Source organism: Ochotona curzoniae, unplaced genomic scaffold (genome assembly GCF_017591425.1).
Source record: "Ochotona curzoniae isolate NIBS_2020 unplaced genomic scaffold, NIBS_Ocur_1.0 scaffold_2453, whole genome shotgun sequence".
Classification (NCBI taxonomy): domain Eukaryota; kingdom Metazoa; phylum Chordata; class Mammalia; order Lagomorpha; family Ochotonidae; genus Ochotona; species Ochotona curzoniae.
The window spans coordinates 27,337,185-27,451,193 of NW_024467094.1; the positions used below are offsets into that span (position 1 = coordinate 27,337,185).

The 114,009-nt window shown below is 56.4% G+C and overlaps 4 protein-coding genes across 37 annotated transcripts; all 4 read right to left on the reverse strand.

The window, feature by feature from the left end:
- Positions 1-1,171: 1,171 nt before the first annotated feature.
- Positions 1,172-61,267, reverse strand: CACNA1G (calcium voltage-gated channel subunit alpha1 G). Of its 30 annotated transcripts, XM_041001818.1 has the most exons (38): positions 60,597-60,832; positions 53,708-53,819; positions 53,465-53,598; positions 53,035-53,132; positions 50,975-51,134; positions 50,563-50,863; positions 50,360-50,452; positions 47,211-47,994; positions 44,818-45,197; positions 33,208-33,359; positions 32,338-32,523; positions 32,123-32,237; positions 31,883-32,038; positions 29,249-29,317; positions 27,792-27,876; positions 27,483-27,676; positions 24,219-24,647; positions 23,380-23,480; positions 23,128-23,251; positions 21,552-21,620; positions 21,243-21,427; positions 20,495-20,621; positions 18,605-18,730; positions 17,770-17,859; positions 16,666-16,858; positions 14,743-14,796; positions 10,477-10,628; positions 8,971-9,080; positions 8,265-8,398; positions 7,926-7,996; positions 7,743-7,821; positions 7,526-7,647; positions 6,881-7,234; positions 6,148-6,291; positions 4,608-4,742; positions 2,971-3,148; positions 2,659-2,828; positions 1,172-1,915 (listed from the first exon to the last, which is right to left on the reverse strand). In XM_041001818.1, the coding sequence occupies exons 1-38, from the start codon at positions 60,830-60,832 to the stop codon at positions 1,172-1,174; spliced, it is 7,146 nt and encodes a 2,381-aa protein (XP_040857752.1). The 30 variants fall into 30 exon arrangements, with proteins under 30 accessions (XP_040857752.1, XP_040857779.1, XP_040857755.1 ...); XM_041001845.1 differs by lacking the exons at positions 4,608-4,742; positions 6,148-6,291 and having other exon boundaries at positions 1,172-1,612; positions 1,850-1,915; XM_041001821.1 differs by lacking the exon at positions 4,608-4,742.
- Positions 61,268-65,693: 4,426 nt separating this feature from the next.
- On the reverse strand, positions 65,694-72,291 carry SPATA20 (spermatogenesis associated 20). 4 transcript variants are annotated; one of them, XM_041001201.1, is made up of 16 exons: positions 72,203-72,291; positions 71,166-71,345; positions 71,013-71,077; positions 70,748-70,902; positions 70,531-70,674; positions 70,225-70,426; positions 69,727-69,857; positions 69,537-69,641; positions 69,310-69,384; positions 68,980-69,189; positions 68,679-68,871; positions 68,233-68,401; positions 67,791-68,002; positions 66,959-67,158; positions 66,160-66,240; positions 65,694-66,062 (listed from the first exon to the last, which is right to left on the reverse strand). In XM_041001201.1, the coding sequence occupies exons 1-16, from the start codon at positions 72,277-72,279 to the stop codon at positions 65,892-65,894; spliced, it is 2,370 nt and encodes a 789-aa protein (XP_040857135.1). In that variant the 5' UTR covers positions 72,280-72,291; the 3' UTR covers positions 65,694-65,891. The 4 variants fall into 4 exon arrangements, with proteins under 4 accessions (XP_040857135.1, XP_040857136.1, XP_040857139.1 ...); XM_041001202.1 differs by lacking the exon at positions 72,203-72,291 and adding an exon at positions 71,448-71,605; XM_041001205.1 differs by lacking the exon at positions 65,694-66,062 and adding an exon at positions 66,412-66,502 and having other exon boundaries at positions 66,158-66,240.
- A 3,116-nt stretch (positions 72,292-75,407) lies between these two features.
- EPN3 (epsin 3) lies at positions 75,408-80,625 on the reverse strand. Of its 2 annotated transcripts, XM_041001091.1 has the most exons (9): positions 80,064-80,625; positions 79,079-79,197; positions 78,433-78,513; positions 78,058-78,186; positions 77,202-77,286; positions 76,544-76,813; positions 76,343-76,441; positions 75,992-76,222; positions 75,408-75,821 (listed from the first exon to the last, which is right to left on the reverse strand). In XM_041001091.1, exons 1-9 carry the CDS (start codon positions 80,623-80,625, stop codon positions 75,499-75,501), a joined length of 1,899 nt encoding a protein of 632 aa, XP_040857025.1. In that variant the 3' UTR covers positions 75,408-75,498. The 2 variants fall into 2 exon arrangements, with proteins under 2 accessions (XP_040857025.1, XP_040857026.1); XM_041001092.1 differs by lacking the exon at positions 78,433-78,513.
- A 4,169-nt stretch (positions 80,626-84,794) lies between these two features.
- Positions 84,795-104,206, reverse strand: LOC121169847 (MYCBP associated protein). Its single transcript, XM_041000609.1, is given in 20 exon segments — positions 84,795-84,952; positions 86,366-86,536; positions 86,675-86,820; positions 87,270-87,385; positions 87,964-88,085; positions 88,472-88,891; positions 89,340-89,486; positions 90,513-90,700; positions 91,060-91,249; positions 91,941-92,052; positions 92,874-92,992; positions 93,086-93,201; positions 93,898-94,048; positions 94,612-94,727; positions 95,006-95,189; positions 95,916-96,019; positions 96,106-96,144; positions 96,147-96,309; positions 96,916-97,043; positions 104,131-104,206. Coding segments are annotated over 20 exon segments (2,877 nt in total). The 3' UTR covers positions 84,795-84,883.
- Between the last annotated feature and the right edge of the window lie 9,803 nt (positions 104,207-114,009).

Genomic DNA, 114,009 nt, shown 5'->3' on the forward strand with positions numbered 1-114,009 from the left:
CGCACAGGAGGCTGAAGTACCAAGACCCAGGGGACCCACACACTGGGAACCCCAGCTCCCCACCCACAGAGTCCAACAGACACTAGCTGAGGCAGCTGCCTCCTCCCCGGGGTTCCAGCAGCCCCTTTACCCCAAACAGCTCCATTCTGTCAATTTCCCGCGTTCAGTGCCTTGCTGATAGCTGTCAGCAGAAATTCATCTGGAATTGCTCCTGTTGGCCAAGCTGCCTGGCTAGGATGTGGTGAGCTCCGATGGGAGAACAAGAGGCGCCGTGCCACAACCAGCAGCCAAGCAGAGGGGCCTCCCCGCGAGAGCCTGTAGCCCCGACACACCGTCTCACACCACACACAGGCCTCCCCCCAGAGAGCCCCCACTGCCCACACTCCCGCTGCCGGCACTGCGGACATGCCTGACTTCTCTGCTCATCCCCTTTGTTTTTACTTGGGACCATGATTATCTTTTTATTTTGGAAAATTACTTTATTATAGATATATAGATATATAGATATGTATGTATGTATATATATAAAAAGGTTCCATTTCATTTGTAAAATCTCTTTTTTTTTCCGTTTTTTTTTAACCCCCCTACAGAAAATGATGCCAAGGTTAAAGGAGAAAATAAGTTACATGACAGTTTCCAGAAAGGAGGTCTCACTCGCCGCTGAAGACGGACCACCGTCGGGGGCTGGAACGCACGGGCGCTTGCCGCTTGTGCTTTGCAAGAAGAGAAGGTCACCGGACTGGTTATTTTAGGTTAAAACAGCCAAGAAAGGGACAGATGCCTTCGCCTCAGAAACACAGGAGTGGAAGGAGACAAGTCTTAGGTCACAAAAATGTCATACATCCCGCTTAGACTAGATTCAATTAATTTAATAAAATAGAATATACATCGAGATTCTGCACAAACGTATTGCTTTCTCCCAACAGCTCTTGGTGCTGGGAACCTCGGCAGTCCCCGGGGCCTCCCTGCCATGGCCAGGGCTGCTGCTTGGAACTCTCTAGAAGTTCTGCCTGCAGGGCCCCAGAGTCGCAGAGGCAGGGGAGGGGTTTGGGGGCACAGGAAGTGCCTCCTTGAGTCTCTGTGGAACTTGAGGAAGATAGCCCAGGACGAGGAGCTAGGATTTGGCACCCAGTGGAGAGGTGAGAGGGAGGGAGAGATGGGTGGATGGGGCTCATGGGTCCAGGGTTGCCAGCTCAGAGGACAGACCCGAGAGACTCAGCACGTCTTTCTTTGGGGAGGGCAAGGCAGCCGAGCTCTCAGGAGGGCCCAAGGTCAAGGCGTCCTTGGTGTCACTGGGTGGAGCCCTCCTCCGCAGGCAGACCCCGGGGCTGGCCCTGAGGTGCGTGCCCTGGCTCTCAGGAGGGTCTATAGAGATGCTGGGTGGACTGAGTTTTTTCTTGGGCCGGCTCCCAGGACCCCCGAGAGGCTGCTGGCCAGGGAGGCCCGAGGTGATAGGGCCCAGATGGGCTTGGGAGCCACCCCCGCTGTCCAAGCAGCTGACGGCAATGGAGTGTCTCCTCTGCTCATCCAGCCAGGCCCCGGGCCGGCGCCGGCATCCCTGGGCCTCCACGCTGTAGCACTTCTTGAGGTCACGTGGGGAGGATGGCACCTCCTGGCTGCCCAGGGGTGGGAGGTCCCCTGAAAGCCAGCTCAGCTCAGTGTCCAGCTCGAAGCTGCTTCTGCTCTCTGGAGGGCCCTTGCTCTGGCCGGGCTCCTGGCCAGGGCAAAGGGCTGGCAGGGCCTTGTGCTTCGAGATCTTGCTGTGGCTGCACAAGTGCTGCTGGGCCTGGCTGCTTGGGCGGGCCCAGAGGGAGGAGGAGCGGACCAGCGGCGGGGACGGCCCGTGCACCTCCGACAGCAGGTCTTCCCGGCTGCCAAGGCCCTGAACATCCAAGGAATCCGTCCTTATTGCTGCCTGTGTGGGGTTGGGGAGGGCTGAGCTTGGGGCTCTTTTTTCTGATCTGGCTGTCCAGCCTTACCTCCCCCATTCCCTCCGCCCCACGAGCAGCTGCTCTTCTTGGGAGAGAACCCTGCAGTAACTTGGGGCAGTTTGACCTCCGCAGGTCGCCATGTCCTGGCCTCCCCTAAGGTGCCGGAGCATGCTCTGTGACCTCTGCTCCTCCTGGACCAGCTCTGCTGCCTGGCTGACTGGCTGACTCTCCTTCTGGGCTCATAGCCTTTACACGGATTGCCCATGGTTGTGGAGAGCCTGGCCTCACCTGTAAACACCGGATGGTCTCCACCCTGAGACACACTGACTCCTTCCTTCTTCTGCTCCCTACACATGCGCATCCCGCATCTGTGATCTGTTCTGCAATGAGTTGCTGGTGGGTGTGTCCCTGCCACCAGAGCTGGAGCGCGCAGAGGGCAGGGGCTGCCTGTCCCTACAGCTGGGTCTAAGAGGCCTCCCAGCGAACAGAAAGGTGTGGAATGCCTTCTCCCCTTGGCCTTGGGAGTGGGCGGCCCTGGCTGATCTCCACACTCCCATGGGGCACAGACCAGCTCTTCATTGTCCACGGGACATAGAACTTAGCCTGGCCCATTCCTGGCACACCATGTGTTTACCAGACCCTGAAAGTATAGCCCCCCACAGTGCCTGCTACCACTTGGCTTAGAAATCCGAGCCCCAGCCACACCTCCCCCTCCCAACCTGCTCACCTGGCGCCTGAGGGGCCGCTGAGCCAAAGGGGAGCGGCCTGGAGGGGGTAGTTTGGGGATGGTGCCCCAGGTAGGGGTGCTGTGGGGCTGGAGCAGGTGAGGTGCATCTTTGGGAAGCTGCAGGATGTAGCTGGTGTCTGCTGGCTGGGAGTGGAAGGACAAGACAGAGCCTGTGGGAGAGGGATGGGGGAAGGGTCAGGAGAGATCTGAGCTCTCCCTCACCACCCCCTCTTCTGGGGGCTCCCTGGAGGTCAGAGAGACCCCTCCTGTAGCCTCAGTCTCTCCCTGTGTCAGCCAAGCCAGCCTTGGTACCTGACTGGGACTTGGGGAGCCCCCAGCCACTGGCTCCCTGGGACCCCTCGGCGGTGCTCCCGTCCCGGCACATGTAGCTGTCGTTGGGCAGGGAGTGCGTCCGGCTGACCGCAGACTTGCGCACAGTCAGCAGGTCTGGTCCCGGGGTGCTGGGCACCTCCTCGAGGTGAGGCTCCATCTGCAGGAGGAACAGGTGGGAAGGGGGAGGAAGAAGAAGCACCTGGGCTTGTCACTGAGGCTGAGCGGGACCACAGACACCAAACACCCCCAACCTCCACTACCCGAGCCTTGGCCCCCTTCCCTCCCTCCTTCCCTCCCAGGACCAAGTGATGAAGGGAGGAGAGTATAAGGGGCAGACACATGGGCAGGGAGCTCTGCCCAGGGCCACTGAAGGGAGAGCAGCCCCGCCCCCAGCCCTACAGGTGCCTCCACAGCTGATTCCAAAGGGAATGGGCCTGGCGCTATGACCCAGAGCGGCAAAGGAGTGGGGATAAAGGGTAACAACTGCCCCCGACCCAAAGCTGGGGCTGCCGGGGAGATGGGGTAGGGTGGGCCTTTTCAGTGAGTAGGGGCCTGTGGACTAGAGAGTGCACACCCAATTCTGGTGGGGGTGGCCTCAGGGCTCAGGGTGGGCCTGGGCTGGGTTCCTGTGGGTTTAAGGATCGATGGACACTGGCGTGGGGTGTCACAGCTCTCTCCCCTCCCTCCCACACTGAACACCACAATGATTCTGGGGTGGAAGCTGGGGGGCAAGGTCTGAGCAAGGATTCAGCGCCCATCTCCACAGACAGACCGCAGGTGAGGGGTGGGGGAGTTTTCTTCATGTGTGTTTTACGGAAATGAGGGAACTGGCCTCAGCCTGGCTGGGGAGCCCTGGTTTGTGCCCCCCAAGAGTCTGTGACCCTCCTCCTCCAAACTGTTCCTTCCTGGGGAAGCTGGAGGGGTCTCAGCAGGCCTGAGGGGCAGTCCTTCACCTCCCCTCTCAGCCTCAGCTCCACTTCTCTGCCATTCACTCTACCCTAGTCCCCTGGGAGTCAACCCTGGGCCCTGCTCTGCTGACAGGTGGAAGGGGGCTGCCCACAGGCAGAGGGTGTGGGGAAGGGGCTGGGAAAGGGCAGAAAAGTTGTCTGAACACTAGGAAGCACCCCACACCCATGGGATTTGGCATCAAGGACACAGGACACGGGGACAGTGACAGAGGAGACAGCAACAGCCCTCAGGATGGGGAAGGGCACAGTGGGGATGGAACTCTCAACCACTGCCTGTGGTGGACATCTGGTGTGGCGGCAGAGAGGGGAGGAAGGGATGGAGGGGACGGGCTGGCTTGCTTGGGGCTCCAAAGACCACACACTGGCACTAAGGCCACCTCTATTTGGGGCTGTGTCACTCCAGGGTGTCTGGATTAACCCTTTCACAACTGTTGCCCCTACAACCCTCCCAGCAAGGCCCCCAGATTTCTTTGTCCCCAGTAGGGGACCTGAAAGGGCAAGTGCCAGCAAAGCCTGGGTGTACCCCTTGCTCTGGGAATGGGGGAGTGGAGGATGGGTTTCACTCTTGGGCCTGTCTGGAGCCCTGCAGCCAGCCCAGCCCCCTGGGGATGGTCAAGGGCAGGTGGGGAGGGGTGCACGTGTATGTACGTTGTGATCCGGGGCACTAAGTAAGAGTGTGTGAGGGTCATCAGGCAAAGAGTCATCCGTCAGAGCTAGAGAGCAGGACGGGTCAGACACAATCTCTGACGTCAGAGACAGAGCCTCCATCTCCGCTAGAGGGATCTAGACGGGGGGAGAGAGGAGCAGGCGTGAGAAACCAGGCCAGCGCGCCGGCGCGGGCACGCGCACGCTCGCTCTCGCGGCCCGGGCCCCCTTTCCGCCAGGCGGGCAAGGGGAGGGTGGGGAGCGGCGTCCCTTCTCGCTCCCGCCCCATCCCCAGCTCCACAGGCAGGGCTTCCCCTCCTCCCCCACGCCAGCCCCCAGCTCAGATCAGAGACGCTGCGGCAGGCACCAGAGAGCCAGAGCAAACGGGGACAAAGCGAGGGACACAAGGACGCGTTCTACAGACGCCCGGCGGCCCCTCCCACCCCACCCCCACCCCGGGAGGAGCAGGAGGAGGGAGGGCTTGCGACTCTCTCAGAGATAACACCTAAAAACAAAACCACCCAGGCCTCCTCTCAGCACACACAGGGCGGCATGGGGGGCGCTGGGAACTCTGCCGCTCATCTGACGGCTCCTCGCTGCCTAGCTCTCCGCTCCCCACAGCCAGGCGAGACTCGGCCTGCCCCAAGGCCCGGCTGCTGCCCCCAGGGCCCGCCCCTGCCTGCGGCAGCCCTGCAGCCCTCCAGCTCTCCGCCTTGGGCTGGGAGGGGACACTCCTCCAGCTGGCCTGAAGTGGGCGCTCTCGGCTGGGCCGCCGCACCATCCGGCCGGTTCACCTGGCATCTGCAGATTCACCTCCTCTCTCCCACACCACCCCATAACCCGTGATCCTACTTCCAGGATGCTGGGCCGGACTTGCTTTGCCTCTGACCCTTCTAGGTCGTTGCCAAGTCTGAGCATGAACCCAAGGAGAGATACAACCCCCTCCCATGGAGGGTTGCTAGGATCAGGCTATGGGCTCCCTAGAATCCTGCGTTTCCCCTACAGAACCTGCTGGAGGACTAAGTGGGCACAACTAACACCTGTCTGCTTGTTTCCACGTTGACCTGGAGGACAGGATGGGTCGGGCAGAGGGAGCTGGGTTAGCAGACAGCCCAGGGTTAAAAGGGAACAGGGGGGAGACATGCAGGGTGGGCACTGTGGGAAGGGGCCAGGTCCTATTTCACACAACGCTCCCAGAATCCACGCCCAGCTGCAGCTGTGTGCCCTGAGAGCCCTCATCATGCCCAGTGGGCTCCGTGGTTGTAAAAGCCACCCAACAAAAGGTGGAGGGGGAACATGAGGGCCGCTGCCCAAGGGAGAAGCAGCAGGCATGCCCCTGGCCACCTGCACCATCCCAAAAGCCTCTGCCCTGGTTATGCCCCCTGCCAGATGCAATGCTCAGCTGAGGCTCTTTCTCTACACACCCAGGGAGTGGGGAGGAGGGGGCAGGCAGGCAACACTCCCAGCTTGCCCCGAAGCACAGCACAGCACAAGGCACAGCCTGGCGGTCAGGGCAGGGGCACAGCACAAGGGGCACAGTAACCTGTGGCTCGGAGCCGCCCGGGCTGGGGGCGGGAGGAAAGGCAGAGGGCTGGCCGCCGGGGCCTACCAGCTCCTCCATCAGCTTCAGCTCCCCCTCCAGGGAGCCCTGGATCAGCAGGGACATGGTGTCGAACAGCTGTCTGTCCTGTGAGGACCAGCCCGGAAGTGGAGATGCAAGGATGCAGGGGTCAAGGGGCAGTGATGAGGAGTGTGGTGGCACGAGGTTAACACAGACACATGGGGAAAATGGTAGAGATAGCATCTTGACACCCAGGCACAGGTGCACACACACACACACACATGCACACAGCAGAGACAGGGAGGGAGGGAGGGAGAAGAGTAGGGAAGAGAGGAAAGGTGGGAGGTACAAGGTACATAGGCCACCTCCCCACCCGGGGAGGGAGAGAGAAGGAAGGAACCAGACAGGTTAAGGGCAGGTAGGAAAGAAACAGGGAGGAAACCAAAAACTTAGCCTTGAACTTAGGAGCCTAGACCCAGCTGGAGGAGCAGGAGCCAAATGTGCCAGCCGGCTAGCACGCTGAGGCTGCCCTGTGCAGAGGATGGGCAGCTGCCTCTGGGGAGGGGCAGGTGACTGCTGGCCACGTGGGGTCCAGATGGGAGGGGCAGAAGGATCGGAGGAGCCCTGGGGTGGGCTGTGCTGCATGCTAGCCACCCTCTTCACCCTCTGCTTGCCCCAGGATCTCCTCCTCAAAGTGGGGATGCTGTTGGCTTACCGTGGGGTGCTCCAGAGAGATGCGGGAGGCTGCTCTTGGGTGGGCTTCTGGCTGGGGAACTCCAGGCTTGGGGCCATCAGGGCTGTCAGGACCCTCGGCCCCAGGCCAGAGGAAGGGGCTGCCCAGCGGCGAATGGGGCTGCGGGCTGAGTGTCTTCAGCTCCAGCTCCAGCTCGGCCTCCAGCTCGGCCTCTTCCTTGGCCTCCTTGTTGCTCTCCTCCAGGTGCTTCATCAGCACCGCAATCACCACGTTGACCAGCACGAACTGTGCCGTGAGCACAAAGGACACGAAGTAGATGGGGGAGATGACTGTGTTGTAGCAGGTGGACTCCTGGTCGCAGTCCCGGAGTGTATCCTGGGGAAGGCAGGCCAGAGCGGTGAGGCCGGGAGGACAAAGGGGGGAGAGGGAGGAGGAAGCTGTCGTGCAAAATCGGGTCACTGTTGTCATGGAGGGGAGGCAGGGGTTTGGGGTTAGGGGGCAGAGGAGGTGTGAGTCAGAGCTTGTCCCGGTGAGAGAGAGTTCCACAGTGTTCTGGCCTGGTTGGTGGGGCAGAAGGCTGCATGCTTTTGTTCATGTCCAATTCATCTTTGCAAGCAATCTTGGCTGTAGTACAGAGATGGGCCCTGGGCTGAAGGAGCCGCTCACCTTCATGATCCCGTTCCAGTTGTCCCCGGTAGAGACCCGGAAGAGGGTCAAGAAGGCCATGCCAAAGTTCCGGAAGGTGGCATGCCGGCCCAGGCCCTCACAGGGGTGTGTCTCGTCACACTCTGCCGGGAGAGAGGCCATGTCAGCCCTGGGAGCCCTCTGTCTCCAACGCTCCAACGCTGGCTCCTCCACCCTCCCCATCCCATCCCCCACTCACCCAGGTCTCCAAAGAGCTCCACGCCCAGAGCTGCAAAGATGAAAAACAACAACATGAAGAGAAGTCCCAGGTTCCCCACCTGGAAAAGAGAAAAAGAAGTGGAGAAGGTGCCGCCTCACGGCCCCAGTCAGCTCCTGCCCCCACCCCAAGAGGAGCCCTGGCCCACTACCACCTCCTGGCTACCTGGGGCAGGGCCTGCATCACTGTGTCCAGCAACGCTCGCATGCCCACAGCCATCTTCAGCAGCTTGAGCACTGTAGAATGAGACAAGGTCAGGAGCTGGCCCCTCGGAGATTGCAGCCTCAGCCGCTGTAGCAGCTGCAGCTGGGCCAAAGCAGGGTTCAGCTTCCGGGTCAACCAGGCTGCGTGCCCCTCTCAGCCAGGTCCAAGCCCTTCTGCTTTGGAGGGGAGGCTTGGAGAGAGCCCCCTGGGAAGCCACAGCCACCCAGACCCTGCCTGGCTACCTTCAGAGCCTGTTGTCCCTGGAAAGGTGAGCTCCTGAGCCAGCAGCCGGGCACCCACCTCGGGCAATGCGCAGCACCCTCATGATGCGAATGATGGTGGGGTTGATGGGCAGTGAGGCATTGACCTCTATCTCCTCCAGCGTGATGCCCATGATGGAGAGCAGCACAATGGCCAGGTCTAGCTGGTTCCACCTGGAAAGCCCAGGACACAATTCCCTGAGCTGGGGAAGGAGAACTGATGGGGCAGGAGCCGTTGAGTTTGGAAGAGCAGGGCTAGGAAGGTTCCCAGAGATTAGCTCACCCAGGCTCCCCATCCTGCAGGGAGTGGCTGGTACTATGCTGAGGTCACGTGACCAAATCGTGGCACAGGACCTGAGCTTGGGGGTCCCAGCTGTTCATCTTCATTGCTTTGCTCTTTTATCTAGTCGGCTATGTGCCAAGCACCATTTGAAGGACTTGATGAACGGGAATACACTATCTCACAGTGCTATTGTGGGCACCATTGTTATCTTCCATTTTTACAGAAGAGGAAACCAAGGCACAGAGAAGTGAAGCAACTTACTCAGGTTCACCAGCCACTAAGTGGTGGAGTTGTATTTTAATCCAGTCTAGGCTGCCTGGTCAAGCTCTTGGCTCTTAAAAAGCCCCTAGCTAGGCCATAGGGACTTGGAGCTGCCAATGACCTCCAGGCCCTGCTTGTCAAATCTCCTTCATTTCCCCTATTCCTTGCAGCTCCACCCCCAGAACCTCCTCCTCTGAATTACCTGTCCTGGAAGAAACGTCGGAAGCCAAAGGCCACAAGTTTGAAGACAGACTCTAAGACGAAGATGACGGTGAAGATGTAGTTGCAGATCTTTAGAGCCTCGTCCAGGATCTGGCAGGGACGGGATGAGACAGGGTCTGAGGGTACCCGACCCATCCCACCCCTCCATGCCAACTCCCAAACCTGGGAGTCACCGTGGCTCTAAGGTAACCCATGTTCTTTGCTCTCACGCCACCTGGCTGGCCACCGGCCATCACCCCAGAATACAACAGGAACCCCCTTGGCATCTTTGAGCTGAGCTTTATGCTAAAAAAAAAAATCCCTGAGAGCCAGTGATGGCAGCACAGGAGAACATGAGCCAGGACCAGGAGGGGCCTCAGGTGTTATAACTTCAGCCCCATTGACTAGCTAGGGGAGGGGGCATCAGAGGTGGCACACTCACAGGCGAGTATCAGAACTGGGCATTCGTTAGAACCTAAATTCAGAGCTGATGCTGCGGCATAGTGGGTTCAAGCTCCCTCTTGCAATGCCAGCATTCCATATGGGCCCCAGTTTGAGTATCAGCTGCTTTATTTCCAATCCAGTTCTCTGTTAACAGCCTAGGAAAAGCAGTGGAAGATGGCCCAAATGCTTGGGCCTCAGCATCCAAGTGGGAGACCCAGATGAAGCTCCTGGTTTGGTCTGGTCCAGCCCCAGAACTGAACCATCTGGACCAACAGATGAAAAGATTTCTCCCTCTCTCTCTCTTTGAAATTCTACCTTGCAAACATATAAAAATCTTTTTGACAATCCATTTTATGCATTGCTTGAAAGGCTAGGTTTTATATATAGAGGGAAATATTCCATCTGCTGGTTCAATCTCTGGATGGCCACAACAGCTGAGCCTGGGCCAGGTTCAAGCCTGAGGCCAGGAGCTTATTTGTAAATAGTCTCCCATGTAGGTTCAGGAGCCCAAGGACTTGGGTCATCTACCACTGCTTTCCCAGATGATTAGCTGGGAGTTGAACTGGACCCTACACCCACATGGGAGACCTGGAAGAAGCTCCTGGCTTCGGATTGGCTCAGGTCTGGCCATTGTAGCCACTTGAAAAGTGAACCAGTGGACAAAAGATCTCTCTCTCTGCAAATATGCCTTTCCAATAAAAATTAAATAAATCTTAAAAAAAAAACCTATAATCCAGAGGAGTACACAGATCTGCCTGCCTTCCTTACCAAAGGCCCGGAGCCCAGCAGGTAGTAGATATAAAACACATGTTTCCCGGGCAAAGAAACCAGGTCCTCTACTTCTTAGCTGTGTGCCCTTGATCAAATCAACTAACCTCTGAATCCCAGCACCCTCATCAATGACCACTTTCCAAGGTCACCGAGAGGGGCACAAGCGGAACCCAGGAAGCATACCCTGCACTCATATTGCATGGAGGTGCCCTGACCCATGTTGTGCAAGCCTTGCCTGGGGCAGGAGGGCCATACTGGCTGGAGCAGCTGCTGGCTGCCCACTCACGCTCACCTGGGGCTGCTGATAGTGCTCCATGGCCATGGTGACCACATTGAGCCCGATGACACCCGTGATGAAGAGATCCAAGTAGTGGCTGGTGCACAAGTGGTGGACAAGTAGCCGGAAACGGGAGTAGTCGGAGTAGTAGGGTTTGCACTGGGCTTCTGGTGGAACAAGGAGAGAGCGGAGCAAGCCTCAGGGTCTCGCCCCGCCCCACATCCCTCCACCCCATGTCACCCCCACCCTCCCAGCCACCAGCTTCCTACGTCAGAGCAGAAACATTCCAGGGTCATCAGCACCCCCTCCCCGACACTGCCCTTCATGGAGGAGGGCAGCATAGATTCCCTCCAGGCATCTGCTCTACTCGCTGCAGGTGGGGGCAGGCCATGCAGAGCTCCCCTCCTACATTAGACACCAGGTGAGCCCGCCACCCCCTCCTCCACCAAGGCAGCTTCCAAAAATCCACCAGCCCCTTGGAGCGTTGTTCCACAGCACAGCCAGATCAATAAGATGAAAAACCACCAGGCTTATGGGGCTCAGAGGAAGCTCTGGCTCCTTCACTGAGCTCAGCCCCTCAAGGAAAGCAGCAGAGATGGCACAGAGCTGGGATTTGGAGATCAAACCGCAAATTGGAAATTGGACATCTTCTTGGCTGGCTGCGCTGACCCACCCACAGGGCCTGGGGCACTGGTAGCCAGGCAGGGCCTGGGCCTCCTGCACCCTAGTGCTGGGGAGGGCAGAGGCAAGATCACAGGGTTCTGCTCCAACCCAGGCTCCAGCTAAGAGGGCCCCTGGCTGCTGGGCTCACCCGGTTTCTAATGAGGCTGTGCCCAGCCTGCTCCAGGGAGTTTAGGCAGTGGGAGAGTGCAGGCTGGGCTGGAAGTACTGTCTGAGATCTGTCAGAGGCGTCATATTTCTCTTGCAATTAGCAAACCTCTTAGTTACAAAAATCATGGGGCCAGGAGGCTAGCTTTTCAGCAGGCTGCAAGATTGAGGGAGGGTTCTTCCTCTAGGTGCAAGGAAGGGCCAGGCCCAGGTGGAGGACACTTGATCTGGAGGGCAGTGACACATTGCTCTCCCAGGCACAGACAGAAATGACTCCCCACGGGGAAGCCTGGGGCAGCCTCAGGTCCCAGACAGCCCTTCCTGTCTTGGGAGGCCTCAGCAGAAGCCAGCCAGCAGGGCTGCAGCCTCTGAGGCCTGTGCCAGGGGTCAGCTGGCCCAGGGGAGGCAAGAAGCTTTGGGCCCAGGCTAGCTCAGATACGACTGCCCCTTCCCATGCAGCAAACTATTTGACAGAGAGGGTAAACAGAGGCAGGGAGCAGCCTGGGGTGGGTGTCCCCACCGAAGGCTGAAGGAAGGAGTGCCCATGGGCTGCATGGTCAGCTGGTGGGTGTGGGGAGTTGCTGTCATGCTCAGGGACCACCCGGCCACTCTCCAGCATCGACCCTGAAGTGTGGATAACCCAGGGGTACAGACCCCAGCATCAGCAGGTGCTCCTTACTTAGCAGGGGCACAAGGCCATGTTTCTATTGTCAGACATGAGCTGGCCAATGTGGCTATTTGCCTAGGCAGCCTTCTGACCCCCAGGGGTATGGGGGTGTAGAGGCCAGGGGTGAGGCACAAGGGACATGAAGCCCCCGGTCATCCACACCGCGATTGTGGAGGGTGGGCCGGGTTGGCCGGGCCTCTTCCTTCCTTCCTTCAATACCACAGAACCAGAGGGCGCTAGTCGCCCTGTGTTGCCTTAGCAGCTGGAACTCTTTCTCCGCATTAATCTCCATAAATGCCGAGAGCACCATTATGCTAAAATATGAATGGAGAATTAACTAAAATGTTTGAATACAATTACGTTAGGAAAAGCGGCTCCTTATTAGCCCCATTATTAGCTGAGACAAAGGAGAGGAGAGACTGGAGGGCAGTGCTTCCCCCTCTCCTGGCAGCCCAGCCTGCCTGGGTTGGTAGCCCCAGGATCAAAGGAGCTGGAGTTGGTGCTACCACCAATGCAGCCTGGCCCTGCCCTGGGAGTCTCAGGGCTGGGTAGGGTCAGGGTGGTGGAGGGGGGTCAGCCAGGACCCCTCCTGGAGCAGCCGGAGGGAGGGAGGGGCAGGATGACTGAGGCAGGTCCTCATCCCTGTCTCCCACCCCAGCCCAGACAGAAGCACCCCCCCATTAAAGCACAGGGCCCCAGGCCAATGCCATCAGCATCTGGTGCGAAGAGCTGCCTTAGGTGGAGAAAATACCACCATGAGATGGGGGGGAGAAGGGTCCTGGGATGGAGGAGGGGTGCAGGAAAGGGCTGCAAGGCTGTGAGTGTGAGCAGTAGGCACTGAGAGTCCGTTAGTAGAGGTCCCCATGAGGCAAGGTGAATGGCAGGGTGTAGGCGGAAAGGCAGGGTTGCTCCCAGGACTCCAGCTGCCATGTCCAAGCCTGATCACTGGGTACCCACTGGCAGGAGAGAGGGTGAGGTGCAGGTGGATGTCACAGGAGGCCAAGGAGCCTGGAGCTGAGATTGGAGGCCAAGTGGACACAGGAGGTGGCCTGATCATCCAAAAGCCCCGGGCCCTCCCTCCACCTGGGATGCTGGGCTGGATGTAGGGGTGTGGGCAGACCCATCCCTCTGCTTCTCAGACATTTGTCCGGCCTGCCACTGCAGCAGCACCTGTGAAACGTGGCTGCTCGGGAACGTCACGGCTGGGGCCCAGGCACATGTGCTTCTGCTCGCCAGGTGATTCTTCCATGCCCAGAAATCTGAGAGCCTCAGGGAAGAGGCACAGCAGATGACTGGCACAGGTACACCTGCTCAGGGTCCACTGGTCTGCATTAGCAGCCAGGGAGCCAACAGGTACATGGCAGAAGGCTCCCCTGGGGACAGTAGGGGAGGGGGCCAGGACATTTGGTGTCACATCGGGAGTCTGTGTTTTATTGTGTGCACACCTCACTCTCAGACCAAGTGCACGCATCAGGAAAACATGGGAGGCCGCTCCTCCTGTTCCTTCCCATCACTAATACTCCCGGGGTTTGTCAAGCAGGCCTATCAACAACATGAGGATCCCAGCACCCCAGGCAAACGCCAGCCTGAGACCCCTGAAGCCCAGAGAGACCTTCTCTCAGCTCCAAGGGGATGGGAGTCATTGATCCACCACAGCCCACCCCCGGCACAACTACCAAAGGGAGGCTTAGGGGTCTCTCTTGGGGATGTCCCTGAGCCCCCACAGGCAGGGCAGCGCCTCCCTGGGCCTGGCTGTGGGGAAGAGATGACAGTGGGGTTGGTGGTTCCCAGATTGAAGTTGCTAGCCCTTGGCAACCGGGGAGGCAGCCCACAGCATCCCTTTGTTCTCCCTGATATTACCGGAAGCTCCAAAGAGATCATCCACTTCCTGGGTGAAGCCCCCACAGACTCATCTGATGGCAGAATGGTCTTTTCTTTGCCATCCTTCAGAGCGTGACCCTCTGCAGCTTAGAAGCTCTGATGAGCAATTAGCCGGGCCTTTGATTGGTAGGAGCAGTGAGACAAAGTCATTACTGAGATGCTTTTAACTTTTTGAAACGTGAGGTCTTCAGGAAGAGATGATGGAGGGGGTGCCTGAGGTTGCCCAGCTTGGGAACCACCAAATGGAGATCTCAGAAGGGGTGACAGGGCCAGGCAACCCCATCACAGGCTCTCTGGCTTCCACACTTCTATGTGCGGGCCAGAGGGAAGGGTGCGGGGAAAAGGGGGTCAAGGGACCTCCCCAGAGACACAGCTCTTGGAAATGAGGCCCCGATTCACTCCCAAACCTGTGGCTTTTCTGGGAGAAGCCGGCGGCTAACTCAGGCCTTTGATTGCCAATTCCTGCTGTTTGTAGCCATGACGTGGTCACTATTAATGAGTCTGTTCAATTATTCATCGCTACATTTTTCCAACAACTCTTTACCCCCTCCACTGCTCTCATCCTGCTCCCCTGCATCAAAGTCTCCCCTTCAGACAAAAGGGGACGGGAGAGATTTGCGGCTCTAATAATCCAGCGGTGAGGTGCCGGGGGCGGGGAGGAGGCTGTGGGTGGAAAGAGGGCAGCAGGAGCCTGGGAGCTGGGGCCCTGTCAGACATAGTGGGGCCTCATCTCCCAGCTAGTTCAGCACAGGCCCACAGAATGGGTGCAGAGCCTGGTGCTTCAGCCCTGCCCCTTTGAGGGACCCCAAAGACCTTCACCCCAGGGGAGAACAGAATGAGTGAGCCATGGAGAGGGAGCAAAGTGCATGTCCCCGCACGCATGAACCCGACCCCAGACGCAGTACCTGACGCAGCACTGGCTGAGCTGCCGGAAGCAATTACATCGTCCAGCATTAGATCTAAAAGAACGAAATACGACATGGGTCACTGGCCGGACCACGCGCGCTTGGCAGGAGCTCGCTTCCCCCTCGGCTTTGACCCTTTCCTGCCTGTGAAAGGGGTGGGAGGGACACAGAACTTTTGAGAGGACAAGCAATTCAGCCAGCTTGTTGGGGGAGGCTTCAGGAGGGGCAGGCAGCCTGTCCGTCATGAGAACAGATGTCCACTCCTATTTGCACTGCGGCGGCCTCAGCTGCACCTGACACACCTACAGACCCCAGACTGTTAGCCTTGTGTGGCATCATCTAGTGAGCATGGTGCTACTGAGACCCAGGGAGCACCCTCGGAAGGGGGCGGTTCCCCACCTGCAAGGGGCTGAACTGGCAGGCTCTAAAGGCAGATATGCTACTGGGGGCAAGAAGCTGGGGAATGGGGTGGGAGTACCTCTCTCTATCCCACCCTGCCCTAGCCCTCAGCCTCCTTGCAGTGGCAAGGCAAAGCCCACAAGTGCATCCTATCTAAAGGATTTCATCTGCGGATGCCCCTCACTGAGGCTGCCCACTACATGAGGGGGTGGGCACAGAGGATGGTGCACCTGCTAGGCTTCCAACATTCACAGGGAAGCTGGAGTCAGACCTCCACCCCAGAGCCAAGCAGGGGGGCCTCAGGGGCTTGGGGATGAATGTGGGGTGCAGAAAATCATACAGCCTGAGGCTGCCTGAAAACCTGTGACCCCTTCATGTCTCCCTGAATCACCCCTTTCCACAGGGAGCACTGACTCCATCCCATCCCCATTTACCTTTGTGACTCCCCACAAACACCTTCTTCCTCCCGGGGCAACAGGAGATGGAGCTGAGGACAGAGGGGCTGGTACTCACATTTCCACACACCAAAAGGGGGCACTCAGAGAACAGCACGCATCTCATCGGCAGAAGGAAGCCGCTTGTGAGAGGGTGAAGAGAGCAAGGGAGACCCACAGACCAAACAGAGTAGACACATACAGACACTCCATTGCACCAAGCAATCTACACACGCAGACTCGTGGAGAGATGAGGGCTGCCACAGGAAGAGAGAGGGGCAGGGAGATGGTGGAGCACCAGACAGGCAGGAGTCCTGAGAACAGCCAGCCAGGTGCAGACGCACCTGTAACACGCCATCAGCAGGGCTGCCTTGCACCCTCGCGTCTCTCACCTCCCTCCCTGACTCTTGGCAGGGAGACTCGGCTACCCGTAGCAGGAGGGCACCCGGAGGGATGGGACTGCGGTCCTCATCCACTCATTCAGAGAGCTCCTGCAGCGTGCAGCGGAGGGGCTGGGGGGGAATCAAAGGCCAGACAGTCATGAGTTTATGGAATTCCTGTGGCCTCAGACCTTCCCTGTGCTGGTTTTGCAAAAACAAAAACCCATCAAACCCTCAACGGTCAAGAAGCTGGGAAGTGGGGACCCGTGTCTCTCAGTTGTTACCCCCTTTGCAGGCGCTGCTAGGGCAGCTACAGACACTGGGCTAGCACAAGGTCAAGATGCCTGGTTGCCAACCCCAGGGTGGGCAGGACCAACATCTGCAGCAATCCCTGGGTCACTGGACGCTGGCACAGGACAAGGTAGCACCAAGTACCCATGTCACAAGGCTGTGCGGCAGCTCCCACCAGGCACCGTCTGAGAAGTGTGGTGCTACAGAGACCTAGGGAGCTGAACTGCTTCATGCATACTCTAATGGCAGACATGCTGTTGGGGGCGAGGAGGTGAGGAGTTGGGGGGCAGTGGGAGCATCTTCTCCCTGCCCCCCACTCCTGCCTCAGTCCCTGGCCCCTCTGCAGTCGCAAGGCCAAGGTCAAGCATGACCCAGAGAGATGTGGAAAGACTACCGACCAGCCATCTGCTTCTCCTTACTCCTTCTCTTTTTCTCCAGTCTTCGCAGGCGCTTCTCCTCCCGTCGTCGGGCCTCCTCTTCCTCCTGGTGCTGCCGGCACTTATGGAAGTTCTCCACCACCACGCCCACAAACATGTTCAGGACGAAGAATGCCACGATGAGCAGGAACGAGATGAAGTAGAGCAGCATCCAGGGGTTGTGGTTCATAATGGGCTGGTGGGGAGCAGCAAGCACAGGTGCAGGCATCAGCCCCGGGACCAACAGTCTCTGGGGCCGCCCCCAGCCTGGGTTCCCAGAGCTCCAAGCACCTGATAGGGGATGCACGTGAGTGCTGTGGGCTTGGTGTTATGTAGCAAGGAGGGGTAGGGACTGTGGCAAAGTAGAAGGTAGATAGGTCCTATGCAAAGTGTGTGGAAAAATGAAATTAGAAGATGTGCTTATTTGGTGCCTAAAATGAAAATTTTTCAATTTTCATAAACTTTTTTTTTTTTAAAAAAGAGCTTTTATTCTGTATTTATTTGAAAGGCAGAGTTACAGAGAGAGGGGGCTTCTATCTGCTGGTTCATTGCCTCTATGGTCACAATGGCCCAAATTGGGTCAGGCTGAAGCCAGGAGCCAGGAGCTTCATCCAGGTCTCCTACTTGGGCTCAGGGGCCCAAATACTTGGGCCATCTTCCACTGCTTTCCCAGATGCATTAATAGGCAGCAGGATCGGAAGTGGAGCAGCTGGGGCTTGACTTTAGCAGGTGACAAATACACCTATTAGGCCACAATGTTGGCCCCTTTCATGATTGGGTCCAGCTGACCCCCCCCACCCTAAGGGGTAACTGCTCCAGTATTCCCAAGCCTCAGACTGCTGCTGAGCCAACTTGGATTGTCCAATGAAATCAACTACTGCAAGTTTATACTGCAGGTTTATAATTAAAAAATATGTTAGATGTGTCACGGCTAACCAAAGCTGAACCAATTGGGCCCATGGGCCATTGGATGGGGCCTCTGCTACAGATGCTAGGCCACTCTGATGGTGTTTACCAACCTGTCTTGTCCTTTCCACTCAATTCCTGCACCTACTATGTAGGCAGAGCCCTGAGCCCCAATGTGAGTCCAACTACTCCCAGCCCTACCTGCTGGTCCACTCCCACGGCATCCAGTCCATCGTACATGATGTCCACCCAGCCATCCTTGGAGGCCAGCACAAACAGGGACATCAAGGCCTGGGGAGGGGAGATGGGAGTGAATGAGGGAGACCACCTGAAATCTAGAATGTGTGACTGGATCACCCAGCAGCTGTCCTCAGAGTCCCTCCTGGAGGCAGCTTGGGGGTCTCCCAGCCCTTGAGGGGGCAAGGCTGTGGTTAGTCTCAGGGTTGCCTGGCTGGCCTGAAGGCAGGGGAGATAGTCACAGCCTCTTGTCTCAGACAGGCAGAGCAAATGACCTGAGCAAAGTCCTGACACTAAACCCAAGGAGGGTCTGGGAATCAAATGGGCAATACTGGGCAGGCCTCTCCATGCTCTGTGGTTCTCCATGCACACGAGGGAGAGAGCTTGATTCTGTCTGCCTGCACCCTGCAGCATACTGAGGCAGCATGCATGTCATCCTAATGTATCTTACTGTGACTCCAAGAAGATGCTGTTAGGGCCCCATGAGTCAACTGACAAAACCAAGACTCCCGGAAGTCAGCTGTCCAGGGTCACCAGGCTGACATCACAGTGTGCGGGGACTGACGTCCAGTGCTGTCTGCTCCCAACCTCACACGTGCAGTTCTGTGGCCCTCGGCCACCCCCGGACCCTCTCCAGTCCCAGCTCTCAAAGAGGCCGAAAGATTAGCTGGACAGTTGTGGCATGGCCAGGTTGGCAGTGGAACAGAAGGGGGAGGAGCTAGGGGCCAGATCTCCAGCTGAGTCAGCATTGAACCTGACACTTTCCACCACCAACCCTCCCTCGGTGCCTGGAGCTCACCTGGCCCAAGTTGTCGAAGTTGTACTTGTGTCGAACCCACCGGTAACTGGCCTCGGCACAGTCCGACTTGTTGGTGATGTTTCTGGTGTCCTCGCCCTGACACACGAAGAACTTGCCTTTGAAGAGCTGGACACACACAGAGAGCCCGAGTGAGGCAAGCCTGGCCCCAGAAGTCCAGAGCCCCCAGCCCCAGCTCAGCCCTGTCCCAGCGGCCTGAGCACACACAGCTTGGGGCTCAGCCAAACTGGGAAACACTGACCAGGCTCTCCCCTCCCCTGTACCCTCTTCCTTTCCTTACACAGAGAAGGTCAGGATATTAGGGCAGGTACCAAGAAAGTAGGGGGACCACTCCTTCATCTCCCACCAAAGGTTAGGGAGGCAGTGCTCAAGGAAGTTGGGGGTAGGGGATCTGTCCCACCAGGGTCACATGGAACATGCTAGGAATGCACATTCTCAGGCCTCTCAGCTCACTGAACCCCACACTCTGGGCTGGGGGTTGAATTTATTGGATAGGCTGAGAGACAGAGAGCTCCCTGCCGTTTGTTTATTGGGGCTGGGCTGGACTAAAGTTGGAGCCAGGGATACAACCCAGGTGTAGGTGGCAGGAAGCCAATGACTTGAGCCATCAGCCCTGCCTCCCAGGGAAGCTGGGATCAAAGGGCAGAGCCAGGACTCAAACCCAGGCCCTGTGATGTGCTATGCAGGCATCCTAACCACTAGGCTGAGTGCCTGCCCCTTTAGACAGTACGACAAGCCATCCAGGTGACTGTGGTCACATTCGAGTTGGGTTTTAAATTTTCACAATATCTACGGATATTGAGAGGGAGAGGACATGCAATAACTGTCATCAATTCCACTTTACAGATGAGCAAAACTGAGGTTTAGAGAAGTTAATTCAAAGCCAGCAGGTGATAGAAAGGGAGACTGGAGCCCAGCTCTATTGGCCCAGAAGGCTCACCCTCCTTGCACTGCCAGCCAGGCTAGGACTTGATGGGGCAGGAACTAGAGGGAAAGGAGGGAGGACCAGGGGCCTGAGTATGCTGCTGGGGACACACTGAGGCCACCAGAGTAGGCCCAGGATGGGGCGCAACAATGGTCACTCTGGTAAGCCAAAGGGCTCCAGGGCATGTGTGTGTGTGGCAGGCGCGAGCACAGAGGCACCCCACAGCCTTGGCAAGTGAAGCTTGGTCCTAGGGCTAGAGAATTTCTAGGAAACCAGGGAACAGCCTCTCCCCAGGGCAGAGAGGACATCCCAGGAAGCTGAGAGAAGAAGGGAGGGGAGGGGCGGCTAGTGGCCACAGGGGCTCCCACGCTGCCCCAACAGCCAGCTGTCTGCCCTGCAGACGAAGCATCTGGAGCAGAGGCATGGGCAGACCAGAGTGGAGGGGCTCCCCAGCTCCCCGCCAGCCCCACCAGGCATCTGATGACTCCTGCAGGCAGCTCTGCCTCTCTTACCTCCAAAGCCAAGTTTCCTCCCTGGGCAGGAGGCCAGTCCTCCCCACCCCCTCCCCTGCATCACAGCCCCCACTTCCTGCCTTGTCTGGGGTCTGCGCCGACTGCCTGCCAGCAGCCGCTAACCTGGCCCAGCTGTCGGGTCCTGGATTCCCAAGCCTGGCCTGCAGCCCGCCCTGCTCAAAGCAAGCAAAGGAAGGGAGGAGATCCCCCCCGCACACGGTACCGGCCAGTGAGTAAGAAAGCCTGAAGCCTTGCTCAGACCTGGGTCCACCCTGGAGCTCTCCTCTTAGAGGCTCATAGCCCTTCTGCAAAGCGCCCAGGAGGCCAAGAGAGATGCAGAGAAGGAGGCAGGGGCTGCTGAAGGCTCAGGACCCAAGAGGCAAGAGGAGAGCCCTGTTGGGACTTCCCCAATCCTGGTACCCAGGTCCTGCACACCTGCACGCCCAGGATGCCGAAGATGATGAAGAAGGCACAGCAGATGACCACAATGTTGCCGATGGGCTTCAGTGAGGACATCAGCGTCTCCACCACCAGCTTCAGCCCCTGTGCCCGGCTGATGACCCTGGGGAGGGCAGGCAGCTCCTGAGAGTGGTCCTCTAAGCTCAGACAGGTCCTTAAACCCACCCCTGCAGGATCCCTTCTGGGTGCTGGGAGGCAGGATGTGGAGCGGGGGTTCACCACTGTGTGAATGCTGGGCAGAAGCTCCTTTTCACAACATTCCCCCTCCCATCCCACCCATAGCTGATAATTTCCAAATACCCGGCTCTCGGGATGTCAAACACATCACCCAGTTGGGCTGTGGTGAGGGGACTGATCTCAAAGGAAGGGGGGGGGGGCATGCCGTGGTGGTCCAAAGGACAGACTTGTAGGGGGCAGCAGGGAGAGAAAAAGCCCACCCAAGGACGCCTCACCAGTAAGTCATAGTCGGCCCAACTGAGACACCTGAGTTGGGGTAGGGCTTCCTGATTAAAGGGGCTCCCTGAAAAGGCAGAACCTTGCCAGGTGTGGAGGGCCTGTCAGGACAGCACTGTCACTCTGGGGTGGGCCAGATGTTGTCCCAGGAAGACCAAACAAAGAACAGCTTCTACAGTTACAATAAGGTTTGTGTCTACCAAGTGGCCCTGAAGAGCAGGTCACCCTGGTGAGGAGGCAGGAAGTATGCCTAGCAGACAGGTGGGCTTACCTGAGTGGGCGCAGGGTCCTCAGTAGCCGCAGCACCCTGAGCATGCCCAGGATCTTGGTGCCGCTGTCTGAGACCATGGACACGAGGATGTCGATGACCGAAATGAGCACAAGCAGCCCATCCAGCACGTTCCAGCTGCTGCGCAGGTAGGCCTGCTCCCCAAAGCACCAGCCTAGTGCCACCACCTGGAAACCATAGTCACGGTGTCACTCGTCACTCTCCCTGCAGATCCCACCCACCCACCCTCAGTCAGGTCCATAGTGATACCACCCCCACCCAGACAGGCCAGATGGCATCTATGCCCATCACCTTTACTGTCATTTCGGCCAGAAAGACTGCGGTGAAGATGTAGTTGGAGAGGGTCAGGAAGATGCGTTCCTACAAGAGAGAGGAGGTAGGTGCTGCCCACCAGGACTCCCCACCCAACCTCTGCACACAGTTGCCAGAAACAGAATGAGGTTGTTCAGTGACGTCACCCTTCCCTTGCCATACACACACACACACAGCCCGGGTGAGGCCCCAAGCTCTGTGGACAGTCTCCGCCCAGCTCTGCCCACACCATGTGGCCCCAAGCAGGCAATGAGGTGCAACTCAAGGTTGGCACGTGAGTCCCACAGCCCAGACCCCATTCACTGAGTCCCAAGTGGGGAAGATTTAACATGACCCCTGCCATGCCATCCTGATTTGCAATTCCATCCTCTTCACTCACTTTCCTATTGTGGACAGCAGGGCTCCCCGGCCACCACACTGATACTGGACATGGGCCAGGGCAGGGCAGGGGCAGCTGCAATGCCCAGGGTTCGGGGCCAGAGTCTGTAGCTGCGGGGTGGCAGAGCCAGCACAGGACAGAGCTGGAGACTGGGAGTCAGGGGCAGAGAGCCCTGTGAGAGGGCAGCTCAGGGCAAAGGGACCAGCTCCAAGCCCAAGATGGGGACAGCGGGGGGTCCTCAGGGCTGGTGATCCATCCCCTAGCAAGCCCTCGCCAGCCCCTGCTCTTCTCAGCTCTGTCCAGTCCATCCAGGCTGGCCGGAACTCTCCCTAACGGAATACACACGGAGTTGTGGGAGGCAGTGAAGAGGAGCGAGGGGACCTCTGGCCATTTCCAGGCAATGGCACAAAGTGCCAGGGATGGGAGGAGGGCGGGAAGCACACCTACCCGCCCTGTAGGACCAGCAAGGAGGGGCCTGGGAGAGACCGTTCTTGGAGTTGCTGGACCCACGGGAACAAGCCAGGCCCCAGGCACTGTGGTCAAGACTCAGGCCTCTGGTCTTTCTCCCCCTTCCGAGAAAGACTGACAGGTTCACAGCCAAGCAGAAGTGACAACGTCCCCATGACAGCCCTTGAAGACCTACTTGTCTTCGGGAGCACAGAGAGCAACGAGCAGCTTCCCTGTCCTATCTGGCAGTACCCTGGGGCAGGCTGTGTGCCATGTCCCCCTTTGTGTGCAGGTCACCATCAAGACCAAGATCCTTGGCTGGGAGAAAGGGAGGCAGGACCACTCCAGCCATGCTGGGGCCATCTCCTGTTGGCAGGACCATGACACTCAAGGGACCACACGAGCCTCACACACCTGTGGCCCCTGGGGGAGCATGCCATCCGCAGACAGCCCAGAGTACAACAGAGCAACCAGCTGAGCTGGTGGATCACAGAGAGGAAACTGAGGTAAAGAGGGTACAGGATGCATCTTGAGGGACCATAAACAAGGTGTGGAGTCTGAGAGACCCCAGGGAGAATCTCAGTGTTCGTCTTCTTGCCACATGACTCTAGGCAGGAGGGTCACCGTCCCAGCCATCCTGCCTTTGGTGCTTCCTCTGGATGGTACTTCCAGGAAGGACCTGGGATGGCATGGGACGTCGCGAGCTTGTTTGTGATTCTGGGTACTCACAGCACTGTGAGGGTCGATTTTGGGGCGCTCCATGGCAATGGTGATGCAGTTGAGGAAGATGATGACAAGGACCACGTGGTCAAACATCTTGTGGGTGATGATCCGGTGGCACAGGAGGCGGAACCTGCATGGGGACAAAAATCCAGGCTAGGAGGGGGTAGGTGCAACCCTTCCCCACACCCCTAGGGCAGGATGTCACTTATAGCATTCTAGATGACATCGTGGGACACAGGGCAGAGCCCCCTTGCTCACTTCGACTGAGGAGGGAAGATGTAGGCAGACCAAGTGTCTCGCTCGCGGCAGCAGGCAGGGAGCCGGGCCCGGACCCATGCTCGGATCCGTTCCCCTTTGCTCTGCGGGGTGAACATTGCAGTGTGAGCTGTGCCAGGTCTCCAGTCTTCCTGTGGACCCTCAGCACCCTGCTTTCTTCCTTCCTTCCTAAAACCATCTCCCCAGCCCCCTACAAACCTTGCCGGCCCTCTCCCCTCCCTTCTTTGCTCCCCTTCTGTAGGTTCTCTCCTCAGGGCCCACACCTGCCTCCAGCCCAGCCCTCTGCCTGCCCCTACCCTGCGTCCCCTCCACACACACCGCCCCCCAGGACTTGGAAGCAGCATCAGTGACCAAACATTGTCCCCAGGGCATCTATCTGTTCAAACATACACCTCCTTGAGGAGACAGTGGCTCTTGCCGAGCTAACCCTGCGGTCTCAGTCCCTGCAACCCACAGCTCTAGGGAAATGGGACAGGAGCACTGGGGGTGGGGAAGAGGGACGGATAAGGACAAGCTGCCAAATCAAAGCTTGTGATGAGGTCCAGATGAGAAAGGGGGTTGGGACCAGTTTGGAGAGATGAGTGATGGGTCTTTCTGAGTCACAGGGGGAGGGCCATGAAAGATTCATATGCATCTGCCCGAAGCCATTCATATCCTCCCGGACCGCAGTGCCACAGCCCCAGGCAGGGCAGGCAGAGGGGAAGAGGGGTTGTTGGGAAGTCATGGTCAAGGTCAAGGGCTTGGCATGGTAACTCCTTGCTCTCTGCTGGGCTGGGCACAGCTCCCCACTCTCAAGGTCACTGTGCCCACAGGGACCTCACCAGGTTGCCCTCGTCATCGCCGTCATCCCCATCCAATGGGGGGTCATCGGGCCGCAGGGCCCGGGCCAGGCGCCCCGAAGATGACTTGCCATTGCAGTCCTGGTGCTCAGAGGCAGAGCTGCGGCCACTGGCTGTGCGGTGCAGCCCAGGCACCTGCAGCGTGTCCGGCAGGTCAAAGGAGCTCTTGGCTTCCCGCTCCAGGGAGCCCCTGTGGCAACGGTCACTGCCGGCAGGGCTGGCCCGCTCCTCCTCCGAGCTCTCCTCGTCCTGGCTCTCCCGGCCCTCACCGGACAGCAGGGACCGCCTCTCCCCACTTGGGCTCCTCCGCTTGAGGCTGGGGGCGCGGCCCAGGCTGTTGCGGCTAGAACGCCGGCTGGTCCAGCTGCTGGCCGCACTCCAGGGACTGTGCGGGGAGCTGCGAGCACTTGGCTGAAGGGTGAGGAGAACGGAATGGTTTCAGCCAGGGGCGACAAGGCCCTGAACCCTCATGTACACTCCCTCACCTGTGAACCTCTGTTGGCACCCTATCATCTCCAGAGCTGTGTGAGCAGAAGCCCAGGACTCATGCTTGGGGTCAGACCCAAGCAGCTGTGCAACCTGTGGGGAGACAGTAAACCTCTCTGTGCCTCCTCTTTCTTAGCTGTCCTACAGAGAAGGCCATGGTGCTTATTCCTCAAATGTTTCCCTCAGCTGAGCGGGGGCGGAAAAGCATGGCAAGAAGCACATAAAACAACTCAACAGCAAGAAAACACCCCATTTTAAAAACAGGCAAAGGACCTGAATAGATGTTTCCTCAAAGAAGATCTACCAATGGTGACAGATACACAAAAGAAGGCTTGGGATCACTAATCATCAGGGACACACAGATTAAAGGCACAATGAGATATCACCTCACACCTGCTATGGCAGCTATAACAGATTAAATGAAGATGGATAACGGGTTGTTGAGGGTGTGGAGAAAAGGGAACCCGACGCACTGTTGGTGGGAATGTAAATTAGCACTGCCATTACGGAGGTTTCTCCAAGCACTGAAAATAGAACTACCATATGATCCAGCTAGCCCACTCCTGGGTATACGTCCAAAAGATTTAAAATCAGTATGCGGAAGACGTAGGTGCACACCCATGTTCGCTGAGCACTATTCACGACAGCCAACACATGCAGTCAACAGAAGCATCCATCGTTAGATGACTGTGTAAAGGAAATGTGGTGCACAGACACGCGATGGAATACTACTCGGCCTCAAAGAAGGAAATCCTGCGACAAGCCACCAAGAGGCTAAGTGAAATAAGCCCGGCCCAGAAAGACAAATACCACATGATCTCAACTCTCTGTGGAAGCCAAAAATGTAAAACTCACAGAAGCAGAAAGTGGGATAGTGGCCGGAGGGGTGGCAGTGAGGAGATGTAGGTCAAAAGGTGCAGTGGCTCAATAGGCTAATCCTTCACCTGCCAGTGCCGGCTTTCAGATGGACACCGGTTTGTGTCCCAACTGCTCCACTTCCAATCCAGCTCCCTACTTATGGCCTGGGAAAGCAGCAGAGGATAGCCCAAAGCCTTTGACTCCTGCACCATGTGGGAGACAAAGAGGGGGTGTCTGGCTCCTGGCTTTGGATTGGCTCAGCTCCGGCCACTGTGACCATTTGCAGATTGAACCAGCAGATGGAAGATCTTTCTATTTCTCCTTCTCTCCATAAATCTGCCTTTCAAATAAATAATAAAGAAATTTTTTTTTTTAAAAAAATGGGCCTGCTAAGTCACTTAGGATATGTGGATCCCACAGCCCAAGTCTTAGACTCAAGAAAGACCTTGCTTCCAATTCAGCTGCATGCTAGCGTGCACCTGGAGTTGCAGCAGTGATGACCCGAGTCCCTTGGTCCCTGCCATCTGTACGGGAGACCCGGGCTAACCGCCTGGCTCATAACTTCAGCCTGACTCAACCCTGGCTGCGGGAGGCATTTGGGGAATGGATGGCAGATCTCTCTGTCTCTGCATTTGCCGCTCTGCCTCTCAAAAATAAAGAACTGTTTTAAAGCTTTATTTATCTTTACTGGAAAGTCATATTTTTTAAAAAACAATTTTTAGTTTATTTTTATTTAAAATTTTGAATTTTATGAAGAATTTTTTTAAAGATAAAACTTTCAGTTAGATAAGAGGAATGCTTTTGAGATTTCTTGCACAGCATATTGAGTATTGTGGGTAATAATGTTATGTTTATTTTACAATTGCTAAGAGAGGAGATTTTAAATGTTTTCACAAAAAAGTAAGTATGTGAAACAGTGGTTAGCTTAATCAGCTTGACTTAATCACTCAATAATATGCATATCAAAATGACACAGGGTATCCTCACAAATATGTAAGACTATTATTTGTCACTTAAAATAAAATTATAGGGCCTGGCATGGTAGCCTCACAGCTAAAGTCCTTGCCTCACATGTGCTGGGATCCCATATGGGCACCGGTTCTAATCCCGGCAGCCCTGCTTCCCATCCGGCTCCCTGCTTGTGGCCTGGGAAGGCAGTCAAGGACAGCCCAAAGCCTTGGGACCCTGCACCTGCGTGGGAGGAGGCTCCTGGCCCCTGGCTTTGGATTGGCGCAGCTCTGATCCTTGAGGCTGTTTGGGGAGTAAATCAACGGATGGAAGATCTTCCTCTGTCTCTCTTCCTCTCTTGTATACCTGACTTTCCAATAAAAATAAAATAAATAAAATAATAATAATAAATTATAAAAACAAACTAAAAGTGAGGGGGGTCAGTATCATGGCGTAGCAAATTAAGTCACTGCCTGTAATACTGGCATCCCATATGGGCACTGGTTCTAGTCTCAGCAGTTACATGTTCAATCTAGCTCCCTGCTAATGGCCTGGGAAAGCAATGAGATGGTCCAAGTGCTTGGGCACCTACACCCATGAGGCTGATTTGCAGGAAGCTTCAGCATAGCTCAGCTTCAGTTGGAAAGGGAATCAGTAAATGGAAGATCTAGCTTTCTCTTCCTGTCTCTGTAACTGCCCTATAACAAATAAATACATCTTAGACATACGGCACCCTTCTCCCACCTGACAGAAGAGGCTCAGCAAGATCCAGTTCTTGTCCAAGATTACTCAGTTTGGGCCCAGGAGAACCTGCCCTCTTGTCTCCAAAGTCACAGTTGCATCACCAACTCTGGGACTCCCCTGGAGCCCATCCAGCCCACAGTCCAGGGCCTGTCCCCACCCCCGTCCTATCCCTTCTTCCTCCAAATATCTCCCACCTGCATGTACCCCTACCGGTGACTTCATCTCGGGGGCTGCCCCGGGCTCGGCGGAGCCGCTGCTGCTGGTGCGGCGGGAGCCGGGACCCAGAGCCTCGCCCAGGCCCGTGCTGTTGCTCTTGGGCAGCGACATGGGTGTGGCGGCTGTGTGAATGATGAGAGGAGGCAGCAAACTCTTCCGCAGCTCTGGGTGCTCCCCCAGGGACACCACTGCCAGCAGGTGTGGGGGCAATGGAAGGGGAGGAGAGAGAGAGAGAGGAGAGACCCTGAGTCCACTCACAGCAGCCTGGGAGCCAGAGGCTGCCCCTATAAGGCAGGTACTCACAGGCCAAGTGCTTCTTCCTGTCCCCCTCACCATCCAGGCTGGGCGAGAAGACATCAGGCTCCGACTCTGACTTGGTGGCATCTCCCTAAGGCAGGGGAGTAGCAGGTTATCAGGGATACAGCCAAACAGGGGTCACCATAATGGACTACGGTCTCTACACACACACACACACACACACACGCGCGCGCACGCGCGCGCGCACACACACACACACACAGGCCACAGAACCAGCCATCACGGCACAGGGCATGCACTGGTACAGGCCACTCCACCCAAGGCTTCCTGAGGCCTTTGTCTTCCCGTGTTCATACCTCTGAAAAGGTCACAGCTAACCCCAGCACAAAGCACTACCAGAATTGGTGGGTGGCTAGGGGTAGCTGGGCAGGCAGATGGCACAGCTCAAAGGAGCTGGGGGCATGGGGGAAGTGGTCACTGGAGCCTCAATTCCCAAAGTCCACTGGGAGTCCCTGTCTCAGCTCCGCAAGGCACCTCCCTCAAGCCGCAGACCCCAGATAGCACAGCTCAGTGCCAGGGGTCCCTCTGCCTCCTCCCTTCCCCAAGACCCTATCCCTCCCCGGCCCCATTTTTTGAAAAAAAAATTTTTTTCACCTCTCTCCCTGTCTCTGGGACAGTTTTTTTCATCCTTCTTAGCAGGTCAGTAGGTTCCCCAGTAATTACACACTTCTCCTTAAGAAGTTATTAAAAAAATACTTGATTGCTACTTTTGATAAGGACATAAATATTGGGTAATTGGCATCTCGGGGGATCATTTTCATTAACTCAGTTTACATCCCTAACGAGGCCTTTAATTATCAAGTGTAATCTCCAGGGGGCTGCTTGTGACGCATAGCACTGTGGGGTCCTTTGCGGGGGGTGGGGGGATCCTGGCTTTGTCCCAAATTCCGGTGCTGGTGCAAACAACAGCAGGGCACAGGCTCCATGCAGGGACCAGAGGAGGGACACACCCCAAGTTGCTGGCAGGACCTCACTGGGTGTGACAAGGGGACCCAAGACTCTAATTCTGGTGCCTCTAGCAAGAGTCACATCCCATGTCCATGTCCTCCCAGAACATCTCCGTGAGTGGAGGCAGTTAGTAAGCTCCCCCTACAGGGACCTGGGGGAGGGTGTAGAGGGGACAGATGAGGAGCAGTCTTACAACCACAGTCCTGACCGTGCCCCACACATATGCACACAGAGGATTATAAGTCCCTTCCTTCCCTGGCCCTGTCCGGCGGGCCAGTAGACAGGAGCCGTGCCCTGTGTGTGGTGCTGGGGGCAGAGGCTCGGAGGCACCTCCTTCCCATGTCCTCCAGGGAAAGGGACTTAAAATCGAAGCAAACCTCACAACACCAATGACCACCACAGTTGCACAGCAGCAGAGCGTGACATGAGCACAGACATGGAGGCGGAGGGGGCACGGGGCACAGGGACATGCCAACTCAGGATTGCGTACCTACCCCCTGGGAGTCGACAGGCAGCTGAATACAGCTTAACTGTCCACTCGTATCTTCCCGTTTGCTGATTTCCTACAGGGAGAGGGGGGGAGGCAGGGGAGGCGCACTGGTCACAGGCGCTGGGGCCTTCGGACGCCAGCAGGCAGCGTCAGAAGAGAAGGGATGCCAAAACCCACAGTACAGTGGGGCGGGAGACACAGGAGAGGGGACAGGGCAGCCTTCCAGAATTCAGCCACCGGCCCCCAGGCCAGCACGAATCTGAAGGGTATGGGCAGAGGCTAGAAGATGGGGACAGGGCAGGAAGGAACAAAGCCCCTCAAAGACCCTGACCGGAGCCAGCATCCACGGAGAACATGCCTGGCACTGTGAACCAGCTTCATCTGCCCCGCTCGCTCGCTGTGAGGTTTAGAGAGGTCAGGGAAAGTGCCCCAAGTGGCATGACTGGGATCTCCAGCTCAAAACATAGCTTTTCTCTCCTCGGCTCTAGGCTCGGGGAGGACGGGCATGGAGGGTGGGAAGCAGGGCTGCAGGAACGGTCAGCATGGGATGCAACAAGGGGCAGAAAGAGGCCTCCTAGCTCCCTCCTAGTCGGCACGGATGGACAAGTGGTACTGGGGATGTGGCTCTGCATTGGTGAACTGCCCCACGCAGGATCTACTGCCTGCTCATTTAACTAAGTATGCACTGGAATTACAGATGGGGGTTCAGATACTGCCCCCCTGCAAGTCAGGACATCAGAAGTCATGCAGGTTCTGCTCTGCCTCCACCTTCTGGCACGGAAGGCAAGGATAGCAGGGCGAGGAGCAGGGAGGCTCATCCAGGGCACAGCTGCTTCTTGTGCTGTGACAAAACCGACCCCTCCCTGCTAGCAGTGGGCCTGTGAACAACTCTACAGCAGATGGCAAGAGCCCCTGGAGGTGTTCAGGTCACTGGCATCAACCAACACCTCCCCTTCCCACGTCTCTGTAAAGTACAGCACAGCGCAGCCCCTGGCTCAGTCTCTCGCACAGGCACATCAATGTCCTGACTGCTGCTCACTCCCATAGAGAGGACTCACTTTGAAATCTCCTTTGCATCCCACCCCAGATGCAAAGCATCACAACCCAAGATCCCACGTGCCCACAAAGGCACTTCAAGGAGGGTGTGGCCACCAAAATCTTGGCATCCTCCAAGTTACGGCTGTCCAAAGACCCCCAGCAGGGCCATGGTGACCAGGCCAAGGCGAGTGGCCTGGTTCCCACACTCAGTCTCTGTTGCTGCCTAGCAACGGGCAGCTCAGTTGCTCTCCCATGTAACAAGGTGTTGGTGGAAGGGCCAGAGATGGCGGGAGGGAGGGGAGGGTGGCGCCCATAGGGACACAAGGCAGCAGCTGGCTGGATGGTGCAGAGGACAAGAGCAGACAGGGGGGTGTTTTCCATCCCGCCCCCACTTGACTCTGAGTTTCCTAGCAATTTTCCCAGGGAACCTTAGCTGCCAGAAGCTGCCATTCATAAGGGAGCTAAGCAGCACCCCGATCATCACCCATCATCTCTCAAGAGTCCAAGGAGAGGCTGGTTCTTATGGCAGAAGGTAACAGGCCTCAGAGAACCCCAAAATCTGTGTCCCAAACAGGGGGTCCCAGCAAGGTGGTGGGATGCCAATGTCTTCCCTTGCCTTCCCCACAAGCTGCCCCTGCTGCCACCCAGCAGAGGAAGCATTGCCAGTGAGGACAGCCACGGAATTCAAACAGAAACAGGGAGAGGGGTCGGTGTGGGAAACGCACACTCGCGTCCCACCAGCCAGCACAGCCCACGGGGAACAGCCCTCCCTGGCAGGGCCAGGCAAGAGTCGGAAAATAGATTTTTGTTTTTCCACCATGTGCCGGGTATTTATAGAGCAGGCCGCAGCGGGAGTTTCCATCCGGGTCACCTGGAGAGAATTGGACCAAGAGCATCTCCCGGTCCAACCTGCAGCATTTCTAGGTTGGGTCAAGCGGCCTGTTGTAGGCATGACCCTGAGAGCTTGGGTGGGGACGGCAGCAGCTGTGGGTCCTCTAGGCACAGGCTGTGCCCTGGCACAGCAAGGGCAGGATCAATGTAAATCAATATTAATTGATGACGCTGCCTGTGACGGCGGTGACTGAGCTGGGCTGGAAATAGGACGCTCATCTCTGCCATTCCCGTGGCTAATTGGGTTCATTTCTCACCCTGGGCAGCTCAGTCCCACCCAGGGCCCTGGTGGCATCTCCATCAGTTCAGCCCGAGTTCTCAGGACTCACACATCAACCTCCTGCACCCTTTGGCTCCAATGGGTCCCACAGAGCATTCGAGTTCTGGGGTCTGACTCCCAGCTTCCTCCCCCTGCGTCCCCTCCCCCAATCCTGTCCCCACCTTGCTGAGGCAGTCTCGCTGATTTTGAGACAAAAGCCATCAAGCAGCTAACCCTGGCCCAAGACCCCACTCAACCATCACATGATAAGGAGACTCACAGCTGTCCACCCCTGCTCAGTCAGAGGGGCACTTCCTATAGGATCTCCTCCCCCTCCCCAGCTCAACACAATAGAGGAGGGAGAAGGAGGTTCAACCAACTCCTCCTGTTCCCCAACCACGGAAGATGGGACTGTAGTTGATGGCTGAAGTGGGCAGGGCAAGGGATCACCTCCGCCTGGAAGCCCTCCACCAGAATGGCGACCAGCAGGTTAAAGAGCACATAGTTGCCGAAGGTCATGAGTGCGATGAAATAGAGGGCGGCCCAGGATGACGTGGAGGCCATGCCGTTGTAGAGGACTTTGTTCCAGTCCTCCTGGGTCAGGATCTGGGGGCAGAGGACAGGGGTGAGGACCCCAACCCAGGGTATCTGACTGCCCCTGACCCTGGCTGCCCCCGTCACCCTTGGCACCTGAAAGACGGTGACAATGGCCCACAGCAGGGAGTCAAAATTCTTGCGGTCCGGCAGTGTATCCCCGTCCCGCTCGGATGCAAACTTACAGCCGAAGAGGTGCATGCCCAGGATGCTGAGGACACACAGGGGAGCCATGGGCAGGGATCAGGATCCCCAGTATCCCTGCCAGCCCTCCTAGCCCAGCCCCTGCCCACCTCCCTGGTGGCGCTCACCTGAAGATGAAGATGAAGAGCATAAGCAGCATGCAGAAGGTGGCCACGTTGTCCATGGTCTTCATGAGCACCACAAGCTGCCGCTGCAGCGCCGGCAGGAAGCGCACCAGCTTCAGCACCCGCATCAGGCGGAAAGTCCGCAGCACCGACAGGCCGCCCCCCTGCTGGCCTACGATCTCCCACACGCTGCGGGGAGGGCAGGAGGACCGGTGCAGTTTCAGCCCCTGTACCGACCCCCTTCTCTGCCCCTCCTTTCAGAGCACTCGCACACCTGCACCCTTGGCACACTGTGCACCTGGGGCCTCCAGAAAGGAGCCGTGGGGACAGCGAGGTCTCAGGGTGGAGGCAGCCCCAGGTCCCTCCACCCCAGATCACCTCCTGGCAGCCACAGCAGCCGGCAGCCCTCTCCCAGTTCCGGCCAAGGCAAGCACATCAGGTTATGGAATTTTTGCTTTTGCTTTGCTCTCTCCTAATGAAATCTAAAACTGATTCCAAAAAGCAACTGATTCCAAAAAGCAACAAAGCAGTTCTCCTAGCCCTGGGCTGGTGAGAGAGGGAGAGTGGGACCTGGAGCCCTTTCCCCAGGTCTTGGAACCCCTCAAGCAAGTTACCACTACATCCACATGAGTTTCCAAACACTTTGTAAGCAGGACCTCCTCCTCTTACTGCTCTCTTCAAAGCTACCTTTCCAGTCCTCACCCCCCAAGCCTGGGGGAAGAGGATGTGAGCCCAGGTGGGGCCAAGAGAGAGAACGCAGTGTGGAGCATGGGGGTGCCTGGCAGAACGCCAGGCGAGGGGGCAACAAGCCTCATGATCCCAGCCTCACCCCCCATGCCCACTCTGGCTTTCACACAGGAGGCAGTGGCGCACCTGATGACAACAATGACGCCATCAAAGATGTTGTAGGGATTCTTAATGTAGCCGAAGGGGCCATACACGAGCAGCTTCAGCAGCATCTCCAGGGCAAAGAGGCTGGTGAAGACGATGTTGCTGATTTCCAGGGCATTGGTCAGCTCTTCTGGCTGGAGGGCAGGGTGCAGCGTGAGGTGACAGTCTGCTCCCTGAGCCCCACACCCTAGCCCACCCAAATACAAGGGCCCAGGGGAGACGAGGAATAGCACAGATGCCCTGAGGAGGTAGGGGCTGCCAAATGCTCAGGCTCACCATGGGGTGGGCAGAGCAGGGGGGATTCCAGAAGGTAATGCACTTGCCCTGGAAAAGGACTCCTCGAGACCTCCCAGTCGCTCCCTAACAATGGGGCCCAAATGGTAAGGTACAGGCTCTCTGGGGTTCTCCACCCAACACCCTCCATGAGCTCTGTGTCCTGCCCAGTGGACCCTGGCCAGCAGCACCATGTGTCTGGCTGATCTTGAAGGGGGCCATCCCCCCCAGGCTTCACACGCAAGCTCACGTATTCCACAACTACTCTATGGATTTGGCAGGCTTTGCTTGGACAACTGTTGGCTACCCTCGCGCACACACGCGAACACACACACACACACACACACACAAAGAATGCATGCACTGCCAAGCACACCTACACTGAGAGGCAGCAAGGAGACCCCAACTGGAAGAATTGTCACAGAGCAGAAGGCACCTGCAGCCTCAGCTTGAGACCAGGACACCTGGGCTAAGTTCTCAGTGGATCCTGTCACTCACCATGTGGCTGTCACCAAGGTTTTCAACCTCATGCCTTTTCCGTTTCTACCCAGGGTCTGGGATTGGGACCAAGAACACATCCCAGGGAGACGCTCTCGGAAGAATGAATGACAGTTCCCCCCCGCCCCTATTCTGGCTTTCGTCACCCGCTTTCCATATGAAGTGCCTTTTGCATGCCTAGCAACACACCAGGTGGTGCAGGAGCTACCCACATGCACCAGCCACGCACCCCACTTCCCGGACACTCGGTGTCTGGATGCAAACAAGTTGTACACACACAGACCAGCTAAACAATAAGAGGCCTTAGACCCTGCTTTAGTGCCAAAAGTACACAATCCTGGCAGGAAACCCAAGAGTTCAGAGTGAGAAAGGCTAGGTAGCAGGCAGCGACCGAAAGGAACTCCAGAGGGTGGGGTCTCCCCAGAGGGAGGGCGGCAGGAAGCAGAGACCCTGGTTCTGCTTGGAGGAGGAGGGAGGCATGGCCTGGCTGAGAACTAGGGATGCAAGCAGAGGTGTTGTTGGCTCCCAGCTGATCAGTATCTCAACAAACCAAAAAGCCCAAGGCTCACTGTGGCTGTTCAGAGCATTTGAGTTAAAGTAATAACCACACAAGTCCCTCACATTCCATCAGACACCTCCCCCTGCTTACCCAGCTGCCTGGTCTGGCCCGCTGCCCAGGCAGGTTGTCCAAGCATGAAGCCAGGGCCTAGGCATGACCAAATGGACCCTGTCTGTGGGGCCAGCATGGGTGGGAGCTAGAAGAGCTGGAAGGAAGGTGCTTCGGAGGGGCAGGTGAGGGATGTCTGTAGACCCGGAGGTTGAGGCAGGCTGGGGGCACATCTTGGGTTAGCAGGCACAGCAGAGGGCCCACTGCGCAGGGCAGGAGGGGCTGTGGTGGGGACCAGAATGGCATGGAGCTCACAGCTCCAGCCGATGCCAAGTAAGTCTGAGCTCCACAGATTGGGAGTGAAGACGGCACTGACACGTGACTCAGTTAATCAGGTCACACAGAGATGGACATGGAGTCTCTCTGAACAAAAGAACAATGCAGAAGGTGGGGGAAGGACCAGTGTCCGGGCAGGGAAGGCTCAGGGTTTAGATGCTTCCTGCGCAGCTAAGTCCAGACTGCTGGGGAGCCTGTCGCCCAGTCATTCTGCCAGTGTTCCAGTCTTGCCTCCCAGATTGGACATAAGCTTTATAGGCCCCCGGCTTACCACGTACTCACCTGCACAGCCCTCCCATGCTCATTTTACAGTCGAGCAAACAAGGCCAAGGGACAGTGCACACCACCAGGCTCAAAGTCACAGGGCTGAAGGGTGGAGCCCAACCCTGTATCCCTCTGACTCCATAACACAAGATATATCCAAGCTACTGTGGATCTAGACACATGGGTGGACTGAACAACATAGCTATGTTTGAAGAACTAATCTGAAACATAGTTTCAGAAATTTCAAAAAATATCGGACTAGGGGCTAGCATTGTGCTGTATCAAGTTAAGCCACTGCTTGATACCAGCATGCTGCATCTAGAATGGTGGTTTAAGTCCTGGCTATTCCATTTCCAATCCAGCTCCCTGCAAAGGCACCTGGGAAGTGGAAGTGGTAGATGGCTCAAGTGCTTAGACCCCTGCCACCCCTGTGACTGACCCAGATGGAATTCTAAACCCTTTGCTTCAGTTTGGTCTCATTCCAACTATTGCAGCCCTTTTGGGAATAAACCAGTGGATGGAAGATCTCCCCCATTCCATAATTTCAAAACAGTAAGTAAATACACAAATCATTAAACAAGCAAATATATAGGAAGAAATAAGTTGGTTTGTGAACGTATAGCTGAGTCATACAATGCACAGATTTCATGGTATACAAATCAGACAGACTGAGCACCCCTAATACAAAAATCTGAAATCCAAAACGCTCCACATTCAGAAACCTCGTAAACACCAATGTGATATCTCAAGTGGAAAATCCCATACCTGATCTCCTTGAAGTGTCAAACACAGATGCACTAAAAATGTAAACGGATCTTCAGGCTACACATCTATGAAACATCAATGAATTCTGGACTATGAAACACCAATGAATGAGCCCATTCTTATGCTCTCTCATCATGCAGGAGCAAAAATTCCAAAATGAAAAAAAATAAATAAAATATGTCTGGTCCCAAGCATCATAGACAAGAGCTATTCAAACTGTACTTAAAAAAATTATAAAACAAAAGTTAGTGCAACACCGATCCACTGAAAGCACAATCTCCTCCACTGGTGAATCTTGGCGCACAGCCACTCTGTGGGTGTGTGGCCCAGACAGTCTCACCCCTGATGTGATCAGCAATGGTCCTGAGAGTCTGGGTTGAGGGCTCTCAGATGCATGCACAACTTGCTCACCCACACATCACTAGAGGGTGCACCAGGGAGCATGCTGAGGTGGAGCTCCTGGCATTACTGGTCCTTACAGCAGAGGGGGTGCAGCAACCACTGGAGCTCCCACCCTGCCCACCAGGCAGCTCTGGAAAAGCACCTGGAAGGGGGAGCCCTGGCTTCTCCTCCACCCTCATGGACTGCACATTCTTAGGGACAATGCCCCTTCCTTCCCAGGGACCCAGTATCTCCTCCTTCCGACCCAAGTGGCAAGTGGGGGTGGGGAACCTTCTCCCTGAGACAGGCCTGTCCGAGTTACTAAATCGGAGGCTGGGACGGTTCTGCAAATGCAGCACGAGACCCAGAGACAATCTCAGCAACACAGTGGGCCCCGGGGAACAGAGCCATAATTACGGGACAGCAGCAGCAGCTGCAGAGGGGCAGGGCCAGAGCCAGCCGCAACTGGCACAGTGCTTTCCTCCCTGGTACCTCGCAGCACCTCTCTGCTCCTGACCAAACCTGCAGGCTCTGAGACGTGCAGTCACCTACTGGAGGGCTGGAGCTCCACAGCAGAGGTACCTGGCCAGCCTGGTGCCCTTCCCACTCACCTCTCACTCCAGGACCCCAAACCATAGAATGTTCACAAGCCCTCCAGGGGGGGCGCCTCCCCTCGCCCACTCCTGAGCCCTTCCTCTGGTCTAGACGGTGTTCATCCTGCTGTCCACAGACGCCACGGCCCAATGGAGGCTGCTCTAAGTTGGGGAAAGGCATCCTGCACTTTTCCCCTTGAGAGGCCACAGGCCTCTTCTCCATGCTGATCCTGATGATCACTCTCCCACATCCCTGCCCTTCCCCCTCAGGCTTTCACTCTGCAGCCACTGTGTCCCCAGGTTAGCTGTTCAGCCCCTCCCAACACAGAACAGGCACTGTGGCACGTTGGTCAGGTCCTCATATTGGAGCACCTGCAATGGCTGGACTCCAGTCCTACCTCTACTTTCAATCCAGCTTGCTGCTCATGCACACTTTGGGAGGCAGCAGGTGATGGGTTAAGTGCTTGGTCCCTGCTATCCACGTGGGAGACCCTGCTGGAGTTCCCAGCTCCTGACCCTGGCCAGCCCTAACTATTGTAAGCATTGGGGAAGCACACAGGAGATTCCTTCTCTCTTTTACACCAGGGTCTCCCCTGGAGCCCAGGGCATGGCTGCCCAGCAGGCCATCTGGTAGCCCCCAGAATGCTGGTGATAACAAGGGATTAAACCTGAACTCCAAAAAGTGGACAGCTTTGGCCACACTCCCCACCTGTGTGACCTCACTGAGCCCCAGTCACCTCCTCTGCTCCTCATGGTGGGTAATGCCACCTCCCCAGAAGGCTGCTCTGCAGAACAAGACAGTAAAGGCTGTGACTCCTCCCTAGGCCAGGGTCAAGTTCAGCCGGCCCTTGAAGCCAGCCTCCCACAGGGCTGCACATCTGCCAGGTACAGCCAGGTCCCACGCTGAGACCAAACCCAGAGGAAATCAGCCAGGAGGAGGCAGAAAGAGAATGCCCACAGAAGGTACCCTGAGGGGCAAACAAAGAGGTGTGGGGGCAGGTGTGGGAGGTACTTGCGGGGATATGAGCCTGTGAGGTTGGCAGGACCTGGGCAGACTGGCCTGGATGAAGCCTCTTTACGTCTCAGGCTGGACTTGCCTCTGTCCACTATGGCTCTTGGGGGTGGAGCCGGGGGAGGGAGGGTAGAGAGGTGCAAAGCAGAGTATTAAGAAGATGGATCTGGCTTCTGTGGCAGCAGTATGTGGACAACTCGAGGGGAAAGATGGAGACCGATAAGGGGATACTGCGGCAGTCCAGGCAGGGGGCCTGAAAGCTGGCTCTGGCAGGGAAGGCATGAGGGGGTGGCCAAACCGGGTCAGTTCTGAGCAGAGGCTGCTAAAGGTCACCCCAGCCTGTCCAATCCCCTCTTCTCAGCTCCCAGAAGCTCCACTGATGCTGAAATCTCTGCTTCCCTTTTAGACTCATTGGCTCATACCCCACCTCTGCTGCCAGTTGAGTAGAGGGGTACAGGCAGGGGGACAGTATGAGGGTCCTACCAGGGGACCTCCAGGAAGCCCGGAGCCAGGACAGAACTCCAAAAGCCGGACAGCTTTGGCCACACTCCCCACCTGTGTGACCTCACTGAGCCCCAGTCACCTTCTCCGCTCCTCATGGTGGGTAATGCCACCTCCCCAGAAGGCTGCTCTGCAGAACAAGACAGTAAAGGCTGTGAAATTCCACAGCCCGCTGGGACTCTCACCTCCCTGAGCACACTCCCCTCCAGTACCTTCTTACCCACTGGGTCTCCTATTAGGTGTCACAAGGACCTCAAGCCTCTTAAACCAGGGGCAATGCCAAAGAGTGGCCTTAGCCACTCACCCCAGGTACCCCCACCCCGCCACCCAAATTCCTAAACTCCTTCTTCTCCCCTTGAATACAAGTAAGCCAAGCAGGCCCAGAGGGCCTTGGTGCTAGCTTGGCTTCTGGTCAGCCCACCCAAGGCACCTGCTACTTAAAATTTTGGAGCTGCCACCCTGGCCCTTACCCACCTGGGCCACCTCTAGCCTGGACCCAGGTGGGCTTTCAATAGGATGTCCTAGGGCCAGGTACTACGGTGCAAATGGGTTAAGCTGTCACCTACAACACTGGCTTCTTCACATCAGAACACCAGATTGAGTTTCAGCTGCATGTTTCCAATCCAGCTTCCTGCTCATGTGCCTGGAAGGCAGCAGAGGATGGTTCAAGTCCGAGGCCTCCTGCCACTCCCATGGGAGACCCGGATAGAGTTCTGTTCAGCTCCTGGTTTCTGCCTGGCCCAGCCCTGGCTATATTGAGGAGCTACAAGAGTGGATGAAAGGTCACACTCTCTTTCTTTCTCTGTCACTCTACCTTTCGAATAAATACATAACTAAATAAAAATGTGGTAAAGGCCGGCCTCCCGTGGTCATGGTCTGCAGGCTGCTGCCCTGCACAGCTCAGGTGAGCACCTAGCTTCTGGCTGTGCACTGTGGCTGCAGAATTGCTGAGCGCGGCCAGAGAGTGCTCACTGGCCACCGATCCCACTGGGGGCCCCAGCACAGCCTGCTGCCTGCTGGCGGAGCATGGTCCTCTTAGCTCTAACTCCTTCCTCCGGGAGCTGCCTCCAGCCCCACCCACTCCTGGGCCCCTGCTCCTACTCCCCGCCCTCAAACAGCTCGGCAGCAGCCCACATCCTGCTCATCCCTTTGCTGCTCCCAGAAGAGGAAGGCAGCTGGCCCCTTCTTCACCTGCACTTGAATTTGATCCCTGCCCCCACACTCCCTGGGCCCCTATCTCAGTCATGCCTGAGTCCCTCCCTTTCTTCTCTTCCCCCAAGCAGCTCCCCGCCAGGAATCATGCTCCCTGTGTTCCTCCTCCTGGATGCCCGGGCTACTCTGAACCTGTACCCAGTCCCCCTGGTCCATGCCCCGCTTGGCCTGGCTTCCCTGACCCTGTGCCAGCCCCGCTCAGCCCTCCTAAGACTGCCTTTCCTTCTCACACCAACATTCCTCAGAGTTCGCTTAAGCCCACCCCTCCCCCAGCCCACTCCCTCTTTCCAGTGCCCCCAACTCCCCACACTCCAGCTGTCACTGGGGTGTAGAGGACACTAAACAAGTTCTCTTGGGGCCCTGGCTCCTGGTCCAGAGAGCCAGTGCCTGCCCGATATCCCCACCACCATGGCCCGCAGCCATGGCAAACAACACCTCCCAAACAGGCCCTCACCTCTTCTCTCAGACCTCCCTTCTCGCGCCTCCCCGGCTCCACACAGCCCTTGGGTTATCTAGCATTACTACTGCCTTTTGGCTGGTGCCTTGGTGCTCCAACCTGCTGGTGGACATACTGTCCTGCCCACAGCCTTCCTTGGCTTCCTCCCCACCCCCACTGCTCTGAACACCAGGAATAAGCTGCTGTGCCTCCCCCCCGCCACCCCGCCACCCCCCTGCACCAGCCTGCACCTGCTGAAGCTCAGGCTTCCTTCAATACTGCTGGACTGGACTCAACGTCATCCCCACCAACCCTGGCTCCAACATTAAGGGATAGGAAGGGCTGGGGGGGCCACCATGCCCTTTTAGAGTGTCTCATGGGCTCTCTGCATTTTGTAGCCCGGTTGCTGGCATCATCCTCCCTGCCCCCTACCAATCCTTGCCACTAGATCTCTGCTCTACCCTGTCAAGCTCACTCATCCTTCAAGGTCCTTCTAAAAAACCACCTCCTCCGTGAACACCTCTGCTTTGTCTCTGGAGGCCACCCTCACAGCATCTTGTGTGATCATACACAAGACACAACGGCTTTCCCAGGACCACCTACGCATGCTGGGTGCTTCCAGAGAGCCTGCCCGTGACCTTCTGGAATCCTCGAGGGCTTCTAGCACGCTGTGTACAGGACAGCCTTAGTGTCTGCAGAACTGCAGGAGCCTGCAGCTGGGAAATGCCTAAGCAAACATGAACACGCCCCACCCAAGACCTGAAAGACTCTGAACACCCAGAGCCGGGATCACTCCAAAGCCTTGCTTGGTCCCAGCTCCAGGCTTTCAGTCAGCGCTCCTCCCTCAGGAGGCCTAAGGCCAGGCTCTCCACGGCCACACAGGAGTGTGTATGTGTCTGCACTTTCAGGGCACAAGGTTGTGGCCCAGTCTTGGAAGCCCTTGGAATGGTAAGACTCACCACAATTGGACTCACCCCCGAACACGCCTCGCCATCTCCCCTCCCTGCCCCAGCATGCCTCTCCTCGAGCTGCCAACCTCATTCACTTATAAATAGAAACCTTCTTAGGATTCCTATCTAGAGTGACAGGAGGGACCGGTGTCTGAGTGATGAACAGAATCATGTCACCCACCCCAGGCTCTCCTGGCCCTGGACCCTCCCCATCCTACTAGCTGAAGCCCTACTAGCTGGGCTCCCCATCTGTTGGCATCCCTCTTCCAGAAGACGAGGCCAATACCTGTTCCTCGTTCATGGGCCAGGGCCAGGTAAGCAACATCAGGAAGCATCCCACCCTTCTTGGGGCCTGACCCCAACACAACTCCAGGTGGGAGACAGGTCCCCAGACAACCTCTTCTTGGAGCCCAGGCAGCCTGCTGGATATGGTACCACCCCAGAGGCTCCAGGATGGTCCCCATCCAAATCTGCCCAAACCCCAGGCAGAACCCCAGGGGTCACCCTTGCCCCTTCCTTCACTCAGATGTCAGCTGGTATGGAGTCCTGCAGAGGCAGCCACCTGCTAGTCCTTCCCAGCCTCTCCTCTCCAGGGACATGGATGTGGTAGGAACCGGCTGGCCTCACTGGCTCCTGTCTCGGCTTTTCTTGTGACTGGCTGCCCTTTACTCTGAAGGCTTTTGCCAGCACAAATACAGACTACTCACTGACCTGCAAACACAGACCTCTCATTGACCTGTGTAAAACCTTTGGGACAACATCCAGACTCCCTCCTGTGCCCTCAGGGCCTGACTTTCTAAACTCACCTCTTGCCACCTGCCACCCAGCCCATTGTGGTCTCTGTGCATCCTGCTCAGTTGAGATGTCCAATGGCCCCTGGCCCTCGTTTCTCCACTGGCTTCATCCTACTCTTCCTTTGCACTCAGAGTACATCTCATCCCAGGTCTATCACAGTAGGTAACTTGGGTTTACACCACAGAAATGGGCAGACACTCCCAAACAGGGTTTGTTTGCCTTTTGAGGGCTGATGTTAAACAGCTATCAGCAGGGTCCTGCTGGGGCCCAACTCTGACATCTAACACATGGGTAGAATGCAAGGACACATGGATTGGTGTAGAACCCACAGATTCTGGGCCCCTCACCAGGTACTGCCCCCTTGTGGCTGGGCACATACTGTTAGCCCTGACTAAAATAGGTTCACACTGCTGTCCTCAGCATTCTTTTTCTTAGCTCCCTCACTGGCCTTCTGGGTAAACCAACCCTGCCAATCCTCCACCAGCTGGTGGCAAACAGGGCAGGGCAGGGAAAGCAGGAGAAAGGGGAGGGGATGGGGCCAGCCTTGGAGGGGGAGGGGAGCTGTAGCTGGGTGCCCCCTGGGTCCAGTGGTTGCTGGAGAGGAACAAGAGGGACACCATGACACCAGGAAAGACCTAGACCAGGGAGTGGAGGACACCCCTTGCGTGCAGTGCCCCCAGTGTGCTGGGCAGCAGGGTCTATGGACACCATCTATGGCACTGCAGGGAAGGCAGGAGTGGGGGCAGAGCCTCGGCAGCATCTGTGGCCACGCGTCACCTCTCTCCTACAGGTAGGCTCCATCCCAAGGCACGCACTCCCTCTCTGCCCCGTCTGTCCTCAGCTGCCTCTGGGTCTCCCCAGGTCTGACTCCTTCCCCTGTCACTCCATCTTTATCTCCCATCCCCATCGGCCCTGGTCCCTTCTCTGCACCTCTGCCTCTCTCTCCTGTCTCAGCCTCCTCCTCTATGCTTCCGCATCTGTCTGTCTCCCTCGGTGTCCCCATTGCCCTCCTGGGCCTCTGCCTCCTTCGGTACTCAGTACTCCGTGTCTCCTTGCTCCCTTCCCCTCCAGCCTGCTCAAGCGCAGGGGGGCCCAGATGGCGGGACGTTCACGCCGCAGTGCCTGCATGGTAGGGCCTCTTCCCACCTCCCAGCAGAGCTCACCTGCCCAGCCCAACTCCCATTCCCTACCCCCACCCTCCAGCTGTCAGGATTGGGACAAACTCACTGAAGAAAACTGGGCGACCCCTGGGGCAAGGATTCCCTGCCTCTGAGGCCTGGCTGGGTGGGTGGGGAGCTGTGGGCTGTTCCCCCTTTCTGGGGGGGAGGCTTGGGAGAGCTTTCATTTCCTCTCCCTTGGGGTGGCTTCCTGTGCCCTGGCTCTGTGTGACTCAGCTCCTTCCCAGGACAATCAAAGCTCCAGCAGCAGCAGCAGCAGCTGGCAGACCAGGGATGGCTGGGTGCACGCTGGGGACAATGGGGAGGATGCTGAACCTTTGGGGGCAAAGTGTTGAGGTTCAGACTGAGGTCATTGAAGGTGGCGGGAGGTCAGGGGCTGCTGGACCCTGGGTCACGGAAGCACAAACTGCTGCTCCCCCACCACTGGCCCCAGCAGCCTGGCACAGTGAAGCACCTCGCTCCAGGAAGCTGGCAGAGCCACATGTGCACACTGGCCCACACCCCATACAGCTCAGACACAACATGGCCACCGCAGTGCCATGAGCGCCCACCTGCTGGCACAGCAGCCGTCATCTTACCCGCTCCGTGTTGCCTCAGTAGGGAGGGAATGGAGCACAGCCACCAGGCCAGAGGTTGCTGCGGCAAGAAGAAGGGGAACCAACTGGGAGATGGAGATCAAAGGCTAGGGTTGTTCCCCTTCAGGACAACGCTGGGTGCTCACAACATAGCAGGTGTAGGGGTCAGTGGGGGGGGGGGGGGGCATCAGACTGCTCCAGACCCAGTCTCCATCTACAGTCCTCCTTCATTGAACACTCATACCCTGCCCTACTTGGTGGTGGTGGTGAACCCACCTGCTCAGAAAGGCCATCCATTCCCATCATGTGCTGTGGCCAGCAGGCAGCCCCTGCCCCATACTTCCAATCCCCTTATACTTCTTTCTGCAGCTTGGGGTGCACAGTCTCAGTTCCTAGTCAGAAAAGCTCAGAGTCGGCAGAACCATCGCCCCCTCCCTCCGTCCAGCAAGATGAGACCACCCAAGAGGGGCCAGCAGCAGAGAAGGAGGGCACAGCGGGACCCTGTGCTCAGCACCTGCCTGTAGCTCCCTCCCTTCCCAGGCCATGCCAGGGCACAAAAGTGACTTTCAGAAGGAAGCTGGGGAAGGGGGATGGGAGTGGGGAAGGCTTGGGGGTGAGGCCCCGGGGTGCCTGCTCTGACCCCTTAATGTGGGTGCAGTCCAGGGTGCACCAGCGAGGGACCACTGGGGTCCACCTTCTGCCTCCACATCACTCTGGGAGGGCTTACAGCCTCCTGGCCTCTCAGCCCAGATGCTCCTTCTTCCACATGACAGCCTTTCAAATATTTGAAGACAGCGTGCAGGGCCCCACTGAGCCGCCTCTTCTCCTGACCAAACAGCATGCTTCTCAGAAGGATTCCTGCACGGCGGTGGTTTCAAGGCCCCTCGCTGGGCTGGGTATTCCCATCCAGCAGGGCTCCCAGACCCGGGAGAAGACGGCCTTCCCCCAGTCCAGCAGGCCTTCATTCCAATCAGACATAGCCGCCAAGCCTCCTCTCCTCCAGCCACTCACACCTCACATCAATGCCGGGGACCACCAAGACCCCACCCCATGATCCCTGCTCCAAAGACCCCATGTGCCTCCTAGAACATGTCTCTCCCCACTCGTCTACATTCTTCAAAGCCCACCTCCTCTGTGAAGCCTTCCCAGATAGGGCAGGCCCTGGTCCCCTGCCCTAGACCCCCACCCTCAGAGACTGCCTCCGCCTGCTCCCTACCTGCTCGTGGTACTCGATGCCCATGCTGAGTGTGTTGACCAGGATAGCAATCATGATTCCCCGGCCAAAGTACTTGCTGTCCACGATCTTCCGGAAGGTGTCACAGATGAGCCTCCAGAAGGCCAGCACGGAGTTGGGCTCCGCCTCTCGGCCTGAACTTGGTCGTCTCCGCCGGCTGTGTGGGTCTCGGAGGTCACTGTGCTGGGCATCCTGTGTGAACTCATACACCGCCTCGCTGTCCGAGTCAGGCATCTCATGCTCAGCAAGTTCCACCTCCCCTGAGCCTGCCCGTGCACAGTAGGGGCAGCTGTCGGGACCACAGGCTCCACGGTCAGCCTTCAAGCAAGGACTGGAGAGCTTGCAAGAGCTCTGGCAGGTGCCTAGGATAGGAGAGGACAGCTTAGAACCCTCCTGGGTTACCCTGGCCTCCAAGGATGCCCACAGTGAGGGCGAGCATGCTGAGTTGTTACAATGGGTAGGGAGTGCCAGGCACCCTGTGGGTGGGGATGTTGAATGTCCTGTGGGGTGGAGAGTCCTGGCTAACAAAAAGCCCAGATGTCGGGCCCGGCGCGGTGGCGCAAGTGGTTAAAGGTCCTCGCCTAGCACGCCCGGGATCCCATATGGGCGCCGGTTCTAATCCCGGCAGCCCCGCTTCCCTTCCAGCTCCCTGCCTGTGGCCTGGGAAGGCAGTCGAGGACGGCCCAAAAGCTTTGGGAACCTGCACCCGCGTGGGAGACCCAGAAGAGGCTCCTGGCTTCGGATCGGCATAGTATCGGCCCGTTGCGCTCACTTGGGGAGTGAATCATCGGATGGAAGATCTTCCTCTCTGTCTCTCCTCTCTCTGTATATCCGCCTTTCCAATGAAAAAATAATAAAAATAAATCTTTAAAAAAAAAAAAAAAAAAGAAAAAAAAAAAAAGCCCAGATGTCATCAGCAGCCCACAGATGGTACATGCCAAGTGTCCCCTGGGTTCAGGTAGACAGGCAGCCTTGATGTCTATCCCCTGAGGTCCTGGACAGCTCCTACGTCCTAGGAGTCCAAGCCATCTGTGTGGCCCAGGGAAGCCAGGTTTTCTTCAAAGATGCTTGGAGTAGCAGTTCCCAAGAAATCCGTAAGACACATCTGCCCACATGGGCGCGCGCGCACACACACATACACATATATATATATACCCATATACACTATTGGTACTCCACAATACATACACACACAATTAACTCCACACAACACCCATGTACATATATCGCAGGAAAACAGCACATCCGTGTGTGTGTGTGTGATAAGCATGTACCCACACAACACACCACCTATCCCAAGATGTCAGCGCCCACTTAACTCTGGCTCTGACCCTGAATCCCAGAGCTGAAAGGAACCTCAGCTAAGGCTGACAAGTGGAGATACCGGGCTTAAGACCCAGCTAACAGCAGTCACACATGCCATTCCCCTGCTGGCCCAGGAAGGGGCAGTTTTGAGCATCCACAGACCCCAGAGATGAGCCCAGTTCTGCCTTTTGCACACGAGGCTAGGGCAGCGGGTATGCTCATGACGTCCTTTAGCAAGGTGATCGAGGAGCTGTGTACGAATCCTTCCCTCTCCACCTTAGGACAGCACCTTTTCCAGCCCACGGAATATCCCCAAGAGTATCCCACTGTTTCACACATGCCAATTCTTCCTGAAAGAACAGGTCAGGGAACCTGTCTGCCGAGCGGCACTGGTCACTTCTACCTAAGAGATCACCCTATGTATCTCACTGACATTCCCCTACAACCCGAGATTTTGCAGCCATTGGCCTAGCACCTCAAAGACTTGCTGTTCTGAGCTCCAGGTCTCTGCCCAGAGGGAATGAGACATGGGTTTATGAGAGTCCCATTGGTGTGGGGGGGTCACGATGCTGGGCTCAGCCGCATGCCATTTCTTCTGTTAGCCATGTCCCCACAACCCAGGGATACAGAGCCAGCCCCAGAGTCCAGCCCTGAGTCCGCTCCTTACCAACAGGATAACCTTGAGCAAGCTGTGCTACATCTCCAAGGCTCCTGCCCCCATCCCTATGAGAGGGGTCTTGGCAGCTGATCACCCATGCCGTCCAGGGGACGCAGAAGGATTCTGCCTGCAAAGCCCAAGGCCGCATGGCTACGGACAATAAAGAGCTCTTACTGCAAACACCAGCGGCCGAGCATGCAGCAGGTGCTCAGTGCATGACAGCTATGATGATTCCAGTGCAGGAACTGAGGTCCCCATTGGAACAGATGGGAAATCAGAGATTAAAGAAGTGATGTGATTGAAAGTGCCAAGGCCCCAAGAGGCAGGATGATAGCCTGAGCCCTGGCCACTCCGACTGTACACCCTCATTGCCTTCCAGAACACCCACCCGGCCCCAACCCCGAGTTCTCACCTGTGCTCTGTGTCTCCAGCAGCTTGTGCATGGAGCTGTAGGGCCCGGGAGGGATGTTGAAGCTGGTGAGGGTGGGGGGCCCAGATCTGGGGGCCACCTCCACTAACGCCTTTTCCTTCAGCATCTCTGGTGGAGGGCTGGTATGCACGGTGGGATACACCTTCCCACTGCCCACAGTCCTGCCTGATGCCTCTGAAGGGGACCTGGGAGGGGGTGCCTGGCAGCAGACTGGTTCCAAGTGGCAGTCAGCATGGTAGAAGCTGTGCACAGACTCGGCACCCCCCGGAGGGCCCCTGGAGAGGGTGGGTGTTGAGGGTGGTGGCAGCATGAGCCGGCGGGACCCATTGGCATCCCTGTCCTGGATCTCTGGACTGGCTCGGGGTGCCCTGAGTGTCCCGTTACCCAGGTGATAGTGGTGGTGATGGTGGTGGTGGTGGTGCACCAGGTGGTGGACAGACAGGCGTCGGCGGGAGTGAGAAGAGCTGTTGCCAGCCTGGGGCTCCTGGCTCCCGAGGGGTGCTGGGCTGCTCAGCAGCCCGGCCCGTACACCCACTGCCCGAGACACCTGGGCCAGCCTACGGGCTGCCTTCCTAAGGATGTAGACCAGGTACTTAAGCAGCTCCTCATAGCAGCTGCCTGGCTCAGAGAAGCTAGCCAGGGTGCTGGCGTTGGAGAGGAAGCGTACACGCTGCTCCCGCATCAGCTGGCTTTCTCGCTGCTTGGTCTCTGAGAACTGTGTGGCAATCACCACCAGGCACAGGTTGATCATGAAGAAGGAGCCCACCTGTAGGGGTGGGGACAGGAAGAGGAGATGTCCTGAAGAAATTGAATCAATGCCAGCTGCCGCATACAGGAAACGTGCGTGCCAAGCACTGGGCTTGGTAATTTTCCCGACGTCATCTCATCTGATTCTCCTGACAGCCAGGAGGTGACGCTATCATAATCTCCACCTGAGAGGCCAAGAACCTGGGGTTCCGAAAGAGGTCAAGGAAAGTGCCCCAAATGACATAGCTAAGGCAGTGCAAGGCTGAGGCCTGGACAACTTCGATAAAATCCCTAGGAGTCCTTATGGGCCATTACATCATCCTGCAAGGTCACCTCCCAAGCTCCCTGCTCAGAGGGGACCTATCCAGGGAGCCCCCGAGCTTCTCTCTCCAATGGGCAGTGAAGGCCATGGACAGGAGTGCAACCGGGCAGACGTGGAGTCTGCAAGCTTGGCCCAGACGTGCTTCTCCAGGCTCCTGCTTCCGTTCCTGGCTCTAGCTGTGTGACCTGGGCAACAGCCCAACCTATGTCGCCTCATCTAAAGATGGAGACCCTGGGCTACTGTCTGTTCTCAAGCCAAGCCCAGACCCCACAGGCCAGCCAAGCTGTTGCTCTGACTTGACACCCTCCCCTGGACCTCCATGCCTCAGTTTCCCCAAGATTCATGGCAAATCGTTGCTTGGGCAAAATCCCAAAATGAAGGGAATGAATATTTATGGTGACAAAGCAGATTTTTTTTTTCTAGATCGTGTCCTAGTAATTATGATAATTAGCTTCACTAGTGTGATTCCAGAGAGCTGTTTGGGAAGATTTTTCCGGGGGTGTGTGGGAGGGTGGAAGCTGAGCCCCTTACCTCCCTGTCTGCTTCCGCTCCCCTCCCCTAGGCCTGGAAGAGTAGCACAGTGAGCAAGCCAGTGCAGCACTGGCCTCGCACCTCACCCCAGGCGGGGGCCAGTGAGGGGACAGGCCTCCTCCAGCCAGGCTTTGCCTCAAGCCTGGGCATTCTTCCACATCAGGGAAAATGACTGAAGTAGGCCCAAGGGGCATTGATCTTTCCCAGGGCCCACCATAGGTCTCTCTCACCAGCTACTGTCTCATTGTGTTCCCCACCTCTCTCTGGCACTTAAACTAGGTCCCTAGTCAATCTAAAGCTCTTCTCCATATCTATCCCCTCTGTCTGGCTCTGTCATCAGCCTCTCAGTGACAGAGGAAGAGGGTTGCACTCGGAGTTGGTAGCCTGGGATGAAATGCGTAGTTGCAGCCACTTATTCTCTCATCTTGGCCCAGTGACCACCCTCTGGGACTTCAAGTTCACTCCCAAAAGGCAGGGAGGGCATAATTCCTGTACGAGTCACCTTGCAGGGGACACTGGGGATAAAGCAGGCCGTGGATGTCACAGCACACAGCCACAGGCCACCACCACCCGGCAAGTTTAATCCACAGCTTAGGCAAAGCACATGGAAATGCTAATTGCCTCCTCTGTAAAAGAGACACAGCCATAGGACTACAGAGAGGATTAGATGCGCTGACACACTCCAAGTGCTCACTAGATGTTAGCTGAGCACAGCAAGCTAAACTGCTACTGCTCAGGACACCACATCCCCTGTCAGAGTGCAAGTTCCAGTCCCAGCTCCTTCCCTTCTGATCCAGCCTCCTGTTAATGTGCCTGGGAAGCAGCAGGTGATGGCCCAGATGGTGGCTCTTGCCACCCCACATAATAAACTCAGCTGGAATTCTGGACTCCTGGTTTTGACCTGGCCTGGCCTTAGCTGTTGTGGGCATTTGGGGAGTGAACAAGAGGATAGAATATCTCTGTCTATGTCTCTCTGCCTTTGAAACAGAAGGAAAATTTGTAAAAATAAGTTATTAACTATAAATGGCAATGATTAACACTAAATATGGCTGCTTCTACATGTGTCTTCTGCCTTCACCATCTCAGAATTTCTGAGCTGGAAAGGCCAAGAGCTCACACAGCGTTTCCCTATGTTAGTTAGAATGTGGGGTGGAACAATTTTGTTTGCAAACATTTCCAACACCCTTTTTCTCCCCCCAAAAAAGCCAGTGGCTATTGTCCCCCTTTCTGGTATAAAAACAGAACCACCCTTTGCCATTTTTAGATGCCCCCTGTGAGACACAGTGGCACCTGGGTTAAGTAATACCCACTGCAATGATATAGGGCAGAGGCTTGGGTGCAAATGCTGGCCCAAGGACCTCAGACCTCCTCCTGCTCTTCAATTGGTGCCCTGTCCACTACAGGTGCATGCCCCCTCGCTAAGACTCGTCCTACAAGTTGACAGCTTTAGCTTGAGTAATCCTTCCCCAACCTGTGTTCCAGGACCCCGCCTCCACCCCTCATTTCCCTGGAGCCCGGAGGGGTCACTCACGATGATGAGGAGGATGAAGTAGATGAAGTTGTAGAAGGAGTGGGCATCCATGACGAAGTACATGATGTCCACCCAGCCCTCCAGTGTGATGACCTGGGAAGGCGGCAGGGGCCAGACTAACTCCCGATGAAGATGCTTCCTGCAGGATCCTCCACCCCTGTCCCAACCCTGAAGACCACCACTCCCTGCCCAGACTGCCCCACCTGGAAGATGGCAATCCAGGCATAACCAATGTTGTCGAAGTTGATGGCCCCCTTGAAGGGATTGTGCTCCCCTGCAGAGCAGTTGGTGTAATACTGGTTCCAGTTGACACAGGTGGTGTTGCTGGAGCTGTTGTAGGCCTCGTAGTCCAGGCCACAGGGTGGGCCACCACCACCATCACCACGCAAGGTGGGCACACTGCGGCAGGAGCGCATGCCGTTCTCGCGCGGCTGCGAGCAGATGAAGGGGCTCTCGTCCTCATTCTCTGTTTGATAATAGCGCTCCAGGTCCACACTCAGGGGGCTGCGACATAAGGGCAGGATACAGATGAGGCCCAGAGGCAGGGAGAGCCAGTCCACAGAGTGAGCAAGGCAGGTGAGCCCAGGCCAATGTCCCACCCCGTCAGCCACTCACAGGCTGAAGTTCTCGGGCAGGAAGCATCGGTTCCGAAGCAGCCCTGCCCACAGCTGCACACCCACGATGCCAAAGATGAAGAAGACGAAGAAGCAGAGCAGCAGGACGTTGCCCAGCATGGGCAGCGTGTCCAGCAGCAGGGTGACCAGGATGCGCATGCCTGTAAGGGATGGAAGCCACGCTGGGGAGCTGGAGAGCTGGGGCACCAGGCCAGGCTAGTCAGGCTAGACTGGGCTGACTGCCACTGGCAGGCCTGGCAGCACTCCTAGAGGGGGTCAACAGGGACTTGGGGGCTGAGACTGTCTGGCTCAAGCTCCCCAGAAGCCCCTCTCCATGATCCCTCTTCCACATAAACTGGTGCAGGGCACCATTATTACCCAACCAAATGACTGTAATTTCCAAAAAGTTTCCATGCACCAAGCCCTACCACATATGCAAGATATCACCTCCACTTCCTAGAAGAGAAGTCTGGGACCCACACAAATGACACCCCGCAGCCCGGGTCCCAGAGCTGGTCGGTATGCATATCAGGACTCAGATTCAGGCTTGGTTCTTCTGAACACAGCCCTCCAACACGTTCACACTAACCCACCCACACTCACACACATACACACTCCCACACTCCAGCTTCCTTCACTCCTATGGGCCCTTCTCAGTTACCATCACTGGGATCACTGGGGAAAGCAAGGTACCAAACCACTGAGGGAACATTAGCAGGCAAAAACCCCACCCCTTGGACAGGCAGCTCCCTAGCAGGGGCCAAGGAACCTTGTCCTGAACAATGGTTCCTGAGTCCCCCAGCCCTTCCTGGTCCAGCAGGACTGGAAGAAATGCAACACTGTCTGCTTAGGAACTCATCTATGAACCACTCCACCCCCTTGGTGGGGAAAGCAACTGCAAACCCCCTCAAACTCCTCGTGAGGAATCCCTCTCTTCCTCCCAGTCTAGCAGCTGCCCAGCCCCTAGACTAGCAGGCCCTGCCAAGCAGACAGGTCTCTCTGCTGGTTGGTCTCCATCCCCAGGATCCCCACAGCACCTTGGCCCCATGCCTTTTCCAGAGCAAAAGCTTCTAGGTGGCAGCAACTAATTAACCCTCTGGGTGGCGGCAGCTGCCCTGGCCCCGCCCCTGCCCGCCCAGCCTTCTCACCCAGTCCTCTCCCCTCTTCCCCTCCCACCCTCCCCCATCACCTCCCCCTTCACTCCTCTGCGCTCCAACCAAGATCAATTCCTCAGGGTGTGCATTAAGGGAATTATACCGGTGGTTAGACAGAGGCCTATAAATCTGCCAGCCATCACCTGGGATGGGAGAAGCCCTGCCCCTCCTCTGAAGCTCCTGTTAAACACCAAAACATCCAGCCCATAGGGAAGAGGAGGAGGAGGAAGAACCTTGCTCTCCCACAGCCAGCTGTGTCTGTCACACACACACAAACATACAGCAAAGGGGACTGCAATTACATCAGGTACGCAGTCAGACACCTCACTCCCAGGGACAATGTGGGGACCAACCTGCAGCATGTGTGGGTTGGGGAGTTATCAAGGGGGCCTGAGCAAGGGCGGGCACAGGAGCGGGTGCGGGAGTTGGGGCTGCCAGAGCTTTGCTGGCTCCAGAAACCACTGCGGTTTAATTTAGATAATGGTCCTGGCGGTGACTGCAGTGGCTGGGGAGGGGCTGGCAGGGAGGAAGGGGATGCAGCTGGGAGGCCAAGGCATGGAATGGCTGAAGTCGTGTTCAGCATGGCCAGAAAGCTGGTGGGGCTGGGAAGGAAGGGCCGCTGCACCACCCCTCTCGCCTCTCATCCCATCCTCAGCTGCCCCTGCTCCCCTGGGAGAGAGGTTGACAGGTAAAAGGCAAAAGCCACTGTGATATCCCTATGGATTCTGATCCAAGGCCAGACCAAAGCAAGGAGGGGGTGCACAGATGAGCAGGGAGCCCTTCTCTGCCAGAGTCTGTGAGTGGGCAGGTGAGGATGTGGTGGGAGGGGGTGGGCCCTGTCCCCATCTCCTCTTTAGGGGAGGGGTAGGTCTTTGTCCAGGGGCTGGGGATCAAGGGGGTCACTCACTGGGCACCCGGTTAATGGCCCGGAGCGGTCGCAGCACGCGAACTGTCCTGACCGCTGACAAGCTGACATTCTGCAGGTCCAGTGAGTACTCCAGCATCCTGCAAGGAGGAGCCCAGGGGAAGACCTGTGAGTCTGAGGCCACAGCAGGGTGAGAGGTCAACAACCTGGGGCTCATCTCTGTACTCTGCCAGTACTGAAGATCTGGCTCTGTTTGAGGCCAGGTCATCCCCTCTCCCCACATGCCCCGACCCAGACAAGCACAACTTCCCTCAAGGAAAGAAAGCCAGAAGCAGAGATCAGGGATTCAGAGCAGGACAGCTTCACCAGCCAGCCAGGGAGCAGGCAGAGCCAGGTCTTGGAACAGTAGTCCTGGGAAGGAGCTGATACGGTGCATTCTGCACTCCCTTCCACACCCAGACCAGGCTCTCACCCTGCGATGACGATGAAGAAGTCCAACCGATTCCAAGTATCTCCCAGGTAACACTTTTTCCCAAAGATTCCCAGCGCCACCATCTTCACCACCATTTCCACCGCGAAGAAGGCAAAGATGAAGTCATCAAAGGCCTGGCATGGTGACAAGAAGCTGCTGAAACCAGGGAGGGGAGCATCCCTGTCCCTCCACTCCAGCTCCTCCCACCCACCAGCAGGGTCAAGGCCCTGAATACACACCCACCTGCAGGATTCGGCAGCGCTGAGAGTCGCAGGCAATATCCTCACAAGGTCGGAACATGCCGAGGGTCACACAATTGAGAAGGATGACCAGCATACTGATACGCTCAAACCAGGTAAGGCTGGGTCAAGGAAAGGGCTGTTTGGGGCCACAACTAGAGTCCTACTCCGACACCCAATGTTTGCTGACTTCCCACAAGCCAGACATGATGGGAGGGCCCAGCCCCCCTTGCCAGGCCTATCCTACCACCTCTCTGGATCCCACTTCCTCATCTACCAAGCAGGAAAAGCCACAAATACCCTGACTATTTGCACAAGCCATGTACGGAATAAAATCGATGATACTGGTGGAAATGCCAGACGCCAAGGGTTTGGGGCTGAATCTGAATCTTCTCTCTGCGCCTCGCAGGATGGATGTGAGAAGCAAATGAGATGATGTATGGGAATGTGTTACACAAACCCACAGTCGGATCCTGCTTTCCTTACAGTTTCCCAAGCGCCTTCACACAATGCCGCCGTAGCTCAGCTGATTTCCTAGAACCCAACCAAGGACACGGAGGTCCACTGAGCCCCGGTCGTGTGCCGAAGGTCACTTGCAAAGCCAGGAGTTTTCTAAGCTCTTGATCCACAACGCCTGCTTCTGCACCCCTGGCAGGCAGCAAGTGGGCTGTCAGGACCACGCTAGGGCCAGACAGACACAGACAAGCACGTGCACAGCTGTGGTGCCCTGTGCCACCACACGGAGCATGAGGCTTTCTCTCTTGTCAGCCTCCTGACCATCCCCACTCAAAGCCTTCATATGCAACTATTTGCCTAAATATTGAGAACCCATGACATACCAGTCCCCATGCTGGGCAGAAGCCCCAAGCTGTACAGAATGGACACACCCCATGCACACAGGCCATGATGCTGTCACACCTTCTTATGGCCTCCAGCCTACACAGACCAAAACAGCAAAAGGGAAGAGTGTTCTTCCCAAACCTCAAAGCTTCTGCCGGCAGCTTCTGAAGGACTTACTCTGGCCCATTGGCAGCAGAATACACAGCATGGCCTTTGGATCTTAGAATGTTCCAGGCACTAGAGTCATGAATAAATGACCAAGCATTCCCGTCTTCCTCATGGAAAACATGATAGGGTTAGGTCTAAGAGCAAAGAGGCCAGAAACCAGTAGGGAGCAGGGGTCAGGGATGAGGGAACCAGCCAGGAGAGTAGAGGTAGGAGGAGCCATGGTAGACCCCCCACCCCACTGGCATGATCCACCAGGTAACACTCTGGGGTGGGGCCAAGAGATGGAATATTCCCCATCATTACCTACTTGCAAGAAGGTGTGATAAAACCAGCAGGAAGACACTCCCTTCCTGGCTGGTCCAAGCCAGCCCCAACTCTGCCCTGAGTCCCTGCCAAAGCCCCATCCCCACAAACCTACTATGCCCCAGGACCACTGCCTTCTATGTCCCATCCCTACCTACCACCTGCCCTGGAACCCCCACAGTCCCAAAGCCACCTCTACCAGTCACCTCCCCCACCCCCATAGGAGAAGACAAGGGCAAGCCCTGGGCCTGGAGGCTGACAGTGAGGAGAGCGGTACAGTTGCCATGGAGTTGTTTTCTTGAGTGCAGCCCCAGCCCAGCCCAGCCCACAAGAGGGTCAGCCAGAGATCACCCAGGAGAGAGGGGAGGACACACAGGCACCCTCTTCCCTCACCCTGCAGGGAGAGGGGCTGTGCAAAAGACCCATGAGAGCAAACCTGTCTAGGTGGGTAGTCCTATAAAGTTGGACTCCTGCGACAGCTGCTTGGACCCTTCTCCCAGCAGTGACTCCACCACAGCGCAGTCACATGTGCTTGTCCAATCTCCCTGGCCAAGCTGTGTGTTCCTGGCAAGCAGGGCCCACGCGTACAGCTTTGTGCCCCCCACAGAGTGCCAAGGAGTGCCTGGCAGCTTGCCGATGATCAATACATAGTAAGAATGAATGAAGGGATCAATCATCGGTCTCCCTGTCCACACGCAATTCATTCATGTTTCCTTCCACATTGATGAACTTACTGTACCTGCTGGGGTGTGATGGGGTGACCCCAGAGCAAAGCTAGTCCCTCTTCCCTCCTCTCCTTACATCTATTCTTACCGGATCAAACCACCCCATGCCTGAGTGGAGTGACCCCAGAGAGAAAAGCTGGTCCCTCTTCCGTCCTCTCCCTTTACCTGTTTACCATGCCAAACCATCCCATGCCCAGATCTCAATCACCAGAGCCCCTTGTCAAGAGCTCGACAATCAGTTTTGTCTAATGTACAGTGACCCTGCTTTCCACCTCTCCCCTTCCACTAAAGGTAAGCACAAATACACAGGGACCAGACCAAGGCACCAAAAAAATGAGGACAACCTGAATAGAGGAAGACTGAATGGTGGAGGGGATCCTTTCACCCTTCTCCCGGTAGGACTCGTTTCCTTGGAAACAAGGCAGTATGTCACTGTGTGATGTTCTTCTGTTGCCATGACAACAGGAGGATGTGTCACCAGGTGGTGTGGATATGTTGCCATGGTACTTAAAAAGACCCAACGCTACCCCCACCACACACACACACACACACACACACACACACACACATGATCCTCCTTGCTCAGGCTGCTGCCTTATCCTCAGTACAGGGAAGCGGAAGCAGGGAGACCCACAGGTTATCAGGTTGGGGAGAAACCATGTGACAGATCTCCATGGTAACCAAGGGAACGGGGGACAGTGGTTGCCATAGTGACAATGAGAGACCTGTGCAGTCACATGTCTACTGTTGCTATGGTGACTGTCCAGGCTGGAGTGGATCCCAAAGGATGGGGGCAGGAGAGGGGAGGATCTTTCCTCTCCCTACAACCCACCATCAGGAGAGAAAAAGGAAATGGCAGGAAGATGAGTCCCCCTCTCCCTCCCCCTCCCGGGCCTCCTCCTGGGAGAAAGAGCTAGCTGTTATCTCCACAAATGGGTTCTCTCTTGGGGCCTTATCTCCATGGAGCCCTTGCCCAACCTGGCAGCTGGAAGGGTGAGGGATGTGGGAAGAGCAGGAAGCTGGCTGGGGCACCTCCTGGGGTACAGGGCTTGGGGGCAAGGAGCGTAGGGGTTTGTTCTGGGCATGATGGGAAATAGGCCCCCAGCTGCTTCATTCCCTCCTAGGACTCTGGAAATGTGAGACAGAGAAGTGTTGGGAAGGAGGCGGGGCTGGCCCCAGGAGTCCTGGCCTTCTGGTTAGAGCCAAGGAGGTGAGCTGGGGGCAAGCCCTTGCCACACACATCCTCATAAATAAGCAGATGCCCAGGGATTTGACCATCCCCTGGGGGCAAGGAGGGAGATGAGAGGGGGATTCCCCCAGGCAAGCCCCACTCCTGGAAGCTTGCTTGCCAGACTACCCCCAGCCCTGCCAGCTCCAGTGTGGAGGAGTGAGGAGAGAGGTTGCCAGCTGAGCTGGAAACTGAAGCCGGCAAAAAAGGCAGTCGGCCCCACCCAAGCCAGAGACCTGAGACAGACGCATGGAGTGCCGGCCTGCTGGAATCCTAGGGAGAGGAAATAGGCCAGAAATCTGATTCAAACGTCTGTGACTCTGTGTGAGTGTGTGTGTACGCGCATGTCTGTGTGTGTGAGCAGTTGTGTCTGTCGCCGCCCTGCCTGCCTCGGCCAGGGCAGGGTGAGAGCCGGGATGGGAGTGGCCTGGGGGGGCTGGGGAGGACCGTGAAGTCAGGGCAGTCCCAGGAATGGCTCCAATTGGCACTAGTGTGGAGCAGGGAAGTCCCCCAGTAGTACAGGGGCGGCTAGGGAGTGTATGACCCGGAAGAAAGGGGATGCCAAGACAGAGAGGGTGCCAAGAGGTACCCTGCCCATCCTTGAGCAGTTCCTTTCAAGCCCCCATCCCCAGCCCTTCTTCCTAGATTGCCCTCTGGGGGGCCTAGGCTTTAGAAACAGAAGAGAACTAACGGAAGACAACAGTCCTTCCCCTCCTCTTTCTTCTGAAGGCAGGAATGGAGAATTCTTGCCAGGAAAGGGAAAACAGGAAGACTTGGGGACCCTGGGACAGTGGCAAAGAAGGCTCCAGAAATTGCTGGTGCCCCTTCTCCTGGAGTGGCGCACGCTCAGACACACACAGTGACGCATGGGCACACATTCACACTCACTTCTGGAAGCCATTAGGGCTTCTACCGCTCAGGCCTCCCCCTTCTCCACCCTGCCTGCTGCCCGCTCCCCCCTTCTCGGCCCTGGCAGGCTCCCCTGTTCCCTCTGGCCCCGGTTCTCTCTCACTCTTTCTCCTCTCTCTCTCAGCATCCCAAATGCCAGCCTATTTCCAAATGAGAAAAAGCTGCGCTGGGCTCTGGGCTTGGAGAAACTCCTACACAAACTTCCAGATGTGACACAACCGCCGCCCAGAGGGAATGCTCAGGATCTCCTTCCTCCGGGAGCGGCCACACTCACTGGCACTTGGAGAAACATCACTGGGGAGGCCGGCTCACTTCCCGCTAACCTGGAGTGGGGGGGAGTGCGGGGTGCAGCTTTCTGGCCCTGAGATGCTCATGGCCAGCACCCCTGCTCTCCCCAGGGCCAGACACTTACTGCAGGCTTTTTCCCATCTTCTCCAACGCACACACATAACACACCTTTCACTACCTATCTGGGTCCTCATCTCCTCTCTAGGAAACCTGATCTCCTAAGCAGACTGCAAGAGGAAGGGGCAGAGAGGAAGACAGTGCCAAGAAAAGTCTCAGCAGCTTCGGTTGGCAGGTGGAAGTGGGGAGTGTCCTTATGTCCCCCAGGCACTCCCCACCCCCCACCCCCAGTGGGGCCAAAGGAGGTTTCACAGACCAAAAAGAGAAAGAAGAGGACCTAGGAGGTTGTCTGGAACCCCTGTGCTGTGAACTGGACCTTCCCTTGGTTCCTGGGTAGGAGAGGGACACAGCTTAGGCCAACTCCTTGTCAAGAAATTCTTTTCAACTTGGTCACCCCAGACTAGGTGCCTGTCCTCACCCGCCAGATCCCCACTCCCTGCTCCATCACTGCCCCTCAAGGTGAGCTCCAGGCGCCTGCCTTTCTCTGGTTCCAACCCTGGCCACTACCCCGCTTCCAGAACTCCTGAAGGGGGCAGTCTGACTGTAGACCTTCACAAGCACCTGGAAACACGCAGGTGGAAGAGACAGAGGCCTCCACCTCCCCTGGGAGCCCCTGAGAAGGAGGGCAGGTGCTTTCCCCTATCATGGAAGGAGTGGATGATTCGTGATAGAGAAGAGGGATGCCCAGGGTGCATCCTGTTCAGCCTCCTTCCTTCCTCACCTCCATCTCTGCCAGGGAGCAAGGGGCCTAGGATATGTGGAAGACCTACTCAGCAATGCCAGGGGTGTCTCTCTCTCTCTCTCTCTCTCTCTCTCTCTCTCTCTCCAGCTGAAGGGAGGATGGGGCAGGGATCAGGGGATGGCAACAAGGTGTGAAGCGGGGAGCTTCCCAAAGACCCATGGTGTGTAGGGTGGGGATGGGGGGACCCAGGCTCACATGACTGCTTTGCGCACTAGAGGCAGCAGAGCTGCAGAATGAGGGCGGGCACCAAGATTCCTGCAGCCCCCCCCCCCAAGGCAGAGTCCCAGCTGGGCTCTCAGAGGCTTTCAGGGGGACTAGAGTCTCCCACCCTGAGGCCCAAAGACACTCTGACCTGGAAGCTGTCATGACCTGGATGGCAAGGCCAGGGACATCCCTCTGGTCACCTGGCCCTTCCTCCCGGCGGGCTGGCCAACACTCAGGCAGTCCCCATGCTATAGGTTGAGAGGGCTGGGGTTACCCCTCCCACCACCACCACTCCACACTAGGCAGAGGGTAAAAGGCAGCGCCAAACCCTTCTCCCTGGGGGCCTAACCCTTCCATGGAAGAGACACTGGGATCGTGGGACAGTCTTCCTCCCAGGGTCCCCAATACTTTCTCAGGGCTTTGGTCGCCAGCCAGGGCCCTCTATGTGTGCGCAATGGGAGGGGTTACTAAGACCTGCTGGCACCCATCCCCCACTTGACAAAGCTCTAAAAAAAAATAAATAAATAAACACACACACACACACATCCAAACTCTTCAGCCCAACATTCTAGCACCCCGCACAGAGTCAGGCATGGTGGTGGAAGGGAGGAACCCCCGGCGCTGGGCTCCTGCTGAAAGGGGCTCAGCTCCAGCTCCGGGGGCAGACAGCTCCTCAGCCACCACATCTTGTTCTCATTCTGCGCCCCTGACATCAGCCGCCGCCGGAATCTCCTTGTTGTGCCTCCAACCCGCGGGGCGAGGGAGGGGTGGGGGGATAGGTCCTGGTCCCGCCCCCCCCCTCCCCAACAAATCCCTCTGGGTCAGTAAAACTAAGGTGTGTGGGTGAGAAGGGGGGCAGGGAAGGATCGTACTCCAGGATCCGCCGCAAACTTTGGGGCGGGGGCAAGAGGGAAACCCTGGAGATTGCGGTACCCCCTCCTTCCCCGCAGCTTCCTCCCCACCCCACCCCCACCTCACCCAAACTCGGAAACCAAACCCTGCGACCGAACCGGCGGCGGCGACGGGTGGAGTGGAGCTGCCCAGCTTCTGGAGCTGCTCACATCTGGAGGGGGACGACCCTCCTCTGTCCGCATCTGGAGGGCGCCCAGCCGCACGCCCGCGGGGCACGTCTCCCTCTCCAGCTGGCTCGGATCCCAGCTCCCCCTCCTAGGAGGACCGAGGTGTGTGCACCGAGCCGGGGCTCGCCCCGGGCGCCCACCCGACCGGCTCGCCTGCACCCCCACCTCGCCGCCCCCTCCCCTCCAGAGCACGCTTACTTCTCCGACTCACCCGGCCTCAGGTCCCCTCCGGCGCGCGGCCCGCCCCCTTGCGGACCCCATCGCCCCGCCGCCGTGCCCCCGAAGGATATGGGTTACAGACCGTGCGGAGACACCAGCTCCGCGGGCGGCTGTCCTGGTTCAAGTAGAAGAAAACCACGGGGGCCAGCGCCGGGTACGGCAGCCCCTCCGCCTCGGAGTCCGCGCTGCCCGGGTCCTTTTCCGCCGACCCCGGCTGGCCCCCGGCCCCCGACAGGTCGTTGCGCCGCGTGAAGCTCTGGGACCGTCCCGACTCCTCAGCGCCCGCTCCATCCTCCTCCTCGTCCATCCTCCGGCCAGCCGGGGGTGGGGGGGAGCCCCCGGGGCGGCCCGGAGAGGGGCGAGCGGCGCCCCTCAGAGGAGGTGCCCTCACGCCACCGGGGGGCCCAGGCGGGGGCGCATCTGGGGGGCTCTAGGGCGCGAGCTGAGCCCCCGGGAAGGCCAGTTCAGCCCAGCTCCCCCTGCCCGCAGGGGCATGCTGCCCGCGGGGCCCCGGGTGGCAGAGAAGCCCCTTCGGGCGCGAGTCCCGCTTTCCCCGGGCCCCCGGGGCGATCCCCTGGGCCAGCCGGCAGGCTCCCCCCTCACTTTGTTCCGGCTTCTTCGCTTCGCGCCCAGCCTCCGGTTCAGGACTACCTTCGACGAAGCAGCCTCGACACCAGGAGAGAGAAAGGGGGCACCCCGTGGAGGGCAGGGGTGCGGGTCTGAGGAGGGGTGCCCCCTCTTCCCCGCCGAGCAGCTGGAGCGGGATCTAAGGGGTCAGCATCGCCCGGGCTCAGCGCCAGTGGCGGCGGGGGGGAGGGGAAGAGGGCTCTCTTTGGGGGGTGGGTATGGAGGGGGCGGGGGGCGGCTCCTTCCTCCGCCCCGCGGCGGGCTCCCGGGCCGGCAGGGGCGGGGAGGCGGTGGGGGGCCGTCCCGGGGCGTGGGGTTGGAGGCGGAGATGCCGCGGCCGCCGCGGTGGCTGCCGCTGCCGGGGCTGTCGCCGGCGCCACTGCCGCCTCCTCCGGCCGAGACGCGGAGCGAGCGAGCGAAAGCGGCGGCGAGGAGCCCGGCGCACACCACAGCTGGATCCCTCACTCCAACTTCAAGCCTCGGCCCCGCCTCCCCAACCAGCCCTGCAGCCAATCGCCGCGAGGCGGCGGCCCCGAGCCGCGCGCCCATTGGCCGGCCTCCGTGGCAGTGCGGGCGGGGGCGCCCGCGGAGAGAACCGCAGCTGGAATCCCGTTCCCACCCCGGAGCCCCAGCACCGCCCCTCTCCCCTCCCCTTGCCCCGGGTCCCCCGTTCCCGAAGCCTGGAGCCAATCAGACGGCGGCCCAGACTGAACCCACTTTCTTACTGGCCTCTGGGGCCTTGGGGACTCCCTCGGAGGGAGCCCTCGGCCGGGGGAAGTCGGAGTCCTTGGTGCTGGGGTCCTGGGGTGGGTAGTGCCGTAGGCCCCGGGGCATCCTTTGTCCCCGAACCCAGAATTGGGCCGCAGCCGCAGGGCGGAGTTCAGCTCAGGGCGGGCTTGGAGCAGCAGGGAGGCGGGACACACAGGGTCCAGGGGTGTGACCAGGGTCCCAGAGAGCAATCCCGAGGCTGGGAGCTGGGCGGGGCTGGGGGAGGGCGGGAGCAGGAGGGACAGCGTGAGGGGTGTCTGACTAGGGTTGGGGAAAGAGGTCTCGGGCGTGGCTTCCACTCTGAGACTGACCCTGACCCGGAGGCTCTGACTTCTGTCCGCCGAGACCTTAAGAAGGGTGGGAACTCCACGCAGGGTTTTCGGGGCTCGAGCACGTGGACCCAGCGGGACACGCCGCGACCGCAGAGCCCCATCCCCTGCAGCTGTGTGGCACAGCGAGGACCCCCTAATCCTGCCCCCCCGCAAGCCACCTCCGCCAACCCCTAATGTGTGGGAGGGGGACGAAGCCAAGCACTGCGGCTGGGCTTGCTGCCACCTAACGCTTGTGCCTCAGTTTCTCCCTCCTGGCAAATGCAGTTAGCAGGGACAGGAACCTCGCAGAGCTGTTCACCCCACTACCAGGCACAGCAGTGGAAGCAGGTGCCTACTCCGCACCGTACCCCTACCTAGACCTGGGATTGCGTCCCTTGGCAAAGTTCTGGGGTCTCTATCCCCTCCCCACACCATCCCGTCGGTGCCACGACAGGAGACCGTGGACGCCCAGGAGCAGGCCGGCCCTTAAGGAATCCTCCACCCTGAGCACTTCCCCGGGACATCTGTGGAGGCCGCCCCCCCCAGCGGGTCCATCTGTCCGGCCTGGAGCCCTCTGGAGCCCTGGGGCGCCTGCGCCATTGCGGAAAGTGGGGAAGTGCACTGGCTGACCTGCGGCACCTGCGTCTCCCACCCCGGGGCACCTCTCTGGCTCCCCCAGGGTTGCGCCACCCACGCGGCGGCCGCGCGTGCCTCCCGCCGCGGCGTGGAGCGGACCGGTGGGGGCGTCTCGACTCATGCGCCCCGGCAGCTTGCGGGGGAGGCTTGGCGTGGGGAGGGCCGGGTGGCTGCGGCGCCCTCGCCTCCCTGCTCGCCCTTTTCGTCGAATCCGGACGCAGGGGTGTGCAAATGAGGCCGGGTTTATTTGCATTTTATGCTAATGAGCACATCCCCTAAGTGCCACTTCTCTCTAGGCGGGGAGTGTATTCTCATTCCGGGCGCAGTGCGCCCTGTCTTGAACCCCGGCCTACCTTCTGGGAGGTTGTGGGGAGGGGGGCTATTTATGGTCCATACCGTGGGTCTGACACTTCCTCTGCTCCCTCGGGTCGGCGACCAGCCAGGTCGGCCTGCCCTTTCAGCTGGGGTCGAGGAGCTCCTGGGGCTGGGAGGCAAGCACTCTCAAGTCATCTGTTCTTCGCAGAGGTGGGAGATGAGGCCAGAAGCGCTTGCCTCTGATGGCCAGCAGGCCTACGTCCTCCCCCATCAACTGGACCACCCCTGGTCTCTGGGCTGAAGTCAGGTCCAGGAAAGCTAGATACCCATCCATTCTAGGCTGCTGGGAGTTAGCAGGGAATGGGGAGTATGACAAAGCAAGAACTACAGCCCTCTTTAACCCCAGCACTAAGAGGCTGAGCTTGGGACACTGCCTGCGCTCCAGCAGGTAGTCTGGCCACTGAGATTCTGTACCCGTGTGGGCACTGAGGCATCTCCCCTTACAACCTCTAGAGCAGTGGCTGTTACCCATTCTGCTCCTGGGAGCTTCAGTTAGTGCTTGGCACACAGTAGGTGCTTAATAAACCTGTGTTAGCTGGAAGCCCACTTTCAGGTGATGAGGGAAACTCTTTGCATCTCAGCATCACAAGACAGGAGTTGTGGGGAGAGGCCATCTCAGCTCCAAGCCTTTCCTGCCTTCTCCACTCCTTTGCAGCCCACTGTTGGTGGTTTTCATGGATCAGCTGTGAGGTTACACAAACACCACCTCTGTAGCCTCCTGAGCTGAGTGGCTGACCCCCGTTCTGCAGAGTGGAGGAGGCTCAGAGAGGAAAACTGCTAAAGGGGCTATGGACTGCCTACCCGCCAGGCCCTGTCTGCAGGGACCCATTGCACTGCAGCATGCAGGGCAGAATGGCAGCAGGCCGGCACAGGGGAAACCGTGCCGCAGGGAACCCCGGGCTGTAAAATCACACATCTTAACAACACTCGTGTTCAGCCATGCCCTCTTTACAAATCCAAGCACCCTCTACAGTCTTGCCTGCTTCCTCTGAGCCCATTATAGAATCTCATAGCCACGGGCCACAGGCACACCTGATACCAGACACAGTGAGAAGCAGCCGAGCAAAACATGGCCTGGAGGAGGGGGCACCAGGCAGCAAATGCAGCCTCCCCCTCAACCTGCACCACTCCTCTCCAGGGAAGAGGACCCCCCCAAGTGGTCTTTATTGTGCCCCAGGACACCAGAGAAGATCAGGTGTGCTGAGGAGTTGCAGGCCAATCATGTCCCTTCTCCGGGCCTGGGCTGATCCCTCAGTGTGAGGCTAATTCTCATTCGTAAGGGTCAATGGAATGCTGTTGACAAGAGGGCTTTGCATACTACCCAGACGGTACTAAAGCAAAGCCGGGGTTCGAGTTGCCAAAAAGGCCACCTGTGCTTCTCCCATGACCCCCAGGCCAGGCTCCACTTGTTCAGCCTCAGACTTCCTGGCAAGGCTGAGTGGGCTCCAGCTAGCAAGGGGCCAGCTGACCTTGTTGGCCGGAGCGCTAATCCCCTCCAGATGGGCTGGTGGCTCACACCGAGGGCCAGTTGCCCAGACAGAGTTGACTCAGGTCCCAGTGACCATGTGTGGCCGTGTGTGACCATGCACAGGCAGAGACACCGTCCACTCTCCTGGTTCCCTGCTCCATGCACAGCGGGCTCACTTGGGCCTCCTGGGCCCAGCTGTCTCTGCTGGTCCTCTGTGTCGCTGGCTAGGGAGCTCTGAGGATGGCTCAACTCAGTAGACTCCTGAAGGCCTCTGGGTGGTGCCTCTCCCCTGCCTCCCTTGCCCCCTCCAGTTCCCTCTGGGCCTGTCAGCCGTGTCACTGTGCACCTGTCCTTCCCAAAGCCTGCTTCCCACTTTCCTCCCCCTGGTGGAAGCCTGCAGAGATGCAGGCGCCAAGGAAGGAAAGCATGGGAACACCTCCCATCACTGAGGGGTCACAGGAAGGCACCTGCTGTTTCTGTAGCAGCGAGCACATGGGCCAGTTTGGAGGAGGACTTCCAGTTGGACAGACATGCCAAATGAAAAGAGGTCTCCTTCCCCAGGCCAGCGTGTGTCAAAGCAGGGGAATGGACAATATAACGTTCTGCAGGGACACCTTGCCAAGGGCTATTCCCATCATGTACCAGGCTGTGTACCCATGTCACCTCCCTGAGAAAAATAAAAGCATCTCCTCTTTCTCCAGCTCCAAATGAGGGAAAGCGGCAGGGAGGGGTGTGATAATGTGGGGCCAGCTTTCTTACCAACCCCTTGTTGGCTGCTGTAGGCAGTTTGGGGCCCCAATCCTGATTTTACTCAGGCTACAGTGAACACACAGGCCTGTCTGCTGACCTCGTTCTTCATGGTGAGTGAAGAATGGAAGAAGGCAGAGGAGTCAGCTGAGCACTCCCAGAAGAAGGGGACCTAGGACCTTAGGGCCAGGACAGAGCCCAAGGCCAATCTTGCAAATGAGGCCAAGGCCTTATGGTTACCGTGGGATGCTGTTAGGTTTATTCCAGGGAGAGTGGGTGCCCACGGTGGAAGGAGGGAAGGCAGTGAGAATGGCGCAAGTCACCTGATGGTAGGGTGCCGGGGGAGGCCACACGTGCTGCAGAGTCTGACAAAGCCCCAGTCTACGGTCAGTGGGAAGCTCCACCTTCCACTCCTTGCTTGGGGACCAGCACGGTCACTGATGCAGCAGCTTGCGCAGTTCACAGGGGTCAGTGACAGGCATGGAGCAGGCCTGGTTCTCACATACATAGGCTGTGGCCCGGTCTTCTAGCCGCCGCAGAGTACTCAGGAATGGCAGTTGGCGGGACAAGAAGCTCGAGGGGTCCCCATCAGCCAGAATCAACACCTGGGGTGAAAGTAGAGCAGAACAGATCAACTGAAAAGGATGCAGGGTCCTGAGAGGGTATGGAGAATACTGGGGAGCAGGCTCCTGGGGCTGGTACCTTGTTGGGGATATAGATGGAGTGGACGCACTGCAACAGAGCCTTGGTGTCCTTGGCCTGGGGGTCCCCACAGATCACGATCTGGTGACAACAGCAAGATCAGTCCAGTGCCCAGTGGATGGGCAGGGAGACCAACCCCAAACCCACTAGCAGGACTGCCCCCTCCTCCCTAGGCATACCCTACATCCTAAGAAGGAACAGGGAGATTCCTCTCTACATCTAGGAGGCTATTTCACACGTACACAATCATACCCCAACAAGCAGCGTTCTGCCCGGCAGCACAAATTCAGGAAGACACACGCCCAGGAGACCTGACACTCTGGAAGTCATCACACCCAGGGACCTGGCCACAGGGAGATGGAGCAGTCACACATGTGTGCCCATGCAGAGGCAGACACCGCACCTATGAGCACCAGGCACAGGTAGATATGCAAATACAGGCAAGCCAACTGGAAGATGGGCACACACCTGCAGACAGGTCAACACCTGCCTCAGCACACACCTACACGTGCAGGTGCATGGGCACATATGCAAATGCACACACTGCAGCGGCACCCTCAGGGACTGTGACACTGACACAGACACATGGAGCCTTATAGAGAAATCTTTTACAAGTGCCTGCCTCCTGCCCCCCAACACAGGGACAGTCACACAGGCACCTGTCTGGGTAGGGAGCAGGTCTACACACACACATACAGAACTGACCTCTGGAGATAGCCCAAGGCCCCCCCCCGAATTCTCACCACCCACCATTCTCACTGTGGCCCCAGCTCCCTGCCCCTTTGCCCAGGATCCCCACCTGCTTGAGTGTTTGCTGGTGGGCTGAGAGGGCACGAACCATCTCGGGCAATGCCACGGGCACCCGGCGCATGCGCTCAGAGAAGGCAGTCAACAGGCACACACACTTGTCCATCCAGTCCTTGTGGCCTGTGAAGCCATGCAGCCGGAGCAGATTGTGGGCTGACACAGAGTTGGCACTGGGCTCTGCACCATCCTGATCTGTGGGAATAGGGGACAGCTGGTGAAGGGAGAGTCACTGGATCTCAGGCCCTGCCCTAGGGCTGTGAAGTGGCAACACCACCCCTTATAGTCAGAGAGCACCTATAATGTGCCAGGACTGCCCCAGGCCCCTGGGACTGCCACAGCAACAGGAAGCCCTGTTTTTAAGGAGCTGGGATGAGACATCCAGGCCAGACAGAAACAGGCATTTGAAGATGACTCTGGGTTCCCTATGGCACTTGCCAGTTCAGCTTTGTGTAGCATACACGCTTTCCCACTATCACTGCCTATCACAAATCTTTCCTACCATGCAGGCAGCTCCCCCAGGGCAGTAATTGGGGTCAGCCTCTGGGAGTGCAGCTACTGTGCCAAGTGTGCGCACACAACAGCTGGCTCATGTATACACAGAACCTGAAAGCCACTACCAATGTTAGGTTCATGTGGCATATTAGGAGCTTGAAGCTTGGGAATATCCTGTGACCTGCCCAAAGTCACACAGTTGGCTAGCAAACAGCAGGCTGTGAAGCCACAGGACCCCAACCTTGGCTTCTCTTCTGCCACCATAGGAACAGACCATCCACACCCCCATGGGGTCCAGGAGAGCCCAGGTCTGCCTTGCACCTGCCACTGACCGTCCTTCAGGCGCAGGGGCAGCCCAGCCCCCAACTCGGCCTCACTGCAGAAGTAGCCACCACCCTGGGTGTCCCAGAAGAGCCTGTCCTGGGTGTCCTGCAGCCGCAGAGCCCATTCGAGCCACGAGCTCTCCTGTGAGGCCTCATACAGGTCCAGCAGGCCTCGTACCACGAAAGCGTAGTCCTCCAGGAAGCCCCAGCAGGGTGGGTTGCTGGCAGAGGGGGAAAATGGGTCCAGGGGAAAAGGGTGTCACACAGGAGTCTCTTCAACACACTCCTCCAGGTAACTGCCAATCCAGCTGCTGGCCCATTTCCCAGACCAGTAAATAAGCCCCATGAGGCTCAGCATTCAAGAATGTGTAGCATATCCAGTCATGGATGGAGACCACCAGAAGGGAGAAGCTACCACCACCCCACTGTCAACTGTCTGCCCAGTCCCCACCTGTGGTCCACAGCACCCCCAGAGCCAGCATAGCAGGTCCGTTTCAGGCGGCCACTGGCCACATCAAACATGTGTCGCTTGAGGAATTTGGCACCATTGGTGGCATGGTTAATCAGCTTGTCCATGCCCAGGATGGCTCCAGTCACTGCATAACCTGACACCATCAGACCTGGAGGGCGGAGGCACCAGGGCAGGTGAGATGCCAGCCAGGCCCTTCCAGGGATGACTGCCCACACCTTAGGCCCCAGTGCCTCTTGGCAGTGATGAGGTGAGCATGAGGCCCCAGGGAAGTGACTCTCAAACCCTCCAGGAGGCTAGAGTTGCTCATTTGGAGGTCGAAGGTAACACATCTACCAGGGAAGGAAGCCATGGCCAGGGATGCTGCAGAAGGGGCATAGGGAAAGGTGCGTCTACCCACAGGATCAGCCCGGGACCTGGTGCCCCACCATTCCAGGCCGCCAGCATCTTGCTATCAAGGTGTGGTTTGGGCCGATGTTTTCGCGCCTGGAAGAGCTTCTCCAAGCCCGCACTGAGCAGGGTTTGCACGGCTTCCACATCCAGGCCGAAGCGGGCGGCAGTTAGCTCCAGTGAGTAGCGAACGGTCAGCACGTTCTGGCCTTGCAGCTCCCCGCTAGGGTCCTGAGAATGGCAGCAGCTGTGGTGGGAAGGAGTCCAGCCCCACTCCTGCCCCCCCCCCACTGCCCAAGGGGATTGCTGAGGCCAGTGGGCCTGTCATGGGACCCTCACCTGGTTGGGGCTAATGTTGCCAGCCTCGGTGAGGCCATAGTGCTTCATGAGGAGCTGGCCTGAGGTCAGTGGCTCTGTGGCGCCCTGAACCGGCTCAGGGAGCAGCTGCTGCACCTCCTTCACCGTCCACAAGTAGAAGGCGCCCTCCTTGGGCCGCAGGCCACGCTCCGGGGGCGAGTCAGCATCTTCAGCGCTGTAGAAGCCTCCAGACTGCAGAGGAGGGGAAAGGTAGCTGGCCCAGCGCCAAGGACAGACAGAGCAGGGTTGGAAGCAAGGGAGCAAGGGGAGTAACCAATCTCTCCTGCCCACTGCATCAGCAGACACACATACCCGGTGGCTGAGACTCCGTGTCACGTACTGCAGGATACCTTTGGCCACGTCAGAGTAGAACTCCTCACCAGAGATCTGAGTGGCGGAAGAGAGGCTGTGAGGACAGGTCCCCATCCTCCCAGGGAGGGGGTGAGGGGAGCTTGGGCAGTGGATGTTTCTGGAACAGAATTAGAAGGTGAGAAGGCCCTGGAGGGGGCAGGACCGATACTGCGGGCATCAGGGGTCACCTGGAAGGCTTGCGCATAGGCCACGGCAAGCTGCGCCTGGTCATATAGCATCTTCTCGAAGTGGGGCACGTGCCACTGGCGGTCCGTGGAGTAGCGGTGGAAGCCCTGTGTCAGGTGCGACAGGGGGCTGGAAGCAAGGGTCTGCCTGGGCCCCACTGAGCCTCAGGGGATGCCCAGCCCTCCTGCTCACCTGCCCTACATGGTCCCGAATGCCCCCATTAGCCATCATTTTCAGGGTATGCAAGGCCATCTGCTGGGCCCGAGAACCATCCTGGGTCAGGCGATGGCTGAGCCAGTATGAGAACAGGAAGTTCAGGATCACTGTAGAGGCACCAAGAACAATGGGTAAGACGACAGGGGCTGGGAGTCGGGGGAAGGGCAGCCAGGCTGGGGCTGGGGTCTTTAGCAAGGATGAGTCCTCAGCCCATAGCACACAAGGTCCCAGTCAGAGGTCGGATGACACAGCAGACCAGAAAGGTCAGAGTTAGGCCAAGGCCACAGCCTAGGGTTGGCCAGAAGGTCATTATCTAGGTCAAGCTCTAGGCCCCTTCAGCGGATGTCAAATCTTCACCAGATACCAACAGGCCAAGAACAAGGCGGTTGTTGGCCAATCAGGAGATAGGAGCTCTGTGACTTAGTCCAATAGGAGCCTGGGTAAGGAGGTAGGAGTGGGGATGCGGGCAATGACCTGGTGTGGGAAACTTGGGGGCCTCTGCAAATCCACCATATTCCTCATCATAGCCCTCATCCAGCTGCTGGAAGCAGCGGCTGTTCATGGTGGCAGCCGAAGGAGGCGCCTGGCGGTCCCCAGTGCTGATCTCGGAGCGGGCCAGCAGGGCGGTAGTGACTCGCTGGCTGTTTTCTAGCAGGCTGTTCTGGTTCTGTTTCCACTGTATAGTGGGGAGGGGAGAGGGGCATACTCTGGGGTCATAAGGGGCTGCGGGCAGCACCCCCTAACCCAGCTCTCAGTCCCACCTCACCTGCCCATACTCACTTGATCTCGTATTCTCAGCAACACTGTTCGGAAGCCCACACGGGTCAAGCCATCCTCAGGGGGGAAGTATGTGCCCCCAACAAAGGGTTGCAGGTTGGGAGTGAGCCACACATTCATGGGCCAGCCTCCACCGCTGCTGGTGGCCTGGCAGAGAGAGGGGCTGGTGTAAGGGAACTGTGCTGGCACAGACCATGGCACCTAGGGGAAGATGTCTCACCTGCACGAAGGTCATGTACACCTTGTCCACATCTGGCCGCTCCTCCCGGTCCACCTTGACACTGACGAAGTCTTCACTGAGCAGGCGGCCGATCTCCTCATTCTGGAACGACTCTTCCTCCATCATGTGGCACCAGTGGCAGGTGGAGTACCCCACTGCAACCAGGGGAGGAGGCCACAGCAGGTGCAGTGACAGAGCCCAGAGACCTGATCTCCACTCTCCCAGACACCCCATGCCCCGCACCCTGCCACTCCTGGGCTGTTACCTGAGAGGAAGATGGGCTTGTTTTCCTTCCTGGCTTTGTCAAAAGCTTCCTGACCCCAGGGGTACCTAAGTCCAGGGAGGGGGTTCAGTTACTCAGCCAGCAGCCCCTGGTAACCCCAGGTACTCTGGGCATGGCCGAGGGAGGGAGACTCACCAGTCCACAGGATTGTAGGCATGCTGCAGGAGGTACGGTGACTTCTCATTAATCAGGCGGTTGGGGGTCTTCTGGGGCACCGACGGGGTACTGCTGGGCCGGCTTCCCTTCCCTCCAGCAGGCATGGACGTGGAACTACTGACCGATGAGCTTCGGTCCTTATCCCGGGAGGAGCTACCCCTGGCATGGGCAGGTGGGTCACGCAGGCGGGACCCTCTGGCACCTGTTCCCAGGTCCACCCCGGAGTGCACTGCCCTCCGCCCAGCCCTCGGCCCCGCCCACCTTTCTGAACCACGGGGGAGACTGTGGCCTTTGTGCTCCCCCTTGGGTTTTGGGGGGGATGAGGTCAGGTGGCTCATTGGGGGCTCCCTGCCAGGTTCGTCTCCCCAACCTTTCGGACCCGGTGCTGGGAGGGATCACTGTGAGGTCAGGGCGGGTCACAATGGACAGAATGGTCCTGGGAGCTCCATTCTCTCCCTGGAAGCTGCCCCTCCCCAGGGTGCCTGCACCTGCCAGCCACTACTGACTGTGTCCAGGGAGACTGGGGTCTGGCACTGGAGCATGTGAGGCAGACAGAGGACCTCCTCACTCAACACCCTTCTGTTGGGCGTTTTTGTGGTGTCTGCTCATACCAGCCAGACCTGCAGGACACCAGGCAGGAAGTGCAGCCCAGGCGGGTGGCTGCACTATGGTGCAGGCCTAAATAACGACTGGTCTGCAGCAATGAAGTGACTGGCTCTAAGCCCGGTTGGTCCTTAGCCCAGCCTGGGGTCTCACTCTAGGCCTGCACCAGAACCGGCCTGCGGAGAACTAGCTGTGTAACCTGAAGGAGGCAGGTCGCTCATGGAAGCAGATGGAGAGGCGCAGGGGGGCGACCTGAGCATGCAGGGGCTGTGGGGCTAGTCCCTGGAGACCGGTGTGCACCCCCGCCCCTCCACGGAGGAACGGCTATGGCGTGATGGCGGGTGGAGTTTCCGCCCCTCGTAGGCCCAGGGCGCGCCCCGGCGGCCGGCTCGCTCCCCGACCCCCGCCCGTACCTACGACACGCAGCGAGGCCCAGCCCGGCGCGGGGCAACAGTTGGCAGCGGCGCAGCCAGCCTCGCGCACCCAGCATGGCTGCTCCGGAGCCGTGGGCCCGGCCACCACGGACACGGAAGGAGATCCTGAAGCTGCGAGGGGCGGGCGGGGCAACGACAGAGCCGTGGGCGGGCCCTGGCCAGACGCCGGGCCCCGTGGTCGGTCTCCGAGCGCCGCCAGCTGGCCGAGTCCAAAACTACAGCTTAGGGAGAAGGCTTGGGGTTGCACAAAATTGGGTTGGACTCAACTTGATAGCCCCATGATGGGAAAGCCAGTGTCGTGGAATCTGTCCAGTGAGTGGGAAGCGAGGCCACTGTCCCCTCCACACACCCCTGAAAACATGCCTTATGCAGGTGCACCCAGCTTGGAAGCTTGCCTTGGCCCAGCGCCCCCCACTTTAAGGTCCTGCTTGGTTCCTATGCTGGGAGCTGAGCCACCTTTGTGTCTCGAGACATGTGATACACTTGTTGTATTTGCTGCACCCAGTCTGTACACCCATGTACATTTGACTGTACATGGGTGGGTAGAGAGAGACGGCTCACAGGCCAAGAGCCACACACATGGGAAGCTGCAAACAACTACTGTGACAAATGTTGTGGACGGGCCTCACAAGGGAGCTGATCTGGTGGAATCACATCTGTGTAGTGGTCACAGAGGACAAGAGGAGGGAACTGGAGGGGATGTGTTGGAGTGCTGGAGAAGTAGGGAGTGAGAACCACTTGTGCAAAGGCCCTGTGGCATGTGGGCTTGTCAGGACTGAGGAATCACAGGAGGCCACTGGCTGTGCACAGAGTAGACAAAGACAGGTGACAGATGAAACTAGGAGTTTGGGTAAGGTAGGGTAGGAGCCAAGTCTGGGAGGGATATGGGAGCTATGAGAGGGCATTTTTGGTGACAGCAAAAGGAGGCTGTTGGAGGGTTTTAGCTGAGACATTGATGAGCCAGTGGGATCTGCATTTTTTGAAAGATCCTGCCAGCTGCCCAGTGGAGAATGGGCTGGAATAGGGTCAAAGTCGGGGTAGGGGCCAAGGAGGTAGTCAGAGTGGCCCCCAACCTTCAGGGGAGACAGGAAGGCTGGCCAGGGGTGGTAGCAGTGCACCTGCTGGGCAGGGAGTGGACCACATGCCAGGAGAGGGGGCAACAGCACTTAGGCACTGAGCAAGACAAGAGGGTGTGACAAGGTGGCTTGCAGGGCACGGGCAGGCCTGAAGCCAGGGCCAGGGAGGGGGCGGAGCTCATGCGGTCCTGTGGCATACACAGGGACAGGGAGTGGCCCAGGCTAGGAGGGACAGGCTGTCAGGGGAGGAGACCATGGCCTGTGACATGGGAAGGAACCCTTGATCCCATTTGGCAGTTGCTGAGCCCTGTGGACAGAATTGCACAGGAGAGCAGGGATGGGTGGGTGAAGGGAGCCCCTGGGGTGAAGGGCCAGCTGGCTGGGGACACACGGAGGCTGCAGGCAGGCCTGGGGGAGGGCTCAGAGAGAGGCTGTGAGGTGAACACACTGAGCAATTGGAGATGCCACACAGCATGGGAAGGTTGCTGGCGCTGGCCAGGAGCCAAAGAAGCAGAGACCTGGCCTCCTGGGGGTGTGCTGGCAGCTGTGAAGGATCAGCACCAGCAGCAGGCAACAAGGCGGAGCTCAGAGAGCCCCACCCTGCTTCCATTTGGGATGGAGGTAAAACCTGGCCAAGGGGAGCCTGAGCATCTGGGGATGTTGGCAGCCCTGGGAGGACTTCCTGGAGGAGGAGAAGGACAGCTCTGCACAGGGCACAGTCCAAGCCCAGGTGGGGCAGGCACAGAGGGAGGGGCTGACAGATAGCATTAAGATGGAGCTGTTGTGCTCAGCCGGGCCAGGTGTGTTAGCCACAGTGGGTTCAGTGCTCAGGGCAGGTTGCAGAAGGGGGTGGGCCGAGGGAGGGACACAGGAGCATGCATACACACACACACACACACACACCCGCACACGTAGTGACCTCATCAGGAAGCAAGGAAACACAGGTGTAGCCAAGGTCATGGAACAGAGTCACTGATGTTTGAGTGATTAGCATTATTCCCAAGTTCAAACCAAAGAGCGTGGCCTGAACCCTGTGGGCTGGCTGCATAGCAGGTGCTCTTATCCTTCCATCACGGAACTAGGGTAAGACCCTCTCCCCCAACCCCATCTCAGCCCAAGCTCTAAGGACACAGGGTGTTTCCCTCCCCACCCCGCATGAGCCCCCAGGAGAGCTGAGTTTCTTTCCGGTCCTGGGGAAGGCAGGGAGAGTCTGACTGGAGGGGGTTCTGTGCAAAAGGGGAGGCCAGCTCCCACACTGGGTCTGCACTACTGCTCCTGCATCTGCCACCAGCTTGTCAGCCCTGCTGCATTTTTAGCTCCTAAAGGCTGTGGGTTGAATAAATTTCAGACCCATCCCATGTGAGCCCAGCATTTGGTCCACAGCCACCAGTCAATATTCGATCGGGGCTCAGCCTGGGAGAGCAGCTGGCTGCAGAGTCAGGCTTTCTCATGCCCTCATCTCCACTCTCAGCTCTGCCCAGGGCTTCCAGGACTCAGGGAGTTGAACTGCGGTTTCTTCATCTGTGAATGAGAGGAGTGCCAGCTGCAAGAAGGGGTGAGTCCTGGACAGTGGCTGTCAGAGGACTTGGTGCACTTCATTCACCTACTCTCCCTGCCTGGACATATACAGTCCTGGTGAGAGCCTAGAGCCCTGTAGCTGCATTTAGTGCTTGGCCCCAGGCCTTCTGAAAAAGAACAAATACTATCACCTGCCTGTCAGGGTAGGTGCGAGAATTTAAATAGAATGATCTGCCTAAGGTACTTAGCTCCCAAACAGTGCACAATAAATGAAACAAACACCTTTTGTCCTTGGCTGTTGCATGTCACCTAGTGCCATGGTAGTGACCACAGGAGCCAAACTGATGGGGGAAGTGAGGGCGGGCAGATTGAGAGGGCTGGGAGGGGCCATTCTGGCGCCCCAGTTGTGGAGGAATGGTCTCCGCAGCCAGTGATGGGTGCTGTGGTCCAGCCCTGGTGCCACACCCTGCAATCAGTCCACTTGCTGAGAGGTCGTGGTTTCCAGTCTTTATTTTGGGGGCGTGGTTTCGGCCCCCGGAACACAGTGATCTCTAGTTTTGCTGGGGGTCGCCTGAGGTCGCCATCAGTGGTCCCCGAGTGCGACCACCCCGCCCCAGACCAGGGGGAAGGGTGGTGGGTAGAGCGCAAGCAGGGCCTTGGCGCGCATGCGCCAGGCGGCGCTCAGAGGAAGGGGTTGGTGCCGGCCTGCGGGGGCAGGTGCAGCGGCCCAGCCGAGCCGGACGTGGGCAGCAGCGGCTGCGGCAGGCTTGCGGGCAGCGGCGCGAAGGCACCGGCCTGCGGAAAGACACTGGCGGAGGCGGGGAGGGTCGCGGTGACCGGCACGCTGCTGAGCGGGAGGGGAAGGGAGGCGCTGTAGGTCATGGAGCCTAGGGGAGCCCTGATAGGCCCGCCCAGGGCTGGCGAGGCCGCGCGCATCTGGTTTAGCGTCGGTCTGCCCTGCTCGCCTGCATCGAACGGGTTGGTGGGTGATGGAGCACTGAGACCTGCGGGAAGGAATGTGCGCAAGGGGCTTGGAGTGGTCCCCGGGGCCACAGTCCTAAGTGGAGAGGGTGCTTCAAAATGGGAGGAGAGAGAAGGATTTTAGGACAGCGGCTAGGTCCCAGCGGCTAGGCTGGGTCTTGCTAGGTGGGGTGTAGGAAGTGGGGTGTACTACCTGTGAGGAAGGGGTTCCGGGTCGTTGCCGCCAAAGGCGCCTTGACCAGCGAGTCAAGGTTGACCAAGGATGAGGCCGAGGGTCCCAGGAAGGACTCCGGAGTGCGGCAGGCAGGGGCTTCCTTGCTGGGCTGGGTCAGCGCTTCTCCCAATACGCCCAGGTCAAAGGTGTCAGGTTCCTTCGTGCCATTTTGCTTGGAACTCGGGCTGGGCTCTCCAAGCAGGTCCAGCTCTGGGGGAGAAATGGGAGGTCACTGGGGGGGTGAGGGATGGACCACCTGGGTGGGGGGAGGGAGGAAGAGGAGGCAGAGGACGCTTTCTTCCAGCCTGGCTTCCCCTCTGGTCTGCTCACCCACAGGGCTTGCAGGCTTCATGGCGGGCAGGGCTTGGGCCTCCTTGGGCTCTGTAGATTCTGAAAGATTGGCAAATGGGTCCAAGACCGAGGTACTGCCTAGAACCAGCAGAAAGATATAAAAGGGGCAGGTGGCAGGGCAGGAGGCAGGGATACCCAGCAGCCTCCAGCCTCTCCCCCAGCCTCTGGCCCTCTACCTACCAGGTGTATCTGAGGTCTCCATGGGGGTCCCCCACGGGTTTGCCCCAGTGCTGGGGACTTTGTGGTGGGGAGAAATGGGTGCCCAGGGGTCTGTGGTGGGGGGGCCAGCAGGCAGGACTGGGGTCCTGCCCCAGGGTTCAGAGGAGGAGAGCGTGGGAAGCAGATCCCAAGGCTGGCTTCGGGACCGGGTGTCCCCTGAGGGCATGGGGGACCAGGGGTCTGCAGAAGACCCCCAGGAAGAACCGCTAGGCTCTGCGCTTGGCCTGAGACCTGCAATGAGAACACGGCAGCCATGAGCCCTGCTCTGCCCTGCCCTGCCCCTTCCCGAGGGTGGGGGACCTATCCAGTGCCCTGGCGGGGATGCTGACTTAGGGATCAGCCAGTAAGCTGGAGAAATGTTATCCCAGGAGCGGGACCCCAGGCATGAGGCAGCCCTGGCAGCCTCTCTCTCTCTCTCTCTCTCTCTCTCTCTCTCTCAGTGGGGCTGAGCCGCTGAGGGCATCCAAAGAAGAGACTTTCAGAGAGCAGAACCTTTCAGCTGCCCCCACCCCCAACAAGATGTCACTGAGAAAGCCACAAGGCTCAGCTGTCAGGGAGGGGCTGCCAGCAGGGCCCTGAGGGAGGACAAGGAAGCATTCTCTGGCCAGTCCATGCCCACCTGGAATGTCCCACGGACCGGCAGAGTGTGTGGAGGGCAGGGCTGGGGCAGGTGTGAAGATGTCGACCAAGTCCAGGATGGAGGACTGTGGAGGGGAGAGGCAACCAGAGCTCAGAAGTGGGTGGGGCTGGCTGGCAGGGCAGTGGCTGGCCTGACTCCAGCTCATTCCCTCCTTTATTCATTCCACAAACATCTCTTAACAATCCCTCACCTTTGTCCACAGATCCCCAGGCTAGGCATGTTTCCTTATCTGTTCAGTGCCTGATTCTCAAATTCGTGTGGTAGACAGGAGCGGGGGATGTGCCCATTTCACAGGTGAGGCAGCTGAGGCCCAGAGAGGGGCATCCATTTTCCCAAAGTGAAATAGCCAGAGGGAGGCAGAGCTGGGCTAGAACCCAGAGGAGCAGAAGTAGGCAGACTTCTTAGCAAGGAGGTACCTCCACAGATATGGGCAGGCTGGGACAGAGACACCCCAGGGGAGAGGCAGGGGGAGCTGGTGCCTCTCCCTGGGGAGCATGTGTCTGAGCCCCAGAGGTCGCCAGTGCTATGTGCCTGAGCTCCCCTTCCCGCTGTTATCCACAAAGTACAAGGAACTGGCCACAACACTGAAGTGCTCCGAGTTATCATGTAAGTGATAACAGCAAACCCAGAACTCAAGATTCTCATCTCACGTTGAACTGTCATTGCAGTCAGGATGGGAGGCTGCTAGAACTGACCCCCCCACCCCCCGCCAACTCCAGACATTGTGATTTAATGGCTACTTAGCGTGTGCCATAGACCACACACTGTCTGCACTGGACAAGTGCCAACACTGCGTTCCTCTCAGGCCTTGTCTAGCACCCAGCCTGCCCTGTACCTGGCTGGTTGTCAGCTTCTCCTCCTCCTTTCTGTCTTCTCTCTCTGGCTCTTGGTCTTGCCGGTGGTGGGAGGTGGCCCCCATGCCATTGGCTGTAGGGGAATCGTCCCCTCGCCAGGACCTCACCTCCTGCAGAAGGCACAGAAGGAAGAGTGTGAGCTGCCCAGGCCAGACCTGAGGGTACATCTGAGACTGAAGTCAACGAGAGTGCAGAGCGGGAGGCAGCTGAGAGATTGAGCGTGGCGGGACCCCCCCGGGGGCAGCGCCAGGAGCCTGTCAGTGCCCACGCAGCAGCGAGTGCCTCCACCACCAGCAGCAGCAGTGCCTTCACCGGCAGCAGCACCTGCAGCCCAGGTGGCTCGGCCCACTCACTACCTTCTCGTGCTCCTGCCGGCTCAGGCGCAGAGCCAGCTGTAACTGCAGGTCCTCGTCCCTGGGGGAAGCTGGGGGGACCGGCTGTGAGGGAGGAAGATACAGGTGAACTTGGCCCTGTGCTCCCACCCTGGGACCAGACAGCACAGTCCTGTCTGGGTAATGGGGTGGTGGGACAGGGTAATCATTCTCTCCTAGGTAGCCTGCTATATGCCGCCCAGTTGTCTTCCTGGGGCCACAGATGCACGGACAGCAGCAAAGATGACCTCAGGGGTATATTGTCCCTGTCTCTACAAAGTGGCAAAGGGACAACTGGTGTGGGGGGGGGGCGCAAAGAGCCCAGTGTCTCCTAGGACACTATTAGTACCCTCACCCTCTCCAACCACCATCACTACAAGGACCCAAGCACACATGTACCAATCTCTAGAGGCCCAGCCAGAGGGCTGGAGGGAGGGAGGGAGACAGGCAGTCCCTGCTGGGTTCAGTTTCAAAGATATAGACAGGCCCTGTGCTGGCCTTGGGGGCAGGAGTGGGGTTTCTGGGCGCCACTGGGAGACTCTGGGAGTCTGAGTTGAGGTCATGAAGTACCTAAGCTCTTCTTCCCCCCTCTCCAGCCCAGCCCTGCCCTGCCTGGGGAGGGGGTCCTCACCTTCTCAGCTTCCTCGCGGCTCATGGCCAATGCCAGCTGTAGCTGCAATTCTTCCTCTCCTGATGTCTGAGGCCGGGCCTGCTCCAGGTCAGAAGTGTAGCGGGGGGATGAAGAGGAGGCTGCAACAATGATTGGGTCTTCTGTGGCCAGGCCCGTACCCTCTGCCTGCCAGGAAGCTGTAGTCCAGAGGGGACCACTGACAGGGGGTGGGGGACACATCTGGCAGTTGAGGACCCCAGAGGACCACTCTGCCCAAGTTTTCCCCTTCCACTGCAGCTCCTTCTTGGCAGATGCACGCATGGTTCAGGGGGCAGGCTGGCCAGGATCCTAAACCCAGAACCTTTGATTGTGGCCCCTGGACCCTTCCAGGCAGCCTGCTCAAGCACATGTGGGAAGCTGGGAGGTTTCAGTGCAACAAGGTCATGACCTCAAAGCTGCAGCAAAAACTGCCAGCAGGATTTCATGGGGAGCCTTCTGCCACAGGGGAAAGGAGAGTCAGGAACCGGCTGGCAGGTGCTCCTGTTCTCAAGAACAGTACTCTCCAGTGGTGGGGGAGGCGGGGCGCATGACCAGAGTGAATGCCGGTGTCTGGCCACAGGGTCAAGGGCATTCCTGGCCTCCTTTAAGGTTTGGCTCAGACAGTACCAGAACTAAGATTATGCCCACTTTATAAATGGGGATGCTGAGGTATACAGAACTGGCTGCTAAGATCACGCAGCTTGGATGGGGATATTCGACTCCCAGGGCCTGTGTTCTGGCACTGTGCCGCCCTAATAGACAATCATGTGTCAGCATCATGATTGTCTGAGGCCTTGCTTGTCACAGTTAAAGCCCTTCGGTGAGTGCCCACCAACTTCCCTCACTGACTCCTTTGTCCGTCTCTTGGAGATCCACCCTGTACTCCATGGCTCGGAATTACGGAGGCATGATTGGAGCTTAGAGCTCACTTGGGCCCAGCACTCCCACCCCACCCCAACCCACTCACAGTTGTAGGAGGATGGGGAACCACGGGTGCGCCCATAGTCCTCGCCATGGCGGCGGCTGAAGCCCAGCTGTCCACTGCCAATGCCTGTACCCTCCAGTGCCATGCGCTCCTTGGTCTTGAGGGCATGGCTCCGCTCCTGCCGTAGGCGCTCTTCATCCTTAAGCAAGGCCATCACTTGCTTGACCTTCTCGCGCACATTGACACCCTGGTCCTTGCCATCGCGGTCCATGTACTGGAAGTCCTTGAGGGTCTGGATGGTGTAGAGGTTCTCACGGCACTGCTGGGCTACCCTCTCAGAGCCCGTCTTGAGCAGGTAGTCCAGCAGCGTCAGTGCCTTGTACACGTGCCGCCAGTTCTTGCCGCTGTCATTGAGCCGTCGCCATAGCATGCCCATGACCTCAGCAAAGGCTACCGTGTTGAAGGTCAGGTCGGCGATCTCGGACATGAGCGAGCTGGGCGGGCCCCAGGGGTCATTGCTGGTGGCCTCGCGCACTTTGATCTCGGCCTCTGAATAGTTGTGCACAATGTTCTTCACCTGGCGTCGCAGCGCGGATGTTGTCATGGCCGGTGACTTGCAGGGGGCCAGCGCTCACCCCCGCCGGAGGTGGAGGGCTGGGGAGGGCCACCGTCTTGAGGTCACAGTCTCTGAGGGTGAACCAAGGTGCTCTCAGCAGGGTGGCTGCATCCGTGGGTTCCACATGGGGCTGAGGAAGAGAGGGGCCGGAGCTCAGGGACTGTGGCTGGTCTCACTGGTCGCTTAGCTACTGGTCGCTTAGCCTGACTCAGAGGCTAAACACACCTACTGTGTGTTTTCTCATTTTATGTATTTAGCAGGCAAGTTAAGCGATGACCAAGTGGGAACCTACTGTGTGCTTTTTTATTTTATGTATTCAGGCAAGCTACCAGCAATGACCCCTGAAGCCCGCCCAGCTCACCACAGTAAAGATGCCAATATTAGTATTATTATTATTGCTGTTGTTGGTATTATTACAGCTACTTACGGATGGGGAAGTGAAGCTCAGGGATCTATTAGCTCATCTGGTCACAGGCTGCCCCCTCCATGGAGATGCCAGGATGCCCAGGAATGTGCCCTTAGCTTCCCTTCTCCTTGGCCACCTCTTCAGTTCTGCCAGGGCCTAGCTCAGGGTCTGTCCTCTCTGCCTTCTATTGTCACCCTCCTGGCTCGCTGCTCATGTTGACTTTTGTCTGTTTCCTGGAGGCCTTTCCTGAGCTGGGCACTATGTTGCTCTGGTCTACCTCCGGTCAGCTGAGAGAGTGCAAACAATCACAGTTTGCATGGGCAAGTGGAGAGCAAGGCAAGCAAGAAGAAGCAGGGGAGCCCTCCAAGAGGAGATGGCTGACCAAAGGGGGGGGTGAGGAGGAGTGAACCCCATAGCGCAAAAGGACAGCTCAAGGAGGCAGTGCTGCGAGCCGGCCCCAGGGGAGGGACGGGGAAGGCCACTTTCCACAGGGATCTAATGCCTGCCACACACATGCATATCGACCTCAGCAGGTAGGAGGCAGAGCTAGACTGACACCTGGGTTTCCAAGAGACTCACCATTGATCATCTATCATCAATGCCATGCAGTATGGTAAATAATTCATCTGGTTGACTGTCTCAGTGCCACCTTCCCAGCTAGAAGGAGCCCCCAAGCCCTGGGTACATAGCATACCTCTGACACTCCCAGATTGAGGAGGGTTGGGACCTGCCCACCTCCCTCCTGCCAGCGTCAAGACCAAACCCAGGCCCCAGAGAGCATAAAGCTCTCTATTCCCAAGGCCTCTTAAAAAAGCCAAAAGAGGAATCCCCTGCTACTGCCATTCCACCCTCAGGAACACAGGTGCGCTTGCTCAAGTTCTATGCTGGGCCTGGGGGCAGTGCTTCCCCACCTCCTGACACCTCTCAGCCCTGCCACCTTCCCAGCCTGACCTGGCTTCAGCTGGTCCCCAGGCTACCAGGGATAGCAGACAACCTGCTCTCCCACTCAACACCACTCTTTCTACCCCAGCCCTGCTGCCCCATAGACCTTGGTAGGTTCTTTGGGCCAGGGGCCCTGGGTGGGTTCAGGCCCCAAGGAAGGAGTGGGGTGTCCCTACCTTCTGGCTTCTGTTTGTCTTCCTGTCCAGCCGGTGGCTGGCCTTCTGTGGGGATGCCGCGGCCACAACTTGTTTAACTTCTGCCCTCCCCCTTGTCCATGACTCAGACCTGTCCTCAGCTTCCCGACTGGGGCAGGTGGCAGAGTCAAGATGAGAAATAATTGTGCACCCTTGCCCGCCCTGGCGGTCGCCCCTCCCTACTGGCCACTGGAACCAGCAGAACCAGTCAGGTATCCTGCCTCCACCAGAGCCCTCCCTGGTTTGGATGGGGGTACTGGCCTAGTGGGAGGGGACCCAGGCCTGGGGTACACTTTTCTCCTTGAAGCTGGGCATTTTCTGCCAGAGCTGGAGGAGAGGCAGGAGATCAGAAATGCATGCTACCAGCCCAGCCAGGAGGTGGCTCGCCCTCACAGCCCAGGAGTGTGAGGGGGCAGGGGAGGGAGGGAGGAGGAGGGGGCGGGGTGAGGCCGAGGGAGCAGCGTGGAGGGGAGGGAGGAGGAAGGGAAGGAAGGCGGGAGGGAGCGGCTGGGAGCGCTGCCAGCCGCGTTACAAGCAAAGGGTTTTATCGAACACAATATGCCCAGAAATTAAAGGGAGTGAAACAGAAACCCAGCAGCCGATAAGACGGTGGTGGTGGCAGCGGCAGCCCCGGGCAGCCGGGTATGGAATTACTGCAGTGACCTTGAGCCAGACCCTGTCAGGTGGAGGGAAGGACACAGAGAAGGCAGGGCCAGGGAGGCCAATTCTGAAATGTGGAGCGTAGGGGGTGGGGAAGAGGGCAGAAGGGACAAGGACGGAGGGAGTGGGAAAAGGGCCAGCAGGGGGTGAGGTGGGTGTTGGGACATACCTGTCTCACAGCGGAGAACTGCAGGAGGAGGTGTGAGGGGCGGGTAAGGAAGAGCATGGACCATCCACCCCCCAGTGAGGTTCAGACTGCAGGAGTTTATTCAGAGTCAGGGGCCTCAGCAGCCTCTTCCCTGGGGCCAGGTCTAGAGGGAGCAGCTGGGGAATGACAGCTTCCAGTTCCTAGTTCCAGAAGAGACAGGAAGGCTGGGGTGGGGTGGGGTGGGGGCTGCCCTGGAGACCACCACCAAAGATGCTACATCCTGGGGTGTAGAGAGAGTCCTAAGTCCCCTCCCAGAGTCCTGAGTCCCCTTCCGTGGTGACAGGGAGGGAGGGAGGGGTAGCAAGCAAGAGGTTCCCTGATCCTCTAAGCCCTGACCTCCTCTTCACCCACTCTTGGAACCGGGGAAGGCACTGAGCACCAAGCCCACTCAGGACATTGCTGCTCCCAGGGAGGGGACCTGAAGGGTGCTTACCTCTGCAGTGGGCTGCCTCAGCCCTAGCCCCAGCCTGGGCAGCCTCCGTACCAGTCCCAGAGCAGCCCCAAAGCCATCCACTAGGGACCCTTGCCCAGGAGGCCCACCCTCCACGAGTGGCAATGGCAGGGTACCCCGGGTAGGGCGGTAGCTTTGCTCCAACCTGCCAGCCACACTGGCCAGCCCAGCCGGCAGCACTCAGCTCTGAGGAAAGTTGCTCAGCTGGCCCAGCAGGTCTGCTTCAGCAGTAACAGGACACAGGACGCAGGGCACTTAACCCCTTCCTGCTGCCAGGCAGGCAGTGCCTTCCGGCCATGGTCACCCAAGGGGAAGCGTGCAGGCTGGCTGCCCCACAAGGGGCAGATCTGGAGCCAGTGGCTGGCTTCCCTCCCACCCTGCAGGCAGTTAACCCTTGCTCTGCCCCTGCAAGAGGAAAGGGCAGGGCTGTGGGTCGGGAGGACATTAAAAGATGAGGCAGAACAATTCCTAGTCTTCTCTGAGGGGACTTTGCCTTAGAGAGGAGTGTCCTTATTAGGCACACTAAATTTAGACCTGAGGGCTTCCAGTCTGTGGCCCCCACACCTTCCCTGTTGCATCAACCCTGGAGACCACCCGCCATTAGCCAAGGAGCCTGCAGCCCACTTTACACAGGAAGCCCAGCCCCAGTGGTTGTCAGGAATAGGAGACTGGGAAAGCGGGTGGTACCTGCTTTTAGAGACTGCTTTTCCAGCTCCCCTCACATTCCCTATTGAGGAAGGTATGGAGCGCCAAGTCTAGCCGCTGCTTTAGGCAGAAAGAATGGCTCAAGGCCACCTGATTTGGTATGAGGGGTGTAAAGAGGCAATCTAAAACTCCAAACAATCACCTCTGGCACAGGACGAGGGGGTATGGCTAGATCCAGGGGTGTGCTGGGTATGATCCTGGGGTCTAGGATAGAGCCTGGGGACCCGGAAGGATGGGAGGATCTCAGGAGCAGGTCCCATGGGGCTGCAGTCCTCCTCCTAGTCTCACAGTCACAGCCAGTGATGGTGATGACACCTAGGGAAGGCATGGCTCCAGGAAGCATGGTCAGGGCTGACCAGGGACAGGCACAACAGGGTTTGACACTGTCACCTGAGTCATCTTACTCCTGCTTCCGGTTCTTGTGCTCATCATCCCATACAATCCCCCTGTCCCAGGGTGCAGATGGTTCCTGGAACCAGCACAAGGGGTGTCTGAGGGCAGCTGAGATGTGGGTAAACCTGAGCCCTGGGCCATGAGCTAACTGCTGTCAATCAAGAACTCCCACTGGAGACATAGAGGGGAGGCATGGCAGAAGGGGCGAAAAGCAAAAGGCTCTTTATTGATGTGCCAGCCCGTCCCCTGGCAGGTGGCCTTTACATGGCCCTGCATGGTCAGCACTTTCACGTGGAGCTGAGTTCGTCGGCCAGAGTCATCAGGTCAGTCACCAGGGTGTTCAGCAGCCCACAGACCTGGATAAATGGGACAGATACCACAAGCAGAACTTTGCATCAGCCGAGTTCCAAACAGACAGCTGAGAGCAGGGAGACATGGAGATGGTAAAGCGACAACTCCAGGAAGCCCGGGGAGTGGTGCCGATGAGGCACCCCCCTCAGATGAGCCTGGGCTCAGCCCCAGTTCTACTCTGAGAGGTCCACTTCCCTCCTGTGAGGTTCCAGACCCACAGTCAGTCTCCAAGACTGAATCGTCCCCTGGGGCCACATCACACAGCTGGGACAAGCCGATTCTCAGCCTCCAAGAGCCACGGAGTCCCTCGGTTACTTCCCAGACCCCACTTAGCATTAGAAACTGCAGTGACATCACCAGTGGCATATGTGAGATCCCGACTGTTACCACAATGGCGATGATGTCAGCCCAGCTCCCAAACTAGCAACATGAGCGAGACAAAGCAAGGTCAGTGCAGTGGATGCAGTGACTTGTCCAATGTGACTTTGTGGATTTCCTCTCCAGCATGAGCAAACAACAAAGCTGCTGCTCAAACACAGATGCAACCAAGTCTCTCCAAGCATTTCAGAGCCCTGACAATGGCCAGAAATGTACCATGGCTAGGGCTGAGATGTCTGGAATCTGGAATGCAGGTGCTGCCTGAAGTTATGTGTGGAGAGGTGGGGGCACCTTAAGGAGGAGTTTGCTCCTGAGGGCTCCAACCTGTGCCACCATGGGAATGTGAGTTCTTGCCTTCAGGATTGGATCAGCCATGCAGAGAGCTGGTTGCTAGGAAGTGAGGCTGCCCCTTGGTTCTGCCATCTCTGCAAATGCCTGTCTGCTTTCCTCTTTCCACCATGAACTGAGGGGGCACAAGGCCGTTCGCCTGTGCCAGGCTTGTATGTAAACTTGCCACCCTCCATAGCCATGAGACCAAACAAACTTCTTTCCTTAGAAATGACTGTGAAAATGGATCAAGACTAGCCCACACTGTGTTCTCCCAAGGTGCACCTGACCCAAGCAGCAGGTGGGAGCAGCACAGACAGATGGACCTCCTCCTGCCCACCGGTAGCCTGTTTTCCAGGAGGGGAAACCCACCTGACCCTCAGGGTCCCCTGCCAAGCCCTCCCTCCCTGCTCTGTGGCCTCCCCTTCCTCTGGCTTGGCTGCATCCCTAGCTAGGGCATTTTTCTCGGGATGTCAACCCAGCTGCCCTGGACCTCCTTCCTCTGCCCCTTTGTTCAACGTCAGCCTCTCCCTGAGGCCTGCCCTGGCCCTAGGTCGCCATCTCTTGCCCACAGTGCCCACCACCTGACACCCCAGGTGTGCTGCACAGTCATGAAGTCTGACTCCCACACCCCGTGCCTGGGGCTCCTCACTGATGGGAGAGGTATGCACAGGGGATGAGGGGGAGTTTTGGCTGCTGGGCCTTCCCCTCACCTCAGTGTGTAGCCTCTGTGTGTATTTTTCCATGATCAGGGGGTCTATGGGTTCCTGGGAGGGGGTGGTGCTGTCATGGGCAGTTTCCTCTGAGAGCCTGTCCCGGCTTGAGGATTTCGTCAGTTTCTTCTCCTCTTTCACCTTCTGCTTCTTGCTATTCACACGCTCCTGCTGGAAGCAGAGGCCCCAGTGCTCCCCTATCCCCACAGGGGGTCTGGAGCCTTCTCCACAGCAGCTTGGTGGGGGGACAATGCCTTCCACAGCCCCATCCCAGGGCTTGGCCACACACCCCTTGCTCCCCCATCAAACCTCTTTCCCTGGCATTTTGGCTCCTTTCTTGTCCTCCTTGTCTCTGATTCCAGTTTGCTTCTTTTCCTGGGCTGCCCCTCTCCGCTCCTCCTTGCCAGCTCTCACAGGGGGCACTTTCACTTCCATTACTGGGGTGGGCTTTTGATCTGAGAGGGGGAAGCAAGAGATGAGGCCTTGGGGCTGCATGACAGCATGGGCCTAGGATGAGCTATGAGATGGTATAGGAAAGTTGGGGGTAGTTAATGGCTTTGAGCCCTGTCAGTGCCCTCAGCCATGTCTCTGAAGCCCCTTGTTCAGGTGTATGGCCTTGTAGACAGCACAACAAGACCTGGGCCAGAGGACCTGGCTTCTAGTCCCAGCTCTGCCACTCCCCCCAGGTATGCACACAGATAAGTCATTTAACTTCTCTGGGACTCCATTCACGAAACCAGGGCACTGAACTGAGGTGACAGACCATGCTAGGGTAGCTTCTCCCAAATCCTGGCAGCAGATGGCAGGGGAGCAGGGGCAGAGCTTCTAGCCCAGGAGTAACCCTGGCTGAGGTCCCGTGGCATCATTGGGTAGGGTGCTGGGGAGTGGCTGCACAGCAGCTGACCTGGCTCCTCCATCGCTTCCAAATAGACAGTTTCTTTCTCAGGCAGACCCAGCAGAACTCGCAGCCAGAGGGAGTGGCTCACCAGGCTGTCGATCACAACTCGCCACAGTTGCAGACTAGAGGGCAAGACACACAGGGGAGAGGCCCCCAGGGACATTTGCCCTGGAATCTCAAGAGGCTCTAGCCCTTCCCTGTAAAGATTGTAAGTGCCAAAACTTGCCGAGGGAACCATTTGTTGGCTAGCATGCAACAGCCTCGTTGGTACCCATGCAAGGGTCCAGCTTCTCTCCAGTGGCGGCCAAAAAGAAAGGGCCTGGGACTAAGGGCTCAGTCCTCCGCCAGAGCCTGACAGCAGTGTGCAGCCCCTGGCACCAGACTGCATCACAAGGCTCTTGTGTTGCAAGGGCTAGAGGCCTCCAAGTCAATATGAACAGTTCCAAACAGGCAAGATACAGGTTGACCGCAGAGAGCAGTGATGTTCTCAATGGAACCTGCCCCCTGCATTCTCCCTTTTCATCTCTCTGCTTATTGAGAAGGAATGAGAAGAAGAGAAAAATAAAGATGATGCATGGCATCCTCTGCTGGGCTTGCTCCCTGGAAAGCTGCTGACAGGGGCTGGGAGGGGAGGGCTCCAGGGTGTGGGACCTGTGTGGCATCTTGCTAGGTACTGTCAAGGGCCCCAGGGGGCACCTACCACATCTGGTGCAAGAAGTTGCACTGCACTGGCCTCTGCTCCTGACACAGCTCCAGGGCTGCCTTGTTGAGTCTCACCAGGGCATCCTCTCTGTGGGGTTCCTCAGGGAGCGCCATCACTGCCTGGCAGGGTCACAGGTCCCATGAACAACCATTCTGCCCCAGGACATCAACCATCCCTTGTGTCCTCTAGTAACTGGTAGCGCAAGCCGGGAGGGAATGAGGCTGTGGGAAGTCAGTTTGGGGTCCTGGGATGGGCCTTGGAGGTCTGGACCCATGAGCTGCTTCTCCAGGGTTTGCCAAGGTCAGAGGGGCAGCCCCTCCTTGACTATGGTGACCTAAGTACCCCAGGCAAAAAGAGGTGACCCAAAAGCTTGTTTTTCATTGCCTGTGGGTTAGAGGGGCTGCTGGGGCCTCCCTTGCAGCATGGGGCAGGACTCTAGCATCCTGCCCCCTCCCCTGGGGTTCACGCTGGCATCCCGTCCCCTCCCCCAGGGTCTGGTGAGCACCTTCCTGAAATCCTGTAGGCAGAGGCTCCACTTGGGCAGCGAAAGACTGTCCATGTCCCAGGCACTCAGGGGGCTGTCCATGTCCAGATTTTCCTCCACTAGGATCTCTTCCATGATGCTCTTTCGGTAGGCACTCTTGACCCCAGCTCCAGTCTTCTGGGGTGTGGAAGAATCTCGGATGTCCCAGAAGGCCGTGTTCTCCTGCCGGGAAAGGTGACCTTCCAATAGAGGACTCTTGTAGTGTGGCAAGAGCTCAGGGGTGGCTGGAGCCTTCTCCAGGCAGGATGATGGGACCACTGTGACCAGTGCCCTGGGCTTCAGGGGCTCCTCCTCACTGGGCCAGGCCTCCTTGGGGAGCAGGATCATGTACTGGCGCCACAGCCACTGCAGGTTTTGTACCACTTGGTGCTGGTAATGCAACTGCAACAGAGAGAGGCAAGAGAAGAAATATGAGTTGAGGAGCTGGAGTATGGGTGGGTACCCACAGTGTAGCTGGCTGGCTCCAACTGTCCATTGTTCCCTTCTAGGACACTCAGGCAGGAAGGGGCCAGTGGGAACAGTTGGGACCATAGGGGTCTCCTCCTCCTCTCCTTCAACCCAAGTGTCTGCAACTTTTCTAGCATCTGGGTTTTTCCAGAAAAGCCTGGGTATGATAGAGAAGCTTGGGAAGCCCTGTTCTTGCTAGCTGTGTCACCTTGGGTGGATTACAGAACTTCTTTGGGCCCAGTGGCTTCAATGTTAGGAGAGGACACAAGCAGTATGCCTCTCCCAGGATGGCTGTGAGGAGCTAGCAGGTGACTCCTGGCAGCTGCTCAGAAGGGGTGCCGGTACCCACAGCATGCGTGAAGGGCCAGGGCCAGACTTGTACCCGAGGATTCTGGTGGTGGAACAGGTCTTCCTCGGTGAGATAGGTGTCCGCAGCCAGCGGCTTGGGCTCCGGGGTCAGCACTCCCATCAGTAACTCCGGCAACAGGCTTTTGGCAATGCTGACCGCCTCGTGGGCTGCCAGTTTTTTCTGGGGGGAGGGGCAGACAGGAGAGAGGAAGCAGCACAGGATGGCAGCCCAGGCTTGCAACCCCCTCTCCCCCCTGGCCTCTTGGAGAAGAGCCAGATCCCCTGGGATTCTGTGCCTTCCTGCCATTGTTTGCATACACATGCCTACTCCCAGACTCTAAATCCTCGGGGTCACCCCATCCTTACTCCCTTCTTTTCCCTGGAAGGAAGAGGTAAACAGAAGAAAACCAGTCCCAGAGAAATTCCTGCTCCTCAGGGGACCTGGAATGGAGTGCTGGCCCCAGGGGAGGAAGAAGGGACAGGGGTACAGGGGTACAGGGGTCCGGGTGCCACTGAAAACCATGGATAGCCACCTGGTTAGTATCACAGAACCCCAGGCAAGTGGCCTCTCACATGAAGCACCAGGTCCTAGTCAGCAAGGGGGGCAGATGATTATCAGAATCGCCGTGGACTACCACCATGGCAGCCAGCAGGAGCAGCCACCAGCTTGGTCTGGGGGCTGCAGCAGGTGAAAAACCACAATAGGCCACAGGCAGCGCCAAGACCCACAAAGGGTCCCAGGTCCCACCTCGCGCTCACTCCACTGTGTTAGTTCATGGAGTGGGAGGATGTGCAGACTGGCTTGTCTCTTGAAATTGCTGTCTCCAGTTTTGGAGCCTTGACAGTCCCATGCACCTTAGCAGCGAAGCCCACACACTCTGGTGTGTGATGGCTCCTGGCATGAAGGTACATGTGTTATATCTGCACTCAGCTGCATGCTCCCACCCCTTGGTCTCAATCCTTTCTCACCCAGTGGGGAGGGGGAACCAGGCATGGGGGGCTATAAGCCACCTTCTCCCCTAAGCCTACACACCCCATCTTTTCTGTCACAAAGCCCTGGGAAGGTGATGCTGAGTGAGAACAGCTACCTCCTTGGGAAAACTTCACACTAAGGTTGGGAAAGATCAGATCCTCACAGGTACTGCCAGGAAGAGTACCTGTGAACTCCATCTGGAGTCCACAGGGGCCATGGGCCCCAGGCTCTTACCTCCAGCAACTTCCTCTCGTCCCTCAAAGTGTCCTGGGCCAGTGAGATCGCGTGGAGGTTGACCTGCAGGACAGCCCCTCCCAACAGGATGGGATGGGTTCCAAATTCCCAGGATTCCCGGAAGATCCCCGCATTTAAAGACTTGAAGAAGAAGGTGAAGTTCTTGGTTTCTCCTGGTAGAATCACACCTGAGGGCCAGGCAGAGGTTTTCCTAGCTGAGCCCCAAGCCTGCACACGGAATCCATCAACAGTCCTAAACCTTGCACAGGCATCTAATTCAGCCCCAGGTCAGGGGACCAGAGCACTGTTTGTCCTGGGTCAAGGGGTTTCCAGGGGCATGTGGCTTTTGGTGTGAAAACCAAGGCCACCCCAGATCAACAGCATCTCCCTCCCCATACCAATGCTAGCCGCAACTAGACAAGGTGTGAGGCAGGGGTGTAAACATGTCAGAACTGGGCATGAAGGAGCCTTTGGCGTCTCCCAGACCCTGAGGACTAGGCCAGCCCCAGCAGGGAGCCAGCACACAGGGTAGCTCCTTCCTTGATACCTTGCCGGTTGTCAAAGTAAAACCGCTGCCCCCTGTTCCTCTTCACGGATTGGAAAGCATCCAGCTGTGGCCACCGCCGCCAGTCATACCAAATGGCCACCGTGCCATTGTTGACCACAGTCAGTTCCGAAGATGTTTTCTCCCCTTCCAGGGTTTCGAAGGTCAAACACACGCTGATGCCCACATGCCTCTGGGGGAGGGAGGGTGGCACCAAAGTCTTTGCAGCAGGCCCTGGCCAAGGGGTGACTAGCTCTTTCAGGTTTGCCAGGACTTGGCTGGGTTGTAGCACCGAAGGTCCCTTGTCCCACATCTCCAGGGGTGGGTATTTGGTGCAGCAGTTGAAACTTGCCTTGGGACACCCGCATCCCATATCATGCATGCCAGGGCTGGGACTCCAATGCTAGCTTCCTGCTTATGCATACTCTGTGAAGCAAGCAGCTCATGGCACAAGTAATTGGGTTCCCACCATACACATGAGAGGCCCAGGTTCAGTTCTGGACTCCTGGCTTCGACCTGGCACAGCACTGACAGCTGTGGTCATTTGGAGAGTGAACTGGCAAGTGGAAGATCTCTGTCTCTGCCTTCTCAAGCAAATTAAAAGAAACTAATGGTTTTAAAAAGCCATCCCTATGTGAGAGAATTGGCTTATTAACCTGCCTGGGGGCTAAGTGGATGGCTTGGGACCCCTGCTGTTTACCCTGTGATTTGGTTCATGGCAGGTTGGTATTGCTATCACCATTTTCAGACATGCTGAGTGTATGACCAGATAAAAATGCAAATAAAAGCCTGAGCCAGCTCCTTGTGACTGCATCGGTCACCTTGGGGCTGTACTGGCAAGGGAGGCCTTTCTAGCAGGTGAGTGAAGGTGAAAGCAGCTTTACCTTGTCCTGTGGGTTGCTGCCTCGGATCCAGACAGCCGGCTTCCCACAAAACAGCAGAGAAGGCCCAAGAGTGGGCATAGAGACTGTATCAGGGTATGTGGCAAACAAGTCCCTATAAGAGAAACCCAGGAGATGTCAGCATTGTAGAACAGTGGGGTAAGCTGCAGACTGCGACACTGGCAGTCTGGGCACCAGTTCATGTCCTAGCTGTTCTGCTTCAAATCTAGATCTCTGCTAATGCATCTGGGGAAGCAGGAGAGAATGGCTCAACTACTCAACTACTTGGACCCCTGCACCCATGTGGGAGACCCAGATGAAGTTCCTGGCTCCTGGCTTTGGTTTGGCCCCATCCTGGCTATTGCAGCCATCTGGGGAGTGAACCAAGATCTCTCTCTCCCCACCCCCTGTCCTGTAGTTCTGAGTTTCAAACAAATAAGTTAAATCTTAAATGAGGAAGAAAGGAAGGAAGAAAAACAGAAAACCCCAGGGGTCACTATCTACAAAGCTGCCATGGTCATGGTCACGCTTCCTGAAACCATGGAGGGCTGCCAGCAAGCCTAGAGGTGTGACCGGCCTCTGCACTTTGCTCTCTCCCCTCCAGGGCCCAGCATCCTCCTGAACCATTCCCTAGGTGGAAGCTTCTAGAAACACACAAACTCTTAAAGCTCTCCTGCCAGAACCACTAGCTGTGCATGGCAGTGGGAGGTATGGGGGCCCCAACAAATCAGCCTAGGAAATCCCCATTCAGAAAGGCTTGCTGGAAAGAAGCAGGTGGTGAGGAAAAAGCTAGCACCAGGGTGGGAACAGGCTGGAAGAGGGGGTGGCAGCCTTGGGTGGGGATGGAAGCTGCTTTAGGGAAAGGGTCTGCCCTTTACTGTTCGTGGGTGTGTGGGTGCACAGGTGCTGGGTGGTGGGCCCACCAGCTTCACTCACAGATGCACTGTGTCTACAGAAGAGCTTGCATGGCTCCCCTCAGGCAACACTGCACTGTCTTCTGCTGCCACAGCCAAGCAGGGCTGCCTCCTGCCCACCACCTCCAGCCTGTCGGGGTCCTCCAAGAGAGAGACCAAGAAGCCAAAGTTAGCTGTCAGGAGCTGGGCACTGACCCTAAGGGGCCAAGGCTAGGTCGGGGATGCATGACCAACCTGCAAGCCGAGTCCATGCTCTGCCAGGAGGTTCTGCAGCTCCTTGCGCCGGCAGATGAGAAACACACTTCGGTCCCAGGTGTAGCGGTACCAGGCATTCCTCTGGGCCAGCAATCCTGGAGTGCGCCAGTCCCAGCTCCCTCAGCACAGACCACTGCTGTGCACCCGGTTCCCACCCCACTTCTCAAGGCTCTGAGGGAGAGTGAACTGGCAAGTGGAAGCACCATCTCTGGCAAGGGGGAAAAATATGGTTTCCCAGGGACAGCTGGACACCAGGGTTCCTGCCCACTCCCTCCTGTGGAACTAACTTCCAAACCACTCAATGTTCGCAAAGAAATCACCACCTCTTGAGTATTTTGCCACCTGCCAGAATCTCTTAGTTCTCTTATTTGAACCTCTCAAAACCTGAGAAACTGAGGGTTCACCTCTGGGAAATAAACCCACAGGGCTTCACAAGCCATGACAGCCGGGTCCTGTACCCAGACCATGTCTGGTAGGCTCTGATGCAAGGCTGTTTTGACAGTCATAGAATGCTCATGTATCATTTTGAATATTCTAGGTGCCACATGAAAAAGGGTTAAAAAAGAAAAAGCAGGTAAAATATTTGCTACTTGCACAGTTTCTTTAACCAATATGGTTATTTCAACCACACTCAATAATCAACCTAGTGTGCAATCTATCTAGCCAGCACATCACATGAATAAGCTATCCTGCAGGTATCCAATTGTTGCCTGTGACTGCACCTGGCCTGCATCCTGGACAGGCCTAGCGGCCATGCTGGGATGCCAGCTGGGAACAGTACTGCCACTCACCAGTCTCCACCTGGATGCAGCGGGGCTTCCGGATGTGGGTGACTGGCTCCACCAGGCCACGCTGTGTTTTTGTCTTGGTCATGAGCAGCCCTGTCATCTCATTGCCCAGGTATTCCAGTGGAGCCCAGAATCCACCAGGCTCCTCGTAGGCCTGAGAAGGAAAGACACAGCACTTAGAGTGCCTCAACACCTTGAGCCCTAGATCAGAGGCTGGTGGGGAGCTGGACACATGGGAGCCCCGCACACTACATGTGCTGCCCCTGGGGAACTCCCACTGCCCTGAGAACAGAAGCCCTCAGTATCTCAGCTACAGGATGCCCTGCAGGTACAGCCTTTACCCACCCTGGGGAACAGGGCATGGACTGCCACAGGCACAGCAACAGCAGACCAGAACTCAACAGGGTGTCCTGTGTGGTCCAGAAGCTGCAGGCTGAGCTCTTGGCGTATAAATACTAAGCCTAAGTGCCTGCAAGGACTTCCTCTTCAGACTACCAGTGACCATTGTGAGCTGAATTACTTCACTGACCTGTCCCCAGACAACCAATGCCAGGACCAGAAAGGCCTCAGGTCTGGAGGGTGCTTTCTCAGTGATCTCCAACTGGGATACAAACTGAAATGGGCCAGCAGCCTCAGAGTCCAGGTGCTGCCCCCTCTCCCCACCCTCATCCCCAACCTGGGAATGATCCCCAGGCACTTAGGAGTGGCCATCCTCACTTTCCCATCATGCTGTGTTGGCAGTAAACGGTCGATGCGCTCTCGCTCCTCCTGGATCTGTCTGTAGGTCTCCCCAGTGTGCATGAGCAGCTCACCAACGGGCTTCTTCAGGTGTTCTAATGAGACAGAAAGAAGAGGGGCAGGTGCAAGCACAGCCCTCCACTGCATCGGTATGCATAGGGCTCTGGTGCTCTGTGTAGGGCAGTCCCACTCATGGGGCTCATTTCAGGACCTGCTAAGACTTAAGGGCATGAGGCTTTGGAAAATGTTCAATACAAGTATGGTGAGTACACATCTGAGTTCTGAACATCCAGGGAGATAGAAAAGCAGCAGGGGGCACGGACCCCATGGGAGCCAGGGGCGGTGGTGGAGGAGCCCCAAGCACCCTGCTCACCGCTGAGGGCCTCCTGCTGCCTCTTCCGCAGGGTGAGATGATGCTGCCAGTTTTTCAGAAAGTTGTGTTGAGGAGGTGGGGCCCAGGGAAGTCTCTTTTTTTCCTTTAAGGTCTTTGGTTTTGATTCTTCTTTAGCCGAGATGAGGGTCAGCAGACAGGGTGGGCTGTGGATGAGCTTAGCCAGCTGCAAAGGAGAAGGCAGGCATGTGGAGGCCAGAGAGAAGGCTTGGGCCCAGCAGAGACATCTAGAGGCCTGGATCCCTGCTGCTCTTCTGCTTTGCCAGAACCCCAGGGTGGTGAGAGACTGACAACAAATCACCCACCAGGGGGACCTTAGAAGCTGCCATTGGTCCTCCCTGCTCCAGAAGGGAGACTTTTGTGATTAAATCAGGGCCAAGATCCTTCAGTGCGCTGTGCTCCCAGCCGACACCGGCTGACACCTTCACGAGGGTTGGTGAGCCGCCGTCCTGTATTTTGGGCATGACCCCAAGTCACTTGGCACCTGAGAGACGGACAGATGCAAGCCTTGCATGCTGGGAAAGCCAGCTAGGAGTGTCAGCAAGAGCCAGCCAGTCCCAGAAGAGGAGAGGGACTCGAGGAGCAGGTGCCTGAGTCTTGTCTGAGTTCAAGCAACCCAGGCTCAGTGCCACCCTGGCCATGTGGGTAAGGCAGGGGTTGCCAGAGACAACTCCTGCGTCCTCACACACAGGCCATCTCCAGCTTCGGCTATGGCAGTATGTGCTTCAGGGGAGGGTCACTTTGCTTCTCAGTCTCCAGACCCACAGACTGGACTGTGTCTTTAACCCACTCTGGGTGGCTCTGTCAGATGGGGCCTCAAAGACCTTGGGGCACTTCACCTGCACCCCACTTTCCAACCCATGCCCCCAGCATCTCTGCATAAACCTGATACCTGAGTATTCCCCCGGGCAACTGCTATTCTCTTAAAGTCCTGGAGACTGCCCAGGATGTGGTGAGGCAGGATCCTGTCCCAGTTACTGAAGCTGCTGCCTGAACCTGGAGGAGTGGGAAGAGGAGAGGATGGGGAGACAGGCCAATATAAACTACTCCAGGGGGTGACCCAGCTTCCAGTTAGGGCTGACCCGTCACGTTGAAAGTCAGTGCATCAGGGCTCAGCTGGACATACCATAGTAGTCCAGGGGCTTAGTGTTAACATCCGGACTGGCTGGATGCGCTACCAAGCGGCAGACCTTCCTCCGGGGATCCCTGGGTTTGAGTTTACGGATGATGAATTTCTGTGTGATGACAGGTCTGTCCTCTGTCTCCGAAAGACGAGGAATGTGTTGCTAAAAAAGAAACAACACTGAGGAGGATTCCACCTGAGGTGAAGAGGAGGAGGGGCACCACCCATCTCCTCTGCCCCAATTCTCAGGGGGAATTCCTGAAGGCTGACAAATCTGTTTCTCTCGCTTGGTCCATATGCTCTGTCAAGAAAACGCCTGTGTCACTGCCACATGACCTAGTAACATCCTAGAGGCAAAACCCAAACATCTGCCGCCTCTTCCAGGCAGAGCCCGGGGTGGGCTATCCCCGCATCTGTAACCTAGCTGCACAAACTCATTTTCCCCACCGTGGAACGGGAAGGCTTGTCACCTGCCTTTCTGAGACCTTAGACACCTCTTTCTCCTGTTTTCCTTGGGGTTCTCCCTGAACCTTGAAGGTGTTAGAACAAATCACCCAGGAGATGCCTACAGGTGCCATAGTGAAAAGCATTTGTGTTCAATGGGCTTTTTTTTGTGGAATCTCACACTCCCAGTGGGAAGGGAGCAGGTGGAGAGCCGTGGGCGTGGCTGCTGTTCCAGACTACATAGGTGCAGGCACAGGTGTGGGTGTAGGTGGGGCTGGCAGGAAGAAATGTTTGCTGGCAAGGAGCCCTAGGCTCAATCACTTACCTTCTTCAGGTCTTCTGTCTTAATGGCCAAGGCAAGAATGTCATCTCCTTGTAGGACATTGCTAACAGGCTCCGGCTCTTCCTGAATGGGGGGTGTGGGCTGCTCGGCTACCTTGGGCCGTTTCTTATCTGAAGAGAAGCACAGAGTTTCAATTGCTTAAAGAACCCTTCCTATATATGTAACTATTTTAAGACACAAAAACATACACAGATCTGCATGGCAGGCAGGCAGAGCCGGCCAGCCACCAGCACAGCAAGCGGAGGCTGGTCACACTTCCCAGGGGGCAACAGGAATGCTCCTGCTTGCTCCCCCCGGTCAGCCAGTGACTGATGTATCAGTAGCCAGGTTGGAGATCAGTTCCATTTCAGGCCGTGTGACTTAGGAGCTGGGCAACTGTGAGTACATACCACTTAACCTCTGTAGCTCTCAGTCTTCCTCTGTGAAAAAAGAAGTTGCGCTAAATCCATGGCTGCCAAAGAGGAATCCAATAAGTGCCAAAAGTCTTTTGTGGACAGTTTAATACATATAACTTCCTTTTATTTTTTAAAGTTATTTTTTTTTGAAAAGTAGAGTTTTATATAGAGAGAACTTCTACCTGGTACTTCACTCCCCAAATGGCCATACGACTACAATAAGGCCAGGCTGAAAGCCAGGAGCTCAGGTCTCAAGTTTGGGTAGGAGCCCAAGCATTTGGGTCATATGCTGCTGCTTTCCCAGGCGCATTAGCAGGGAGTTGAATTGGAGGTGGAGCAGTTGGTGCTAGAAATAGGGGATGCCAAAGTCACAGACAGATGTTTACTGTACCACAAAGCCAGGCCTCCTGAATACAACTTCTTGGCTTTTTCATGGAGCTAGGGCTTGGGGAGCTGTGCTTTTCCAAACTCGCTGGGTGATTCTGACATTCACTGGTTTGTGGCCCAAAGAGTAGCTATTTTCCCAGCCTCCTCCAGGGCAGGCGTGGATCCCTTCTTCCAGGTGAAGGCATTTGGTTCCCAAGGCACTGGTTCAAATGCAGATGTCATGGGGCGGGGTAGAGAGGGGACTGACCCTCCCCCATGGATCACTTCTTCCATGTTATTTCCTTTAATAGAGACTGCTCACACAGTATCTACATGCCAGGGTCTGTGCTAGTTCCAGGGCTGTAAGACAGAGTCTCGATTTTCAAAGGGTTTACTGGGGTCAGAGAGGGCTTGTTCAGGAGGAGATGTTTACACTGAGAGCTAAAGGATGAAGACCAGTGAAAAGGCACTGGTGGTGGCATTCCAAAGAGACTAGCATCAAGAGACCTCCTGGTAAGAGAACGGTACAGACCCATGCCTGGAACGCCAAGCATGTGTTCTGAAATAGCTAGAGTGCAGCGAGGTGGGAAGTGGGAAGCAAGAGCTGGCAAAACGGGGAGCCATACCCCGGGGAGCTTGGAAAGCCACAGGAAGGGCTTCAGCCTTTACCCCACGGGCAAGGGCATGCCAAGGCATGGATCAGGGCCACAAGACGGAGGACAAGAGCATTTCAGATTTGCCACAGTGATGACATGATGGACAATGGGGATGCCTGACAGGCAGCACTGGACAAAAGCAAGAGGAATATTGTTCTCAAGAGGCACCCACAACAAGGCATGGACAGATAACATACGGGGCCAGGGAGGACTTGCTCCCTGCCTCTCTTCCATGGTAAGGCTTATTAGGTTCCGTGTTCATGTCCTTCCCTCGACTAGTAAGCCCATCTTCCCTGTTCTAGTTCAGGATGGCCTGAGTTAAGGTCCTTCATAAAACAATCTCAGGAAAGCCTGTGTCCTGCCTTCAGAGAACCCTAAACAAAGTCTGGGGGCCTGCACCGTGGCGTGGCAAGTAAAGCCACTGCCTGCAGTCCTGGCATCCCAGATGGGGCCAGCCGGTGTTCTGGCTGCTCCACTTTCCTGATCCAGCTCCCTGCTGATACACTCAAATGCCATCTGCTGCCCATATGTAGACTTAGAGGAGTTCCAGGTTCTTGGTCTTGGCCATTCCTTGCCATTGCAGCCATATGGGGAGCAAATCAGCAGATGAAGGCTCTCTCTCTGTCTCTCCCTCTTTCAAATCAATAAATAAATTCTAAGCAAAGAAACAAACAAATAAAAAGTCTGGCTTTATCCATTGCTTCTTATAGTAGCTTGATCTCTAAGGGAAATATCAAAAAAGCATCAAGGCAGGTGTTTGGATTAACAAAATCAAACTATCTTTTGGAAATGTTCATATAATTGATGGCAAAATAAGTAAACCACTAAGCCAGAATCATTCAAACATAACTCTAAATTCAGCCTACCCACTATAAACCACCTTCCCACCACAGGGTCAGTGGCAGCTTAGAACTCTGTTTAAAAGCACAACTTGATGCACACCCACAGGGCTAAGCAGCGTGACCCTCAGTTCTGGTCTCATTTGCTAAAATTCACAAAAGTGCAGCCTTGGGCTTTAATCTCCACTTCCCCTTTCCCTTATACACTATCTCACTGAAGTTGCTGGCAGTCCACAAGAGAATGGGGACCAGTGAAAGATTTGCTTTTTCATTTTTTTTAAACAATTATTTTCACTTTATTTTGACAGCGAAAAGACAGAGAAAAAGAGAACTTTCATCCACTAATTCATTCCCCCCAAATGATGCAACAGCTAGGGCTAGGTAAGGCTAAAGCCAGGAGCCAGGAACTCCAGCTGGGTTTCTCACATGGGTGGCACGGGCTCAAATACTTTAGCCTTCTTCTGCTGCCTCACATGTACATTGGCAGGAAGCCAGAGTGAAAGCAGAATAGCTGGGACTTGAACCAGGTACTATACAGAGGATAGAAGTATGCCAAACGGCAAGTGAACCCCGACCCTCAAGACTGCTTTCATAAACATCTAGTACCTACTCATTATCTGTATCTCTAGGCCACTGGCTTCCTCTGCCCAACACCTTGGCTGCTCCTGTATTTTTTCTAGAAATGAAATGTCTCCTGACACTTGTCTGTCACCAGTGGATGTGTAATCACCACATGCAAACAAATGACAGCTTTCAGCACTGACGATCGACGCTCACATTGTTCCACAGATGGAGAAATGAAGTCTTTATGTCTAAGATGAGATAGGCAGTGAAATCCTGATCTGACGCTTTCCAAGAAGTTATCTTCAACATAATATAATCAGTGCTCAGCCAGGGAACTCAGTGCTCTAGTTATAGATTGCTCATTGAAATAAGTCTATACAGGGGGCCAGCACAATGGCTCAATGGACTAATCATCTACTTCCAAGAGCTGACATCCCATATGGGCACCCATTCATGTCCCACCTGCCCACTTCCCATCCAGCTCCCTGTTTATGGCCTCAGAAAGCAGTAGAGGGTAGCCCAAAGCCTTGGGACCCTGTACCTGCTGCATAGGAGACCCGGAAGAAGCTCCTGGCTCTTGCCTTCAGATTGGCTCAGCTCTGGCCATTGCTGTCATTTGGGGAGTGAACCATGGTGCAAGATCTTTCTGTCTCTCCTTCTCTCTGTAAATCTGCTTTCCTTAAAACTAAATCCTTTTTAAAAATAGTCTATACATTTCAAAGTTAAATTTTATGCCAGAAAATATTCCACCTCCTACACGCTATGAACTACAGAGAAAATAGTATAAGTTACAACGGGACAGGCGATCCAACACTTGGGGTACCTGCCTCCCATTCTGGGTAGGGTGTTGGGGTTCCAGTCCCAGCTCCACTAACCATTCCAGTTCCCTACTAATGTGTACCCAGCAAGGCAGCAGATGATGGCTGCGGTACTGGGGTCCCTGCCACCCACGTGGCAGACAGCACTGCTCCTGGCTCAGCCTTGGCTAGTACAGGCATCTGAGGAATGAGTCAGCAGGTGAGATATTTCTCCGTATCTTTTTCAGGTAAATTTAAAAAAAAATCTTATTTAAAAAAAAAAGAAGAAAGAAAAGAAATGGCTCCTTCTCTTGGGGAACTGAAAAAGGCAACAGATCCTAACAGCAACCTTAACAATGTAAAAGCCTGCTTTAGCAGCAAGGAAATGGGCTTGGTTAGACATCAAAGGAGGAATGGATCTGTGCAGAGCACACAGTTCAGGGCTCTGAAAGAAGCTCTGAGCAGCCACTGCACACGTGGCCTCCCAGACTAGGTCAGGCCTTGAAGGAGAGGTAGGCTTTGTACAAGTGCAGCAGCAAATGGAGTTGTTCCAGCTAAGGTCACAGGCTGGGAACAGCTGGAGATAGGGCTGAGCAGGGTAGGGGTGTGATATGTTGACAACAGGGAAGGCTTGCTGGGGGAGGGGGAGAATGTGGTTGGGGATGAGAAGGAAACCAGGGCACGGTGGCTTTCAAAGGATGGTTCGGTCATCTGATCTTTGGTCTGGGACAAGGAGCTGATGAGAGGAGCATTTCTGAATGATCCACCCAGCAAAAGGTAGCCAGGTGGCATTGGAGGGGCACAGGCCAGTTGGGGAGACCAGGCAGAAAGGAGGCTCTCCAGGGGTCATTTCAGGACTCATGGAGGATGCTCCACAGGATTGGAGGGGTGTCCTGTTACTGAACATGTGGTGTTCCAGCTCTTCCCACTTTTCAGTTTGAACACCAAAGCTGAGTGTAGTTCAAAGCCATTGCTGACATTTCTTCCTAGATCCTGAGAGCTGATGGGGGTCCAAGAAACCCCACCCCTCTTGTGGGGTAGTGAGATGACGGCTCTGCTGGGGCACAGGACTCAGGTGGATGAGGGCGTGGGGTCGGAGAGGGGGCCTACCAAGAAACCTGGGCCCTTTTCCTGCTTCTTGCTTGTCTTACATGTTTTTCTTTTTACAGTGTTGACTGAAGTCCTTGGGAAATTCTGACTTCGGGGCTACATAGAAGGAACCAAGGTGAGGACAACTCCCACCAGGCAGAGCTTTAACTGGCAGGTGGTGAGGTTTCGGGAAATGTTTTATGTTTTGTTAGCAACAAGACCAGGGAGAGATTTGGCACTCAAAAGGACGGACAGCACATTCATTGCCTTTTGCTTGTTTCAGAGACCCCAGAGGAACACAGCATGTGACTACATGTGCTAACCAGCTGTATCATGCTGGGGGTAGGATGGGGAAGGTACTGCGCTTATCATATCCCAGGCTTCCCTGAGATAGCTAACTTTTATTTCCCCTCCTCACATGTTCTTAACTCAAGGGCTATGGAACAAAACGAAATCTCCCCTTGTTAGGAAAAAAAAAAAACAGTGAGATATTACTCCTTGCTTTGTTTACAGCAGAAAGTTCAAATCTGATTACAGACTCATAGAAACGAGCCCAAGCGGGAGGCATTAGCTAGGAGAGCCCTTGACTGCCCTTGGCAAAAGGGGACCAGATATTTTTCTCTCTCAACTGTGAAAAAGTATGTCACGAAACAGCACTGGCTTTTTAAGACTGTGAAGAAGCATGAAAGCAAACCAGGCTGCAAAGCCTCAATGCTCTTGTTAGCTGCCTGGGCTTCCCAGAGAGCTCTAGTGACCCCAGGCCTGCCCCTCCTCTCATGCTCGGACTCGGGAGATGGGTCTCCCCAGGGCCCACAAGAGCACACCCAGCCTTGCTCGCCTAGCATGCAGAGCCCTTTCATGCTTGGGCCCCTGCCTTCCTGTGCAAGCCCCCTCTGGTTCCCATGCACATGGCTTCCAAGAACTGCTTTCTAGACCTTGAAGAGCAAAAGCAAAAGCAAGCAGGATTTTTTTTTAAGTCTGCCATAAATGGTACCTTCTTCAGAAAATCTCCCCTTGAATACCCTCCAAGGGTTCATGCTGTGACTGCCTGCAACCCAATGGGTGCCCATATCGCAGCATGTATATTTCTACATTTGTCTGAATCCTCTTCTATATCTTCATTAGAGTTTCTTTTCTTTTTTTTTTTTTGTTTAAATATATCTTTTTTGAAAGGTAGGCAGAGGGGCTGGCATGGTAGTACAGAGGGATAAGCTGCCACCTATAACACCAGTATCCCATATAAGCACTGGTTCAAGTCCTGGCTGCTTCACTTCAGATCCAGCTCTCTGTGAATGTGCCTAGGACATGCAATGAAAGATGGCCCAAGTACTTGGGCCCCTGCCAGCCAGGTAGGAGACCCAGATGAGATCTTTAGCCTGGGCCAGCCCTGGCCATTGCATCCATTTGGGGAATGGACCAGTGGATAGCAGATATATATCTACCTTACAAATAAGTAAGTTTTTGTTTTTAATTAAAGAAAGAGATCTTCCATTTTCTGGTCTACTTCCCAAGTGCCTGCAACAGCTAGGAACTCAGGAGCTAGGAGCCAGGAACTCAGTTCCAATCTCCCATGGGGGTGGTAGGGACCCAGTTTCTTCAGCCATCAGCTGCCACCTCCCAGGCTACGTGTTAGCAGAAGGCTGGAATAGAAATGGCACTGGAACTTGGACCTAGACACTCCACTATGAGATGCTGATATCCCCAAGCCACAGCTTAACCACTGTATCATTGCAGGAACACCCTCTCCCCTCTACATCTTACATGATCTACCTTTCATAGGGGGAGGCTCAGATGACACCCCTGCTCCCCAGGGCACTGTTCACATACATTAAGTGCTTGAAGCGGGAAACAGCCAAGAGAGATTGAAGAGGGAGTGGGCTGCACAAAAGGAACCCACGGGGTAGGGGTAGGGGGGCGTTGTCTGTGTCAACCACCTGTGGCTCTCCCATCTGCAGCCATGGGGTAGCTGAGGAAACCAGGAAAAGACACAAGGCAGGCAGAAAACACAACCAGCCAACATGGGTGCTTCTTCGGGGTTTTTCCAGAAGGATTTTGAATGATACTCAAGCATAAACATTAAGGTGGCTGGTTTCACCACCTTAACGCAATTCTCCCATTAGGGCAAATTCTTGTTCCCAAGGACTCCATTCCTGGGCTTGTTGGCCTTAAATCCTTTTCTGGTTCTTGTGCACCTCACTCAGCCCAGGGACTGATACCAGCCCACCACACGCTTGGAGGGAGCAGTCTCCTGCGCCCCAGGCCATCTACCCGCAGCCAGCCCCTACTTCCCACTCCCCTTCTCAGGGTCCAGTGCAAGGAGTGCCTTCCCTCCTCCAGGTCTCTGCCTTGCCCATGGCGCCAGAGGTTCCTATTTCCCAGTAAGCTTTAAACCTCCATCCGACATGTCACCCGCATCCACCCGTGCCCTGACCCCCATACTAAAAACGTGGGCCCCATGTTCTCCTGAGTGCTCATGGCAGCCAGCGCCAACCTTTGACGCTCTCTGTAGCCTCCATGAACCTGTTAGGAGCTATTCTGAGGCGGGATTCCTTCTTGAGCGACTTCATGGTGCCGGCCCAGCCTGGGAGCGTGGTCCTGCGCCTCAGGGCCCCGCGCCACGGAGGCTGCGCGGCCCTCGCCGCGGCCCTGCGCGCCCCCGCCCGCCAGCGGCCGCCGCTGCGTCCATAGCAACCAGGCCCCGCGCGGGGGCGCGCACCCACCCCACTTGGACGGAGACTGACTGGAAGTCATGCTCCTCTTCAGGCCGCGGCCGCGCGCACGCCGACCCCGAGAACGACCCTGAACTCGGTCCGTGACGTCACAGGCGGCGCCGCGAGCGCCGTGACGTCACCAGCAGGGCCGGGCCGGCGTCGTGAGGAGGACGAGGGTGTCGTCGCTACGCCAGCGTCCCCGGGCTTCAGCAGGTGTCTCCTTGCCTTCTCTCGGTCCCTGACACACACGCACACCTCACCCCACCCACCCCTGCCCTACGGGGTCGTTCCTTTCGGGCCGCCCGGAAACGTTGCGGGTGGTTGCTCATGGATTTAAGGTGCTCAGCACTTCGTTGACCTCATCTGCCCACACCCGTGGTAGCCAACCAAGTGTGGCTTTCGCTTTGGTTTGGGGGTCTTCTCACACGGCCCTTCTCAGTCCTTGGAGGTGCCTCTTTGATTCTCTAGTTGAAGGGAGGCTCTCTCTGTTATCTCGAGTTCATAGTGCACCCTGGTTTCCTCCCCCCCAAACACATTCTGGAAGCATCTAGTTCACACGATTGTCTGGTGTCAAGCTTGCTGTCAGATGGACAGTATGTCCTCCCATGACCACTGCCACTGGTTGCGCTGCTGCCCCCAAGTTTAATAGGGACTGGCCTCAGGAGCTGTGTCTCCAATAACCAAGGGGTTATAGGGCCAGACAACCGAGTTCCCTCCCATCTCTGCCGGCTGCCTAGCTGTGAGTTCTTGGTCCAGTCCTTCCAACTAATAAAGCCACCGTTTTCAGTTATAAAATGGAGGTCATAATTGTTTTCCCTAACAGGGACAATATAAGGATGAAAGGAGTTGGCATTTAAACAGCTCACCCCAGGACCTTCCATAAACAGTAGTGCTTTTTTTAAAAAAAAAAAGATTTATTTATTTTTATTGGAAAGGCAGATATACAGAGAGGAGGAGAGACAGAAAGATCTTCCGTCCAATGGTTAACTCCCCAAGTGGCTGCAACAGCTGGAGCTGAGCCAATCCGAAGTCAGGAGCCAGGAGCGTCTTCCAGGTCTCCCACGCAGGTGCACGGTCCCAAAGCTTTGGGCTGTTCTCGACTGCTTTCCCAGGCCACAAGCAGGGAGCTGGATGGGAAGTGGGGCCACCGGGATTAGAACCGGCACCCATATGGGATCTCCACATGTTCAAGGTGAGGACTTTAACCACTGTGCTATCGCCCCGGGCCCAATAAACAATACTGTTAGTCAAGTCTCAGAATTCAGCTGTGGTTGGAGAGAGAGGATACATGTGGTACCCATTTTGCAGATGGACAGACTGAGTTCCAAAAGGAAGAAGACCTGATAAGAAGTACAGCTTGAATCTGGCTTTCCCAAACCCAAGATTGGGGTTCTCTGGACCCCATTTCCAGGGCCCGTTCTGAACTCTGCAGTAGTCTGTCCCCCAGTACACTGGAGCTAGGGTTCCTGACAGCAAGGCCTGTCATCCCTGAGGCCCTTCCTGTGTATCGTTGCTGTGCTCTTCCGGAAGGCATGGCCCCTTCTCTGTGCCCCTCTGAGCCTCATTCTGCTTTTGGGTATCCTCAGCAGATAGTCCCAAGGCCCTGCTCTGTGTACTCCAGGCCTCACCTCTCTCAGTCCCCCAGAGAACCCCTGGATCAGGTCACTCAGTGAGCCTGGACTTCTGATTTCCCAGGGAAGGTGTGCTGAGTCCCCTGGGCCTCCCCAAGGTGGGGATAGGAGTGCCAGGGCTCCCTGTGGAGGATGGGCAGTAAGAACTAGCACATTGGATCCCGCACATGTATACATCTCTTAGTTTAAAATAACATCAAGCAAAGAGGAGCGCACAGGGAACAGGCTGAGTCTGGAAGGGCCTGGGGTTGTGTTGTAGGTGTGATGCAGTCCTGGCCAACCCAGCCATTCTCTGGATGAGGCCTTGCCAGGAATGTGCCCTCCTGGAGAGCAAATGGCATATTCTTGCCTTGTCTTGGTGGCTGCCATAGAGCTAGCTCTGCAGGATGCAGGAGGAACAAGAGCTAGCCCCCTACCCCCTTGTCTGCCCTCTTCAGGGATCCTCTAGAGGCAAAGGCAAATACATTGGTAAGCTTCCAGGCAGCCTACTGACTCAGGGAGGTGACACAGCTTGTGGGTAGCCTGGCTGGGAGGCATCAGGGGCTGTCAGGGGATGAGGGAAGAAAAGAGTGTGTGGTCACACAATGTACAACCTGGCTTGGCTCTGCCACCAGCCCCTGAGTGGCCCTGGTCAGGTATCATCCCCTGTTCATGTCTCCTCAAGGTGTGGGGCCAGATCAGACCTTAATCATCTGATCAAAATGAGAGGAAACTTTCCCCAGAAGTGTGCATTTGCTTTTCCTTTTTATTGGGCTAAAATACATACAATATAAAATCAGCATTTTCATGTGATGTTTAGCACATTCACAGTGCTCACAACCATCACTGATACATACTTCCAGAATGTTCTTATTATCCCAGAAGGAAACCTTTTCTCTATTAAATAGTCACTCTTCCTGCATCCCACCTACCCTGGCATTCCTCTTCATGACTGAATAATATTCTAGTGCATGAGTGTCTTGTTAATCCATCCAACTGTGTATTTGACACTTGTTTTATTTTTAATATTATTTACATAGCTGAGAGGGGTGCACGGCTATGTGGGTCTCCAATCAGGATGGGGAGGATTGAAGTATGAAAGTTCCCCTTCCCAGCCCTGGACCTTATGCGTGCTGGCAGGTGCTGCAGCCCTGCTTGGCATGGTCTGCCCTCAGTCCTGGCCTTTGCATGTGCCAGTGGATGCTGTAGCTTGGTTTAGCCCAGACTCTTCCAACCCTGGCTCCCACAAGTGTCAGGTGAGTTCCATGCTCCAGCCTGATTCAGCCTGTCACCATCCCTAGCATTCCGTGCAAAGCAACAGGTGCTGCAGTCCCACAAAGGCAAGCCCACAAGTGCCCTACAGAATCTACCCTCAGATCCAGTTCTGTTGCATTGTGGTGGGTGCTATAGCCATGCCTGTCCTGGTCTACTCCACGCTTTGACATTTGCAGGCAGGTACTACACCCTACTCAACCATCCAAGCACCCCCCAGCCCCAGCTTTTGTGTGTACCAGTAGGTGGCAGATTGTGATATTTAGCCCAGCCCAAGTCTCCCATGTGCTTTGGCCTGACCCAGACATGCCCTCCGATTTCCTCCCTCTAAACCATCTGGTCTTAGTTCCCTCACCTTCCTGCCAGTGCAGTGGCCTGGTCCTTGGAAGACCCCAGAAATCATTCTTTCCTATCAAACATTCTTTTAGCCACTCCCACTCCAATACATCCCCAAATCCCCATTCCCCAAGCAATTTGCAGTCCCCTGCGCTTGGGGACAGGGTAGTATGTCCCAGCCCAGTGTTCCCCACCTTTCTAACATATCTTTATACATAATATAATACATAATATAATATAATATATAATATAATATAATATAATATAATATATACATAATATAATACATAATATAATATAATATATTATAATATTATATTATATTATAATATATATTATATATATTATATATATTATAATATATAATATTATATTATATTATAATCTTTACATCGTTGATTAGGGCACAAAGGGTCAAGGGTTACAGGAAAGTGGGTAAGACCATTGTTTCCACATTTTTTGGGTGTGTATCTGGGGTAAGGAGGTGCAGACTTGTGCCACATGAAAGTTGATTTCCAGTCTGCCAAGTGTGTGTGCACAGGAGGTAGTCATCATTTGCAAGTTTCAAACTGCAGAATGGGTTTCTCGAACTGCCTTCATGAGGGAAGCAGTGTTTGAGGCAGACTAAGGATTTGGACACAGAGAAGTGAAGCAAGGCAGGGCATGCTCTGCAGTGAGGTCCCACAAGAAGCCTGGCATGGACACAGCTCAGTTCTGACATCAGCTTCATTTAGCCCACACGGCTCCATCAGTGGCCTCCAAGCTGGCATCTCTGAGCAACTTCCTTGAGCCCAGGGAGCAGGTGTAACAGAGGACAGGTCTTCTTCATGGTAGTTTATTTCCACCCAGCCAAGAAACAGGCAAGTCCTCAGCTGCTCTGTCCAGAGGTTAAACAGCCTCCTTAAATAGAAACCATATTTCCTCCATGGGTTACATCAGTCACTGCATGGGGCAGCCGCCCTCCCAACCCCTGAGGTGGGGACAGGCTGTGCGCAAGCCCCTCACGTAGCTCATCCCCTTCACTTCCACTCATTCCGCCACACCAGCTCACCTCCACAGTCACAGCTGACCGCACCCTGTCACCTGCACTGTTCCTCCCTCCCACCTGGCCATCCCCCCATATAGCTGGCTTGTTCCCTCCCATCTAGTTCACTGCCCTTGTACATGGTTGTGCTCCCTACCCCCCCTCCCCGCCCAGCTCATGCCCCTTGCATCCACACTCACCTGCCCCACATCTGACCTCTGTCCCCCTTCACTGGCGATCCCACCACTCTGCTACTTTTTCACTGGCTCTGTGAACACCAGGAAGCCCTGAAGAGGGCCACAGCCAGATGCTGCTTCCAACATGGACTGACCTCGGCTCAAGGAAGAAGCCTGGACACCACCTCTAGCCTCCAATTCCTCTCCTCCCCACCTTGCAGAGACCTCCCAGGAGAGTTTTCAGGGGCTGCTAGAGACAGGGTTAGGAATGCATGAGCTTAAGTGTGAAATATGTGCTTGTTCCCCAACTCTGCCTGGACTGCCTTCATCCCCTTTAATTTTTTTTTTTTCCTAAAGATTTATTTTATTTATTTGAAAGGCAGAGTTACACTGAAGGAGAAATGGAGAGATCTTCCATCCATTGGCTCATTCCTCAAATGGCTGCAATGGGTGGGACTGAGTCAGTCCTGAAACTCCTGCCTGGGTCTTCCAAGTGGGTGATATAGCATGGGTGGTTCAGTGGTAGAATTCTCGCCTGCCAAGTGGGTGATATTAGCCTGAAGCGCCCAGGGGCAAGCAGAAAGCCCCCTAGGTGGCGCCAAAAGTTCCCGCTGAGATAGCCTCCCCAGACTCACTTAAATGGAGCCAACCAATCAGAAGACAACACACACTTTTACCTCAAGCTTCATCATCACCACTACTTAAGCTAGGCGCTCCTCAGTCCTGCAAGAATTCTCCGGCCACCTCCCTTGTGGACCGATAAACCTTTCCCAGGATCAGATCTTAATAAGAGCTTGATTCATCATCATTCTGGTTTCAGTAGCTCCACTGTTTTGTTGCGCTTTTAAAAACCCTAACAGGTGGGGCCTAGCGGCATGGCCTAGCGGCTAAAGTCCTCACCTTGAATGCCCCGGGATCCCATATGGGCGCCGGTTCTAATCCCGGCAGCTCCACTTCCCATCCAGCTCCCTGCTGTGTCCCCATGTCTGTGTCAGTCTGAGCTCCCTCACAATCCTTTACACACACTTCTGAAGGAACTGCTTGTCCTGGCTCAAGCAGAAACTAAGAAGCAGGAGAGGCCTGATAGAGCAACATGGCTGCACTACAGTTCTAGCAAGAGTACCTAGCACAGGTAGTCCCTGCAGTGGGTGGCGCAAGGGAAAGCTGTAAGAGGCAGCTGTGGGCTCATGACACTCCTTGCGGCATCTCCACCTTCAGCAGCCAAACCTCAGGCCACGGCCATGGTTCCTGGGAGAGCTTTCACCAAGGACCTATCCTCTACATCGGCACTCCCTCCTGTGCATGCAGGAGTGCCACCACCATCTTGTCTGCCTGTCCTGGAATGCAGAGGCCTGAGTTCCAGGGCTCTGTGTGAGGATACCCACCCAAAAGGAAATTCTCAGACCACACCGCTCCCCTCCCAGTCCTGGTCAGGAGAGGCTACTGTTGTGGGCAGGCTCGGGGTGGAGAGAGCTGGCGCCCCTTGGGAGCTTCTGCCTCGTGTGGGGTACTGAAAAATTGCCTCACTGTTGCAGTACTATAGGCCAGAGCTGTGGCCGGTGGAAGGAAGGGGAGGCCGAATGCCTCTGGCCTTCCAGAGTTTTCTCTGTATCACCTTCACCCACTTCCTAGGATGGATGAAAACAGCCACCCAAACATGTAAGCAAAGATCGTCTGAACATGGAATGAAGAAGGTCCAGGACAGGCAAATACTGCAGAGGTTTTTGCTCTTAGAAAGTGTGGCAGGCAGAGCATTGGCACACACCCCCTGCAAGGATGCACACCGCCTAGTCAACAGAAGCCACTGTGAATATGCTACTTTCCATGACCCAGGTCACTTTGCAGATGGGATTGAGGATTTGGAGATAATCCTGGGTGATCTGATGGGTCATGTCACCATTGAGGATATTCAAAGAGGGAGGTGGCTGGGTCAGGATCAGGGTCAGACAGGAAGATGCCAGGGTGGAAGCTGAGGTCAGAGTGTGGTTTGTGAGCCAAAAAAGGGACAGTCTTTAGGAGAACTCACATGGATTTCTTCCTCAAGCTGCCAGGAGGAGCTAAGCTATGGGACTTTGGAGATTATAGACTTCTGATCCCTAGGCTGTCACGTAATAAACAGTGTCACTTTAAGTCACAAAGTTGGTGGTCATTTGAGTAATAGTAAATAAAACTGCTGCTCCAAATGTGATTCTTGGGGCTGTCATTTACCCAGCAGCTAAGCTGCTTGTGTCCATGAGGGTGGACCTGGGTTTAGGTCCCAGCCCCAGTGATGGTTCAAGTAATTGGCTCCTGCTAACCACGTGAGAACCTGGATTGAGTTCCAGGCTCCTGGTTTAGGCTGGGACCCCAGCCATCATAGACATTTGGGAAGTGAAGGACTGGAGGGGTGATTCTTTCCATCTGTGTCTTGCTATAAAAGTCTCTCAAGACCAGTGCGATGGCATAGCAAGCTAATCTTCCACCTGGGGGTGCCTGCATCCTATATGGGTTCCAATTCATGTTCCAGCTGCTTCACTTATGGTCCAGATCCCTGACTATGGCCTGAGAGAGCAGTGAAGGGATACCCCAAAGCCTTGAGACCATGCGCCCATGAGGGATATCCAGATGAAGCTTCTGGCTTCTGGCTTCGGACCAGTCCAGCTTTGACCATGGAGGTCATTTAGGGAGTGAAGCAGTGGATGGGAGATCTCTCTCTGTCTATTTTTCTCTCTATAACTCTTAAATGAAATAAATAACTCTTTAAATAATTTATACATATAAAAAAAGTCTGACTTCCCAACTGTTATTCAAGGCACCTTCTCAGTCCATGAACGCTTCTGCTCTCACAGACTGTGCTCACAGCTCCCTTGTTCTCATTAAGTAGGTCACTGCACATCTGTCTGGAGCTCCACTGAGCAGATCATGCTACCCGGACACACCCAAGTTCAAACCCTGGCTCTATAATTTTCAAGCCAGATGACCTGGGGTCAGGTCATTTAATCCCACTGAGTCAGTCTCTTCTCCAGCAAAAATGTTGGAGCCGGGTGAGTGGGTTGAGAACTGTGATTGCCTCAAGACTCCTTTCATAGAAATGAAGAGGCCAATCTAAGGCTGCCAGACAAAATACGCTCAGTGAAATTTTAATATCAGATAAAACAAATGCAGTGTTTTGTGGTGGTGGTGTAAGTATGTTCCTTGCAATACTTGGGACATATTTACACTAAAAATCTATCCACGGCTTATATGAATTGGGTATCCATATTTTTATTTGCTAAATTTGGCAGCCTTAGTTGTGTCCTAAGTCCCTTAGTTTGGAAGGCACAGAAGTGTCAGTGGGTATCCCACTCAGCCCCAGGCTTGACCTTAAGAGGTTGCCCAAGGCATGTGGTAACACTGAACTCACACAGTTGACACACTTAACCACACAACAAGAGCCCTGGAAATCCATTTCACACCTTAAAAATATCAAGAGTCGCCACTGAAATGTAACGTAGAAGCAATATACAAAGGCTTCCATATATCTTTTTTTCATTTTTTTTAAAGATTTATTTTTATTATTTTTTGATTGGAAAGGCAGATATACAGAGAGGAGAGACAGAGAGGAAGATCTTCCGTCCGATGATTCACTCCCCAAGTGAGCGCAACGGCCGATCCGAAGCCAGGAGCCTCTTCCGGGTCTCCCACGTGGGTACAGGGTCCCAAAGCTTTGGGCCGTCCTCGACTGCTTTCCCGGGCCACAGGCAGGGAGCTGGAAGGGAAGTGGGGCCGCCGGGATAGAACCGGCGCCCATATGGGATCCTGGCCGTGCAAGACGAGGACCTTAACCACTTGCGCCACTGCGCCGGGCCCCATATATCTTACACATCAAATCCAGACTCAGGGTGAAAATAAGTGAAGAAGAAACTTTGCACAGTTAAGGATGTAAATGCACTCTCTAAAAATATTGTTCCTCTCAGGATTACTGTTTCCTTCCAACTGATCCAGACCACACCACAACTCCAGGGCAATTTAAGCTAAATGGCAAATAACTTTACCAAGGACTTACTGACTAGCTTCCTGATTACAAGTATATAAACTGACTTAGTTGTAAAAACTGAGATAATTTATATAAAATCTTCCATCATCTACAATTCACCATTTTATTTTTTTATTTATTTTTTTTTTAAAGATTTATTTTTATTATTTTTTATTGGAAAGGCGGATATACAGAGAGGAGATACAGAGAGGAAGATCTTCCATCCGATGATTCACTCCCCAAGTGAGCCGCAACGGGTCGATACTATGCCGATCCGAAGCCAGGAGCCTCTTCCGGGTCTCCCACGCGGGTGCAGGGTCCCAAAGCTTTGGGCCGTCCTCGACTGCTTTCCCGGGCCACAGGCAGGGAGCTGGAAGGGAAGCGGGGCTGCCGGGATTAGAACCGGCGCCCATATGGGATCCCGGGCGTGCAAGGCGAGGACTTAACCACTTGCGCCACCGCGCCGGGCCCTACAATTCACCATTTTAGAGTATACAATGCAAGATAGGTGTTTGGGTGCGAGGTGAAGATGCTCACATCCTGCCTCTCAAAAAACCAAAACCAAAATGCAGTGGGCTGTAATATACTCACAAGATTGCACAATCATCACCACAATGCAATTCTAGAGTATTTCCATCACCCCAAAAGAAACCCTACACCCACTCATCATTCTCCTTTCTGCCTCCCCCACAACTCCATGTCCCTGAAAATGACTTTCTATCTCCACGGATTTGCCATTCTGGACAATTCACAGATATGAGATCACACACCAGGCAGCCTTTTGTGTGTGGTTTGTTTCACTTAGCGTGTTTCCAAGGTTCAGTGTGCAGTATGCATCATCGTGGTTTCATCTCTCCTTACTGCTGAATGTTTCACCACATCTTATTTACCCATTCATTAACTGATGGTTACTGGGCAGTTTCCACCTTGTGGTTATTGTGAATAATGCTACAAATATGTATATACTCATTTTTGCATAATGATATGTTTTTAATCCTCTTGGGTATATATCTAAGAGTGGAGTTGTTTGGTCATCTGGTAAACCTCGGATTAACTTTGGAAGAGCTGCAGCCTGTTTCCATGGCAGCTGCCCCATTTGTATTCTCACCAGCAGTACATTAGGGTTCCAATTTCCCCACATATGTGTCAACAGTTTTTTCCTTTATAAAAAAATTTGTGTTATAAGCATCTGAGTGTGGTTTTGATTTTCATTTTCTTAATGACTAATGATACTGACCACCTTTTCA

What these genes read in the sequence shown, in the direction of transcription:
- CACNA1G (XM_041001818.1), bottom strand. Translation starts at nt 60,832, where the DNA reads ATGGACGAGGAGGAGGATGGAGCGGGCGCTGAGGAGTCGGGACGGTCC. An exon ending in TTCTTCATCGTCATCGCAGG is followed by an intron (nt 53,133 to 53,464) that starts GTGAGAGCCTGG and finishes TCCTCCTTGCAG; the next exon opens with GATGCTGGAGTACTCACTGG. An exon ending in CCGTGGGAGTGGACCAGCAG is followed by an intron (nt 16,859 to 17,769) that starts GTAGGGCTGGGA and finishes GCTCCCCACCAG; the next exon opens with CCCATTATGAACCACAACCC.
- SPATA20 (XM_041001201.1), bottom strand. Translation starts at nt 72,279, where the DNA reads ATGCTGGGTGCGCGAGGCTGGCTGCGCCGCTGCCAACTGTTGCCCCGC. An exon ending in GGCCTCGCTGCGTGTCGTAG is followed by an intron (nt 71,346 to 72,202) that starts GTACGGGCGGGG and finishes TGCCCATGCCAG; the next exon opens with GGGTAGCTCCTCCCGGGATA. An exon ending in CCATCTATATCCCCAACAAG is followed by an intron (nt 66,063 to 66,159) that starts GTACCAGCCCCA and finishes CTTTCACCCCAG; the next exon opens with GTGTTGATTCTGGCTGATGG.
- EPN3 (XM_041001091.1), bottom strand. Translation starts at nt 80,625, where the DNA reads ATGACAACATCCGCGCTGCGACGCCAGGTGAAGAACATTGTGCACAAC. An exon ending in AGAAGCTGACAACCAGCCAG is followed by an intron (nt 77,287 to 78,057) that starts GTACAGGGCAGG and finishes TCCCCTCCACAG; the next exon opens with TCCTCCATCCTGGACTTGGT. An exon ending in CCGGAACCCCTTCCTCACAG is followed by an intron (nt 75,822 to 75,991) that starts GTAGTACACCCC and finishes TCCTTCCCGCAG; the next exon opens with GTCTCAGTGCTCCATCACCC.